Consider the following 127,513-nt stretch of genomic DNA (forward strand, 5'->3'; position numbering starts at 1 on the left):
GCAAAATTTCCCCGTTACTGTGATTTAATACACGCACCACAACAAGCTGCCAATTATACTGGTGTTAACGCAAGGTGACTGCAAAGATGCGGCTCTCAGAGCAGAAGCTGGCCCTCCTCAGCAAAGGGGCTTCTGTGCAGGCTCGGGGACGAGCAATAGCTGCGTGGCTTGCAGCATGGCACTCATTTGAAGCATTTTGTTCCCTCTCCACAGCAGGAGTGGCTGGAGAGTAGCCCTCTGCCTTTCTGCAGCAAGGTCCCCAGCCACTGGAAAGCAGCCCCAGGGGCTTTTCAAGGGGATCACAGCACGGCCAGGCTGTGAGCAGTGTGCTCCTCTGCTAGTGAGAGCCCACTGGGGACCCACAGTGGGACCAGCAGTATTTCATGTATAACAGAGGCTAATCCATGGAAGGCAACTTCAGGAGAGCAGTAGGGTGTAGCTTTTTGACCGAAGGCACACTGCAGCCATCTAGTTTGCTGGTCTTCCAATGTAGACCTAGCTTGGAGGGATGTGGGATTCTCCCATGCAGTGAGATTTTTACAGTGCAGCCACGTCTTGCGACAAGCCTCCAGCTTGTTTAGGATCTCCTTGTCAACTTCCATTTTTCAGGCTCTTTGTGCAAAGATGATACTTAATGGAGGAGCCTCACTGGTGTGTGCTCAAGCAAGGGGGAAAGAAGACGCAACATGCAATCCATAAATAGAGACACTTTAGAGGCTCTTTAAACATTCACGCTTTTTGCATAATTGATGACTTTCCATAATAGATATGGATGATAAACAGCCTTAAATAAAATGAAAATTTATCAGTGTCATATCATTTATCAGCATTATGTTAAATTGGAAAGTATGGGGAAAATATTACCATGTACTCAAACGAAATCAGTGGAAGAGAGAATAATTTGGGGGCCGCATCATTGCATTCATCAAGGTTTTTAATGAGACAGTCAGCAGCTAAGGAACTGCACTAAAACATGGGAGCAAGAGGCAGAATTTGCAGCATACAGCTACAAATGCCTGGGCTTGAAGAGGGCAAGGGAATGGATGAAATGTAGGGGTGCAGGTTATATCAGAGAGAGGAATGGGCAATACAGCAGCACCTTGGACTTCAATGCCTGTCTGTATGCATGCCCCAAGAGCTATATAACGAGAGACGATTGGGAACAGTGGGGAGGCTCTTGCATATCAACCGTATGTCATTGCATATCCACCACAGGTCATCAGGCACCATCTCTGTGGCTCCAAAGGGCCCAAAGCAAGTCTGTTCTCCAGGGTGGGCCACACCATTCGGTGTTTGTCTTCTCTATATAGACAACTACAGCTAACCAAATCCCTAGGCTCCTGCTGTGCTCCATGGAGGAGCTGGACACTTCCAGCAAGAGGTTTGTCCCATTTAACACATATGGGAGGCATGCTCTGTGGGGGGCATGCTCCTCCTCGTGCCCTGTAAGCAGAGCCAGGATGATCCACTTGGATCCCGATGACTTTGAAACTTTTCTGCAGCCAGCTGAGATGAATCCCACCTCAGAGAAAGACGAGGCTTTGGCAAGGGGTCTTAAATCACGCCAAATTACTTCAAAGTGTGGAGGCTCCGATGTCAGGGAAGGAAGCAAAGTTTCTTCTTCATCATGATGGCAATGGGTGTCATGAGGCACTTCAACATCTCCACCACAGACTGCTGAGGAATCTTCCACGCCCCGAAACTTCGCATTCCCCATGATTTTTCAAAAATAATTGACAGAGGCTCAGAAGGTCGGCTTAGTCTCTCAGGGTCTACCCTACCGCAGTGTGCTTGTACAGATAGGTTTGATTTTTCCAAGTATTCCCCTATCAGTTCTCTGCTGATATCTTTGTTGACAAGGTCAGTGAAAAGACAGACCAAACCGACCAAACATAACAAACCTTTCTTTGAAAAAAAGTTAGGAACCATTACAAAAAAAAAAAAAAAAAGTGTTTTTTACTCGCCTGCAGCACTTTTAAACCTGTGGAAGGGAAGCAAGGCTTTCTTGTCACTTGAAATTGGCACTGTGCTTGTGAAATGGGGGTAGTCAGTGCTTTCTCTAGCCAAAGGCCAGGCAACCCAGCGGGCTGCTTCTCCAGGCCCTGCCAGCGAGGCTGCTTCAGGCTGCCAGACCCCTCTGCTGTTGGGACCGCTCTTCCCCTTGGATTTTGGCAGAGATATTTTGGCTTTCACAAGGCAAGGGGGGGCTGCCAGCACTCCCCCCCACCCCACTGCTCAGAGATGGGGTCCTCTGCTGAGGCCAGCAGCTGCTTCCCCTGCCCAGCCCCAGCAGAAGAAAAGCATCCCTGAGAAACTTCTGCTGCTCTGAGTGCCCCACTTTTTTTTTTTTTCTTTTTTAAACTGAATTTGCCAAGCCGGTCCCTGACCTCTGTTGGACTTTGCTGCCGCGGCTCCTCCCGCAGCCCATGAGGCATCCTGCTGACTGCGCTGCAGTGGGGTTCGTGCCAGCAGGTCCTGGGGCAGGGCCGGGGCCGAGAGGACAAAACAGCCAGCCCAGCAGGCCTGGCTCCCAGCAACAGCGCGGCTCTTGTGCAATCTTCCTTGAAACGAGTTCAAGTTGGCTGGGAACGGGGCGTTTGCGCATGGCCTGGAAGCTGGAGCGAGTACTATAAACAAAAGGAAACACAACGAGAGGGAGAGCGCGGTGTCCCACCGCGAGGGGCTTGGCCAGCAGAGCAGCCTCTGACCCCGGCCGAGCTGTGCTGGGCCCTGCCACGAGTGCCTGGAGGAGGAGGGGAGGCGGGTGGGGGGACTGGGGCTGGGACTGGGGCTGCCTCTGTGTGCGGAGGACACAGCTCAGGGCCTGTCATGGACGGAGCTCTGCACCAAGGAGCTGCAACGCAGGGTCACAGAGAGTGGGGACCAAGAGGGGCTCAGGATATGGCTACAGATATATGTACCCCAGGGGCAAATTCGGGTGGGCTGGAGAGGCACAGGAACACCCCTGCAGCTCCGTGCAGGTTGCTGAGGACACACGGATGGGAATCAGCTGCAGGCTGCAGCACAGGGGGTGTCCATTTCTGTGAAAGGAAGGAGACTGCTCCACATCAGGTGCTCCCGGACATGTAACGTGGGCCAGTCCCGGTATTTTGAATTCACATGAAGCCTTTGCACCACCCAGCTCAGGTACCCAGGCACTGGTGATGCTCCTGGAGGGGACAGGCCCGAGACCGCCCTGCTTGCGCTGCCCGGCAGCTTGCCCTTAGGGAGTTGCACAGAGACGCTCCTACACCCAACCCTCCTGCCTGCTCCTCTGCAGGGACCGTGGCCAAGGAAAAGGCTCTGTGTGGCCAGGGTGTTTCTATGCCTCAGCAGCCCTACTTGGCCAGAACAGCCCCTGTGGGCCATTAGTAGTCAGCGTTAAATAGAGCATCCCTCCAGCTGCGCTCTCCGGTGCCAGCCGCTGAGCTCAGGCTCACTGGCCCGGGGCTGGAGAACCACAGAGCTGTCACGGAGCCACCGCCGACACTCACCGGGCTGAGTGTGAGCTGCTGCTCCTCCAAACCAGCCAGGCACATGCTGGGCTGCGAGGCTCACCCCTGCACCAGGAGGGTCTGTCCGACCAGAGGAGCTCTGGATGTGTCTGGCAGAGCATGGGTGGCATCGGGCAGAGGGCAGTGGAGGAGATGGGAGGCCTCCAGCTGCTGGCACGTCGGGAGGCAGGCCTACAACCCAGAGAAGGGCTGCTGGAGCCAAAGACGGGGAGATGCACTTCAGAACAGCAAAGTGCATTAGGCAGCGCTGGAGTCTCCCGAAGGAAGCCCCATCACTTGAATCATTGGAAACCAGGCTGGAGAAAACACTGGATAATGTCCAGGAGGGGATAACTCTTCATCAGCAAGGAGAGAGCGATGAATAAGATGAGTACCTGGGCCTCTTCCATCACCGTGAATCTAGCTAATGCACTTGTGTTTTTTTTCAGTGCCTGAAAAAAGATGTAAGTGCCTTTCATGTGCCATCAGCGCATCTCAGCGAGGAGCAGAGATGGACAGGAGCCCAGCAGGGGAGCACGCTGCCATCCCCCGGCACAGCAGCAGCAGCAGGGGAGCTGCGTGGCTCTGGCCTCCCTCTCAAGGGCACAGCCCTGCCTCTCCTGCCCCACGAGCAGGCAGGGTGTGGGAGCAGCATCCTGCTTTCTCTGCCCTTAGGCACAGAGGCAAGCCCCTGGCTAGGCTGACCAAAGGTCTTAGCAGCAGCAGAAGACCAGAGCAGCCGCTGCTCGGCTTTGCACAGAGCCCCAGCACCCTTGGAGATGGTTTTCCCAGCAAAGCACCCCCTGCAGCCCGGGGCACCCTCCAGCACCCCCTCCTGGGAAGCACAGAGGGCAGTCCCCATCCTGGGAAAGCCACTCACAGCATCTCTCCTGGCAGCTGATTCTGTAATTATTTGGTTGCGATTAATTGCTAATTAATTCCTGAGTTCTGTTATTAGCAGGTGGACCAGGGGGGCATGGCTGCCCGCAGGCAGCACGCCGCCTGGTAGAAGCATGCACCTCAGCATGGGGAAGGGAGCTACCGAACGTTTTAGGCCATTGCCTGGTTAACCATTAACAACTCGTAAAATCTCAGGTCCCCGCACAACAGGCAGAGTCCTCCCAGCGCTGTTAGAAAATCCTATTTCTCGACGGTTATGAAACAGAGGTTTTGATGTGCTGCCAATTTCGATGTGGAGCCCTGGGAGCACAACACTTGCTGCACTGCGAGCCTCTTACATAAAGCTTTCCTAGCAGCCCCTGCGTGTCGTGCCCGTGTGTCCATCCGCCCGGCTGTGTGCTGGAAAGCCCCAGTGACCCAGAGCAGAGTGGACTGTCTGGTTCTCCCCGTACACCCAGTGCTCACAGACCCCGAGGCTCTCCGAGGCAGAAATCAGAGGTAGACAAGGGCAGCCCTGCATGCTGTGCTGCATGCACCAGTGTGCCTGCAGGCAGCTGGGTCAACCCCAATAGCGAGCAAGCACACCCATGAGCCTGGATCCCAGACCGACAGCTTTTCCACCACCACCTCATCACTTGTGTAAAACAAGGATCCCCACCAGGCCGCTTCCAGGGCTTGCTTGGTTGCAGTGATATGAGGAAGCAAAGCCCGCATCCTGTGGCCATGCCAAGGAAAACAGGAGCACCGCTGCTGAGGAAGCGGGATTGGGGAGCAGGGACGCAGCCTCCCAGCTGGCGGGCCCGTCGTGGGAGGTGGGAGGAGGGAGCAAGACGGGTTGGTGCTGCCAAAATTCCCCAAAGGTGGCACCCCCTGGGGCTCCGTGACACCGAGGACTGGAGCACTGCTGTGCTGCTTAGCTGGCAAAGGGACACGGTGGAGAGAGGTCTCTCCAGATGACAGACGACTAGAAGCAAAAATAAATAAATAAATAAATAAAATAGAAAAATAATAAAAGAAAGGTCTGGACTTTGAGGAGGAGAGGCAGAAAATTCAGCAGTTGCTTTTGCACGTCTTTCTCCCTGCCATGGCCAGCAGCAGCTGAGGACTTTCCTAAGCCCAGCCCTGTGCTAGCAGAGCACTGAGCAGGGAGGGTGTCACACACACAACCCCACACCACCCCGGGGACCCCAAAATGGTCAGGGAGAGGGGACCCTGGCACCCCACAGCCCCAGGCATGGGGCGGCTGCTTCGGGGTGCCGGGGCTGTTCCCCGCTCCCGGGCCCTTTAAATCGGCGCCCGCGCCAAGGCGATTTCTCCGTGGAGTTTCATAAGGAAGCACATGACGAGGGCAGTTGGAAACCACAGCTCTGCGAGCGCTGATTACAGCCTGCTGAGGAAAATGAGATTTTTATCTTGCAGGAATTCAATTATGAGAAGGGGAAAAAAAATAAAAATACAGCATGTCTGGCTTCATCCGCCTAAGCTCACTGCACTTTGGGGGTTTGAATTTAACAAGGAAGGTGTGCAAGCATTACCTAAAACATTGTGCTCCGTGGCGTGTGTGTGTGTGTGTGAGAGAGAGAGCTTTTTTTTTTTCCTGTTAAAAAAAAACCAACAAAGTCACCCTGCTGGCAGCTGAATGCAGCAGGGATGATGTCATTGGAACAGTTGGAGGAGAAAAGAGAAAAACAAGTCTGTGTGTGCTAATCCTGTTTGCTGCCCTGAAGGGGATGGAAAGCGGCCAAGGCGAGGAGTTCTGGGAAGCCATATAGGGGTGCCAAGCCCGCGCCGCCGCCAGCGCGGGGAGCTGACATCTTTGTTCTCCGCAGCTCGGCAGCCCGCCAGCGGCCTCATTTCGGCGCTGCGGCATGATTGCACTGGACAGCTGCCAGCTGAGCGCTCTGAGCCCCTTTTCTTTCCCCGCGAGCTTTTTTTTTTTTTTTTTTCCCTGCCAAACATGTAGCGGTTGCCATGGCAGTCGAAAGTAAAGCGAAAAATACTAAGGCGCACCGTATAGATAGAGGGGGGGGAGATTAAAAAAAAAAAAACAAAAAACACACAACAACAACAAAAGCAGAGGCACGCCTCGCTCCAGATGTGCCACATGTGCAGATATAAAAAGCAAGCGAAGCCATTAATCAAAGGTCTTGGAGACAGAGGGGGAGAGAGCAGAAAGAGCCGAGAGGTGACGCGAGGATAAGACGAGGAGTGCAGGCGGGCACACGCGCACTGGCGGGCACGGTGGGTGACCCGGGGGTCTCCTCCCAGCCCGCGCTCCAAATCACAGGGAAATGGGATTTAAAGGAAAGCAACATGGTGGCACTTTCACTATTGCCTGCCTGCTCGGCTTGCTTTCCTTTTTTTTTTTTTTTTTTTGTGTGTGTGTGTGTGTGTGTGTTAAAAAAAAAAAAAAGCTGTTTTGAAGATGAGAAGAGGGGTTATTTATAAGCTCTGCATAGCGGAGGGAAGCAGGCAGCTGAGATCTGGTTGCGTTGCGAGGCGGAAAATCCTGTTTCAGCTCCTGGTTCAGGCCAAATCATGGCATTGCGAGCCATGCCCCAAACAGTTAACAAGCAACCACCCAGTAGTCCTGTGTCTATAATGAGTATTTCATTTAAATAGGCAAGCACTGCCAGGTCCCCATGGGCAGATTTACACGCAGAATAGGAGAGGTGTGGTCCCAGCTCGCTTTCTTTTTCCACCCATAGAGGCACAGGGTAGTTTCATTTTACAAGGCAGCTATACACAAAAAGTTCCCTGCCCAGTGAGCTGGAGTTCATCTGACTATTTATAACTGGGTTTCTTCTCCCCACGCCCGTCCTGCAGGGGCGATGGCAGCACAGCCTGCAGCCAGCCTGAGAAAGCACAGACAGGGCTTCCTCGCCATGGGATGTGGCACCCTCCCCAACCCATCCCAGGGCACCCTCCTCTTCCAGCATCACCAGCAGCCCGCAGCAGCTCTACCAGTTGCTCAGCCTGGGAGCCACAGGGATGGGGCTCTTGCCCTGCCTCCTTACTGCCTTCCTGCACAGCTGCTTGACTGTGCTTCACTTGAGCTTCCCATTGGTAAAAAAGAGAATGGTTTTCCTTACTTATCTCAGGGATGGGCTAAGCATCTTAAATCATTAATGTCTGCAAAGTGCTTTAATTTCCTTGGATAGAAGCTCTTACTCATGTGCAATGTATTATTAGACTTATTATTGCTAATAAACAAGAAAGGTAGGGCAGTTTTAACTCTTGCTAGGGCTTCAGTGGAGCCCAAGAGCACAGAGCCCTCTCTGGCCTCTGAAAGAACTAGCATGGAGGTGTCATATCTAGCAGTCCAAGAGGATGTCCCCCCGTTTTGTAGAGGAAGCAAGGCTCAGAGTAAGGCAGGGACTTGTTTAGGCATTTTGCGGAGCCAAGAAAAGCTCTCCTAGCCCTGGGCAGCAGAAGGGGAGAGCGCAGCACCTCTGCAGAGTGATGCACCCTCAGGGCCCGAGCTGGTCCATGCTCCCCTGGGGAAGCCAGGCCTCAGCCACCCAGCAAATCAGACAGGATAAGTTGCCAGTGATTTTTGTGAGGTTATACCACAAGCTGCATGTGGCACGGTGGCCACCCACTCCCTGGATGCTCTGACCGGGCATGTGGGATGCCACGGAAACTTACCCGAGCTGTCGCTGCCACTCAGGCCCTATCTAGGTGATAATGCCAGGCTGTGTGTTGGTTGCTGACAAGTGAATTGTAATCTACCAAAAGCTTTGCCAGCATGTTTTAATATATTAGAGCCTGGTTGTAAAAAAAAAATAAAAAATTCAGGGAGGGGGATTAACGTTACTTGATTCTGGCCAAGTTAATAAAATATGGTCTGACTTACTGCCAGGATACTTAATTCTTTTTTATTCAGAGTGGCTGGGTGATTTCACTGAGGTTGGCTCAGCGGGAAGCAGAGTCAGCTCTGGCTTTGTCAGCTCTTGTGTGTCACCTTCCTGGCTGGCGACAGCGGTCGTGTCCCCACGGGGCTGGGAGCTCAGGCAGAAGGGAGTCCCCTCCAGTGAGGCAGCACAGGCTGGAGCGGGGGGTGGCATCCAGTGTGACACAGGGCAGGGGGAGCCTGGTCTGGGGCAGGGCACGTGATGCTACAGAGGGCAACAGAGGAGGTTTGCTCATGGCTGTCATTCCTGCATGCCAGATTGGGATGATGGGGTGGCCACCACCCAGCCCTTCTCCTACACCTCCACGTTTCTCTATCTCACACCATGACTTCAGTGGAAGGGACATTTGTCACGGCCATGCTTGTGACAGCTCCCCATGCCCACTGGATCCTCTGTCTGATTATTTTCTGCCTTGTCTCTTAGAGCCACTTCAATTCCTTTGCCTGCCTGCATGGCAGCACTGACAATTCGCAGGCACTGCGCTGGCTGGCACCAGAAACCAGTCCACAGGCGGGCTCCTGCCTGCGCTCTGAATCACCATGAGGCTCCAGAGCTTTAAATGGGAAGCAGAGCACGCTGCTGTCTAGATAGACAAATGAAACTTCAACCAGCTCTCTAGCTTTGGAAACAAGCTCTGAATCATGCCGAGGGCAAGGTGCCAGGAGCGGCTCTGCTCTAATCCTGGCTCCACCGCTTGCTCGCTGTGTGGCCTTCAGAAAAGCTCCTCAGGGTAAATGCTGCTCCTTCCTCCTCCTCCCCACCAGCATCCCACCTGTCCCTGTGCCCCTGTGCTCAGCTCCTGGTGCCTGGTTGGGGTCGCTGCTCCAGCGCTAGCTATGCAGCTGGCTTCATGTACTTTGGGAAGGAGGAGGGAAATGCTCCCCGTAGCTCATGATAGCATGCTTTTCAGCAAAATGGGGCTCTTTTGCTTTCTGCCTCTCTCCCTCCTCCCGGGACCCTATGCTGAGTGCTTTGGGCAAGCAAAGCACCAGAGGATGCTGAGCAGGGTGGATGGCCGCTGCTGAATGAGGTTGCATGCAACAGCTTCTGAGCTCAGACGTAAAGGTCTTGGTGCTGCATTCATAAAAGCCCAGATTCCTTGGTAAACAGAGTGCATTAATATTTATTTTAAGAAGCTTGGAATCATGATTTAATACTGGAGAAAGGGCTATTCTTACACTATGTTAGCAGAGCTTGTTCTAATACAATATTTCCTAACTTCAGACATGGTAACCTAGTAAGCTCCATTACCACGCTAATACTATATAAAAATGATCCTTTATTATAAATCATACCGTACACCAAAAAGGATATAAATAGAGCCCCTGTGCGGCATTGGCATGCCTCATATTTCTCTTGGTTCACATTAAATGAGCCACTAAATTACAGTGTCCTTCTTTATAATATCATCCTCCAAAGCCAAGTATTTGGTGCGTTACACAGGGCTGTTCTAACAAGAGAAATTAGTATGGCTGGTTTAATTCAGCCAGGCCTGCCATGCATGTTATAGGAGAGGGTGCTAAAAATGGGCCAGAACGCACAATTTCATCGACCTTTCAAAAACCTCTCACTCGGATCTTGCTGTTGGAGCAGGGGCTGTCTCGGGGCTGACAGACAGCTCCCGGGGGTGCAGGGTCTGGCTGCCCCTGAGCTCCCCAGCAGCAGAGAGACAAGGGATGGATGGGGCAGGGGCAAGGATTTGGGTCTCAGCTTTGGTCTGTCGCTAGTCCTCTGCCAACAGCACTGCAGCTATTTTGTGATTTAGGAGAACACGGGTGCGGCCAGGCTCTGGTCCCTGCTGAGCAGTGCTGGCCATTATTTAACTTCCCTGTGTCTCGACTGCTGAAACCGGAGAGATTTTGCCCACAGGATCAATGCCTGTTCGTAAAGCAGCCCGTGCTTCTCCCTGACAGACAACACTACAGAAATGTAAGGGGCGATAGTTTGTTCTCCAAAACATAAATACAGTATTCAGACGGGGGGATCCAGCTTGATACTCATCTCTAACGGTGGTATCTAACTGCACCAGAGAAGAAAACCCTCCCACAGTCCTAGGAGTTGCACATGCCTTCAGGGACACTTAAAGTAATTCAGGTCAAAAATGTAGGTTGTTTTATTTAGCAGACAAAGAGGTGGGGAAAGGAAAGGAGGAGAGGGAAGGAGGAAACAGGCCGTTGCAAAAATACGCACCCCATAAACGGCTTTTCAGGATTTCCCCCCAGATTTAGGTGAAATGGAGCTAAGTGTCGATGTTTCCCCACAGGCCAGAGAGGTGCCAGCTCCGCTGTGAGGCCTGGGCTGCTGCCGAGGGGGGCCGGGGCAGCCATTTTGTACGGTGTTGTATGGAGGGGCTGCCTGCTCCTCCTGGCCAGGGCCTGGGGGGCACGACAGGATGGTGGGAAGTGGACCCAGCACGAAGCCACCCGAGTGTGGGCTCTCTGCAGAGCGTGTGGGGCTGGAGCGCTTCCAGGAGATTTCATGGCAAATTGTGTGCTGCAAGGAGATGCGTCCTCTTAGGAGTGTGGGGAGGCTGTGGGCTCTGCTGCTGCCTGTTGAGGACAGCCAACAAAGCAAACTGTGTCATGAATCATGCGGGAAAACTGAAGGTTTCTATTACCTGCAGTGCTCCATGAGAGAGAGGGGGGGAGTGTGAAAACGGCAAGCAGCCTCCAGGAAGTGAAATAAAACCTCTACAGTGTGGCCTTTGGCATCATACCCCCTCAGAAAAATCTGTAAGCAAATTAGGGTTGTGCAAGCCTTAGCGCTGAACTGAGAAAGCTGCCAGGACCATGTCCTGTTGGTTTGGAAAGCGTTGGCCCCCTCAGCAGAGCTGACGTGCAGCGCCTGTTGGCGAGGAGGCAGGAGAAGCACAGAGGAGGCACCAGGCTGGGGATGAAATGAGAGGAAGGTGAAGGAGAAAAGTGTTGGCTGCAGCCAGCCCCACTTTGAGATCCCGTTTTGCTTTTCTTTTCAAGTAGTCCCAAAGCTGCTTTGTAGCTTCCCACCATCCTTAAAAACTCCTGGACTTGAGAGCTTCAGCCCCCTCCACTGCTTTCCTCCCTCCCCTTGGCCCTCACAGAAATGCGCTTGCAGCGCTGCGCCATCAGAGAGCCATTAATTTTGAGGTCTGGTTTTAAAATCAGTCTTGGAACAAGAGATATGATGGCAGGCAGGCGTGAAGTCGTAACCAGCTCATAGAGGGAAAGCGGAAACCTGACATCTTCAGCAATTCCCCGGGCAGAGCGGGGCATGACCTGCGCGGCGTGGACCACAGCCCCGGCTCCCGTACAGGCTGCAGAGTGTCGGCTGACCCATGACAGTGACAAAAGACCACAGAGAAAAAATGGGTGGTGTTTGGATCTCATAATTCAATACAAGACCAATTCTGTCATTTAAGAAACATTTATTAAGAAAAAAAAAAAAAAAAAAGAAGAAGAAGAAGTAGAAAGGATGATGATGTACCATTTATCACAAGAAGACAGTGATGTGCTGCCATATCCCTGGGCAAAGGTTACAATAAAGGATGGTGCTGTCTAAGTTAAGGTAGTGAGCTAGCATCTGTTACCATCCCAATTTTAATCTCTCCTCCTTAAAAATCTACATGCAAAAATGGGAAATTAAATGCAACACTGATAAAGGAGGTCTGGTTCTGTGGTGGAGTTTTTGGTCAGATTTGAAGTAAATTAAATCTAACACCTTAAAAATAGCAGTTTTCAGCAAAGCCCAAGCAGTCTCTGTGATTTCTTTTCTACTTTGCATCCAGAAAGACAAACAGGGGAGAGAGGAGGAGCAGGAGAGAGAGATTAAAACAGCTTTAATTTTAGGACTCATCTCATCAAGAGGTAGTATGTGACACCAAAAATTAGTCCAATTAAAAATGTTTATAACCTAAAGTTGCTTAATTATCACCTTTAGAAGTTTCCTGATGTTTTCCCCACCAACTTCCCCTCTCCTGATGAGCACAGGCACCCTGTCTGAGCTGCCACAGAGGAGCAGTGGTGGCAGGGCCAGGTTAGGGATGCTCTGGCTGTAACCTGAACCAGGACCTCAGTCCCATGGGAAGCCATCAACTTCTTGTGAAACCTTGCTGATGGAGGGGCTTGAGGCACCACCAGAACTAAACAGTCACAGAGAAGAGTTTAGGGAAGCAAAGTTACCGACGGAGGTAACGTAGTAGGATTTTGGTGCCAGTGCTTTTCGAAAGGTGCAAGCTGTAGGGCTGTGGCAGGTGAGCCCCCCCAGAACAGGTGCTGGCTGGAGGACTCCTCATTCACAGCCTCCACTCTGTGAGCAAAGGGAAAAGAGCAAAATCCGACTTGCTTTGTCACCCTGGGCTAAGTGGCCCTACCACGCAAACAGGGGCTTCCTCCCAGGCCCCCCACACTGGCACTGACTTCCTCCTTTAAGCAATGCTTCCTCCTTTAAACAATGCTTTCTGCCAGCACCCTGGCACTGCTGGCACCATGGGGCTGGCCGCAGGCTCTGCATCCCACAGGCAACACCCATGCCACCCTGGCCCCAGGTTTTTCCCACATGCAGGTAGCTGGAGAAGGGGCAGAAGCCTTCCTCCACCCCCTCCCATCTATTTTACAGCACAGAGAACACAACAAATTAGAGAGAGGATAAGATACGGCTCATTAGGACTTCACATCCTGCTTCCTGAAACTCAACCCCGAAATGATGCCTTCCCCAGCCACTACCTGAGCCAGCACGAGACACTGAACAGACACCGGCTGGGGATCACCGGAGGAGGAACCCTGCTGAACATCCTTACTGAGCCTCCGTGATCCTGTTGCCATGGGAATACATTCATTGCTTCCAGAGGAGTTTGGGGAGCACGGAGGCTCAGGAAAACAACACAGAGAAACGCTCGCTCTGATGTGCCAACACCAGTTTTGAAGATGTAGAGTGAGAACTAATGCCTCATCTTCCTGACTGAATGCCCACAAAAAGCAAGATCAGGAGTTGCTAAAAAACAGCCCTGCTGGATCAAAAGAAAGTCCTCACCTATCACTCTCTTTTTAACATCATTTGGCCCCGTATATAGATTGCGTCATGCACACAGGATTTGTGAGTTGTGTTCTGAGGTGTTAAAAATAATAAACAATATTCTACTCATTCATCACAAATTTCTGTTTATAGGCTATACCTACACAAGTTATGGTGCCAGACCATTAGACATCAAAGACTCCACAGTGCAGGCATCCTACAAAGGAGAAGTCAACAGGATTTTTCTAGGAGTTCATTTCACTATTCCAACAATAATAATGACTTTTACATAGTGCCTTTGATCCAGATTGCTGAAGCACTTTGTTCTCTGATTGAGAAATTACACATAAAATAAGATTCAATTTGCCCATCATTGGCACAGACGGGGAGAGTGAGCCTTTAATAACATTCAGCAGCTCAAACAACAGTTTATCCACATAAAAATCAAAGGGATATGTGAAGTTTAGGGAATTAAATGTATGGTTGCCTTGAAGGGGATTTTGCTAGAATAAGTGGAGCTAACGGTGCTAACAGTGTGAAAAGTGATATAGGATCTTAAATAATGCGGGGTAACTAGGGCATCACTGCAAGTGTACCTGTAAAGAAGGTACCTCTGGTGGAGAAGAGCTTCAGTACCCACCTTGGGTGACTTCGGCAGGGTTCCCAGCAGCAACATGCCTGTAGAGGAGGCCAGGGCAGCACCAGTGAGACATCAGCCCTGCTGCCTGGAATTCCTCCCCGAGTTGCCTCCAGAAGCAAGAGACAAGGGAAGGTGGAAGAGAGCATTAAAACTAAGCTGACAAGGAGCAACCAAAAATCAAGGCAACAAAATGTTCCCAAATAAAGTGATTACAGGATCTGTAGCACCATACATATGAACTGCAGATCTTTATGATTACTACTGAGCCTTCAGATCTCCTGGAGATCACAGATAAGGCAATATTCACTTAGGAGGCTGAAGGGTTACAGTGGCTTCTGACAACCAACCCCAGGACTGTCATGTAACCTCACAGCTTTATATTTCCCCCACATTAATCCTTGGCCATTAGTGACAAATTAGCACATCCTGGGCTCAGAGCAGGGATATAAAATACAAAAACTCGAGAGAAAAGGAATGAGTTAGTTCTCAGCAGAGAGGCAGCCTGACATCCTCAAGGAGTCACAGGGCAGAGAGTAAAGACTTTGGCCTTCCTGATAATCACATCATGACCAAGACAGCTCCTTTGATGGGTCCTTCGGAAATATAAATTGACTTAATCGCTTATGATCTTGGGAAACAAGTGACATTAGAGTGCTTTGACTGCGACACAGTCACAGGGGGTAAAGGCTATGTCTGTGTGAGCAAGTAGAGCAGCACAAGGGCAGCACTGGTGTGCTTTCAGGAGCTTTTACTTGTGGCTGGCTCCAGCTTGGCGTCACGGCCTGGGCACTCACTGCTGGCTGGAGCACTTCAGGTGCTCACCTGCATCTCCTCCCAGCACGGCAGCACCTGAGGGGAGCCCAGCTTGCACACCCTCCTCTACGGCATAAATCATCGAGCTGCCACGACATGGCATGGCCAGGACATTTGTTTCTTCCACCCAAATGAAAATGCTAGTGAGAGGCAACTTAACTGTGCAGGCCCCATCCTCTTGAGAGCAGCTGACAACTACCTCTGCCCTGCCTCCCCGGCCCCAGCTTCACTCCTGCCCCTCCTAAAAAACAGGTTCCTGCATTGCCTACCTTCTCTGGCTGGCTGCTAGGCTTAATCTTTCACAGGCATCAAAGGAGCAGAGCGGCAGTGTCTAAGGTTTGCCCAGGGGAACAAAAATCCCAAGACAGACTCGTGGCAAAGCATAGAGCTAAGTCTGTCTCCCTCAGCTGTGCATCACTGAGGATGTGGTCCCTGGTTCCAGACCAGTGTGAAGCACTATAACACACAGACCACGAGCCATGCCTCGCAGCAGCAGGGTTTTCCTCAGGCGTTTGGCCTTAAGCCTCTGTAAATACCATCGGTGCAAATAGGAGCTATACTTCGGGTTTAAACCAGCCAAGCTGCACTGAAAAAAAAACCCTTTGCTGCAAGATTTGAGAGATTACCAGTCTGCAGGCCAAACAATAGCTCCTATTTTGCTGTTCTCGGTTCTTCTCTTCTGGAAGTGGTTAACTTCAGGATGAGGCAAAGGGGATTGTCAACCCCTTCGACTCTCCCTGCTGACAGTCTTAGCATTCAGCCAGTGTACCTCTGTCACAAACCCGCACTGCCTCCCAAAGAGCCAAGAGTGCTTGTTGTCCCCTTCCCAGCTGCCAAAACCCTCCAGCTGCCTCTTAATTACCCCAATAATGTGGCTCTGCATATCCAATACGCAGTTCTGCCACACACTAAAAAATTAAGGACACAACATAAAGGAATATCAAATTAAGGAGCACAAGGGGTGCTGGAGCAACTGCATTGCTAATTTTTCTGTTTAATTCACTGATAACAGCTATTTTTTGATCCAAAACTACTAGACAATAAAATGCCACACTTGAGCACAGCTGAATGTCAGAAATTCATTGTCTGAGGTCAGAGGAGATCGTTATGATCACCAAGTGTAACCCATTGCATAGGGGATCCAGGGAACCTTCCCCAGTCATTTCTGAAGCAGCCCATTACTTCTCTGTGAGCCGCCACGCATCTGTTAGGAAGTCCCCTCCCTCTTCTTGGCTGCAAGGCTGCAACGTCTGGAGAGTCTACCAGGATCTTGGAAAGATTTCTTTGGTTAGCTACCCTCTAGATCAGTCCCCTCTGCTGTCTCACCATGGGAAGTGCTTTTCGTGGGCCTCGTACACTCTTGCAGTTCCCCTCTGACTGCTTTCATTCAGCCAAGCTTACCTTGGGGTCTTTGCATAAAGCCCAGATCCTCCTCAAAGGGCTTCAGATCACCAGAGCAGCAAGTCAGTGCCCTTAGTATTGGACTGCCCGTGGCAATGGTGTGCTCCGGTGTGTAACCAGAGGAGAGATGTCCGTGCCACTCAACAATCTGCCCGTTCCCTAATTGCTTTGCTCCAGCTCTTCCGCTGGGTCGGTCAGGGTGGCTGGACGAAGGGGGACAGCCACTCGCTGGTGGGAGCTGGAAGCAGGCAGCGGGTACGTGTGGGTAACAGCTCCTGCTTGCCTCCAGCAGTTTCTTACAGGCATGGTGTGGGCCGTGTGCTCCTTCCTGCTCTGCTCGCTGCCAGCACGCAGGTATACCTGCTAGGCTGGAAGGTGCTGGCTCTTGCCGGTTGCTCAAAATATTTCCCCCTTCCACTTGAGTGCACAAAGGCAGGCTGCCAACGTGCACAGCCCCTGGTGCATCCTGAAAAAAAAAAAAAAAAAAAAAAAAAAAAAAACAGCAGGGTATTTTGCACATATTTCTTATTTTTGGCACATCCAACTCTAGTGCCGTACACGGTGTGGAGAGGATGAAGAAAAGTGCAAAGGTGGTAATTAACAGGAGAACAAAAAGCCAAAGCCCAGACTGGAGGAATGGCTCTAGAGGCTGGATGTCAGGCTGGCCAGGCACCTTGGGGAGAAGTTCCCGTCTGCCAGACCTGGTCACCCCTCCCTGCTTGTTTTCCTTCCTAGTTTCCGTGTGCCTTTTATCAAACCTGAAATTGCAAAAGGACCCCCATGGATAAAGTGGGGAACACACCCCTGAGCCCCACGGACAAACACCGAGTGTCAGGTAAGGCACTGCTGACTCAGCCTCTCTGGTTCTGCTCATTCTGCACCAGAACAGGCTGAGAGCTGTTGTTTTCATAGCTTTTTAACCTTTTCCTTCCCAAAACAGTGTTTGTATTTATTTTGGCACTTTGAGTGTTTTGAGGAGAGGATTGATTTGGATTCGTTAAAGCGTTTTTCTCCCTTAATCCCATTAAGTCAGTCTCTAATTCTTTCCAGGGCTCCCTTCTGCAGAGCTATTTCCTCTTGGATTCATTTACTTTCTGTGGATTGGGGGAATTAATGAGGCGAATTCCGCTCTCATTTTCATCACTGTAAGCGCAAAACAACTTCAGTGGTTTCCTGGAACAGACCCAGATTTTACTGGTGTAAATGAGGTCAGGATTTGGCTTGCGGTGCTTAATTCTGCTAAAAGACAAAGAGAAAACAAGAAGTCTACACAGGTTGGGAAAGTCCAGTTGGAAGTGGGTGAAGCCCACAATTTCATTGACAGACTTGTTTTCTGCACTTTCCCATTGAGAGGATTTGCTGAGCACCACAGATATTCACACACAGCCCAGCACACTGGTACAAGAGTGCAGGGAAATGAGTCCCGGGACAAAGAGAAACGCACAAATGTCTAAGGGTGGGCACAAAAGTTTAGTGCATACAAGCAGGGATAAAATTGAGAAAGACAAAGGAAGGAGGCATAACTAGCTCAGGACAGAAAGGTGAGCAGAAGAGCATTCCAGCTCTAAAGTGTTGGTCAGAGGAGGGCTAAGGAAAGCATCGGTCTGCCACCACTGCCAAGGAGCCCTGAGAAGGGGCTGCCCATGTGGGGACCCCCCAAGGGGCACAGGGCTCCTTGCAGAGCAGCTCCCTGGCTGGCTGCAGAAAGGTGAAATGAGGAACAAGGCAGTTATTATGGCCAGTCAGCTTGATTTCGGTTCCTGGAAATGCACTGGAACAAATAATTAAACAAACTAATCATCAGCACCTAGGAAACAACAAAGAGAAGAGGAACAGCCAGCTCTGATTTGCCAGAAGCAAATCGTGTCAAATTGACCTAATTTCATCCTGCAGCAGGGCTGGTGGATAGAGGCAAAGCAGGAGGTCTTACGTCTTGGCTTTGGTAAGACCTTTGGTACCGTCTCACCTCACGTTACCAGAAGCAAGCTGAGGAAACATCACCTAGAAGAGAGCAGCTGAGGGCAGGAGGGCAAAGTTGGTTGGAAAACTGTGCGCAGAAATTAGTGGCATCGTCAAAATACAAGGAGGGGTTGGGTAGGGTTCAACAGGGGTCCAGCCTGCTCCAGTTTCATTCACAGCTTTTATTAACCACTGGGTGATGGAATAACAAGCAGGCTTATTAGCTATGCAGATGACACCAAGCTGAGATGAGCTGCAAGGATGTGAGAGAACAGGATTAGAATTAGAAATCATCCTGACATGCTAAATAAAAGGCCTGAAAAATAGGATGTAATTCAATAAGGAGGAAAGCAAAAGGGACAAAACAAGAGACAACCTGTCCGACAGATGTGGAGCAGCACAGCAACTCAGGAACCCAAAATGAACAAAAAAAGGATCGTTTTGTCACACACAAAGCCAGCACCATACCAGGGCATACCAAGAAGAGCTGTGTCTGTAAAGCACAAGGTTGATCCTCCTGCTTTACCCAGCACTGTGCAATCTTTATCCATCCCACGAGAATATGGAAGGAAGCAGGATCAGAGGTCTGGAGACCCGGGCTTCTGATGAAAGCTGTACAGGGGTTGTTTACTCCAGTGAGGAGACCAGGGGAGACACAACAATTTTCAAGTCTATCTCCATATGTTTTCAAACATATCTCCAGAGAAAAAAGGAATAAGCTGTTCTCCCAATATATCTGTTGTGAGGGAGGCAAGAAGCAATAGGCCTGAAGTGCAGCAAGAGAGATTAAGGTTAGACACTTGGAAGATGGGAAGACTAAAGAGCACTGAATGCCCAGGAAGGGTGTGAGACCTCTGTCCTTGCTGGTATTTAAGAGCAGGCTGGAAATGTCAGGAATATTTCTGAAATCAACCTCTTGAGGTCCCTTCTAGCTGTGTTTTTCTCTGATTCTGTGATGAATGATGTTAAATGAATATAAATTACCCCACACAGGGACACTGACGTTCAGGCTCAGTGATGAATAGTGATCAACGACAAACTGTCACATTGCGGGGAGGCATCCAGTGGGTTTATTACTAGAAACTGGTGTTAGCTCAAGTTTTATTTACCATCTTCATTAATGGTCTAGAAAAAGCATTAGACAGCATGTTTATTAAAACTGCAATTGATACTACATTGGGGAGGATGCAATCACAGGCAAGGAGTGGAATATAACACAAAAGGACAAGAAAAGAAAAAAAAAAAAAAGAGAAAGAGAAGGAATGAAAGAAAGAAAGATGTGGGACATAGGGAGAAAATGCCCTAGATTGAAGGACACGCAGACTAATATGTCCAGGGAGGAAATATTCCAAAATTAAGACACCCTATGGGAGGAGGAGACCCAAATGCAGTGAAAGACTTTGCAGGGTTAGCACGCAGGAAATTGGACGTGAGTTTGCAATTTGTCACATCAACAGCAAGAATCTCAGGACAATTTTGGGCTGCATGACATATCCTAGGGCAGAGAGATAAGAAACTGTCTCATCACTCTTGTGCAATCTTCCATTTTGGATACCCCCTGGCCAGAGTGACTGGCAGACCAGATCCAGGAGGAGCAGAGGAACCAGCAGGAATAATGGGAGGCTGAGCAGACTGGCTTAAAGGGAAAAAATATATAGGTAAACAGTGACAAGGTAACACCAGGTCCATGCTTCTGAAGTGTAGATAAGCACGTCAGAAAAGGTGCCCTTTTTTCCAGGCATATTTATGACAGGAAAATCAGCCTGTGTATTGGTGTAAAGTATTTTATATTAGCATTGCTTGTTTCAGTTGATTAAAAGCCAGTTTCAGGCTAATATATCTGTTTATCCATCAGCTGTAGCAGCGACAGACAATGGGAAAATATTATAGTCCAAATCATCCCAAAGATGTTGAGATAAATGAATGTTCTTTAGTGTGAGAAAATGTATAATTAAAACTAGGGATGTAAAATAAAAAAAGGTAAAAATGCAGCTCAAATTCAGGGCAGGATTCCTGAGCACTTTTTATAGCAAGTCACCCGACAGCTTCCCAAGAAGTCAGCAGGCACCTTGCAGCTAGAACTGGCACAGAGAGAAGGGGAAGAAACAAACCATGGAAAATATCCCAGCAGCAGGACAAGGAGCAGCCCCCCACAGCCTCCCAGGCTTGTGCATCTCTGGGCGGGCACCGGGATGGAGCTGCACAGGAGCCAAGGGATCACCCCCAGCACCTGCCTCAGTATTTGCAACCTCAGGGATGAGAGCCTGGGGGAAGGCTTTTTCTGCCACACTGCTGGAAAAAAAAATAATAATAATAATAATAAAAATACTGGGTTTGCCTTGTGTGACTGCTCCAAAACCAATGCTGCCTGACCCTGAGCCCTCCCTGGGGCTGTCCCTGAGCAGGACATAGCAGCAAGCGCAGCACCCAGGGCCAGGTAGACATCTCTTCTTCCTCACTAGAAGAAGAGGTGCTATATTTGGGCTTCTGAAGAGGTGTTACTAACAAAAGAAAGAACAGATAAAAAGCTGGGCTTGACAGAGTCCTTTAGAGGTGAGATAAAGGTGAGTTTTTTTTGTTTTTTTTTTTTTTTTTTTTTTTTTTTTTTTATCTAACGTGGGATTTTGAGCCTTCTTGCTCTTTGTCCGGCTGGCTTTGGAAGCTGAGGTCTAGGAGCGCGATCGTGTTTGTCCCAGCTGATGCTGGAGCATGCAGGCTTTGAACAATGAGGCTTTGTTCCTCTGCCAAATGCAGCAATGCCTGCGCTGCTGCTTGGGAAGAAAGGAATAAACACATTAGGAAGTCACCGAAAATGAAATGATGGCTCACTTCAAGGAGCGCAGCAGCATACTGCAGAGGTGAATGAGCTTTGCGTGCCATAGGAGAGCACGGAGGAGAGCTATTCAGAAAGGCATCCCTTAGCTCCCCCCACACCAGCAGTATCACAGAGGAGGTGACCTTCAGATAAGTCCCTGGCATCTGCAGGTCCCTCAAACACTTTGTAGCTCCCAGGGCTTTCCCAGGAGGAGTTGGTGGGGCGCCACGTGAGGATGCTCCCTGATTTTGAGGAGCAGCGATTGCCAAGCAGCAAGGTGGCTCCTTCCAGCAGAAGACCTGCATCAAGGCTGAGCAGCGAGGCCGACAGGCAGCCGCTGCCAGCTGCAGGAAGGCACGAGCCTGCGGCTTGATGAGGGGAAGGGGCTCGGTTCCTTGCTCACAGCCCGTCAGTGACAGGGAGGGAGCAGGGAGGAAATTAATCCAGGAAGAAACTCAAGGGGAAAATAGGCAAGCGGAATAAGCACAGCAGGCTGGAAGAGTAAATTTACTGAACCTACGTCCTTGATTTTAATGGGGTCTCTAATAGCAGGGTTCGCCCGGCAGAATTTGTTATCTCCCAGAAAATGTGGGACTCTCACCGAGACGTTCCCCTTACTTGCTTGGCAATGGGAACCAAGGGACCATCGGTACGAACACAACAAATATAAAGCTGAGCAGATGTTACCTTAAACTCTTCCTCAGCTCACGAGGGAGGATTAAGTGATATGAAACCACGGGAGTGGCCCAGGTGGGAAAGATTACTTTGCTGGTGTATGAGCTCTTATTGGAGTTAGGGGAGAGGGATGGTGGTTGTGTGTGATATGCTGGGACCAATTACACTGAAAAACACGGAACACAGTGAGGTGGAAGATTAGGGGTGGGTGGGAAAGTGGATTAACCCTACACAGATGTGCTTGAGCTGAGAAAAGAGAGAAGAAGTCTGATGGGAAGCAAAGAGACGCACAGGGTGACAAACAGGGTTAGCACAGGATTCACATGAGCTCGTCCGAACGCATCTGAGGCCAGCAGCCGCCGTGTGCCAGTGCTCGGGGTGTGGGAACAGCAGGAACAAAGGGTGGGCTCCTCGGCTCTCCAGTTCTCCTTCCTCATTTTGCAGAATTGCCACATGCTGAAATAGCAAATGGTGTATGAAATGAAAAATCGCTCCCCAACCAACGCATATAGATGATGCAGAGAGTATTTGGCCATTACTTCCTCGCAGTAATATTTATCTACATTAACGCTCCGTTCAGAGGTAGCTGGAAATACCCAGAATGTGAGTGGCAAGGGGATAAGAGGAGAGGTCGGGGAGAAAGGCAAAGTGGCAAGGCAGGCACTTAAGGCAGCAGGCACAAAGCCTTTCCCGTATAAATCACCAGCTCAGTTCTAGCCCAGGTTATTAGCAGCTGTGAGGCAATGTTCTGGCACCCAGAGAGAAAGGGCTGCTTGCAAAGAGCAAACCCATTTAACACAGACTTGTGAGCACTCATCGCTATTTGGGGGCTACCTGGGGGTCCTGTGCAGAGGAAGCCAGTGGTCCCAAGGGGAAACGTCCCTGCGATGGCTTCAGCCCCTCCTGGAGAAGCCTTCTGGAGTTTAATAGAAAATGAAATCCTCTCCTGCAGGGTTTTTACATTGCTCCCTCCAATTTTATAGGAAGTTATTGCTAGCCCAAAAATCCTACAAAAAAAAAAAAACAAAAAACAAAAAACAAAAAACAAAACTCATTTTTATTAAAGGCTGTAGGCTTTCTAGTCATTGCTTTGGAGTGCTTTTGAGCTGTCTGGGAGGCTTCCCTCAGGATGGGGCTGCAAATCTATCCCCTTCCAGAGCATAACACCGCTCCACACCCCAGTTTAAACCCAGGCTCTCTCCGCTCCTGGGCAGGGCTGGTGCTTGCTGCTGCAGGCTCCCTCCCAGCCCGATGAAGCAGGCTGCTCAGAGCTCTGCCTGGCACAGAAGGGGCTGTCTGCCAGGGCAGAGCAACCGTTTGGAGACTGGGATCTGGAGATAAGCATAAAAATGAATCCTTTGCTTTCTTTTTTTCTTTAGAAAGGAAGGGTGACTGCCTTCTGTTAGAGGCCATGAACCTGACGGGGAGCAGGCACAGCAGCACGAGGTGGGTTGTGCAATACCTGTGCCTGCTCGCCATGTGCCTCTGCCACCTCGCACCCTGCTCTCACCTGGCAACAAGAACAGAGAGCTCGAGATTACAAAGGCACAGCAACAGAGAGCAAATACCAGGTTTGTTTCCAGTTTGTGAGAGGTTTCACGTGAGCTTCTGCATGAAGGGTTGGGTAAACTCAAGCCTCCTGTGAGCAGCATGCCCATAGTTTGCAACCCCTGCACATAGGACTGAGTTTCATAAGGTGCTGGCCAAGCCCAGCACCCCCGATTAGCAGAGAGCATTTAGTAGTGCTGACTCATGCATGTCTGCATCGAGGGCTGCGTACAGAGGGGTCGTCCTGAAACTGGGGGAGAGCAGATGAACCCACCTCAGTGCCTCTTGCAAGTCCTTCTAGCCTTGCACAAAAGTGCCAGCTTGCAAGATGGACCCAAACGCCAAAGTCAGGAGAAGAGGCAAAGAAAGTACAGTCAGTCAAGGTCAAAATTGGTCCTGGCGCTAGCAAAAAGGGCTACGTGGGGGCTCAGAGCCACTTATAAAGTAAGATAAAATACCTTACACTCAGGCAGCTAGAAACCAAGGGATCATACAGTCCTACAAGATGTGCTCAGTGTGTTCCTTTTGTCTCCTCTTACACACATTTTTACCTCCCCATCACCAGAACAAAGCAACTGGAAATTGCTGATAACTACCTTTGTCCTCCTAAGACTTCTTTGGCACTCTTATCGCTTTGGCTTTGTAGGAGTCTGTGGGTCAGACCTGACCTTCAGATACCAGGGAGTCAAGAGGAACTGCAAATATTCATCCGAGGACAGCTTTTGGCTCTCTGCCTGTCTGAAGCACTTTGTGTTGTCTCGGAGTGATAACGCACTTACAAGACACCATGATACATTTCAGGGTAACGCTAAAGATGTGATCCACAGAAAATTAGCTATCAAAAATATCGACTGGGAGGTCTGGAAAATTCATCTACTTTCTGACCAGGGCTTTCAGACAAGCAGGAGCTCTAAAATGGCTGGTGCCAAAGCCCACACAAACTCCACCTGATGCTGGACAGGACGGGGGAAGTATTAGCTAGAAGTAGCTGACAGGACCCACCAGACAAAGCACAAAGTCTGGGATAATGCTGCTGAACTTGCGGTTATCCCTCCCGTGCTAACCTGGGAGACAGCACTGACCTTCTGGTTACCTCCCGTCAATCCCACAGCCTTTTAGGAATTCCTTTGACTGATAATTTGTTACGTGCCATTGCTAGAAAGGAACATCTGGCATTTGCTACAGGAATTCAACTAAAATGGAACCTAAAGTAAGGGGTCTGAATTTGTGTGTGTGTGCTTTCCAGGTCATGCACGTGGGCGGTGGAACTGTGTAGCATCACATCCAAAACTCACTTGCACACACACCCCATTAATTCTGCAGGAGTGCCACAGACAAGCATGCCTGTCTGCAAGAGGCAACAGAAACTGCTAGTAGCAAATTCAGACTTTTCACAAAGCCAGTGCTGAGGACAATTCACATGTATTCAGCTAAAATCACTCAGTGGGAATCCCCGACTGTACACAGGGCTTGCAAGCCTGGTCCTAGTGCTGTGCCTTGTCCTGCCACTGCTCTGCCGGTCCTGCAGCATGGTTTGTGGGTTTCTGTCCTGGCAAGGTGTCGTGGCAGAAACATATTTTATCTGCTTCAAGACTCTTAATCAAGCCTTTTTTTTTGGAACAAATATCCCTGTGAAATGTGTAGCTCTTTCTCCACTAAGCTGATGAAAACTGCTGAGACTACTTAGACTGCATCTCCACACCTTTGCCCTGGAAAATCTTCAAATGCTCTTCACTGAGAATGCCTTTATTTAAACCCAAGGAGAAAATAATTTTCAGAGATTCCACAAGTACTAGAATTTATGAGGTCTCTTCCACACCCAAAGTATGACTTCAAAACTTTACTGGAGCTCAGTGAATGGGGAGCTTGTTAAGGAAAGCTAGATAATAAAACGTTAGCACTTGATTCGGTCCTCGCCCTTCCAAAGGCTTCTAAAATATTCTTAGCCCCAGATTTTCCTTTCAGGTTAACGGGAGATGATTTGGACATGCTTCAGGTTGGACATGGAGAGCAGTGCATGTGGCCAAGCCTTTTCCTCCTGGAGGACGCCCTGCTGTCCTCCAGCCCCAAGCCTGGGAGCTGCAGTCGGGGACACTGGGTTTGAATCATGAAGAGGACATCACAGCGTTTGTGCTGCACAGTTGCTTTTATTTTGCACTTTGGTCAGCTTGGGCACTGAGGGGAGAGGAGTGAGAGAAATTAAGAAGCACATGCTGCCATCACCCCTAGCCTCCCAGCGGGCTGCAGCCCAGGCAGGGTGGGCTCTGGCCTCGAAGCCTGTGGACCTGTGCCTTTGGACTCCTCGACTCCGAGAGATCACTGAACAGCACAGCCCCCTCTTTGTTTTGGCCGTCTAAATCCCTATAAACAGAGCGCTTGTTCTTTCTTCTTTAAGGTCCTTTGTGGTTTCATGAAAACGCCGGATGCTGCAGAATGCTGAGGCATGAAAGGTTCCTCTCTTTATCCTGTCCTCCCCATCCAGCAACCACACTAAAAAGAAACCACCGAATAAAGTGCTTGCAAATACCTGGCCCGACAGTCCCGCTGGTGGAAAGCTCTCCAGTTATTCACAGACCGAGCCCGGGCAGCAGCTGTGCAACTTTCCCAGCTTCGCCCTTGCCAGTACTCGCGGAGGCTGACCCGAAGGGGCCACCTCGCTGTCAGCTTTCCCCCCTCACCCCATCCCTTGGCGGCATGGGGAGCTCTGCCCGACAAGCCTCCCACCAGGGGCTTTGCAGGAGGGGGACGCAGTGGCAAAGCTGTGGGGGCGAGGGCTGGAGCACGGCGTGCAGCACCCCGTGTCGGGCAGGAGGCAAGTCATCGCCTTCTGGAAATCATCGCCAAGCCAACGCTGCAAGCAGCTCTGTGGGCGAGGGTAAAGCCTTTTCATCGCTGAAACCTTAGGTTCCTGTTTACCAAACATTTGTTCACTCTTTATACGTTTGAGTGAATGAGGAAATGAACCACAAAGGCTGGGCACAAATGCCTAAACCCTGCTTAAGCATGTAAATCGCCCTCATGCAACTTTCCGAGCTTACTTCAGCATGGAAAAACAAATCCCTCTCCTCAGATTTGTTGCTCCTGCCCCTTCCCGGTTCGCCACGAGCCACCATAGGCACAGCCAGGCCTCAGTGGCAGCACGGTGTGGCAGCCCCGCTGCTGCTCCCAGGGACATGGAGGCACGTCGCTGGCAGAGCTGTGCCCTCCCTTTCCTCGGTGTTCCTGCTGTCAGACAGCCCCTACGTGCATCTCCCACCCCACTGGAGCACCTAAGGGAGAAAGAAGACCTAAATTGCCCAGGGAGGTTGTGGAGTCTCCTTCCCTGGAGATATTCAAGGCCCGTCTGGAGGCCTATCTGGGCAGCCTGCTCTAGGGAACCTGCTTTGGCAGGGGGGTTGGACCCGATGATCTCTTGAGGTCCCTTCCTATCCCTACAATTCTGTGATTCTGTAAATTCTCCTCTCCACTCTCCACTTCTCCAGCCCCATGTGGCTCTGGAAGGTGGGAGGTGTGGGAGACGGTCTTCAAAAGGCTGATCATACGCAGCTCCCACTTTCCCTTCCCACCTGCCTCTCTCCTGGGGTGCTGGAGCAGATTCCTGTTGCTCTCAGAGATGTTTCTCCCCCATCTACACACACGATGTTTTCTTCCCTCTCTTTGCTGTGAGCAGCTCAGCCTGCTGTTATAATTCGGGATGGGTGATCTGACGTGCTATTAAAATTCAGGATGGCTCTCAATAGTCCTTGGATCCATCAGTGGGCAGGTAACGATCTTGGTAGTTGGATTCATTATTTATTTTCTGCTTTCTCACTTCTCATATCACACTGTCGTTGTACCTGGGAGACACTGAAGACTGAAGTCCTTTGGGCTTTGTAGCATACCTCTAAGCACAGGAGTTTAAATTGTGCTGGAGATTGGCAGACACCCGACATGGTGTCTGTGAATTTCATAGACATGGAAAACAATTTTCATTGGTTTCAGCGGGGATAAAAAGCCAGAATGTCTTCAGGTGTTTGAAGCGTACCTCCAGGTTGAGGTAGGCCTGGTACAAGCATGATGAAATGTGCCCTGAAAAGGAGTTACAATCTGAGTTTCAGGGTAAGGTGCAACATACGACTGAGCAGACAAGAGGCAGAAAGTGGCAGAACAATGAAACAAAACCTCACTGCACACTAGGCTATGCTTTCAATTCACTGCCTGCCTGCTTTATCATGCCGCAAGACTCAGAGATGTGTCTTGAAAATATTAATGCACCTTTCTTAGCTTTGGCTTTCTACTGCTTGTGCCTGCCAGAGCCGTTTGTATCAAGGAAGTGTCACTGGATTGAGCCATCTCCTAAATTTTGTAGCCAGGAATTTATATACCACCAGAAGGCCATTTCCAACATCACTGCCTATTCTAAACAGCTTCCCTGACACAAACGAAAACCGCAGGAACAAATGCAGAGGCAGGTACATACACTGCAAACACTAGGCACCTGCGTGTGACACAACTTAGCTGCCCCCACTACACTCACACATCAAAACGTGCCTTGCCTCTTGCTGGCCCTGGAGCAGGACTGCTGTATTACAAGTGTGTGCTGTGCCCGACTGGTCACGAGAGAGCCAGAGTGCTTCACAGGGAGAGCTAGGAAATAACAACGCTGCTTTTTAATGCGAGCGCATACAAATGTGGGAACTACCCTCAGAGAAACACATCCCTTCCCAGCACTGGGGAGAGCAAAGCAGTTGTAGTGATCAGTGGAGAGACGTGACAACCCACTCATGGCTCATGATGTCTGGTTATGTGGGAAGGATCCCCCCACACACAAGGCAGCTGGCATGGCTTAGCTCATGCTTGCTTGGGTTGGAGTACGAGCAAGGCCTGGCATTAGCAGCTCAAAGAGTATTCCCCAGACATAATCACAGGTGTGCCTTAATGTTAAAAATAATCACGGTTGTCCACATCCACTTCCACGACCTCCAACTCACTGCAAGCCTGCCGCTGCAATGCTCCCCAGCCCAGGATGAAGGTGAACAGGCACTTGGTGGAAGGGAGTGCTACAGCAGAGGCTCTGTCATGGTAATTTCCCTAGACCTACCAACAAATATCCATTAAAAAAAAAAAAAAAAAAAAAAAAAAAAAAAAAAAAAAACCTGCATGGCTGACACTGCTAGCATGTATCTCAGTTCACAGTGCATATTCATTCCCCAGCCTGTGCTGAAGGCATTTGAAGCCATGAGCATTCACCAGCACAGTTACTGCCTCCTTGCGTTGTTTTATTTTAGAAGGGGTTGCCCTGTAGAAGAAGAAGCAACTTTAGGAGGTGTGTAACTAACAGGTCACTTGACTAAGTAGACCAAACCCGCTGTCCTGTAGTAGTGTCTCTTGCATTTTCATTAAATCTATAATCATTTAATATTATATAACATTAATACAATGGCTTCAGAAACTTCTAGGCTGAGTAAGGCTGTTGAATTAAGAATACAAGACGACCTGACACTGTCTTTGAAAAAAAAAAATAAATAAATTAAAAAAAAAATGGAGCACCCAAGGGCTCAGTCTGGCTTCACAGAGACACAGCATTTCTCTGAAACGGCTGTGAGCTGAATAAGCATTCTGGGTATTAATATTCAAAGCAGGGCATCGCATATGGCTTATGAAACACCTCTTCATGTGAATTAAAGACCTGTTCTCAAGGCAGCAAGCTTCCACTACAACTGGAGCCACCAGGCGCCAACTTCATTATCATAGCACACTTACTGGAGGAAAAAATTGGAAGGCTTCCCTTTCTATTAGCCTCCCTCACTAACCATTAAGATTCAGCCTCATACCTGACTTCAGTAACAACGAGTCCCAAAAGAATGAATCCAGACTTCAGAGCAGCACAGCCAGCCTGAGCGACCTCTGGCTCAAGGTGAGAAACCCACATGGGATTAGCCCAGGCTGCAACCAGCTAAAAACATTAAGAGCTGTGCTTAGAGAGCTGTGGAGGTGTTTCCCTTGTCCAGCGAGGACAGCGGTGGCTTTCTGAGAGCTGTGCTAGCTGACCTGCTTTGTACCCCGTGCTCCTGTTTACCCACAGAGACTGCTGCACGGTTCCCAGGCATGTCCAGCTGACCAGGGCAAGGTGCTGCTGTCCTGCTGGCATTCCCAGCACTCAGGCAGGATTGTACACATTGTGGACCTAATTGTACTTAGAGAAGGAACTCGGTGAAGGGCAATGAAACCTTCTGTGGACTTTTTCTATGAATCACTTAAATGAAAGTCAGAGTTTTGCTTCTGGTCTAACACATTTATAAGTGCATGTGCGCATAACACACACACAGAAGGTTGATTTAGGAACAGTTCTCTGTCACAGTAAAGCTTCATCTAACACTGTAGAGCAATGTCATCCATCCACGTCCTGCCTGTGAAAAGCAAATTCCTCTTGTCACCGTGGTACCGCTCGATATGCAAGAAGGGGTGCAGGGCACCTCTTTGCCCAGCATGCAGCTCCTCCGCTCACCAGCTCTGACTGCACTCCAAAGGGAAAGCAGAGGTTTTGGTCTGTGCCAGTGTATCCGCCCCTATTTTCAGAAAACATTTCCCTAAGTAGGCCAAAAATGTCTCTTAAAGCTTGAGCTTTAGAGGATACATTTGTAAGGCAAGGCACACACGAACGGGGTGACCAGCTGTTCTACTTTTGGAGGTGCTGTCCTAGTTCTCAGGAAGCCAATCTGCATTGCACCTCCCATAGAGGAGAGAGGCCAAACGTCCTACTTTCTGTTCTTGGTAGCCCCTTTGTCCTATCATGAGAAGGCAAGGTGTGTGACGGCACACATGAGAAAGAAGAAACCCTCCCCACGATGTGCCCGCACAGAAGGCGAGCGGAGCTGCGAAAGGCCCCGTCCCTTCCAGGCTATGTTTCAGGATCCTCCTGTTTCAGATCAGGCTCTTGCTTGCAGCTATGTCAAGGTGCAGAAAGCACTAATAAAATTAGGTTTCCACGTCCTCTGATGTCACCTGCACTCTGAAACCTCACCTTGTTAACACAGGCAGTTCACCGCTCGGTCTCAGCTAGTATGAGCGTATTATCACTTTGCTCTGATTCAGCAAGACAACTACATTTACACTTCAGCTTGTGCCTGTTCGATAGGGCAACAAAGGACACTCCTAAAGCTGTTTTTAACCCTATTAGGCATGCACTAAAACTTAAGTATGCATTTAAGTGCTAGGCCAGACTCATGCCATGATTAAAAAAAAGCCTAGTATTCAGAGGACTAAGCTTTGAACCGAGCACATTTTTAATCATAAACTTCAGAAAACTCTTTAAATATAAAGAGTTTCTCCTGGAAACGTTTGGCAAGCATAAAAGTGGTATGGTGTTGTAAACCTCTCCCGAGCAGAGGTAGCAGCAGCTGCCTGACAACCCAGGCCTCAGTGAGGCGATGGATGAGCACGGCTCCTCTCCGCGTTGTCCGCATTAAGCTTTACCCAGCCAATGTGCGCTGAATTAGATGAGCAGCCCTAAATTAGAAGCACCACCCACTTCTCCTGCAGCATTTACTGTCAGCCCCAATTGTCTTTTGCTCCCCGGAAAGGCAGCCTGGGAAAGAAGCCTGGGTGAGCTTCACGTTTGTTTAGGTGACCTCAGCGCCAGGCCCACTCTGTCAGAGATGCAGCCAGAGGTGACAGGGTGTGAACCGGGCACGTAATCCTCCAGACATCCACCGCCATCAGCAGAAGCAGTGAGGGCAGTACGTGGGCATCTCAGGCCTGGCTCAGCCCCTCAGGGCTGGCCATCTCCGCTCGCATCGTTTCACACAAGGCACACAAATCTCTCCCCCCACAGTATCCTGTTCCCACAGGGACGGTGACCATGTTCACACAAGTCCCTCTAAAACCTGAAGTCCAAATGTTGCCTGGCCGAGTTTCCTGATCTGTTGTGGGTTTCATCTCAGCAGACAGAGAAAGCTGACCCGACAGATCTGCTCTTTCGCACCCTCAGTTTCGCACCTCTCTTTCACAAGCTGCTTTGCATTTCTCTCTGCTCTGCAGTTTCAAACTCTGTAAACTTTGACCAGAAGTTTGATCATAAAGTGGCAGGGATTTGGGGGCAGAAACAAGAGCCTACCCTCCCTTCTTGCTTCAACATACCAGCTCTGTCCCCGGTATCAATTACTGGCTTTTATAGAAAACAGGTAATGCACTTTGAAAGAAGACACGTTGCCTTCCATGTTTTGACATTTGGGTTTTAGTTGAAGCATAATTAAACTTCTCAGAAATAAGGGATTTGAAAATGCAATCTTATTGCTTACAGTCTGGGGGGAAAAAGGCCCTGCATTCGCTTCTCAGAGCAGACTTGCCCTGTTCTTCATGTTCTGCACAGGCAGTAACAGTGGGGTGAGCCACCCCATAGCTGTAGCTGTGAATAGAAACATCAGCATTTGACACTGGGTGAGCTTCTGATGCTTTACCAGGAATCCCACCCCAGCAAGTCACTGGCTCTGTGCATGCCCCTGACCGGAGTGGGAAGCAGGGGAATGCACTGGACACAAAACCCTCTGGAGGGGAGATGTTTTCAGGTCAGCTTGGTGGCCCTCCAGCTGACTGCAACACATTCTTCACCAAGCACATCTGCAGGTTCTCCAAAGCATCTGCTAGGACTCCTCATAAAATGCCTTTGCATTTCCTAGTGACCTGGGATTTCCTCAAACAGCCAGAACACTAATTTGAAAGGGAGCAAACAAGCACCCATTAGCACCATCAGAGGGGCAAACAGAGTGGGACAAGATGTTAGGGTCAATTTTTCCAGCACTCAGCAGAGCCATGTGTCTGTGGGAATTCAGTGGGTAGAGTTGGATACCTGGTTCCTATGAGGAGAAAAAAGTATGCCCAGGAATTCAGCCTTTGCACCAAAAGGACAGAATAATAAGCATTTTTGTGTGTGAAAGAAGACAGGGAGGCAGCCCGTGCACCCCTGCCTTGCTGCGGGAGGAACGCTCGGTGGCTGTTGGCAGCCACTGAAATTTGGGTGATGGGCCAGAGGGGAGGGATGCACGGAGCCAACCAAGGGGAATGCAGAATCGTCCCCCAGGCAGCCACGAGATAACAGGGCACCCACCCTGAGCCAGGAGCAGCTGCTGCCAGCGGTCACGTTGTCAGGACGAGCCCCGGCGAGCAGGGCTATTATTTGCTTCAGAGGATGCATTTTTGGCACCGGGTGTGTGATGTGCCACTGTCACCCCTCGTGATGATTCTGTAATCTCTTCTTCCCCTTCAGTGTTATTGTCCCAGTTTCCAAGAAGCAGACAAGAAGGATTTGCTTCTGGAGCGGGATAATTCCTCCCGAGGAAACAAATGACTGGAGACAGACGCGGGAAATTCTTCACTTGTCTATTTTTATTTACAGCACAGTTCCTGTTATTACCTTGAACCAAAATAGCACACGAGCAAGGCTGAGGCCAAGTTTCCTTCGCCTTTCTCCAGGAGAGGGTCGAAGCCAGCCCTGGCCGCAGCCCCCAGCCTCCTCCCATGTCCAGCACGGGCTGAGTGGGGCTGTCCCAGGGTCAGGTGCCAGTAACGGCCCCGCACCGCGATCCTGCCCGCTGGCATGTCCCTCCGGGCCAAGCAGCACTTACAGCTCTCAGCAAGTCCCGTCTGCACCTCAGGGTGCCAGCACTGCTGATAGCAGCAGGAGGCACCGGCGCTGGTGGCAGTGAGATGATCCTGACAGGCACATGCTGCCCCTGCAGTCCCCCAGCAGTAAAAAAAAAAAAAAAAAAAAAGTAAAAAAGGCACTATCTGCCTGTTACAAAGACAAAGAGCTGCCAACTACTGCTCCTCACTTCCTCCCCAGCAAGGACATACACGTAGGATCAAGCTTTTCAAAGCTCCTACAAGAATTAAGCACCCTCCTCCTGTTGACCATCGATGGGACGTGTGCACCCAGCTCCCCTGAGCTCCTCTGGAAATCTCCATCCTTTGATGTTGTTTCAAAGGCTTCAAAGCTACGGTTTGTCTCTTTGAGGCAGGAGGAAAAGGAGGTGGCAGCATTAAAGCAACTCATCGCAAAGCCCTTTCCCTGTCCTACCAGGGTGTGGAGAATCACCACAGAGCATGGGGTGGCTCCACAGAGGGGGACCCCTCCCTGGCCACCCCAGCAGGCTGCCCCATGCAGCCCCATGGCTGGGGCTGGCAGCACCCCACGACCGTCCTCACCCAGGGAGGGAGGAGATGGGACAGCAGAAGCTGGTGGAGGAGCCGGTACCTTGGCCTGGGCTTTGAAGGGCACGTGGCCAGGGAGGAACATCTCCTACCCACGGAGATCAAAGCGCTCAGCAAACAGCTTGAGCGCAAACACCACTCGTGCTCATCCCTGCCCCACGGCCAGCCTGCTGCCTTGCTCACGGTCAGAGGCAGGACCTGCTTCTCCAAGCCCTTTCTTCCCTGCACATCTCCCCACCTGCCTCTTTTCCCTGACACCAACCAGAAAACCCTCTTTGGAACATTTCAGCCTCGGAGGTAGCGAGCTGCTGCTGTGAGCTTTGTGAAAATATGCAGCTGAACAGGGTCTCTGCAAATCCTCCTTGTAAGGGAAAGAATTACCGTACCTTGCTGGGCATCGGAGAAGCCAGTCTTCAGCCTCTCTCTCTCTTATATGGAGATGCTGGGTTTTAATACATGCAAACTGTGAAGTTTTTTCCTGTGATTATGGTATCCATAGCAGTGCTGGTGCGAGTGGATTCTCCGAGGTCTAGTAAGATGTGCTCATTTTCCTCAGTATTACAAGAATGCACTTAAAGTCAGCCCTCAGCACCGTGACAGCCCTATAAATCCACAGGAGAAAAAAAAGTCTTAAATTGTTCCACTACTCACTGAACACCTTTTAACCTCCAAAACAGACCAGACAACCAAAATGAAAAGTTATGTTTTGTAGTTTGCCTGGGGAGGGGAGAGACAGAGAGCTGGGGGCATCGTAAAATTTGCCAAATGTAATGTGAATTGCTACAAAAAGCGCTGTAGGATAGACCAGAACATCACAACGCTGCCTCCTTTTCTCCCTTTGGAAATACTTTGTGTTTATTACTTATTTCAATTTAGAGAGTTAAAAGATACCCGCGAGAAGCTCCGGGTACCCCAAGCACAAAATCAACACCAGAACTGTTCCCCAGCCAGGCGCAGCGCTTCATCCATCCGTCTGTCTGTCCGTCTGTCCACCCGTCCCACCGCACAGCTGCCTACTGGCCCCGGGGACGGTCTCAGGAGCGGCGTCGGCGGCTGCCTGGGGCTCATCCCCTGACCTTCCCTCCCGCTCCGCGCCGTGATGTCATTCTCGCAAAGCGCAGAGCAGGCGCCTGGTGCTGTTTCCATTGCGGCATCGCCGCCCGCGACGATAAGGATGATTTATTTTGATTACAGTACCCAGGCGCTCCAGTCAAACAGGCAGGCCCCCGGCATGCCAGATCCAGGGCAAAACAAGAAACGCTGAAGGTCACCTCCTCCCCGTGAACTTGCAGTCTGGGAGAGAGCCTGCACGAATACCTTAGAAACGTAAATATCATCCTAGGGCTTACTAATGACCTCCATGAATCAAGAGGGGGCCCTTGTTTACCTTACGAGAACTTCCCGAAATAGCACGGCAAACAGCAGCGTTGCTGGTGCCTCCGGGGCCCATCAGTGCTCTGCCGTCCCCACGGTCCCACCTCGGCTCCCCCCTTCCTCCTCGGGCTCCCTGGGGCCTCGGCTGCACGGCACAGCCAGCTTTCACGCTCTCCCATGCTGCAGGAGGGAGGAAAAAATCCTGCTAGAGAACTGGAAAGAGCTGATCAGGAGGCACTGCTGCCTCACGGCCTCCACGCAACACATCCACCAGGGTCACAGCTTGCACCAGGCCACGCATCCCACCATGCTGGGACCAGCTGCAGCCCTGGCCCACGAGGTTCATTCACGGCACAGACACCCCACAAAAGGCAGTGGAAGGACTTGGGAAGCCCTCTCGGAGCAGGCAGGGTGGGACGGAGTGGGAACCTGGGGCTACGGGCAGATGAACAGGCACATGGCCTTCCATCACCCACCTGCGGTTTTATTAAGTGTAACATCTTCCATGAGATATGAGAGCTCATTGGCATCACTCGGATGGCACTGAAAAAAAAAAATCAGCCAAAATTTGCCTTCTGAAAACCTTCTGGTTGGAACAAAAAGGTGTCAACTCTTTTTTTTTTCCTGCTTTCACAAGTTTTTTTCCTCTAGATGTTACTTATTCCTTCTCTATTCCTCCAGCTCAAAATAAATAAATAAATAAATAAATAAATAAAAAGAAAGGAGTGAAACTATTATAACTATTATTGAGCAGTAAATCTGAATTTCATTAGTGTTAATAATCACAGAATAATATTTTACTCTGCATTATTTGTTTCAGTGAAAAGCCTGAGCTAGTTTCAAACTCTTCAGGCAACACTAAAGCAAACAGGTACCACTTCTCTGAGAGCTTTTTCCTCACTCAGGGATCTGGACCCAAACATTGCCAAGGTCCAGGGGGTGATTTGGGTCCTTGTGGGGACAAGCACAGGGACTGAGCCCAACCAACAGCAGCACAGGATTTGCAGAGCACACACCAGCCAACAAGAGCTTGGGCATCTCAGCATGGGTGGTACCAAGGCAGCACTGCACCATCAGCCCCAAAATCATTGCCTGGGAGCTCTGCTCATGTCTGCAGAAACAAAAGGCATGATAAGGGAAGGAGGCACCGGAATAAAAGCTACAGCCAGAGAGTGGCTACCATAAAGGACTAATTTAAGGAGCTGAACACAAGTCTCACCATGGCCATCGGAGGGGCACACTGGTTGCATCCATTATGCATGGAAACAGAAATGTGCTGATTCAGCCGTGAGGGCTTTTGAAGTGATGGCAGCTGAGTTTGCGCTAAGCTTTCGTCTGTCAATTCAGCCTTTTAACTGAACAGGCATGTTTTTAACAAGCCGCCACTTCTCCAACCTGACAAACGGATCCTGAGGCAGCCCTTCTCTTTCAGCTGCGTGCCACCAGCTCACGCTCCCTCAGGTACAGACATTTTCCCCGGCAGAGCACTCCCTCTTCCTCCCCAGCCCATCTGGCTGCTCAGCATCACATTGCAGAAGCTCTCATGCAGCACCAGAAGAAAACAGCTGGGGAAAGGTTACCGTGTCACAAGCCCTCCTCCACACGGGCGATAATCTGATACCAGCAGTTCTCAGTATCTGGCGTACTGAGGGCAAAGAAGGAAAAGCAAAACAAATGGCACAAAATGCATGTAAGTGAGGCTACAGGAATGTCGTGCTCTAACACCTTTCCCTTTGGAAAAAAAAAAAAAAAGGAGAGTTTAAGACAGTATGAGGTTATAAAGAAAAAGAAAAATCATTGTGCAGTGTACTTCATAATGCCTCTGAAAGAGTTGTTTTTTTTTTTTGTTGTTTTCTTTTTATATACATAGCACATTTAATCTGCGACTCAGATAATGCACCCACAGATAATCGAGAGTTGACTGTGAAAAATCTTTTTTTGAATGACAGCTTTAAAAGTTCACGCACATTTCTCATGACAAATCCCCCTAATTATCATTTCCATCAGCAGACTGCTAACACATATTCCGGGCACCACTGAGCAGGAGGAAAAAAACCCGAGCAGGAAGCACCACGAGCTTATCGCTGAGATGAGAAAAAGCCCAAATTCTAAGCAGCGGTACAAAAGGCCAGCGGTCAGCTCAGACAGGGATGGGATTTTTAAGTACACACCGAGACTGCCTAATGCTGGCAGTGCTGTATGTCATGGCAACAGATGGTTTGCAGAAGTGGCCCTAAAACTCATGTGCCATGACCTCGAGCCAGCAGGAGCTGTGGAAAGGGAAGGCTGGCAGGGCAGCGTGCATCCAGGGCCCTAGCTCCTTCCACAGCTCACCATCAGACAACAAAATTCGGCCTCAGCTCACCTTGGCAACTCTTGTATTCCCAACGAGATGCATGAACATAGCCCTAAAGTAAAACTAAACTGCGTTTTTCACCACCCTGTGCACAGAGAAGCCCCCCGATGCTCAGTGTGAGGGAAATGTCGGCAGCTTCCCCCCAGAGGTGGAGCTGCCTTGCAGAGACAGTTCAGGTTTCAGCAGCACACAGTCCAGCCAGTCATTGAGATAGAGCCAGTCACAAAATTCAGATCCAGATCTGATGAAGCCTTCAGATACATCCACATTTCACCCTGTGTTGCAATGCAGGGCTTGGCTCTTCCCATTACAAAACCAATTACCTCCAAAATGCAGTGTTGTACCCCGGACTGGCTTTCCACCTCTTCCTTGAGCAAAGTTCACGAATTCACACCTTGACTAGTCAGAGCAGCTGCACCACCAAGGGATGGAGAGGCCAGTTCAGACCAGTTACCATTCAGCCTGGCTCTTCCTCTGTTTGAGGAAGAGCAAAGCATCACCTGGAGCCCTCACCACCTCCTCACGTGCTGCTGCCTCTCCTGGCTTGGCTGCACGCAGCAGTGGTAAAGCCCACGCAGACTCCCCCGCCTCAGACTTAAACCTGAACAGATTACAGCTGTTAGTGTGAAGCTAAAGGCCTGCCAAGGCTGTTTCCTGCTGGTAGAAAAGCCCACTTTGGGGACGCATCCCCAGATCACATCTCTGAGGCAGAGGCTAAGGAGCATTCATCCAAACAGCGCAGCCTGAGCTCACCTCTGGCCAGCACCAGTGACTCACCAGGGCTGAAGCCCTTCTCTCTGGGATTTCTCTCTCACTCTGGCAGCTTTACCAACCGTGGGCGCCCACACGGAGGTCCCACAGGCCCCCAGAGCACAGGCAGTGCTGGAGATGGAGACCAGCCAACAAACCTTCAGGAGAACTTGGAGGAGTCAGATTGCAGAGACAAAAAAAATGCTACTTTCATCCCAGTGTTTCATAAGGGAGGCTCACGCCCGAGCACGGTGTTTTTTCCTCCACTTTGAGTCACTGGGACCTCTTTCAATAAGCCGTGTGTTAGCCTCCACAAAGGCAGGGCAGCTTTTCAGCTCCTGTTGCTGGCAGGAGGGAGCGAGCAGAGCAGGCGCAGTGCAGGAGCGTGACAGCTTGCTGAGCGCTCACACCGCCCCCGAGGCATTGACTTTCCAGAGGTGCTGCCATCGCTGCAGATGTTACCGAGCTGCCCCGGGCCTGCCAAGCAGCGATAGTGACTCAGACCAGACAGCTGACCCACGCACACGGCTCGGGTGCCTCTGTGAGGGATCGAGCAGATAACCACGGGCCCCAACAGAAAAGCTCCCGTTTCCATGCTCCTGAGTGCTGGCTGGAGCTGGCTTCATCGCAGGGGTGGCTGAATACTCAAAAAGCTCCAAAGGTCTCAGCCTGCCAACGACCCAGCAAGGCAAATGATGATTTGGAAGCAAAATATTTACCTAGCAGAGCGGGTAAAGTGCAGCAAGCTTTACGAAATCAGCTGCAAAACCCCATATGCGGATGTCATGTACCTGGAAAGCTCTTCGGTGTGCTGGTGACAGAAAGGGGTCTCCTAACCAAGCACCGGCAAGACTTGGTGACTTGCAGACACTGGGTCATAAGGAAAAGGCTGCTTTTCACAGAAACCCGTTTACTTTTCCTCTTCATGGCCGTGCCTTTCTCATTTCAGAGATCAGTTTGCTTTTGCCAGATGGAATCAAAGTCACCACTGTGAATTCAGCATTTTTTTTCTTTTTTCTTGGAAAGCACCAGTCAGTACCATGTCAAGAAAAACAAACAGAGAGGTTTGCTTAGGATCTATTTAAAGCACATCAGCAGTGGTAGCTCCAATAACAACCCCAGGGCCAGCACTGGTGTTTGTGACAAAACTACTGTGTGTAAGAAGGGCAAGAACATTGCAGGCAACTTTCCCTCTATTGGGCTTCCATGCTAAATCAGCCCTTACATTTTCCCCTTTCACCCAAAGAGGTCAGAAAAGTAGGGTGCAAGGCAAATGCTCCTGAAAGGGTCGGATCCAAATAGAAAACGCTCTGTGGTTCAGACCTGGCAGCCAGGAAGGAGAAGCAGCCTACCAAGAAAAAGTGAAACTCCCTGTGAGGAGATTGTGCTGGCTCTGCTGAGCAGGGAGGGAAACACAGTCCCAAAATGGTGCAGAGCATGCTTAGGCTGAAGAGCTCAGCTTCAGCATTGCACAACCCAAGCAGGAGGGCCCAACTTCAGCGTCCCCAGCACCCAGACAGCTGCTATTTGCAGTCAGCAGCCATACAGGAGAAGTCTTGGAGCTCAACCACTGCGAGCAGACACGAGGCCCACCTCTACCCACACTGCCCTCATGCCAGGTGGTGGAAACCAGCCAGGAGGTGGCTGTAAAGTCGGCCAGGGGCTGCAGAATGTCCTCTCCTGCCCGGGTGTCTCCTGGATGGAAAGCAGCTAATTTCATTAGCGCCCGTAAAACACTCCGACACTCTCCGTGCGGAGCATTATTAAACAGCCGTGCAGAGCCAAGCCAATAGTCCTTCACTTTTGTTTATATAAGGTATTCTGCTGGTACTATACCCTGGGGGCTCGGTAACGGCTGTGGTTACAACAGGGTATTTACTACCACCTCGGCTCGCTGCAGCGATGCTGCCTGTGCCTCTAAAAGCAATCTCACAAATGGCCAGCCCGTGGGGAATCTCGCGCTGCCCCACTTACAAGCGTGCCGGCGCTCGCCTTTTTCCTCCGCAGCTCTTTTCTGTAAAAGAGACATTCATAACCCTGAGCTCCTCAGCAGCGGACCTAATCCAGCAAGTATCCAAGACATTCAGGAAAAGAGAATTTCATAGCATTGGAATTTTTCCATGCCAGCACTTTTTCATCCTAAGATAAATGGCTTTTACTTACAGGGCTAAAGGCTCTATTATTTTCAAAATACTTCTGAGCTTCAAAGCAGCAATGGAAATTGGCTGTGCACCTGGCCAGCTGATCCAGCCTGGATTCGGCCAAGCAGCAAAAGGTGTCTTTCTTTCTTTCTTTCCTGCGGCAGCAAGTAGTAGTTTACTTGGCCACAGAGAAGCAGGCAGGAGGGCTGATGTAAGCAGGCCAACACGTAATTAATCAGACGAGCAGGGCCTGGGCAGCACGGCGCAAAAGCAACCAGCAGGGGAGGAAGAAGAGGGGATGAAGCACCCTGCTCAGGGGAGCTGGGGACACCCTCGCAGGTCTTCATGCTTGCATGGAAAGCAACTCGCCCAAAGGCTGTGCAAGAGCTGAGAGCGGCTCCAAGCCCCTGCAGGGCTTGGTGGGGCCAGCTGGGGATGTCTGGAAAGTCCCAGGAGCTCCTGGAGCTACGTGTGCCTTTCCCCAGCAATACACACCAGCAGGAGCCAGCAGGCCTGCGCTCAGCTTGGCCAGCTGGTTTCCACCACCTGAATTAGCACAGAGCTCTGCTTGTGTGAGCCCGTCCAGAAGGAGGGTTTGCTCCCTGTTCCCCAAGGACACCCACTGCTTCCTCCTTCGTCACCCCAGTCCCCAGCAGGTCCCATCTCGGCCACCCCGTGGCCGCTGGCAACCGAACCGCTTGCAGGAGCTTGCGCAACGCTTGGCCACGCTAAACTTGACCCGAGCTGGGGTTGTTGCTCTCGCTTTTGAGAGCCACGGTCATAAAAAGCGAAGGGATTTGCTGGCCGAGGAGCAGCCCGGCCAAGCTGACGCAGCGCAGGCTCCCGAGGTCAATGGCTGCAGCTCCGTGCCGGGGGAGGACACGCAATGCCTAATGTGGAAATGTTTGTATTTGGAGCAATATATAGTTACATTCAGCAACCAGCAGCTGCAGAGGCTGTTTACTGTAGCACACAGTCCCAGGCCTATTAGCTCCGCGCCTGACAGTGACCAGACTCAGAGGGGAATGACTGCAAAGCCTGCAGTTGTATTTATATCGTTGCCAAGATCCCAACAATACCTTTCCTAATAAGTCTGGCACAGAAATAATCATTTAAAGAGCTAAAAAACATAACATCCGCAGCCCATCTTTACAGCCAGAAGGGGAGTTGCGCAGGGCTCTCGGTCTAATCTTTCACAGCCCCAAGTGCTTCCCTCCTACTTCACAAACAGCCTGTGATTTATTTCCTGGACGGCTGGGTGCAAACAGCCCGTGTGTAAGTGCTCCACGGGGAGACCGCACCTCTGCGGCCCTGCTCAGCTGCGTGGTCCATCGGCAGGGAGAAAGCAGCAGAAGCATCACTGGCAAGCATCCGATGCCTGGACAAGACCACGTCCCCATCCCAGCACGCACACCCAGACCCTCCTGCCGAGGGAAGGACTGGCTGCACTGCCACAGCACACATCCCCGTGGCACCAGGTGCTCTGCAGATCAGCTCCAACCTGCTAAGTTAAAAAAATAAACACACCGCTCAGTAGCTGCTTCCTGGGGACCCAGAGAACAGTGTCTTCTTGGCTAGGAGAACTCAACACCACCAGCTCTGGGAAACACAAAGCGTAGCTCTGCTGGTTCACACCGTTCCTGACCTTGGCTAGCAGATAAGGCTGTGCCATCTGATTTTGTTTTGCAGGTACCAGGTGTCGTTGAAGGTCAGTGCTGAGGAAAGGGCTCTCCCACAGCCAGAAGGTTACAGAGAGTGATTTTTATGCAACATAAGCTTGTCGATGATTAACAATTTTCTTTCGGTTAACTGCGAAGTTAATAGTTATTCAAAAGCGCTCCACTCTAATGGGAGTGGAGATGGGGAGATGTACTACATTAACCATTAATCTTGGGCTGCGCAATAAAAATTAAAATGGAATATGGCACATAAGGATGATTAATTCTGCTTGCAAAGGGAGAGGGTGTCAGTGTATGCTCTGGGCGGGAATGTTTCCTTCCAACAGCCTGGACGCAGATGAGGATGTGCCACCAGACAGGCTGCCCTCAGCGAGCAGCGCTGCACTTTCGGCCATCTTCAAGCTCACACGATGCTCCCTGTTTCAAAACCCACCTTGTCAACTCCACAGCTGAAATCTCTCAACTTTAGGGAGTGGGTAGATTTTTTAGTATTATTTTTAAGTTGCAAAGGTGAAAACGGAGAAAGAAGGGTCAAACTGAGTAATTTGAGACTGAGCGCTACCCTCAGGGAAACACCTCCTTGCCTAAACCACTACTAGGTATATCTCCAGGGAGAATGAAGGAGGCTTTCCCAAAGAGCTGTGCCTCTGTGAAACCCCTCTTGCCTTGGCCCTGCTGCCATGCAACCCCCGTGCCCAGGGCTCACCAGTGCCCTCCACCAACACCCTGTGCCAGAACTGCTTCTCCAGAGCACTGAAGTCCTGTAGACACACACCAGACTGTTGCAGCATGCACAGAGTTTTGCAGAGGTCGATGCTATCGACTTTATTTTCTGCTCACAAGCTCAGTAGCACAATTCCAGAGACAGAGAAGAACATGAGAGACATGTCCAGGAGGCAAACTTTGTGCTCCCCTGTCCCACAGGGAAGGGATGCTTGGATCTGGGTTTTGATTTCTGCCATGGTAGGAACAGAAGATGGCTGCAAAATCTGGGCCTGGATTTGTCTTTCCCCTTCTCCCCTTCCCATGCCACCCAAAACCCCCTTCCTCCTCTCACTTGGAGCTTTGACCCCAGCCACGCTGCAAGGGCCAAGTGAATGGATTCCTACAGATGAATCAGAGCTGTTTGGAAGCCAAATCCCTCCTACAGTTCAGCTATACCTGCGCACGTCTGCACACTTGTTTTCCTAAGGAGTCAGCACTTCCTTGTCCCAGCCAGAAGTGGAAGTGTTAAGCTATTGTGAGCGGCTGCTTGTTTTTATGAGTACTTTCTCAGCAATGGGTGTTTCTGTGAACCACACTAACGCTCCAGCTGTCTATAAGTCAACACACGTTTCCCAATGCCTTCTGCATTTGTTTGAGGGCTGTGCCAATAGTGCATTCATTAAAAGAGAAGTGGGTCTGTGGACAAGAAAATACTGAAAGAAAATCCTTCTGAGTTATTTTTCTCCCTTATTTCTTCTGGCCATCTCCACAGCACGTGCCCAGCAGCATGACTGACACCCCCAGACGTCCTTCACAAGACGCAGGAAGGATGAGAAGCTGCTGGCAGGGCAGCAGGGAACATCCCATCCCACCCTGTTTGGGGTGAAGGCAGGTAACAGCAGCCTGCATTAGCCTGGGCTGCAGGGACAGCCTGTGTTTAGTCTATTTGCCTTTGAGAAACAGAGTTAAGAAGGAATGAAGTCAAACAGATACACATTATGGCATATCTATAATGGCTCTGAAATTGCTGGACTTTAGGGCACAGTTAATCTACAACCTGGCTAACTTACCCCAAGGTAACTGAGGCAGCAGCCAATGGGCACCATCCTCGTGCTTCTGTGCAAGCCCCTGCACACAGCAGAGACTCAGCCACAAAGGTCTGCAGGATGAAACCTTACATACCAGTGCACATGCTCCACACCATCAGGCCAAGCTGCACCCCAGAATCAGCACCACAAGGTGCACTGGGCCAGCAGCACCCCACAGCATGGGGCATCGTGCCCAGGGGGGCCTCGTGCCAGCACTCAGCCCAGCTGTGGGATCACACTTATCAGAGCCCTTTAAAAACAATGCTCCCACATGAAAGTTTCCAGTGAGAACCAAGCATCTGGGGGAAAACACTCTCAGGAGGAGACTAAAACAGAAACAGGCATAAAGGAGCCGATTCCCATCTGGCTGATAGCAGATGCAGAGGTCCGGGCTGTTTTCCTGGAGCAGTAGGCCTAACATTTTCTCTGCATCTGTGTAGAAAGCACCTGGACACATGGTATCTGAAGGGACAACATGCAGGAGCATGCCACAACCAAGGGAAAAGAAGGTTTTGTAGCTCCAAAAATGACTATGTTGTGAACTACTGCAGAGTTGCACTTAGATTCCAGCATTAATCCCAAGCTGAACCATTAGCTGTCCTGCAACTGTATCTAATAAAGTGCAGTCATGCTGCATTTGCATCTCTTCCACTTCCCAATCAAGCCACTTCCATTTACTGGCAAAAGTTGCATGAGAAGCCATAAATCTACTGGGAGCAAAGGTGCAGCAGCAATAACACTGTGCACAAAATGGGCTGCACGCAGAGCTTCCCTCCAGCCCCAGCACGCTGAGCCCAGTGCCTACCCCACATGCTCTCATCCCTGTTAGGATGTATGCCTGTGGGTACATGAAACTGATTTTTTTCCCCACCCTGTGGCAAGCAGCTGCTTCTGCCCAGATCCCTCCTTATAGCCTCCAGCCTCCCCAAACAGCCTTTTTTTTCCTGCTCCCTCTAAGCCTACAGTTTCACATCAGGGTGCATGTAGTCACCCTCTGGTCCCACCAGCCCAACACAGGCATGTGTCCAGTCCAAATCCCAAAGCCAGCATGGCAGCTAACACCCAGAGCAGCAGCAGAGGTTGGGAGGATGAGGGCATCCTCACACGTGAGGCCACAGGTCCCCATGTCTGCACTGCAGCTACCTGCCTGCATGGTGAGGCCTCCACACCACGCTTGCTGCACCTGCTCTCTGGGGTTATCAGCCTCCAAGGCTGTGAAACTGGTAATCTATAAAAAGCATGAGTCACAAAGTCTCATATCCTTCTCCGGTTTAAAGTGTTTCCTAGAACTGCACCGACTGCAAGGCCTTGAAGGCTCGACTGTTTACTGAAATAAAAAAAATTCCCCCTTCTGCTCTTGTGCAATGCCGCCCGAAACAAGTCTGTTTTGCTTTGTCTCATGTTTAAAAAGTTCCTCAGCAGAAAATAGGTAGTAATGAGAGAGGAAATGGGAAAAGGGGAGCTGCAGCAACCAAAAAGCTCACCTATTATAACACGAAGTGCACTCCTACTAGCTCAAGGAGGCAGAAAGTCTTCTGCCTTGCCTACCCTGCATGGACAAGCAGACAACTGAGAACAGGCAGGGCAGACATTTCTACACATTTAGCCCATTAGGACAAGGAACAGGAGAATATGCTGGCACCGTGTGACCTCAGAGACATCACCAAAGGGAAAGGTGACACAAACATCCTGAAAGTTTGTCTCTGCATCCCAAGGTGGACCCACCTCCCCATCACAGCAGAGCACAAGGGCAGTGACACAGCCCCAGGTGCAGGAGCAGAGCAAACACGCTCATGGCAGCCTGCGCACAGGGGCACCAGGGAGCTGGGCAGGTGTTCCCCCACAGCTGGGGGCTAACAACAGCACCCCTGGGCTCCATAAGCCTTGCATGGGTGGTACACACCTGACAAGTATGCTGCACTTGGAGTGAGCTGTTCCACTGCTTTCTGCTCTGCTGGGGAGCCAAAACGTGACAGTACTCCCGTGAGATTGCTGTTCCTTGGTCATGTAGTCCAGAAATATTTTTCTTTTTTTTTTTCTCCAGAGGAATAAATGTGTTCTTTACATGCAAGTGAAAACAGTTAAAAACTTTCATGCATTCAGCTCTCTGTGCTCAAAGAGTGCCAATGGGAGAGGAGCTAGGTTCTCATTCTCTCTCCCCAGCCTTATCTGCTGCTTGATTACACCAAGAAGCCCTTTCATAAGACTCTAGTAGGATGCCAGTGCATGTAGCCCAGGCCACTGAAGTATCCCCCAGCCTCAGGAAAACCTGGCAACCCACGATGTTTTAGCACAAGCTCGGAGCCAGTATACTACAGGACAGGGATAGCACTTCCCAGGGCAGGAAGCACTCCTGAAGCTGCTGAGAACCCACTGTTACCCTCATTGCTGTCCCACTCTTGATCACAGTGAGATAAACCTTTGTTTAAAGCCCAAACTCCCATGAGAAGCTGTCCAGGAGGCAGACCCTCCACCTCTCCTCCAGCAGCCATCTTGTCACCTCGTATCAAGCTGCAGCAGCCCATGTGGGCAGGAGGGCTGACCAGGCCCTGCTCCCTCCAGCAGCAGGCACCCTCTCCAGTTTCTCTGAACTTCACCTCTATTTGCTCTTGTTGTTAGCTCCTAAGCAGGAACAAAACAGCAGAAGCGCCGTTTAGTCAGTTTTGGTATTGCACAACTGAAAGAAAATAGGAAAGCACCCGCAGGAACTGAGCCAAGTCAATAATGGAGACAGATTAAGCAATACGTGCACCTGGCTGTCAGAAGTGCAAGATACTCTCTCTTTAGTAATTACAGAGCAATTATGAAGTTAACAGCAACTCCAATAAGGACATATATTTCACAATACAATTTTGTTCACAATCCATCAGGAACAGTCACTCCAAGGAGATACAGCTCTGAAACTAAACTGTCCTCATCCCTGCAGGCATAATCCTCTAAACACCAGTCTTTGGTGGGGTAGGATCTTGCACTAGGTCATAATTAAGTGATTACTTATTAACAGGATGTAATTGAAGCTTTACTTCAATGTGACTTAAAAATCCCACTTTTAAGATAGGTAATAAAAACCATGATAAAATGTAGAGCTTGGGTATTGGGTTTTAGAAAGCGCAGTAAGCCTGTCATTCTGCAAATCCAACAACAGATTGTAGCTGGGTTTCAAGACATCTGAACACACAGAAGCCTGTTCTGGATGTTGAGGATGAAAAGCTTCATATTTGTGCCCTCTTTGTAGTGGTAAAGTGGGATGATCTCAGTCTACCCACTCTATCCAAAGAGTGAACAGGGCACGAACTACAACAAGGGCCAGAACAGATCGATGCCTGAATTTAAGATACTAAATCAAACTCAGGTCTGCTGAGGTCCATAACATCTGACTTGCACTGACATTCATCTTGGCTTCAAACTATCGATTTCATGCCTGGTCTAAGAGAAGAAGCAGCCTGCCTTGTTCTCCACACCACACAGCAGCACGGAGCACAGGCCTTCTGCTGTGGCACAGCACTGCCATGGCTCACAGCCAGCAGCACCGAGCATTGCCTCATCACCGTTTGCCTACGGGGACCAGAGGTTACGGAGCAAGTGACTCAGGTTGGCTGCTCCAGCACCCAGCCTGACCTCCTGCCTGACACAGGCTGCCCCAGCACACGCAGCAGAGCCTGCGGGGACGCCCCTCGGTACTGAGGAACCACTTCCCAGCACTGCAGGTGGCTATCAGCCGTCCTTCCCACTGCCATACACCCACTGAGGCAGGAGGTGACATTTTAGCAGACACTCTGCTCCCCCCACCTTGCTCCGCCTCTGCAGTGCACTGTGGACAAGCCCGTCCCCACAGCCACAAAACAAAGGGCAGCCCAGCCACACGGCCACGAAAAAATCATTCAAACCCACGAGAGGGGAAGAGAGCGTGCACAACACGGATGACACTGGGTGAAGCAGTGCTGCAAGCAGTGCTGCCAGCATGTGCTTAAAACCCACTAATTGTCTTCTCTAAGGGACTTTCTGTGCAAGAGCAGCCAGCCAGGAAGCCTTCCATCAAGCCTAGCATTAATCTCCTCACTGTCTCTTTCTCATATCTCCTTTCAGGCTTTATTTCATTCAAGTAGTGAAACCTGTTGTGGTTTACTTTGATAAAGGTAGAGTCAGCCACTCAGTGTTTTCAGGCAGCAGGGATGTTTTACTATCTCTTGCTGCATCTCCAGCACAGCTGAAAAGGTGCTATTGTGGTTTGACAGCCAAGGTGATATATGATTCTATCAAGAGGTAACCAAATAGCTAAGTGCTCTATAAGTATTAAATAATTAATTATCAGAACCCCTGGCAGAAAGATAACCAAGGATTATCCCCACTCTCCAGACGAGAAGAATGTTTTTGTAACAAGACATGGTAATAAGAGCAACCCAAAGTTCACTGTGAGCGAGCAAACCTGAGCACAGCCACTGAAAGTCAAAGATTTGTTCCAGGCAGCACATTCACCACCAGCACAGTTAATGAATGCCCTAATGAACAATGAACTGGTAGAGATGGTGTCTCCGCTTCCCAAAGACACATAAGAGTAGGTGTGACCTGCCACATCAGTGCATACAGCTGATGAGGCCATGGCAAGCTCTCACTTCTCTGCTTTTTCCTCTTCATCCCCCATGGCCATCAAGCATCATTAAGGTCTCCTTCATTTCAAGTTATTTATGGGATAAAAATTTAGCAGCTGGAGGTAAGACAATGGTTACATATACATATGTACACATGTATAGGCATACAATCACCACTAATGGTCTTCACAAATTTAGCAGAGGTCACAAAACTTATCACTATAATAGGAGGAAAAGGTACCAAGGTGTTATGTCATCTTTTTGTTATGCTTCATCTAGGCTTAGATTGTATCTCTGGGGCAAGAACTACATCCTTTACACATTTCTCTGATGTGCTTTTGAGATTAGAGGCACCAAGTAGAAATAACTCAAGTCTCTCCAAGAAGAGCACGCTACATTTTTGTGTTTTATGTTGGGTCCCTGGCAGTGAGAAGCTTTAAAAGCAAAGAACTAGAAGGACGAGCCATTCATCACCTTTAAACGGCAATGCTTCAGTGCATTTTGTATGCTGTGCCATTCCCTTAGAAGGAACTACTCACTGCAAGGGCAGCAGCACAGCACGGATCAGACCCGAGCAGGATGACATGGAGGAGAGCTCAGCCATCCGACCACTTCCCCCAGGACCACCACCACCCACTGCTGATGCCCAGACACAGCTCCACAGCCAGATTCTGCTGGCCAAGCAGCTGAGCACATGGCAGTTGTGCAACCTTCAGGAAGCTCAAAGGTCTCCAAACAGACAGGCTAGCACACCGTGCTTCTGTCTCGCCCCCCCGGTGTACTTACCTCCCAACAAGTCCTCTTCCCCTTACCAGCTTTATAAGTTAAAGGTTAACTTTTTCCTCTTGCCTGGTCTAGACTCACTGACACTTCCTTTTCCTCATTCCATTATGATACTTTCTCGCAGTCACTTTTTGACACTCACTGTGACTGTTTAAAAACACAGTCTGTACAGATCCTTCCACCTCCCCACCCCATCCTAACCTCAGCCCTGCCCCAGCTGCCCTTTCCATCCAAGACTAGGAGGAGACCTAAGACCTCCTTCAGTGCTCTCTTCAACTCTTTTCTATCCATCCATCTCTTTCCCTTTCTCCTCTTACAGGCTGATCCACAGTGGCCTTGAAACACACTTGAAAAGACCCTAAGTAAAGATCTTGCTTGCTGAAGGTACTTGGCAGTGCTGGTTTTGCCTGAGTCACTGCTCTGCTTAGGAGCAGATGCCCTCCATAACTCCCTCCTTTCAGACAGCTCCCAATGTGAACAGTTGTAGATATCTCCTGGCTTTGGGAGGCTGATGTATAACTTATCCTAGCTCCTGCATCTGCCTTGCTCCAGAAAAAAAACAAAAAACTAAAAGCACACCTCAGTCACATACCCTGTAGCACTATCTCAAATATGCTACTTTGAAGGCCTTGTACCCAATAGTTTCTTACTCAAAGAGTAGAGAAACAAGTAAGAAAATTAGCATCCATACCTGCAAGGAGAAAAAAACTTCCATACCTAACAGCGGCAAAGAAAAAGCTTGCCTTGGGCATTGGCCTTTTTATAGGCAATTCAACCAAACAAGTTGCAGCTGCCCTGACGATGTCTCCGCATCTTCTGGAGTGCCCCACCGGTGCTATCTGCCCAGGCCAATACAACTCATCCTGCTTTGATATGGACAGCCAAGATGGGGCTCTTGGTGTGGCCAGCAAGCCCTTAAGGGTCACAAGGGGAGCACACCCTTACATCATGGTGGCACCTCATCCAGCCTTGGTCAGGGCACACCTGCAGATCAGCTCCACAGGGCCCCGATGCCACCTCTTCCAAGTGGGCGTCATTCATTTCCTCTTCACGTAGCATTTAAAGGCGGTGTTTGTCTTGTCATATCTTGCAGCAGTTTCTCGGTGGCAGGTTGCCGAGGATGATGCTGGGAAGTTTATTTCACCCGTTTGTTAAAGCGGATGACAGGTTTTTGGATGAGCCCACTGTGGTTTGCAGGAGCAGAAAGGAAAAAACAAGTTGGTCCAAAGTAGAGGGAAGGAGATACAGGCGGGGAACATTTCTGTGGCACCTGGACCTGCACCAGGAAGGATTTGCTCCTTTGTGTGAGCACAGCTCCCATCATCAATAGCTTTGACACTGTTACCTCCCACTTTGACAGCATTGGCTTGCACACCGAAATGATCTGCAGACCCTGTGCACATAACTGCCTGGAAATCTGTCTTCATATCATGATGCAAACTGCCAGAACTTGGCTTTTTTTCCATTAGTTTGTTTTCTTTTAATATGATAGCATTGCTTAATGGAAGTTGTGGGGGTTTAGGTTAACTTGGGTGTCTCCTGTTGAAAGAGGAAAGACGTATCCAGTGGCACTGATGAAATCTGCTCTGGAGCAAACTCAGGCGTTAACAGGGTAGGGCTGATGTCTCCTGGCACTGCAAGGGCCCAAGACGCTCACAGGATGCAGAGCTTATTTACAGTGCTCTGGCCTCCCCAGATGCTCTGGGGAGGGAATTTTTGCTGCTTGCACATCACCCCTGCACCGGCTCCAGAAGGGGTGGACTCCCCCATCCTTCCTCCTTCTCCCCCTGACCTGGAGCTCGTGTTAGCCTACTGCACCCACTGCTTGTCGCTCCATTTGCAAAAATTGTAAAAAAAATACAGTTTGGATTCATCTAGAAGGCTTAGTCTGACTGGAAGTCAGGTGGAGGTGGGGACTGGGAAAGGAGATGAAAATACCAAGTGGTGGAGGAAGCCTTAGGGAATATTGTGGAGGAACTGGGCTCGATTCAGTGGGGTTGTAGCAAATAAGGGACACATCTGTAGGAAATTGTGCTCTTTAAATTCCGTAGCTCATGGAATGAACTGCTCTTGAAATCTAGGCGTGTTGTGTTCTCAGCTATGCAAACGCACTGGATGAATCCAGCTACTTCCCACCACTGTGTAAATGGGATTTATCGTGTAAACTCCTCTCTCCACTTAAAACAACCAGTCCCTGACTCTGAACAAGAGGCCAAACCACAGATCCAAAATACCCTAAATCTGAGGAAATTGAAATCTGTGACCGGGGCCTCCTGTAAACAATGCAAACATCAGCATTTCAGCCAGCCAGCTGCAGACACCAGATGAAGATGATTTCCCAAGGCAGCAGGCTGCCCGGATGGCAGTGGGGTGCACGTACAGTCCTGCTCTCACGTCCCACATCGAACCCATGGTCTGTGCACTGGCAGGGTGCTGCATCCCCTTGCACCTCTGTCCTGCCTTTCCCTCACTGCACAGAAAAGGATTGGCAGGGCTTGCAGGGGAACGGGCTTTAGTGTGTGTGTGTGGTGGGTGGTCAAGGAGAATGACAAAAATGTAGCAGGTATATGAATTTAAAGCCTGAAAAAACATTGTCTTGGCACTTACGGTTAAGGGCTCGGTGCACGTGAGCAGCTCATTCATTGCTCCCTGTCCCCCACCACGGTGTGAGCTGCCGGGCCAGGCGGCTGCCAACAGCAGAGGCAGGCTGCGTGTGGGACAAGGCTGTGGGGCAGGGCAGGGAGGGCTGCCTGCTGCTGGAAAACCTGCCAGGAGGAGTAGCTCAGGATTTCCCTCAACTCATTGGCATCGCAGGGCAGGCATCCCTGATGCTCTACGTACTGCTCTCCTGCTGGTCCTAGCGGAGCCAAGAAAAAGCACGCAGCTTCTTTTAAATCCCAGGGGAGCAGCGTGGTGCTGTGCCGTTTTGCAATACTCCATCAACGGGAAAACACCCTGGCAGCAGTGCAAACAGCCACCAGGAGCCAATTTCCTGCTTTCTGCGGTGCGAGGAGGGTGTGAGCAGGTGTGAACAGCTGCGGGCACCGGGGTGCATCGCACGCGGGGCACCGCGAAGCTGTGCGGCGTGTGGGGCCGTGAGATCTCTGCCTCCGCCTCTTCATCCCCGTATTGGCTTCCTCAAACAGAGCTGCAGCGCTGGCACTCTGCTCCCCCCGGCCAGGCGGGGATGGACGGCCCATGGCCAAGCGTTGGGCAGGTTACGGTGAATTTACCGCACTTCTCAAACACCGTCTCCTCGGCGAGCTCTCTGCAGAGACGGGCCTACAGTTCCTCTGCGTTTTCCTCTCTGCACCAACCAATTTGCGACGTGAGAAAGATGAGATCTTAAAAACGGACGATTAGCACCCTTACTAATTACCCAGACTAAGCATCTCAATTAGAGGAGCGCCTGAGGGGGCCTTTATGGAGCTGCGCTGAGCTCCGTGGGACGCCGCTCCCCAGACATACACGTGTGCTCGTCCCCGGGGTTTGCTCTCACCCTGCAGCCCTACACAGTGTTTTCCCTTACGTAAAACAGCCTTGGTATGATGGTGGCAAATACGAAAAGGAGATTGTCTGAGTCTGCAGAGCTGAGCGGGGGAAACTGCAAATCATCCTGTTCTTCATGAACTAAACTGGGGTGGCGTGATAGCCCAGGTATTGTCAGCAGAGCATCTACAGGTAAAGTGAGTGGGATTACAGCAAATTTGGGAGTATCAGCTGCGGGAAAAGAGCTAGCAAGAATGCAAAGGAATAAGGCTTTAGTACGAGAGGAGATTGGAAAGACTGCAAGTGTGTTTGAACTCAAGGAAGTAACAAAATATTAATGAATCAGCACCAGGCAGCAACTGAGAAATCCATTATTTATAGGGAAGATAAATAATTATACATGCAAGGTCAAAGAAGACATTTGCACTGAAAGTTTCTTAAGAGACAGGAGAGCAGAGAGTAATTGACTGTCTAGACATGGCCCCGGCTCGCAGGCCGAAACGCTGTGATTCAGCTGAGCAGGAACAACTCGGCCGTGTTGGCTGAACACGGCCAGCTCGTGGGGGGAGCTCAAAGCTGGCAGCAGGGGGATGCACGGCCACGAAGGAGGTGGTCTCAGTGGCACCAGGGTCCAAACTGGGCACCAGCCAGAGCACCTGATGTCTGAAACCCTTCTGAAGGCATCAGGCAGGCTCCCACACCAAGGACAGGACTTGGTTTCAGAAAACCTAGGGCAGGCTACATTTGCTGCATGGCTTTGCTTTGATTTGATTTCCTAATAAGCTCTGCTTTATCAGATATATCCTTGTGCTTGACACCATGTGCTGCAGCCCAACCAGCAGAGACAAGATTTGGGTTTTGGGTGGCAGGGAAAGCTGGGGAAGCAACACAGGCCTGGATCAATATACAGCTTGCATGGGGCAGCACGGATCCTCTGAATCACCCAATAGTGCCTGACAGAAGATGAAGCTGCCCCCAAACTGGAGAGATTTAGCACTGTCAGTGCAAATATACCTAATAAGCATTCAGCAGCACAACCGAGCGGCGTGAGAGCAGACCACAGCCCCTTACGTAGCAGAAGAAATGTCTCTCCTCTGACAGGCTGACTTGCTAAGGTTGCTGAAAAACAGCTGATTAGCAATACCGTCAGCAGAACTGCCGTCGCTGGAGATGCTGAAGTGGCCATCCTTCTCTCCTCCGGCCACAAGCATAGGGGCTACCTCCGAGGGCTTGAGCAGAGCCCATGCTCTGCAGCAGCTGAAGGAGAGCTCTTCCTTCCTCTTCTCACACGCTCTCCCACAGGCACATTGAGCAAACTACAAAAGCCCCTTGCTCGGGCCATTCCTCTCTGTGCTAAGCCTCATCAGTCTTTGAAAAGAAACACACACAAAAAGAGAAGCCCACTTCCCAAATTTCTGCAGAAAGCTTTAATGAGTGCTTGTTTTGCTTCTCACATGGGTATACATGCTCTCTGTGGAACTGGAGGGCATTTCCCCGCTGCACAAAACATTTCCTTTAAAGCCAGAGGCCTCGTAGTTATTGCAGCTCTCGCAGTTATGAAATACCACCTCTGCGGAGAGTGGAGGGGAGAAAAACATGATTACCAGGAATGAAAACCAAGTAGGCACTGGCATTTCAGGTAAAAAGTCTGTTATTAGTGATGGTGTGCCAGCACAGTGGCCTCATAAGGACTGCGCAGATTTTCTTCACTCACACTGGCCTGAAATATTGGAGGTGATTTGCCTGACATGTGGAAGTGGGTCAGATGCTCATCACTACCCTGTATTAGACACTCCAGGAGAACACAGCTGCCTCTGAGAAAGACGCTGTGCAGCACTGCTCGCTGTTGGGACTTACTGGATGGCCACACAGCGTTTTGTAACCCTCCAGCCTCCAGCCCCCTGGCGATGCTCAGCACACTGCTGCACACTGAAGCTCGTGGTGGCACACACGTCTTTATGCATGGCCCTGGGACTGTAAGTCCCGGGTTAATCGTGTGAAAGGCAAGAGAAGACAAGGATATCAGATGGGACATGTTATACACGGGGAGACAACGAGCCTGGGGATGCCACGAGCACTCAGATATCGCAGAAAGCAATTTGCAGCCGTGATGATGGGTGCAGTTAAAGGACTCAGCACAGAACGAATGCTGTTCTGGAAATGGATGGAGAAATCAGGACGAGGGAGCTCCTGCTGTGAGTCCCGCTGTGAAACAGGCTGCGAGATGCTGTTATGACAAGCGCAGTGTGTTGGCCATCACTACCAACCTTTCACACAGCTCATTAGAGAAAGGTCATGGGTTATTTTTACTCTAATTCCCAAGGACACGCTCGGTTTGCTTCACGCACTTCCACACAGGATCACGATCCACACACCCAGATTTCCCCGCTCTTACAAGCACATCCATACACGGCGTACATTCATTCCTGCTCTTTGCTTGTAAAGCGACACACCAAGCCATAAAATGCCTTTTCAAGCTCCAGCTGTGACATTTTATGGAAGCATTTGAAAACTATTACTTTCAGCGAATGCGCTGGGGTCTCTGGCGTACTAGCTTTGTTTTGAAGATTGATTTAGGACGAGACTCTCACCAGCCGGTACATCTGGGGCAGTGCTGTGCTCAGGAGCAGCAGCAGTGTCTGTGGAGGACAGCTGGATAGCACGGAGAGGCTCAGGCCACAATTAGGAAGCCCACCAGCCCAGGATGCTGACCCAGCGGACTTAACCCCCAAGCCAGCCCCATGGGACAGCTGCCCGTGCCAATATGATGACGGTGATCTTGGTAGGGCTTTGGTCTTCCACTCCCAACCTTGCCCTTTTTATTATTTCTCCTCCTTGTCACTTCAAGGACCATCACTGAACTGCTGGAGAAGGTCACCTCCTTGTAATATCATGGTATTTTCCTTGTGACAGTGACTTCTGGGTCCTGCGTTTAGCACACTAACATCTGCTCCAGCATAGTTTATCCCACTTATGGAGGAGACAAAAGGACAGTGACAGCAAGTGACTTACCCAAGGTCACACAGCAAAGCAGTGCCAGGTCTGGGGTGAGGCACCCCGACATTTTGTGTCCTCTGCATGGCTTGTCAGGATGTTGCACATAAGCAGAGATTTTCCATGTCTGCCTTTTTGAGTTCCACCCACTTCAGGACTAAAAAAGGACTTTCTTAATTTAAGAAATGTGCACGTCTCATTGCATACCCTTCCCATAACATAATAAATTGCCCTCTCATAAATAAAGAAGCCTACAGCTTGCCAAAGCAGTGTCCCCAACAACTGTGCTAGTGTTACGGTAAGTGACAACATTTTGGACTATCGCTGGAGATGTGTGCACGTTGTTCGGAAAGATAATGGCACTTCTCATCTGGTTACACTTAATTCCAGCACTGCTTTCCTTCCCAGGCACCCTCCTTTCCTGTCGAATGTTTGTCTAAACCTTCATTCAGCGGATGAAGTGATTACTTATTAATATGATACTAATTTATTGATTTCATCTTTTTTTTTTTTTCTTTCTTTCATTTCTGTATTTTCCTTCTCCAAAGCACTTCACTTAATATATTGCTATAAGGAAGCAAATATACTGGCCAGGAAGTTTCTGTCTGTGCATTTTGTTAATGTGCTCTGAGAAAGGATCTTAGAAGGCCAGACACAGGTCACCTGTTCCCCAAATGATATCCTTCTCTCTCTTCCCAGCCTCCACAGACAATACAAAATACCACTTGACACCTGCCAACCCAGAAATTATTCAGGTACAGAAACACAAGAGAAGAAAGCACTGCTCCTCAGTGTATCTAAAGCCTTTTCCGAAGACAAAAAGGTGTCATTTCACAGGTGGGAAGAGAGAAGCTGAAAAATAAAGGGGGGAAGGGGGTGTCTTCACACACTATGGAAATCACTGTGCAGTGTGTGCCCTGCTGCTGCCCCACACACTGCTGGGGCCTCTGGATTGGGTTTACATGGCAATGTGTTGGTAGCACTCATCTTTATACCCCAAAAGGTCCCAATCAGGGTATACTGGGGACTTTATAAAGGCACAGGACAGATGACAGACACCCAATGATAAATGCTTTCCTCCTCAAACCCCAAAAGATAGCCCCAAGCTTGTGTTCTGCCACACCTACCTGTAAGATGAAGAAGGAGAGAATCATTTATTTATTTATTTATTTGCATTAAATGTATGAAATAGCGAAGACCCCTCTAATATTTCAAGGAGCAGAGAAACGTGGTCCGTAAGTGCTCCTTTGAAATGCAACAGCTGCAGCACACGGCTTCGTGCTGCTCGCAGATGCCCAAAGTCCCTGTGATAGCATTGATCCAGACCAGCTAGATAGACAGAGGACCAGCTATGTCCTCGGACAGTGTGACTCAGCACGGCCATGGGGGTTTCCAGGAGCTGCACAGCCTTGCCTCAGCCTGCGAGGAGGGAGCAGAGGAGGTGGAGGAGGCTGCATGCCGCTCCCGGAGGCACAGGGCAGGCTGCACCGCGGCGTGGGACCCTGCTGGTCCCAGGCAGCCCCCCGGAGCAGTGAAGCAGGGCAGTAAAACTAACGATGAAGGAAAGCAGGGCAGGAAGGGGGTCCTGGGAAGCAGAGATCAAAGCCTTCCTCCATCTGCAGAGGAAGCTCTCCAGGGGAGACCCACAGCAAATTTAACCCTTCAGAAAATAGCCGGGTGCCTCTGCAGCGTAAGCACAGTTTGAGGGGGAAGGCCTGCCAGCTGGCCCCACAGCCAGCACCGGGAGGGACTGGGCTCAGGCACTTGTAGCACACTTCTTTTTTTGTTCCTTTAACTCATGCGGGGACGTCTGCTGATGGAGGCATGTGTCACCAGTAAGGCACGATGGCTGGCAGCCTGCACCAGCTGCTCAGACATGTGAGGCTTTTTTCAATCTTCCATCTCCATCCCTTGAAGAGGTACGAGGGTCTCTCTCTTCCTACTGCCCGCTATTTCGCTCCTTCCCCAGGCACTCCCTGGAGGCCCCGTGTCTCAGATTTACTTCGTCTATTTCTTGAAGAAGAACAAGGGGCAGGTGGCGCCTGCAGAAGCTGAAAGAGATGAGGGACATACCTAGCACATGCCACAAAAACAGAGGTGAAATCTCCAGAGCTGCCTGCTCCTCTGGAACCCCAAGCAGCTTGCCACTTTCCTCCTCTTGACGCATTTATTTTTGCAAGCTCAAAGAATAAAGTATTGGATGTTACACAGCAGCTGCCCCAGGAAATAATTCACTCATTCCATTGCTACAGACTTCAAGGAAAAAAAAAAAGCAGTGAAGGGGAAAAAAAAAAAAAAAAAAAAAAAAAAGCCAATTCCTCTGCAAAGTATCCAGTTTCCCAGCAGCTCTAACAGCCTAAATGAAAAGAATGTTTTGGTTTGGTGTCCCTCCAATTCTCGTGGTTTCGTTGAGGATTTTGGAGAATGCATTTACTCCTTTGCTAACTGCAAGAACAGATTTATCCTGCAGCCATGTGCTGAATGATTATACAGGCCTAGAGGGAGTCTGAAAGCATAAACATTTACTTCATAAAAGAGATTCTGCAGACAGGAGGCCAGAGACAGTTGACTCTGGGTAATCATTTGTGCTCTGTTTAAAAAAAAAAAAAAGAAGAAGAAAACTTGTTTGCCAGAAGCCAGAAGGGAGATATGCACACACTTCAAGAACAGGCCCTTTCCGCAGAGGACAGTGAAGAAATCCAAAGGGGCCTAGCGAGAAGGCAGCCTGCGAACCGAGCACGGCATTTACAGCACAGCCATCTTTAAGGCAGATGTGAAACCAGCCCCCTGAGCTCCTCGTCTCACTGCACAGTGCTTTGCCTTGACTTGGACCGGGGAAATAAACAAATAGCTCCACAGCCAGGGAAAACCCTGGAGCTTTGTGTCTCCCATCCAGATGCGTAGCGAGATAGCAGCTCCTGCCTTTCCCACAGCAGGAATTATCAACGAGGCCTTGTCTCCTCTTTACCTGGCTGTTTATTTTCACTAAACTTGTAAGAACATAAAGTTGCCGAGATCTCCACCCTGCTAACAAATTTGATTGAGAGCTGCCAACAGCTGAAAGATCTTTGTCAGGGACTTTCTCCAACACTCATGCAAAACAAGACCCCACAGGCCTCCTTCTCTCGGGAAGCCAGGCCAGAAGTGCCGTGGAAGGGGAGCACCGGGCCGAGGGGACACTGCTGCCCTAGCAGTCGGAAAGGGACTCACCAGGACAGCACCTTGTGGTATTTCACTACAGCATCAAATCCCGCCATAGAGCAAACGACCATCTTGCCATCACAAATTATTTTTTCCTCCAAAATGAGTAGACAGGGGGCCCTGCCCTATCTGCCAGGAACACTAAGCACAGATCTCGCCATCAGCAGGACTGCGTTTGAAGAGAAGAGCCACCAAGTGCAACAGCAGCAGGTTTGGTTTGCTATTTTGCTGGGGGGATACCTGGTAAAACAGAGACTTTTCAGCTCCCAGGCAATGCAAAGCAGTGGCTGCTTGCAAATACTGCGCCTTCTCAACAAATTCCAGAGTCCGCTGAAGGACGGTCACAACCCGTGCACAGGATGAGGAGCTGAAGGGCTGGTGACTCAGCAGCATTATTATTGTATACAAAGCCAAGCTGTTGAAATGTTGCTCTTAAACAGCACCTTTCTCCCCCTTGCCCTTTCCGTCCAGATGAAGAGAAAAAGGGAGCAAATTTCAGGCTTAGTGGTGGGTGGCTCGCTGGTTGGTGCACAGAGGAAGCAGAGGGGAAGCTGATCTTCCTGTGCCTCTTCTGTTATCGCTGAGGATAGACAAGTGCTTCTGGAGGGCATTTCAAAGGAGGAGCTTCACAGAGGTGCTCTGAACCATTCCCCGCAGGAGCCTCTTTCTTTCTGCCAGGTAGCCCGAGGCTCGCCTTTGTGGAAAACTCTTTAGATCAAGTTTCTTGGGGCTGACACTGAGGTTTGCTGTCAGGCCAAGAAAACCTTCCTTCATCTGCTTCTACTCAAGCAGCCAAAGCCTGCCCCAAAGGCGATAAATAGCATCCTCTGTTGTAAAGGCCTCAAATCTGGATCAGCACCAAGCACTGAATGTTATAAAGAAGGATCATCCTGCTTGATGAAGCAAGCCTACAGCCCAGGGAAACTTTGAAATCTCCATCTTTGGAGATATTCAGAGTGTGCCTGAGCAAGGCCCTGGAAAGTGTGGTCTCACTGTAAAGCTAGACTTGCTTTGAGCAGGGGTTTGGACAGGAGACCTCCAGAGCTTCAATGTGTCCCATGATATAGATTTAAGCAAGAAACTCTACAGAAGCACAGTACTATATTGTATACATTTCTTCCTGCAAAGAGAGCACTAGAAAAAAACAGCACAGGACAGATGGAGGTGGCACACAGCACACCTAAGGCAGGCGTAAATCAGGTGGTGCAGAGATGTGTGCAACATAAAACCTACACAAAGCAGAGCCACTAAGCAAACACCCCGTCGCCACCAGCACTTCCTGCAGCCACCTCGATTGCTGTTTAAATGAAGGCTGCTATCTTGGATAACCACTGCTTCACAGGATGCTATACGGGCAGCAGTGAGTCTGAGCACTTAAAATAGGCAAGGATATGCAAAACCTGAAAAGCAAATAACGGTCCTCGTGGGGATGGCACTCTCCAACAGTTAACTCTTAAAAGTTATTAATTTCAGGATTCCCAGGTTTACAAGTTCCAGGCTTCATGGCTATTTTCAGTCATCACCAAAATAAAAATCAGTTTCCACAGGCATACATTTTCCTCAGACTCTCCCCCCTACTGGCCTCATCAACATTTTCTATCAGGAAACCCATAATTTATACTCTCCTGGCAAGGACATTACATTTCATCAGTGTTGCCAGCAATGCCAATTTCCCCTCTTTACATTGCTATTCTGAACTGTTTTCATTTCTCTCGCCTTGTATTTCTCAGTAAACCAATCAAGCACAAATTCTAAGTCTTCCAGTTTCCCTCTTTTCCCTCCCACAAGTCATTGATGTCTAACCACAGACGTCTGTGCTTCTTTTCAATAACTGTGGATGTAGTTGCCCTATAAAGCATGCACAAGATAGCACAGGGAAATTCCACACACGTTTTCTCCATCTGAAGATATACTGGTTCATATGTTACATTTATATTGGGTCTGGATCATGTCCTGCCATCATTCTGCAAGGAGAAATCCCAAGGCAGTCAACAGAGGCTTTGCGAGCAGATAGATGACAGAACTTGGCCCTACAAGCGGAATATCGTATGATATATTTCCTTTTCTGTTTGCCAAATTGATGTTAAGAAGGGGTTATGCACTAAGACAGTCATCATAAGTTTCAGAAATAATCAGCAGCCATTTTTACTGAAACCTCAAAAAACACAGCAATTAATCAGAAATATAACTGCTTTTTCTGTGAAGTGGCAGTTGCTTCTATTTTACTGGCATTGCATCACATAGCAATTTTTCCAGCATGGGAGCTTTGAGGTCACTATTAATTTATGGAGAAAACCTTTTTTTTTTTTTTTTTTACTCTTCTCCTTTCATATTCTTTTATCTGGGCTTTCTGAAAACGCACAAACAGGCGATGCTCAGACATGACATAACTGAGCGGCAGATCCAAGCCCCTGCTAGGTTCCAGTGTCCTCTGTAGTCCCAAGCAGATGTGCTGTGTTACAGACTGAGTCATCCCCTTGGAGGGCGACTGGGGAGGATGTAAGTGCATTGAACAATCTGTTCCGCAGGGGCAGGCACGCTGAACTGAAACGCAGATAAGATTGACATTTTAATGCGAGCGCGCTCCGCGGAGGAACAAAGTCAAAGCAGCAGTCCAAGCTCTCCAGCAGCAACTGCAGTGAAGGGGAATATGAATGCAGTTAGCACATCTGCATCTCATTTTCCTTCAGTGTTTCCTGGTCGGACTGAGTTCACCCACTGGAGAGTGACATAACAGCGTGAGCCGATGGGAAAGTGCCCCGAGATGCAGGACGAGGAAAAAAATATGCAGAATACACAAATAAAGCAAGGTGAGAGGGAGGTGAGCTGATCATCTCCGGCATTTTCCACTTACGAAAGATGACAGCAGACATTTTTAGGACACCTCCCACAGAGGCTCTCACGCACACCTGGAACCACAGCTCTGCCAGGCTTGGTCCTTAGCCACCATCTTCTGTCACGGTCCTGCCTTGCCTCTGAGGGCTCGTTGTGGCACAGAGATATAAATGTCTCCTGATATGCTAAAGCCCGTGCAAAACAGGCTCTGCAGACGTGTCCATGCAGACCCAAGCGAGCGCCCATGCATGATCCTGCAACAGCACAGCTGCTCCCTCGGTTCCCTCAGGCATCTCCAGCAAGACATCCCCCAGACAAGTTGTGTGCCTTCGGGTAGGATTAAAGCACCGGGGACTGAAGCCATCTTACTCTAAATGACTGTTTAGAGTTCAATGCTCCTTAGATTCATGACGATAAGCCGATTGCCCTGACTTGCTTGAGGGCATCCACGTTATCAGGCCGTAAGTCTGTGCGTGTCAAAAGTTCACAAGTGGTGACCTAATTACCTGTCGGTAACGGCGGGGGCTGTGGTATCTGGCAGGCAGCTTGTGCAATGCCTTAGCGCTTAGGTCAAGGCAGTAAGGCTTCTTGAATTGCATGTTTTAGCTGTATAGGATTTTGTCGAAAAGTCATGGACAGAAAATTAACTGCAGCAAAGGCGGTGATCTGGGGAGTTTTAAAGATTTCTGTTGGATTTTATCACGTTCAGCAATATCCCTGCTTGAGTTGCAATTAATGGCAAAACTCCCTCTGAGTTTGACAGGGCAGGCCCGTTATATTGCACCAAAATTGGCGTGAGAGTGGGAAAAAAAAAAGTGACAAGCCATATCCTCCTCCCACTCACAGGTACACGGAAAGAAATCCTACTGCATCTGAGGGAATTACGATTTTGTGGGCCCAGTGCAGGCGAGGGGATAGGGGTCCCTCAGCCAGCAGCAGCAGCTTGCTAGGGATACCTGCGCATGTCAGGAACGAGCCTGAGCAGGAACCCCAGGCCCTGCTCCACCTCGCAGTTTCCCCTGAATTGTGGGAAGTCTCACATTCAGATCTAATCAGTGCTCCGAAGCACTGGCACGGGGCCATCTGCAGATACGGAGTTTGGGAAGCGATGCCGTCGGGAAGCAGTATCTTCCGCCTCCAGGAAGCAGCACGTAACACTGTCCTACGCTGCCCATATCCTTCACATGGCAGCTCTGTCTGCCCCAGAAGGTGGACCATCACGGGGACTTCTCCGAACGCAGACACAGGCGGTGGCACTTTGCAGCCCGCCCGTATCGTCAGCAGAAGACACCGCTGCTGAGATGAGACATCCTGAGGAAACGTGCGGCCTGACGTGCTCCTCTGCTTCTCAGCCTGCAAGCGCCACTCTCATATTTGTTCAGGTCACGGCTGCAGGCCTGCCTCCCCTCGGGAAGCAGGGTACAGTCTGCTACTCACCGGGGGTCAGGGTGCAGCTGTGGATGCACAAGCAGTGCCCCACCGTGCAGTGCTCAGAGCAGAGGAAGGGCTCCACACCAGCAGAAGTCCAAGGTAATACCTCTGTAGGAAAAAAAACAATTGGGTAAAGAGCCGAGTCTAGAGCGTCTTTGGTTGTAATAGATTTACTAGTGGTTAAATAAAACTGGAACACTTCCAGCATATATATATATATATCTATATGTATTATCACACTTTGCTAGATCAGTGTAGGGAGTGAAGAGGTACAGCACAGAGAGTACAAGTGACAGATCGATACACTGATTAAACACGTTCGGCTGATTTTCACTTTTAGACCAACTAAGCACAGCCAGCAGGTAATAAATCACAGCTGCAATTAAAAGTCCATGGAAATTTTGCTGGGTGGAAGTTCAAAATCCCAGACCTAATTCCTGTTCCAGGAGCGCATTCCCATGTTAGAGCTGCAAGATTTTACTCTTCCCATTTCCATCGAAGATGACAGAAACCACACTGGAGGCAGTGATCAGATGGAGATCCTGTCACGCGGGCTGCATGAATCTCAGCAGCAGTAGCTCTGCCAGCTGAACTGTCTGTAAGTTTTGATCCTGGTGGCTCCAAACACCAATTTTGTCCTATGTCTGAGGGCCAGTCTAAGCTCTGCCTGGAGTTTAGCGAGTTTGTCTTTCAGAGGACAAACTCCCCTTTTGCTCTGACCTGGGCATTTATTCAAAGCTGCTAGTGTAGATTTTTGTAACTTCTAAATTCCGATGCAAGGAAATTAGCCATTGTTCTCCTTTAGGATCCCAGATTCGGTACCATTAGCATTCAAAAATAACAAAGTTCTGGCCAGCTGTGAAAATACTAGCTAAAGAAGTTGCAGATGTTCCTAGGGGAGCTACTGAAATATTTTGGCACCTTTGCTCTGTCATTAAAAGCAAAACACGATACTTGGTTAAAACTGCGGTGTGAGTTCAAGGGGAGAGAGGAAAACAGGAAAGTATTTAGCAGGGCTAACGGGGAATGTGGGTTCAGCCATACACAAAGCTTTCAAAGCACTGAGGTGGCTCCAGCTCCCAAACACCATGCTCTGCTGTGACTGGCACTTATGTCCTTGAGCCTCAGCGGGAGGCTGCAGAGGAGGCAGGGTTGCAGTGAACGCCTTCGATGCACAGATGCTTTAAAGAGGAGTTGGCACAGGACAAGGTATCGCAGCAGACAGGTCCAGCGCTGCGACATATGCACTGCTGTGGGTAAACTACTTCTAGCAGCAGACCTTCCTCAGCTGGGCTCAGGTATCTCCACAAGACACCACCACACTTAAAGCTAACCCTGCTACAGGCAACGGGGATGTAGCCTGAGCCTCAAAGGTCGCTAAGTAGCTTATAAAAGCATAAATAGGGGGCCCTGCAGGCACCTTTGAAATGTTTACTCCTAGGAGCAGGGGCTGGGCCATCCCGCATGTTGCCAGAAAGTGTAAATTGCTCCGCCTTAGGCCAACTAGAAGGAAGCTTCATTCCAAAAGTGAACGCTTCTCGCCCCCAAATTCTTTCATCTTTCTCTGCCTGCCTCTTTCTGGCCCATCTCTGGTTTTCCTCTTCTTTCCAGATGCTACGGGAAACTCTTAAGGATTCAAGGATTCTGCCCTAAGTCACCCTCAGGGAAAGAAACACGGTATCTAGCCAAGTTGGCAAGGAAGATACAATCAAAGTAAGTCATATGGCCCAGAGATAAGGAGGTGAGTGAGTCAGTCATTACGTGACAAGACAGCACTGGAAAAACATGGGGCTTACCCATTCATAAAAGGAGGCAGAGCTTCTGAGAAGCAGCATGTTCAGGGGATGCTGATATGTTACCTGCTGTGGGGAACTCGAGTTTCTGGTCCCCACAACCAGGCACAGCTACGTGTTTGTGCAACACGCCGCACAGAAGGCTGCAGGCACACGTTACAATGCACACATGAATCGTCACCACATAAATAGCTGAAGGAGTTGTCTTGTGCTGCTACCACTTAGCGATACTCCCCAAGTTAACAGCTGGTCTGACATTAATTAGAAACCCTTTCCCCTTTTCTAATTTCTAATAGGTCATCTAATCTACGCCAAATGAATTGCAGGGCTTTTCAGCAAAACAGATTGTCAAAAGCTCTTTCATCTACTAGAGAGGTTTAAATAATTGGACATTTCTACTGGAAAACTTATCTCGGATCTAATAGATGTCACATAGCAGAAAATTTCATTTCATTCAATGTTCATTTCTGCCCAGACAGCTGAGCACCATGCTGTATTCTCCGCAAACAAAATGTCCATCCAAGAAAAAAGAGGTTATTGCACTCGGTACAGTATTCAAAATCTTGGTATGCCACCAACTATGCATGACAGATGCTGGAGAGGAACAAAGTCTACAGGAAGAGGAGAGCGTGCGTGCTTTGGAGAGGCAGAGGGGACCCAGCCCACAGCATTCGAGTCCAGCTCCAATTTTTCTCAGCGTTCCTGCCTTTTTGGATGGAAGTTTTGGTCTGTGTGTATTTCTGCGGAGAAGGCAAGGAGGAAGGGAGGGAGCCTTTTCTTCTTTCCCAAACAACATCTCAGCCCATCCTGGACTCACCCGCCAACATCTAACAAGCAAAGACAAACAACATCACAGCTCCACGATACTTAAGCTTGATTGAATGACGACAATTCCACGTTAAAAAAAAAAAAAAAAAAAAAAAAAAGAAAAGAAAAAAAAGAACATCATAGCCTTCCACAGCTGCATCAACATTATCTATAAAAAAGCATGACACTACATGAAGCTTTGGCTGTGCAAGCCAAGAACCTAAATCAGCCACAGTTTGGAGCAAAGCCATTGCCAAATTCTCGTGTAAAGTGATGCTGCCATATTGCTTACTTTCCACTGAGGTTTTCCACAAATTAACAGCTGTAGCAGACTCCCAGAAAACAACAGCTCTTTCCAAGTCTTTCTTCTCTGAAAATGTTGTTTCTTCACTTTATTCTTCCCCATATGGAAGGGGAGAGGAGGAAAAAAAAAAAAAAAGAAAGAAAGAAAGGAAAAAAAAAAAAAAAACCAACCCTGAATGGCCCTATGAGACAAACTGAAAAAAGACAGACTGTGAGAAAAATTAATCACAAAGATTGCCTGGAAACAGAGTGGTTATCTGCAAAATTAAACCATTGGTGGGCTCAATTTTTCTTTTCATTATACCAGCATGGTGGGACAGAGAATCAAGCCCAGGGAAAATATTTCTGGAGCAGCCCTTCTGATTTATGATCATCTCAGCCATTCTGACAAGATCAGAAAAGCATTGGATTCTTTCCAGTTGAGCACCACCGAAGGCCAAATCATTCCTATTTAGGGAAAAACAAAACTTCCCTCTGCTTCAGTAAGAATAGTGTTTGGCACCAAGCACAGAGAAAACTGCCTTGTTTCAGCTAGCCTGCCGAAGTGCAGCTGAGACGGAAAGGTGATACCAGGCTGCTGTGGGTGGCTTCAGATCGCACTCTTTTCTCTTGATTTAATCTTGGACGTCAGTAGGTACCACATAGGGTGACGCAGAGGGATTCATTATAAATGACAAAAAGCCCTCTTAACCCAGAAGTTATTTGATTTTCAGTGTGCACAGATGGCTGTTGACTCACTGGAGGCAGGAGCGATGGAACTAGCAGACTGGCAAGAGCAGAGACTCGTGGCATTAGAAAACACAGATTCACAGGGTGGATTGCCATCTGAAGATCTATGAGCTACAGCGTAGTAAAAAGCAACACTGCACAGAGATGGGGCTTTCCAGCTGGTGGACTGCTGGGTATTACCAGCTTGTGACTACCAGCATGATGCAAAGATGTGGCTTGTTATGGGTACTTGGGTGTGACGCCCAACAACAGCACAGGGCGCTTTATAGAGAACAGCAGCAGAAGGCGTGCAGCATCGCCCCGTCACATCCCACGTGGCTCTTGGCAGTGCCTCACAAGTCCTCAGCTGCCTGTGAGGCTTGCTGTACTGCTCTTACAAGAAATCTCTCAGAGATCAAAATGGTCTTACTTCTCTGCACAGAAAGAGGAGGGAAGTGTTGCTGACCTCCTCCTGCAGGACTAACGGCTTAGGACAAAATTGTCTCCTGGCCTATGCAGGAGGAGCAATATGAGGAGCTCCACACCTTGGTAGTCAGCTGAGAAGACTGTGTCACCTTGGTTGATGCTGTTACAAGCTCCGAGGTGACCTGGCTCAGTCTTGCCCCACGTCTCAGAGCAGGAGCAGCAGCATGGCCCACAGGAGCGCACCGGGCTGTGCTGCCTCCTCCACCCCATCTGCTGCAGGCATGTTCTGCAGTTGCAGGAGCTGCTCATCGCAGTCAGGAAACAGGTATCACCAAGCCAAACCCCTGATTACAGCCAGCGTAGAATGTTACAGCTCTGGGTCAAATAGCAAACGGTGCCATATGGGAATCCACCCAAAAGCACAGCAGCTCAGGAGGGGTATATTCATGTTGGTGTGGGCCCCCTTCCCCAAAAAGCCCTCTTCTCCCTGTATCACTCAGCTCGATATCTGAAGCCCACAGGGATGAGGATGGCAACAGAGCTGAGATCAGGGAGGAAACTACAATTACTCACTGCACATGAAGGGATTCTACCAGCTCAACACATGCTTCCCTGAGCCTTTCTGGCATCTCTCCATTTACTTCATGAGCACTGACAGCTGCCAGGCTTGGGAGACACATCTGCGTGCCTTGCCTGCACTGGGAGAGAAACGTGGTCCATGTGCAGGAGCCTCCCACCCCATTTGTAGCAAGGAGGAACAGCACTGGTATCAGGAAACTGTTTCTTTAACTCCTTGTTCAGGAGAGCTGGCAATCCAAGTTAATAGTGACCAAAGTTCCTCCGATGTTGATGGCCATCTTGCACCTCTACAACCTCATGATGTTCATCAAGCTCTCATGTGACCGATGCTGACTTCACACAAAAGCTGAAGAAACAAACATACCCTTTCAAGTACAGCCACTGGCTATGAGCATACAAAACAAACAAACAAACAACCTTACAGGCAACTCCAGAGAACAAAGAGTCTGATCATTTTTACTGACCCAAAGTGAAAAAAAAGTTTCAGTTTACTGGCGAGGGTCTCTGTACTCAGTGGGATCTTCAGTCGCAGGGATGTTCTCTCATCATGTTCTCTAATTGTTTCCAAGGTTTGATGTGAATATTTTTGGCAGTTAGTTTGTCATGAATTGACACTTATTTTGTCAACCTATCTGCAGCAAAACTGCAGTCCCTCCCTCCTTGTAGACCTGGCAGAAACATAAAGATTACTCATTGCAGGTTTCCAAGAAGCTCCTGAAGCCAGTGCTCAGAGTTTGCATAACAACCATTGTCGACAATCCACCTACAACAGCTTAAAAATACAGTTTTGAATGGGTGAGGAGAGGCCGGGAGTTCTCAGAAGGACTAGTCAGATTCAGGATTTTATTAATAGAACCGGAGGCGTTCTCATGAAGGAAAAAAATAAAAAAACACCCTCTTGTTATCTTAGCTGTCATCAACAGTCACCTTTTCAAAAACAGACAGGCTAGATGCAGAGTATTCCTGTAGATGAGCAAACAGAAAGCTGCTGCATAAAAACATGAGAGCAAAATGGAGAGCAGCTCAGGATCATTGCTCAGGTCCTTGTTGAGAAATGTTCTGTGCGCAGCTGCCTGCTTTATGTGTGCTGGCCTCAGTTATGTGACTTTTTTTTTTTTTTTTTTAAATATGGTGCCATGCATTTCACCCATAGAGAGCTAATTTGCCAAACAAAGGGAGCCCACCAGCAGAACGCGCATGAAGCTATTTGTGGCATGGGCCCCAGCACTCTCTCCAGCCAAATAATGCAATTACATGAATTGGAGCGCACAATAGGCACTCCCTAAAATAGCAGATTAACAAATAGGGATGGGTGATGGATGTCGGTGAAGGCAGGGAGCCCTGCAGCGCACGGTGCTGAGGGGGACAGAAGCAGGCCAGAGGGACGGGGCAACATGGCCGCCCCTTCGCCTGGGCCTGCTCCTGGGAGGGAGCCTCCCCGGGAGGTGCTGGCATCGAGCTGCCCCAGCTGCAGGCTGTCCCTTCAGCCCAGAAGGATGAAGGACCACCTTCTCCACGGCCTGTGGAGGATGGAGGGACATGGGAGCTCTTAGTGGTGGTCATGAGAGCGAGGGGTACGGGCGAAGTGCTCGGAGAACAACAGGGACATCGTCCAGCTGTGCTAAAAACCTCCGCTCTGCACAAATACCAATACTCGCAGTCCTGTCTGAGCCAAATCCCCAGCCTTCCAGGTTCACCATTAACAACAATCCTCACAACTTTCTCAGCCTCCCTGTTTACACAAGCTAGAGCTTTCATACATAAAACTCTTAAATGAAAACATTAAAGAGCAGCTGGCACCTCTTGGAAAACTCATAAAAAGTCTGTTTCCAAACAGCATTGCTTCTATACCATAAATTTCCGTATTTTTCACTCCCCTCATTCCTTATTTCTAGAGGCATTTGCATGAAAACGGGAACTTTGTTTATTAAAGCGTTCATCTGCTCCTGCTGCTAATTTCCCACCTGAAGCCTGAGTCCCCCGGGTCTGACATCATTACTGCAGGCTCTGGAAATGATCATGAAGTCACCAACAGCAGGCGAGGGCTGGGGAGTAAACAGCAAGAAGATAGAGCCTCTCCCACTGCCAAATCCCGAGATCCTTATCCAGTTTTTCCTGGAGCGATATCCCGTTGACTTCAGCGGGATATTGACCAAAATAAGGCCATCAGCATTTGGCGTTTCGGCTGTTCCTCCCATCCTGCTCCTGTCTTCATCAGGATCTCGCCCCCTGCATCCTGGACACCCACCAGGGCACCATGCCAGCTCTCCCAGCACCATGTCCTTGCCCTGCTCCCTGCAAGCAGTGACAAACTGGGGGAAAGACTGCCTCATCCCTATGTCAGTGCCTATAAATGCTCCCTTCCCCACCACACATCCCGAGGCAGCACTGAGCACTGCACAGGGGCTGGCTGGGGGGAGCAGGGCTGCCCCGTGCACAGCCATAGGCAGGAGCAGCAGTGCTAGGGGCTGGGGATGACTGAGGGCACATGGACATCATCTACAAATGCTTTGGCATACAGACTACAGGAGGGAAAGATATGTTTCATCTGCAGAGGTAGAGAAAAGAAACACAGGACCTAAAATGTCTCCTCACATAAGGACAAAGACATAAGAAAGAAATCTTTTTCAGAACAGATCCAGCAACATTAATCAAATCTACATTTTTCACCTCCTGTTCCATGTAAACTATGAGAAAATGACTGTGAACTTAGGGAGCTTCATTACATCTCTTTTCACATATAAAATGTCTGCCACAGTGGAAGCCCTCCCCTCCTGCCATCCGGCATGCACAGCTGATATAAAGCATACAGGCCAAATACCACCCTCTTTTCAAACAGTACCTCTTCATGGAAGTGGCAAGCATCATCCCACAGCCTAGGTACGTATGACGTCTCTCTACATGACTGCTGCAGAGCTTCAACACTGCAGCAGGGGTTGTAACTTGGCCCAACATGATCAGCACTCTCCCTCCAGCTGCCTGAGGCAAGCAGGCTGCTTACCTTCCCTCCACTGTGCCTTGGGCCATGCTGGACTCTAGTCCGGGCTGTGAAATGCTAATGTTGTTGAGCAGACATCTGAAGACATCTGAAGGTCTGTATACCCCTGGAAGTGGGATGTGGCTGAGTGGGCCAGCCCTGTTAGGAACAGGGATATTGGTGCTGCTTGGGAAAGGTAGAAGCAGAACATGGGACTCGTCAGCTACAGGATTTCTTCAGTTCACTTTTGTATGCCATGCTTGAAAGCCTTTACATACGTAGTGCTACATCTTTATTCAGTGCTGGTATTGGGATCATGAACAGTGTTTCAGAAATACTGATTATTTGTCTAATATCAGCAGGTAATATTTGGTAAGGCAAAGGGCAAAGAAAAAAAATACGAGATGTATTTACCCTTGCAGATGAAATCAAAATTCTTCCCTCTTTGCAATGGCTTTGATTTGATTGATCAACATGAACTGGCTCCTTAGTCACGGCACTCTGCTTGCATGCCCTAGGCTGGACTTGGCTGCTGGGAGATGCTCTCTGGGAGAGGGTGAATCAGTGAGCCCAGAAGAGGCACAACGTGCCCATCGTCCCCCGAGCCACCACAGCACCCCATGACCAGCCAGGCACCTCCAACAGGTCCTGCTTCCCCTGCTCCCTGCTAGCACAGCCTATATATACTGCACCATCCCATTTCCTTCAGTTCAGTTCATTGTTACAGGCCAAACCAGTCCGAGTGTTTTCCTTGGAATTGTCCTACAGTCCCATCACGCCATACTTCCTCTGCACAGAGTAGGTGTTATTTAACAGCTTTGATTATTTTGGAGAGTTGTTCTCTCTCTCTCTCTCTCTCTCTCTCTCTTTTTTTTTTTTTTTTTGAGAAGAGGAGAACATATTGAAACTGATTGTATTGGCTGCTTGCACCTATTTTTCCTGGATCTCTCTCTCTCTCTTTGTACAAAATTTGAGATACAAACCTTTGCAAGAGGGGCATGATGCCACACTCCCATGCAACTTGCATAATGAAGTTGTCACCTCTGCCATGTTAAGCATGGAGTAAAAGGAAGCACAGACACACTGGGGAAAGGCATCCAGGCTCCCTGCTCAGTCACCCCAGAGCACACCCAACCAAGTCAATAAGAGTTTGGTCCAAAACAAGTAACAGCAGGAAGAGCTGATAAAGTCCTTTGGCTGCTATTTATCCCCCTTAATGCACCACCTACCTGATAGCATAACTGTAACCTGTCAAAGAAGGGTTGCCCTCCTTTTTTGACATGGGCTTTGAGAATCCAGGCAAACAAAGAGTAAATATTTCAATGCAACTGAAAGTGTCTCTGACTCATCATATCATCGTCATATTTCTGGGAGCCACTGGCTTCATCCACTTTCCTCAGCCCATCCCTTAGGACAGTTCATTCCAGGAGCTCTGTATTTTCTCATAATATCACAAATGTTCTCCATAAAAATTGGCATTGTTCATTTTAGAGAGAGAGAGGGAGAAGAGCCCTCCCCTGTTCTGCCTTCCAAGCCTTGTTTTTCCATTTCCTTACTTTCAAATCATAGTATAGCAAATGTTCAAGGTCTTCCTCCCACCTGCTTCTCCAAGGCAGTTTAAATTAGCCATGATTTCCTTCTCTTCTCAGCTTCTCATTTTTTCCAAGTCTGTACTATCAAATCCTAACACCCTCCTTCCCTTTTTGTTATTCGAGACAGCCCAGCATCATTCTGTTCATTCATTAGGACACTTCCGCCCACTCCACAGATCCAATAATCTCCACCTCTGCTCTGCATAAATGCTTTCATCTCCACATTAGTCTAGCTCTTACTTCTAGCAGCAGCTTTTTACATTTATTTTTTTTTTGTCTTTTTTTGTGAGCAGCCCTTCCCACTCTGCAGGGCTGCCGAGTCTTTCCGAAGTGAATGCTTTCCTGTGAGGAGGACAGACCATGGCAACAGAAGCAAAGATTGCTTGCTGGAAAACACATTTGTTCAGTATTAAATATATATATATATTGTCTCTAATTCTAAGGGGGCCCACCCTATGCTCTGGGCACCTTTACAGCAACAAAAATTACAATGTCACTGGTATTAATAGCATGAAACAGCACCGGCTCATCCCGCTACAAATCCCTTGTTCACACAGTGCTCTAAACAACACTGAAACTTCAAATTATGTGGAGAAGATCCCTCCTCAGCCTTAGGCAGCCTCCCTCCAGAAGTAAGCCAGGCCGTATGGCATGGACAGGGAGGCAGTGGTAATGACCCATGCTGCTGAAGGTCATGGGGACACGACCCAGACCAGCAGCAACCCCTGGTACAGAGAAGGACCATTGGAGGGTCCCCTGCCCAGCCTCAGTGCACCTTCTCCACGTCACCTCACCACAACCTCGTGGCTTCTCTCCCATTTCCCAGAGCTGCTCCTCACCGCCATGTAGGCCCATGGACACCTCCCACCTCCTGCTCCCACTCTCCCCTCTCTGGACTTTCCAGACTCTCCTCAGCTCCTCACTTTGTTTCGTCTGTTCCCACACAAGGGTCCAGGAGCTACAAACAGATTAGCTTCTGTCAAAATCTAAAACTTTCCCATCTTTAAAAAGTCACAAACGCACCACAGCCTGTGAGAGTAGGCAGTCCCACCACAGGAGTGCCACGTTTAGCCCTGAGTATAAGGGCTAAGCTTCCCTGGCTTATAAAATCCTATAATACGTGTGTGCACAGAACTGTTACGCTGCAATTTAATCCATATTGGTGCTCTATTTATCTATCCATAGCCATAGCGCCTTGCTGCATCTACACTCCTAAATCACTCTTCATACTCTCATTATACTCTCCTCATTTAATTTTCCAGCTCTACAAGCGAACTCTCACAGCAATGATCTCCACATATCTCTGCATTCTCACTTTCCAAAATGCTGTCCCTGTCTCACTTACCATGCAAACATGTTAAGGCACAGAGCTGAAATACCACGCCAGAAAAAGCAACCAAAGTTGTTTTGGTACATGCAGTGGTCAGCATGCCCCACTGGGGAGCCTACCAACCTGTCATTAATATCCTGAGTTTCTGAGCCAGATGAGTCCTGTTCCTTCTCTTGTCCAAGCCGCAGAGACAGGAACCTCCAGCCTGTCCAATATCTCACAAATCCTTGGACTGAAATGGGAAAAAACAAAGGGAAAGGGGAAAACCACAATGCTGGCTGGCAGTGCTGGCATGAGGACTGGGGACCTCCTCACGCCTGTAGAAGCAGTGATGTCCCTTACCGGAGTGAGCAGGCCGTCATACGTGACTGAAGGCATGTTACTCAGATGCAGTAGTCAAAATCTCCCTCTTGAACACACTAACGAACCCATTGCACATCTGCTGATATAAAGAAATCAGAGGGAGGCCTGAGGAAAATGGAATCTGAACACAGCAAAAAGAGATATGCTTACATGCAACAAATAGCTGCGACACAGCAATCCCCTTCTTTTTTTTCTGCCTGCCTGTCACACTACTTTGAAAAATCCTTCTGACTGCAGGCTTTTGTCCTCCAGGTGAGGGGAGCAAAGGCATGCTGCACTGCATGCTTATTCTTCTCCACTGCCCCAGCAGTGACTGTACATTTCAAACCTAGGGCATGAAAGCTCCCACAGGCACCCAGCCAAACCTCGCTCTGCTCTGCTCCTGCACAGCACCAGGGTCAGCACAGAGACACATCTGCCCAGGGCTGGCATCTTTGATTTACTGATTTATTCTGAATACGTTGTTCCTCCTGCACATAGACCTCTCCCCCAAAGGACTCAAGACCTTTTGACTTTCCTGATGACTTCATCCATCGCACTCATCTCCCACAAGCTATAGGTCTGATGATAGGCTTGACCCAAACTGGCTGACAAAGGCGTCTCATCTGTATGGCATGGCATTCAGAGAAATCGATTCGCTGGAGTGTCAATACAGCATTACATTCAGCAATGCTTTCCAGGCATGCCGTGAAAGGCACCCTCACGACAGTGGGCTTATTGACCCCTTCAGCAGAAACTCTGGTACTGAGCATCCCTCTCAGCTCCCCACACTCCAAACTGTCCACCTGGCCACGTGCCTGACACCTCGTACAGAGAATCAAGGTCTGTAACTCCATGCTGTTTTGTAGAGTAGCCTTCCCAGCCCTTTCCATCAGCATAAAAATTCGCCCCTGAGGTTTCTCCCAGGGGAAAGCAACGCCACCACTCCCCAGCCTGGAGGGACACCGCAGCCATTAGCTGTTCAGCACCGCTGGGGCCCACGTCAGCGTGGAGACAGGTGCAGACACACCAAGAAATATGCCACCACTGTTCAGTGACACAAATGACCCCTGTTTCTAAATCCTGTAAAAGACTATGCCCCAGTCTTTTTCCCCACCTGCTGACCTTGGTAAGATTGAAGACCTGTTTATGGCAGATGGTGGTAGCTAAACAAATGTTGAAGTGAAAGTCTACAGATGTTTTTGCCACTAGTGTCTGAATAAAACAAAGGCTGAAACAAGGCTAGACATAGTTTGGCTAAGGATCAGACCAAAGATATCAGAACTTTTAGAGTACTTTGAATATTTTAAGGTACATCCATCACTAACTGAAGACAGGCTTGGTTCATTTTTTGTGATATATTGGAAGCAATTTGCAAAAGTGAGCATGAAAACTGAAAGCACCGTGGAAATGTGCTCTGAATGGCTGCACTACTGTGGCTACGGAGGGAACTCAGCACAGGAGACATAAATACATATATAAAGGCAGTTCAGAGCTGACTGGCTGTTTCCAGCTCGACTGCGGTGCCCCAGAATGTGCCATTCTGGGACATCCTGAGATGACAGACTTTCTGATATGAAAATCACTTTTTACTTTCATAGTTGTGGTCCACAGAGTCCGTCTCTATAAAATTTCTCCTAAGTATTAATTGCTTTTGCATGTGATACTATTTTTAAAGCTGGCGCACATTCAGCATTTATTCCCATCGTTGCTTCACGATGCAAATGTCCCCTGCACGTCTCTCTTCGGCACTTCAAAGTACCTTTAGCTGCAAGTGTCTTCAGGCATCTGAACCATCCTGGTGCCATTTTCCTCCACCTGGGAGCCCTGACACAGTGTGCCTCCCAGCTCCCAGAGCGGCGCTAAGCGCCAGCCCGTCCACCTAGCAGGCTGCTAGCACAGATAAATGCCTCGCTGTTTTGAGGTAGAGCCTTGTCAGTTAGCCGAACAAAAAAGCCCTACATTCGTTTCTTTCACTTGCAGGCTCACTGCTTAGTCAGCTGTTACAACAACGTGTAAAACCTTCGCTAAAAGAGCTGTGGTAGAAAATAGCTGATCAGTAAGTCTGAAGTGTCAGAGCTGTCTGGGTAGGTGGAGGCACTAACAGGAAAGCAGGAAACCCAGTCTGTAAGCTTAGAGCTTGTGGAAAGGAAACAGTTTCCATTCAGCACAGAGATTGCAGAACAACACTGACATGAGGGCTCGGAGGCAGCCAAAAGTCATTTTCTCTCTCCCCGTGTAATGATTTCTGGTTGCTGCAGCCCTGCACTCCTGGGAGGAAACGTGGGCTAGCCTGCACTTAATGCTGCTCATTGTTCTTACTATTACGGCTGTGGGGAAGGGAGGCAGAGGATCTATTAACGTGTTTCACACAAGTCTGTGCAAAATAACCCAAATAAATCACCCTGCGAGCCCTTTTTTTTTAGCAGTTAGCCTGCTACCTTTGACACCAGCTACAATTAGCACACTAACTTATTTATGTGCCATAAATCCACCTCTCACAAAGACCTGTTGTGCTGGCTTCTTACCACAGACCCGTGAGCTTTGGTAAATTCGTTAAGTCAAGCTTACTCCTCTCCTACAAAAGGTTTCGGTAGCTTGCAGCAGTATGAAGGTAAATCGTACAAGGGCTGCTTTCTCCTCCTTGACTCCTAGGGCTTGTCACAGCGCCGGTAGTCACCCCTTGCCAAGTGCAAGGCGGTCTACCCTGACTAGATCTGGGAATAGATCTTCCACTTGGATCTAAGCGGAAAAAACGAGGACTGGGAGTTAAGTAACCCCAGAGGAATCGCCTCCAACACCCCCCACCCTGGCAGCTGCTGCAAGGGAGCTTTCAATTTTAATCACAAATTATTTTCATGGCAGCCCACAGTAAAATTAAAACAAGCGTCACAAGACAAAGAGGCCTTACTTCGGTTTACAAGTTTCATGCAACATCCTTTGGGGGTTCAGTTCCAGGAAAAGCACATCGGCAGCTCAGATAAAGCAGGTGCAGCTCTGAGCACAGCGGGCGCGGGGTGCCCCTGGCTGCGCTGCGGTGCGAGCGAGTGGTTAGCTGCACATGCCGGTGCCTCTGGCTGGGACAGGCGGGGGTTCGCGTCTGGCTGTGTCCAGGGGTGCGCTTTTATAAACGTCACCACAGGTAGCACATCCCTCCCTCTGGCTGACCAATCCTGGCAGGCAAGTGGCTTGCAAACAGCTTGTGCCAGGCTCCCTGGTGCCAGCGGGGTTGACTGGGTGACCAAGCGATGCTGATGTCTGGGAGTCTGCCCGTGCTCCCATCCATCCAGACCCATGCTTGCCTTGTGGTCTGGGTGCTACCTGGCACCCTGAGGTCTCCCCTCAGACACCCATTCCTCTGTGGGTGATGGGTTATTTTTCAGAAGTCAGGCACTGGGATGGGTTGCCCAGGGAGGTGGTGGAGTCACCACCCCTGCGGGTGTTCAAGGAAAGGTTGGTCATGGTGCTTAGGGACATGGTTAGTGGGTGACATTGGTGGTAGGGGGGTGGTTGGACCAGATGAGCTGAGCACATCCTCAGCGGGTGACTTGCTGATGCACAGAGAGCTAGCTCCCTCCCTCCCCAAAACGCCTCTCCAAACCAGACAATGCCAGACAGAGAGCACATTTTGTGGACACTCACATAATCCATTTTTTCCTGCAAAAGCAAAAGAGCAGCATGGGTTTCAGCAGTGAGCACACCAGTGTTCTGCCTGGACTCCATCCCACTCACAGCATCTCAGCTCCCCCAGCACTCATCGATCAGAAGTGAGGCTCCACCTTATCTCATCCCTTTTCCCACTCTATTCCTGGTGGCTACCAAGGGCAGGTGTTTCCACATCCCTTTTCCCAAAAATGCATCAGGAGCATTCCTTGTGTGCTGGAAGTGTCCTCAGCCCTGGACACTCAGCCCTCAGCAAAACAAGGCCACCGAGCTCAGTGCTGCAGGGCAGAGGGAAACAAATGGCAGAGAGGAGCAACAGGGGTGGATTTTCACCCACACCCCACAGCCACGATTACCAAATCTTCAAGATAAGTGAAAAACCCATGCTCCACTTGGAGGTCCCATTTAATCCACCTCAGCCCAAAGGAAACCTTTGAACTGGGGCTTCAAATCATGTTACCTGCTAGACAAAAAGGGCATTAAGAACAAGAAGGATAGAGCAGAAGAAGCAAAGAAGGCTGCTTTGGACACTCCAGTGAGCTTCCAGTCTCTTCCCTAGCGGAGAAGGTCAACGAGGCTGCAGACAGGACCACCAGTATAGCTGAATTTTTCCCACTAATTGTAGTTTCCACTGGCACAAAATCATAGAATCGTAGAATATCATGCCTTGGAAGGGACCCACAAGGTCATCAAGACGTACTCTATGTTAATACATTCCACTTGCATTAAAATCACATCTCCTTTTTTTATTTTTTGTATTTTTATTATAGAATATAAACTAAAGTGTCCAAAACAACAACAACAAAAAAGTAATCCCAAAATGAAATTCTGAAATAAAGTGCCTCATTCCAGCCAGACAAAAAGGGAGCATTTCATACAAAATAATTTGGTCTGTATATTTTTCTAAACAAATTTGTATCGCAACCAATGCAATCCTATCAAGACCATTTGTATTTATAAAATGGTATTTTTGCAATAAAAAAATATACTTTGGCAAAGCGTTCAGCTGGCTTTATTAGCATCATTAAGAATCCTCTCGCATTTCCTTATTTTTCAGCAGCTAGCGAGGAGGTATGTTCAGAATTTCATTATTTGAAAATGAGGCAATAAATAAAATAAAAAATAAAGAGTAATTTGTACTCCCGTAATGGCTTCCTCTCCAAAGCTACGAAGCAGTTTACAAAAAAGAAGAAAAAAAAAGAAAAAAAAATGATTTAACTGCCCCTCTTGTAATGTAGTTATTCCCCTTTCCATAGCTGGGAAAAACATCTCTTGAGAGAGCCTCTGCTCATTGAGATGTCTGCGTTCAGAGAGCCAGGAGCCTGATTTACCACGGTTTATTGTGCTCAGACTCAGTGAATACGATAGGTGCACGGTATTTCTAGCAAGTAAGACCACAGGCATCTCCAGGCAGCTCTCCCAAGCTGCTGGAATCTGCTGGTGATCTGGAGCAAATGTGGAAAGCTGGAGGCTGAGCCCATGTCCCCCAGCCCCAGGCTCCTCTCCAGATCCCAGGACACAGCAGGCCAGGGGCAGTGCCTGCTACCTTGCAGTAGTTCTTCCAGATGCAGATGGGATGGATATTTTGTGCCTTTCATCAAGCAGGAAGAAATGCTCTACACAGAGCCACATTAACTACTTGACTGGCTCGGTTCTCTGTTGCCTTTTGCTCTTTTTCCATTGCATTCCTGTTGGTCTACATTTAAAGACAGAGAAGAATTCCTGGTATTTAAAAACTTTTTAATGTTTTCTGGTGCCAAATGTGACAGACAGCTATGCAGTTATGGAATAGGCAGGAAAGCAGGGCTGGTTCTGGGGAAGAAATGTTTCTTTCATTTCCTTCCCTCTCTAATGTCGGTGGATATTAATTTTAAACCTTGCTGGCACTCCACCATAAGGAGAGTGAAAGATCTTGTTCTTTCATCCAAACCAGTATCAAATAGGTGTAGCTCAACATTTAAAGCAACCCCACCAAGTCATTTAGTCCCAAAAAGGACGATGGCTTTCATGGCAACTCAGAATTTGCCATATTAGATGTAGTGGATGACAGGATCACAAGTCTGACTGCTTTATTCCAGAAGTGACCCATACTTCATCCTGTGCTTCAGAGAAGGATGAAAGGCCTCCATAACGCCTCCTAAACATAACCATATGGAAACATCTTGTCGAGTTTTAAAAAGCATAAGCAAATAGGGTCCTAGAGAAATACTGGGAAAGTGTGGCATTCATCTCTGAAATCTTGGAGGGATTAACGGAGCGATTATAGTGCCCCACATTTCCTACAGCAGGGAAGCATTCTGCTGCTGTGTTCCACACACAGTGACGAGGAGGACATTTCAGCACAGAAAACAGGGCAGAATGCAAAAATATCCCGGTGCCCAAATCTGCCAAAAATCAAACCCTTAACCTGTTTGCAATGCAGGCAGTCCCGGATCGGGTCTGTGTACCTTCAGCGTTGTACAAGGACAGTAGCCATAAAGATTCAGAACGAGCACGAGGACCGGTGAGGCCATTAATAACAGTAATAAATGCTGTTCTGCTTGAGGAAAACACTTACCCGAGGAATAAAAACAATCATCTTAGAATACGCTATGTCCTCTGTGAAATTCCCACCGCATTTGCACAACGCCACAGCAATTAAGGAGCAGCTCCCCGTGCCAGCGAGCAGGCTGCCGGCCCCCCATGCCACCAGATGCTGCTCGGGGCATCGGGAGGGCTCCCAGCAGGGCTGCTCCTGCCCATCCGAGCCTCTCCTGCTCACACCTTCTTCCCCCCCGGGTGGTAAATGCGGCTCTCGCTCTGCCAGCCGGTGGGGTTACTCCTTTGCTGGAGAGCCTGGCGGGCCGGCGTGCTGCTGCCGAGGTGCTGCAGGGTGTTGCACAGCTCAGAAACCAGCCAGGGTTGTGCAATGATAGCCTCCCGCCGCCAGCCAACTGAGGACTGTGTCAGGCCGGCATGAAAACAAGCCTGGGAGCGAAAGGAGGGAAGATTAAAGCAAAGAGGCAGCATGTTTTTTAATTGTGCCTTAGAATTCCTAATCTAGTTAATGGCCCTTCTAGCCCATCTTGTGTAAAGAAACGAGCATGTGGCATGTACTGAAGAAGGATCAACACTGACACACCGACAGATGCGCTTATTGGCACAAGAGACTCGATTATTTCTTGGACTGGGTTTTTCTACTTGCAAGCCAGCCAGCAGCAACTTGCTTTTTTGGAGGGGAAGGGAAGGATCAAACAATCGCTGCAGAGGGATATTAGTTCCCTGGCACTCAGTCTTCTTCCATTACAGACTTTGCTCAAACGAGAGACAATGCTGCCGTTCCTTCCCCCTGACTCACTGGCAACCCTTTCTCCATCTCTGTTTTGCTGCTTTGGAGATTTTTTTGGCTGGATCCTGATCAGCCCAGCCTGCCCTTTTATCCTCTGCCTCTGCGCTTCCAACACTTGTGTGTCCTTCATCCTTCCCCAGAGCTCCTCCGTGCAGTGGAGGACTGCAAGTCACCAAAGCACCCAAAAGTTAAACACGGCCAACTTGATACCGGGCAGTTTTTCACGCCTGCTTGAGGAGTACACCGAGGGGGCACCATGGCAAAGCCCCCTGAGCATGTGGGGACCCGTGCGGTGAGCGGCTGTCCGACAGGAGGGTCACAGCTAAGGGCTGGCAGCACGCAGAGGAGAGCCAGGTCCGGTCCCTCATCTCAGGAGAGCCGTCCCACTGCTGACGGAGAGCTGCCCGCGGGAGGGAGACCAGAGGAATTCAGGATGAGCCCTGCATGGCTGGAAGGTGGAGTTGCAAAACCCCCTGGAGCCTGGCCAGGACACCGGAGGCAATGTCTGAACAAACAGCACTCGAGGAGGCACAGGAGCTTTCACCATGCTGTTAGAGGGCTGCTGGAGGGCTTGTGCCCTGCTGCCGTTCTCAGGCTTTTCTCAGCATCCGAGCTGGATGTTAGCAGAGGCGGACTCACACAGGAGGAGGAGGAGAGAAGGAGGAAGAGGAAGAAAACACCATCCTCCAGAGAAGGAGTGCAGCAGGGGTGGCAGAAAGCACACAATCAAGTTCATGATTGCCAGTAAAAATGGTTCCCTGTGAACTTAGGAGATGCTTCCTTGTGCCAGCCATAACTAGCTTCAGCCTCCTGGTGACTCCTGGTGCTCACCCAGAGGTGCACTTTCATTTGCACAAGCCCAGGGACAGCCACGCATCTTGAGATCGCAAAATGATGTGGATTGAAAAGCCCCCAAAAAGCCGAGTCCTGCCTCAGCAGGGACACCGCTCTTCAGAAATACAGAATATTCCTTCCCAAAGCTCCCTGACAAACATGAGTCCATCATGGGGAAGGGATAAGCTGGGCAGTGAAATAGTGTAACTGTCTGTTAATGCCATTCGGGATGCTGTTGAAAGAATTCTGGAACAACCATGAGACTTTTTGGATGCTCAAACACTGAATGAGTCAAAAAATCATCTGTGTCCTACAGAGAAACATTTTAGAAAACAAAGCAGTTGGCTTCTAGCAACATGATGTAACCTTGGTTTTTCCTCCCCTTATTGTAAGTGCATCTCTGGGTGTTTGCTTTTAAAGCTGTATCCATTAATAATGTGCCTTTATATTTATTTAGAGATATGTCAAACAAGGAGCGCTTATCCGTAGCCCCAGGCAACCCAACAATTTTAATATATAAACAGCTATATAAATGAGCCTTATAATTGTCCAACAAAAACTTCAGCAACAAAGAATCCCATCTGCGCACCGTCTCTTCTCAGGATGCTCAAAATTCAGCATCCACTTCAGCAGCCAAGGAGAATAAATAAGCTTTCCAAGGGAACCAGCTCGGGTTATTGCAGACCAAATGAAAGAACAAGGTGTTTGCCTTTTTTTTATCTTAAGGAAAAAAGAAAATCAGAAATGGAAAAACATGGGCCAGATTTTCAAGCAAACTCAACACGTTGCCTGCCTAAATTACACTCACATGCAAGTGCATGCAAATGCATCGTTCCCCTGGTCATTTGCCTGAACTGCATCCACATTTTCCTCAGATGCCTCCTTGAGCACGACACGACACGCATGAGCAGCCTCCCCGGCCTCTCAGAAATCAGAGCATGGGCACACTGGTGGGAACAGAGGAAACACCTGCATTCCTCTGCAGCAAAAACGCAGCCAAAATAATGATGAGGCTGAGTAAAGCCTGGCTGAACGTAAAGGTCAGGGCGCCGGGACGTGGCAGAGCTCAGGGGCTTCCTCACGAAGCTTGGCAGGGGGATCCTTATCCTCTTATGCTTTTTACACATATTTCAGCTGGGGAGAAAAAAAAAAAAAAGCCAAGTGAAAATAAGCAACCATTTTTGGCTTCTGCTGCAGTCCTTAGGTGGGTGACTAAGCACCGCTGGTTACCTTTACCTATAGCCGTAGGGCGTATATTGCAGGGCTGCAGGAGGTGACAGCACATCTGTCCTCCGTGGGCAATAAACATGCCCTGTGTAGGGCCAGCCACTGCTTCAGGCCAAACCCTGCTCTCCTGCTCTCTTCTGGCCATCCCGGGACTGGGGGATCCCCTGTTTTCTGTGGGGAGACGCCACTGGTGTCCCAGGGGAGCACCACGCGCCAGAGGAGAGCGCCGACAAGGATGCTCTTCCCCCGATCCAAAAGCCTCTTTTCCTTGCTGGGAGCTGCATGTGGAAACATCACAACAAAGCACCGCAAGAGAGAAGGGGAGGAAAGCCCTTGAGAGCTCAGTGCAGACGCCTTCATGTTTTAATCCTCCCCCCCTCCTCCCGTCCCATGCCCAAAGGAAAAAATAAGGAGCTTGGAAGGGCCCTTCCCAGCGCGGATCCCCGCTCCTCCCTTCCGGCTCCCCCCTCCAGAGGAAAAGCCCTTTGAAGGCCTCCTCGGGGGCGGAGGTGAGGATGTCTGCTTTGCCTCTCCGCGTGCTGCTCTTCCTCTCCCGGCTCTGCTGGCACCCACGGAGGAACAAGGCAGGGCAGGGGCCCGGTCCTGCTCCTGGAGCCCCCGCTCCCCTCCCCGCCGCCTTTCCGCCCCTCGCCCAGGCTCCCACAAACAATTCCCTGCTCAGGGCAGCACCGCAGCGCGCTGAGCTTGTCCCCAAGTGCAACCCTTCGAGTCTGAACAGCTCTGCTGGCTCCTGCCTTGGGCAAGGTTTCAGTTTCCCTGTGGCTTGATGACGTGATTTGGGCAGGATTTATGAGGCTTACAAAAAAGCACAATTAAATCTAATGGGCAATGGAGGGGATTTTTTTTTCTTCTTCTCCTTGCTCTCTTTTCATTGCTGGCTTCGAGGACCAAGGCAATGAGTTGGCAGAAGCTTTCCGTGTTGGCCGGAGCCTGAATTTCTAGCCAAAAAACTTTGCTCCAAGTCCAGTTAAATTAATTTCCTAAAGTTTTTTAAATATTTTCTTTTCTGTAAGCTGGCTGAGAAGCCACTGACATTTCGGTTGAGCAGCAATCAGGATGCAGTGCTCGGGATCCTTATGGACCAAGCGTATCGCGGCTGCATCTCCACCACAGCCTGCAGCCAGAGAGGAAAGCAGCCTCGTGGCGATGCCATGGGAGGCACAAAGATGCGAGGGGGAGGCTGAAATGTCCTCTCCACGGGGAGAGGAGCTGGAGATGTCCCTTAGGGAAGGGGCATGTGCCCCACATGCTCAGGGAAGGGACGAACCAAACCCAAGAGGAAGGAGCGTGGCCTTGACTGGAAACGGTGCCCGCTGAGGAAGGCAAAGCCTCGATCCCAGCTTTGCACTTTCACCCCCGTCCGATAACGAATAACTCGCTGTTTGGGAACCGTTTCAGCTGTGTCATTTCAGGTAAGGCAGGCTGTTGTTTTCGAGGCACCGGCGCTGTAAGTCCCCGAGGAGGAGGGTCCCCGCAGGGGGCAGGCCGTACACGTGCACGTCCACCCGCGCGTGCACCACGTGCCTCGCCTTCTCCCGTGGAAACTTCAATTCAGCTCTCTTGTGTTGCTGTTCTTACTCCAAAACAAAGGTCAAACAGAAAGCACGCAGCTCGGTTTTATCTATGGAGAAACACAGCCACCACGCTTTACAAAAACATCAGCAAATCCTGTGCAGCCAGGGCCAGACCCTTCAGGAAAGTGCACTTTGCCCCGGTGCTCAGCTGGCAACGCAAGGAGGGTGGCAGCCCACCCGATTGTGTACTTATTTCTTGGGACACTACTGAAAAAGAGTGAGGGGGAAAAAAAAAAAGAAAGAAAAAAAAAAAAAAGAAAAAAAAAAAGAAACAACTTCAGCCTAGCACAAGAGGAAATGAAAAGGGAAACTTTGAGATTTCTCATCTCTCCAGAAAGCCCCGCGGCCGGTTGCAGAACTTTGTCATCACAACTGCTCGGCCTGCGGTTCGCAGCACCGCCATCCCAGCAGGCTTTGCACCAGCTCAATCATTATATCAATAAGGAAGTACAATCACTTAACCACAAAGCCAGTTTCTTTTCTAAGCCCTCATGTTGCCTTAGAAGGTTTTTAAACAAGACGCTTTCCTGTTTTTGAAACCTGGGCATCCGTATGGTTTGCAGGTTACTCAAACAACCTTATCATTTGAAGCAACCCTGGCATGAATTTCAAAACTGCTCGCTGCGGTGCTCCCCTCCCCTCTCCACACATATCTATTTACTCACAGGGATCCTTATTTACAGTGTCTTCTTGCCAACTGCTGACACAGAAGAAAAAAACCCTTGGTTACACATTAAGCTTTATCATTGGGGCGTTTGTGCCAGACAGTGTCCAAACACAGCTCGCTGACTGACCTCACCTTCGGGCCGGCCACACGGCAGGGAAATGTCTCCTGTGAGCTACTTGCAAGGGCAGGGCTCCCTTCTCACCGCTGCCGTGTTAGTGCCCTTCTCACCTCCATCTGGGCTACACGGGCTGTTCAAGGAGCAGGCAGTTTTGTTTTCAGAAACCGCGATGGGGTAGGGCTGGTTCCTCGCAGCACCGTTTCGGGGGGGGATTACCAGAAGGAGAGGGATGCTGGCAAATGCGACACACGGCGAGGGCTGTCTGTAGGAAAAATCCTGACCTAAAATTTATACAGCGTGCAAGTCAAAGCCAATTATTCCACTGAAAACGGTAAAACAAAGAGGACCGTGATACAAGAATAAGCTGTGCAGAGGATCTGGAAAATCCAGAAATTAGCTTCAATATGCCTGTTTTGCACAGCAGCTTTGGAAAGATCTGCCAAACGTAACAGTTTCATTTGACAGTCATCTTCTGGCTTAACTTCTGAGCTGGCCGGTGGCCATTTCGTATTGCACAATAAATGCCTGCAAAATTAATCATAAACTCCCTGCCTGGAACTCCCAGTGCTGCTCTCCTGAAGGGTACCTGCAGGCTCGCCGACATGCTGCCAGCAGCTCCACGTCTGTTTTCATTAATGGCCCAGCCAGCGAGGACAAACCGTCACAAAAACAACCCATGAACTTTATTCTTCCACTCCTGCCTCTGCACGCTGCTGGCCAAGCCACCTACCTTTGCTTACGCCCCGCGGCACCCACATGACAGCGGTGGCTCAGGCACACATCTGAGCCTCGCGCTGTGCAGCCTGCCGTGTCACAATTAGCACTTAGCTCGTGAGGAAAGTCGGGCAATCGGGGCCAAGGATCTGAGGGCTGCCTCCTGAACTAGATACCCTGATCCTCTTGCTCGAGCACATTTACAAGCACTGCCTCAGGAGAGGTGCAGCAATGTCCTGGTGCTGCAGCACTGCCCAAATGCCCCGTTTCTGCTAGAGGGCTCCAGCTCCAGCAGCTCCAAACCTGCAGGGGCCTCCATGCGGAAGCCTCCAGGACCAGGGTGCAGACTCACTGTGCAGTTTTTTTCCGTGAATCTAATTGAATTGTTCAGTTGGGAAAGGAAAAGAAAAAAAAAATGAATTGCATTCCGGCTATTTTAATTAGTTCCTCCTATTTAGCGCTCCTTGCCAACAGACTAAATTGAATTGATCACACAAACGCCCCAGCAAAATACAAAGAAACTAAGCAGGATTTAAGCATCTCCAGAAGAGAGAAAGAATGTATTTTCCTAACATCCCCCAAACCTACTTAATAACAAAACACTAAGGAATAAAATAAGTGTGATTAAAACCAGAGATAGCAAGCAGCACACATTTTATTGCTATGTTTTCACTTCTTATTTCTTTTTAACAAGGATAAAAATTAACTTGTGCAACCTCAGCCAGGAAGTGAGTGGATCTTTGAACTCTGCCATCTGGCTAGTGGAATCTGTATTTTCGCCGCCTCGGGTTACAGGTTAATCCAGCCAATTCTGATTATTTGTAGAGGTAGCTGGCCTCTCAGAAGCTTTTATAGTCCCTGTCACAGAGAAGGCTGCTGCTGAGCAAAACACGCGCACAAATCGCTGGGGTCAGTGTGGCGGGGACGTTGAGGAGGGAGGGGAGGAAAAGAAACAAACCACCATGGTGAAAAAAAAAAAAAAAAAAAGCAACAGTTCTGGCTAATCTAAAATTATCCTTTTCATTACAAGAGAAGACGTTGCAACATGCGCTAGCGCCTTTGCCTCACCCTGCAAGTCAGCGCAGACAGGAAGGCTGCGCGCGCCCCGCTCGTGGTGGAAGCCGAGCTCGAGCATGCCCAGCAGCTGGGGAGCCCCACGTGATGACAACAGCATCCAGCTCCATCTGCTGATGTGCTCCGGCCCCCCCGGGCACTTTTCCATCTAGCCTTGCAAGCAGCTGGATCAATTTACTCTAGCCTACGGTGCGCTGCACAGGCACAGACTGAAGTTATTACTCATGGAAATCCCCTCTGCTTCAGCGCTTTGAACGAGGCATCAGGTCGCTTTCAAGCTCCTGACAATTAATGGCCTTTGGTGGAGGGAGAGCAGCGCAAACACGCTGGAAGCTATGGGTTTCAAAACAGCTTGCTTAGTTTCTAGTAAATTAAAGGGAGTGGGTGGTTGAGGCACACAGTAATATTATCCAGTGCAGTGTGGTCTTCATTGACGTCAGCCGGACATTTTTTTTCTCTTTCTCTCTGTCTGCCTGAAAGAGGCACAGGGAGGTTAGCTTTGTGACAACAGCATGGCTCACACGGCCCGGAGAACCTCCAGGTTTCCATCAGCAAGGCCAGAGCACAGATGCTACCGTACTGCAATTAGCAATACGAAAATATATGCAAGTCATTTCAGACGAGGAAAAAAGCTGCTGGAAAGAGAAATCATGCGGGCTTACTGTATGTATCTCTCCTCATGTTGCATGATTAACTGCTCTGACTAAGACAACGCTCTTCCTGTGGCTAAGAACACATCCTCCTCTCAGATTTTGCTTGAAATAGCATATTTGACCATGACCCCTCCCCACAACTACGGTGCCCGTCCCAGCGTAGTTTTGTGGTGTCTGCGACTGTGTTTTCTTAGTGTCACAGATCTCGTTGTTTTTCTCCGAGGCCTCCGCACTGTAGGCTGGATTCATCATGTGATAGCTGCCAGCTTTGCATTGAAAGTATGCCAAGAAGTTCAGCAGAAAATTTTTGTGATGCTTGCAGCAAACTTCTGGAAATGCGATTGCTGTGTGTGAGCATGCGCAGGGGTGCGCTTGCAATGTTTTCATGCACCACTACTTGTATACTAAATAAAAGCTGGCTGGACAGCAAATAAAAGGATGCACAACAGTGAAGAAAAGTGTTGCAGGTAGGAAAATAGACCCTCCCTCCCCAGACCCCAGATACCACATTCCCAATGGAATACAACACTGCTGTGCCTACATTTTCTGTGTGGAAAAAAAAAAAAAAAAAAAAAAAAAAAAAGAGAGAGAGAGAAACACAGAGCATATTCAGGCCAGAAAATTTTTAGGGTCACAAAAGACAAAGGGGACTTCTTTATAACAAAAATGTGTACTAAAGCTGCTCTGCCAGGTTCTGACTCAACACAGACACATGCATACTTGTCAAAGTGGAAGATTTTTCCAGTAATCTAGTGGACTGAATGAGCTCATCGTGACCCACTGAGCAAGTTTTCTTAATACTCGTTTTGAGCAAGGGAACGGCTTTGACTGGTGTTTGCACTCACTTGACTTTTCCCCTCTTCCCAAACTTTTGTTCCGTTCATAAACCACCCTTTCCATCAGGCTTTTCTTACTAAAGAGCCATTTTTTCCTCAGTGGGGCCATGGAACCTAAGTAAATATCCTTGAACCATCAAAAACCAGCTGCATTAAAGAAACAACACCGCAGGCACTGTCGAATTGCAGAGTCACCAGGACAAGAAAGGGAGAAGAGGATTGTCCAGGGAAGCTGAGGTGTGTGGTCATTCCCCACAACCCCACAAAGACAGACAGTAGGACACCGTGCAGACGGATGAGGGGTGTGCATGAAAGTGGAAGATCATGACTCACTGCAAACAAACTACATGGCCTTTGACTTTGGCACCTTCTTGTCCTTCCACGTCCCCAGCTACTGACTTCCTTGTGGTCATCTGTGGAGCCGGATGCCACTCTGCATGCTCTTCTGAGGGGCTTTTTTGGATGCTTTCTTCAAGTTAAACTATGAAACTGAAATCTGAGGGTATGCACGCTGCTGCAAAGACTGAGGAAAAGCTCTTGCACAAAGTCATATTTGGCAGGGAAACTACAATTCCCTTGGGGCCACAGCCGCAGGCTGGGCCTTGCTGCGAACTCCGCACCACCTCGTACCCCCGCCTTCGGGGAACTAGTCACAGATCGCTGCAGATAAGCGTTGCACAACGCCCGTCTGCTCTGCAGAGGTGCCTTCTGAGGTCCCTTGGACTGAGCTGTCCCTCAGGATTCATTCTCAGCCTTTATCAGTGCATTTTGGAGGGAAAAAAAACAAACAAACAAAAAAAAACAAACACCACAGAGTGTGCACAAAACACCCACAGTTAGGAATCCGCGAGGTGGTGCCCGTAGGTTAACGCAGCGTGTATCTCCAAGCTGCTGCTCCTCAGCATTAGCCACCAAGCCATGCTCCCTTCTTGCACCGAACGTCAAGGCCCCGGCTGAGCGCCTCCAAAACTCAGCTGTGGCTGTAACGGCCCCCAGCGCCATTTGCCCAGCCAGGGTAGATGAGGCGGAAAGGAAATCCACAGGGGTTCTCCAGTTCTCCTTTTCAGCTGTGTTTTGAAATATGGTCAAGCCCTGGCCACGCCGATCTGCAGAGCTATCTTCGGACGGCATTTGGTCAGCACACCACGTGAAAGCAGCACTCAAGCCCAGGTTTTATGTTCCAAGTAAGGATGAGAAAAATAGCCCAGCTTGTTCGGTGGGGGCTGAGGCTGCCAACGTACAGTGGTTTCGTGACACAGGCCCTGGTGGCAGCTGCCAGCTCGTTTCACACCAGCCACCAAACAGCCAACAGCAGCCACGGGTCCGAGCCCCCCACCCTGCAAAGGTGGGCACAAGACCTTCATGTGCAGCTATGCCCCGTCACCCCTTGGATAAATGCGAGTGGAAATGTTAAAGGTCCCGTGATCCTGGCCCCTGGAAAATGTCTTTTGTGGTCGCTTCCAGTGAACTCTGGCGTGAGGCACGCAGCTGTGGAGGGCTGCACATCGCAACCTGTAACCGGACCCTTCCTTACAGAAACGCTACAAATTGTTATGATCATTACTTTACATGATCATCCTTTACAGAGACGGCAGCAAGCTTTCCAAGACGGTATTTTTGTGCCCAAATAAAGGTCAGGGTTCCAGCTATGATAAATCAGGGCCGGTTAGTGGGCAGGTTCAGCTGACAGAGTCATCTGATCTGCGCAGCTGTGCATGAGCCCTGAACCAGTTCCCTTCTCGTGTCCTTTTCAGGCCGGGCACAAAGCTCGGGGACATCTGTTAGTTCCTGAATTACAGCGGGCGGGCAGTAACGGACGTGCCCTGCTCTGGTGAGCCTGTGTTTATTATTTTCTAGGCTTTGCATCGGCTGCGCACACACAGCTGGACCGCACCTTCCGGTCACTGAGCCCGCCACATGCAGCTGCTGGAGTGAATGGAGACATCGCGAGTGTGCGGCTACCCTACCAGAAAAATAAAAATAAAGGAAGTCATTTGCATTTCCTCTTTTCTGTCTTGCTAAATCCTTCCCTTCGAGAAATTATGCAAAGCTCTGCTAAAGCAGCACCGTACCTGCCACGAGCGCGGCAGGCGCAGCCCCGGGGAGGCTCCGAGTCACCCCGTGCACCTCCGTGCCACCCACATCGCCTGAAAAACTTCACAGCGCTCTGAGGACAGCCTAAAGCTTTGCTCTGTCAGCCCAACACACAGGTTGCATGCCAGAGGGACGCAGCCAGCAATGCCGTGCTGCTGCTCACACCCAGCAGAAGCACCCTGGGACCTGGGACAGCCGCAGAAGCCCTGTTGGCACCCATTTCTGCAGGAGCACAGCACCAGCCTGCATCCTGCTGTGTCCTCCTGCCCCGCTGCCCTCGCCCCGGGGGTCGCTTGCACATCCCTGCAGGAAGCCCGCTGCCCATCGCAGTGGCACTGAATCATCGCCAGCAACGGCCGCCTGCCCCGTCAGGAAACCGCAGGGCGCCAGACCTCACACAGGAGTGCTGCCATGCCCGGCCACCCTGGCCAATGACACCGCCACAGCAAGTTGGGCCCTGCCACTGAAATCTGCCCCTCCTGAGGTTCCCTGGAAAGCTGCACCACTGTGACCTTTACAGAGAAATCTGTCCCCAAGTTTGGGCTCCCCACCATTAAGAAAGTTCCTTGTAAGCCATTTGGGTCTGCTTAAAAGAAGCAGTGAAAAGTCCCAGAGACTCAGAAATTGAAAAGACACAATGGAAAAATAAAAAATAATAATAAAAAAAAATCTTTGAGCATGTGAGCACCTCTCCCAGCCATACACAAATCGCTTCCATATTTCATAAGTTTTGAACAGCAGGCATATAAGCTTTGTAAATCAGCAAGTCTGGCCCTGAAGTCATCCAAAACTCGTGATCAAACACTTCTGAGTATTTGAGATGCAGGAGACATCATTCTCCAAAGGGTTCCTTCATCTAAGTCGACGAAAAGGTATGAATTTTTATCGCAGAACAGCAGAGGCCCTGGAAACTTGTGCAAAGAAACGTGATGCAAAATGGCGACACCCACACCCACACACCGTCCCCTCAGCATCAACAAGAAGCAAAACAGCCTCCATTTTCCGTACACGGGGCTTGAAGTAACCCATCTGAACTGTGCAGAAAAACTCCACGACCTGTGATGTGCCAGTTCCAGGAACAAAATCTGTCCCTCGGCCTCAGTGCCCTCGGCCCCATGGCACCTGCAGCCGTCTCCAACCCGGCTGAAGGCAGCAAGCATGGCGTGGGCACAAGGCTGAGGCCTGCTGCCGTCTGTGTACTTCCACAGCCCCCCTCGCTGTGGTGAGGGATGGGCTTCTGCCAGCACTGCTGGACTGCTGCCAGCCACACTTTGGTGTGTTGGAGTCGCCTGGTACCAATTTCAGGGCACTGTCCCAGAAGGCTGGACCCTGGCCACTACCAGGAGAGCCCAGGTTTGCTCACTTCCAGCAGTAGTCACAAGTGTGGCGTCTCCAAGAGCAAGTCCTGCAGCACAATAGGAGCAGACCTGTGGGGCAAAGCACCTGGGGCTGAGGGCCTGATATCAATAGAGCACTCAGTCTGTGGGGGTTACTTGAGACAAACTGCATCTGGTCCTATAGGCCGTGCTGGGAAGCAGCCAGGGTGCGCCTGGAGAGCAGCTTCCAGCTTGGTTTCCTGTACAAGGAATGAAGCCCATGCACTTTGAGACCACCTCACGGGGTGAACCAAAGCAGACTACATGGGAACAACAAGGAGGTGCACCCCAAACCAGGGTGCTTGCCCCACCGCTGCCAGCCCCACCACTTCCCTCTGCCACGCGAGACATGAGCAGGAGCGGGAGTGTGCTGTGGCATGGGCTGCCCTATCCTCCACAAGGAGATAGTGGCTACAGGGGCTGGCGTGCAGCCCAGGCAGCTCCAGCCAAGAGCTGCTGCGAGAAGGATATGAAACCTCGTCATTGTGAAAGCAGGAGGTGACAGTTCATGCTACGGCAAGGGGCTCTGGGGTGGTTTCACCATCAGCACGAGAGGCACGGCCATCTCCACCAGCCAGGGCAGCTACAGCACTGCCAGGATATCACCCTCCAGGACTCAGCACCCAGCTCACTGCCAGGAGATAGCACCCTCGGGGCTGTGGGGCTGAGGCTGGGATGCCTCCTGGTAGGAGAGCACCAGGGTTTAAGGAGGGAGCAGTACCTGGCCTGAAGTACTGGGGCAGCCGTAGGAGCAGATACCCTGTGGTTAGGCAACTACCTTAAATCATTCTCAAGTGAGGCTCAGATAAAACCAGAAGTCTCAATTTATAAAATCCAGACTAGGCAGCGGTTTCAGAAGTTTATGGGACCTGCCTGGCACGCTCAGCCTGCAGCACCCATGCACCAACACCTGATGCTCCCCCAGCTGCGTCCCCATTCATGTGCCACCTGGTTTCCTAAGCTGTCCTGGGACCTCCTGGGACAGCCCACACCTCCAGACATAAAAGGTTTCTCCTTTCCATCACACCACTCCCCAGCTGCACAGACCTGGTGTCTGGCTAGTGCCCTCAGGCATGCTGGAACAGGGCAGTTGCAGAGAAAAACGTGTTGGACTGAAACAGGGTAGGAAATGTTGGTCAGTCACAGGGCATAAATATTTAAGAACACGCATCAAAGCAATGGAATGAGGATGAAAGCGATTTTATGCTTTGTTTTTGGAGACCTACAAGACTTGCCATGTATTTGGCTTTACAGGCAAGCACAAAGACAGGAAGATAAAGGCAGGCACTCGTGACAGGGAAGGTGATGTAAAATCAGGAAGGTGCCAGGCAGGGCTAGTTGTGAGTGTCATGAAAACAGCAGGGCCTTCTCAAGCAGACAGATGCCCATGAAATGTTATTTTTGGACACCACTTCAGAACCGAGTTTAGAGGGAAGTGTGACATTTACTGAGTCGCCTCCACCACTTCCTGCAACACCTGGAGCTTACTCTAAGGGTTCTCATTTAGATACTGAGAATTTGCTCACTGCTCGGGCTGAAAATAACACAGTTTACTTTCATTTTTTTTCTGCAAAGCTCTGCTGAAACCATGAGTTGTGATGCAACAGTCTCCGGTGCAGATCCCACCGCCATGCGCCGTTCACACGGCATGATGAAAGAGCGATTTAACAGCCGGCAGTTATCTGTGGCTTCTCCCAGGAGGTCACCAGCAGCGTCTTACTGCTTTCTCCTTGGATCAGCAACCAGCTGTAAGACTTTCTTTTTCAAAGCCGCCTGAACTGTGCTGCATCCTGAACCCCAGTTGAGCTTCTCGCTGTTTCCTCTGACTGCACAGTGAGCTGTGGCCTCCCCAGCCCCAAGCACATGCAGCAGTGCCTGCAGCAGAAGCTGAAACAGTTTTGAAGGACAGCTCTGAGCCTCTGCCTCCATGAAGGGCCACTTGGCTCTCTGGTGGCCCTGTCTGCTCCTGCCAGAGCCCTGCAGGGGGTCTGAGTGCACAGCTCCAAAATGCAAGCAACTCCCATGAAGAGATGAAAAGAAAAGCCAATCCTCGTTTTTAAATATATTTATTTGGTTTCATTTTTTGTTTATTCCTATGCATTTCTTCTGCTTTCAAATATTTCTCTTGCTGGGAATGTGAAGCTCTGATGAATTCATAGTGTATGAAACCATTTGGCCTTAACCCCCTACCTCTGTTTTGATTTTTAGTCTATTAATAGGGAAAGGACAGATTTTCCACCTTGCTATTAGATAAATTGCACAGCATTTCATACACATCTGATCCAGAAACACTTGCAAGATTTCTTTCAGAAGCCAAAGGTGGATAACAAACATTTTGGCCTTACGGAGACATAATCTTTCATTAAAAGCAGTCATGGCTGCAGAGGATCAGCCACTTAAACCCAAGTGTCTCCGTTGGCAGGGCAGCTATTGAAACAACTGCTCGGACAGGATATGACATGCGAATGTTTAGTCTGTGTGGGGAAAAAAAAAAAAAAAAAGAAAGGAAAAATAGAAAAAAGTCATCAAATCCTAACTTCTGGCGAATGGCCAAGAGTTTTTCATTCCGTGTGGAGATGTCAAAGGTGAAAGAGGAGCAGGCTTTCTCCTCATGCACCACGCCGGCCTGTGAAGCGGTGCATGCAGAAGGACTGGGCCACAGAGGTGTGAGCGCCCGTGCAGCCAGGCATGTGTCCTGCTTGTTTTCCTGCATGGCCACAGAGTCCATAGCACGAGTGAGGGATCTAACACACCTTTTCCATGCTCACCCTGCCCTGACCTGGTCTGCCCCAGGACCAGGATCCTGTCTGTGGTGACAGGACACTGATCAAATGGCATCTGTGCATCCTCTGCTTCTACACCGGAGGGCCTGCAGAGCTACCTGACGTGCTCTCCAAGAAGCCAAGGTGCTTCCCGCCAGCTAGCTGACAGAATCCAAGGGAAACTGGACAACAGGAATCTTTTAGAAATGAGCGTTCAGGTCATGGGGGTGCAAAGTCTAACAGACTATAAGTGAGGCTTGGCCACAGAATTGCGGGGAAAGGATGAAAAACATTCCTTTCTTATGAAATACACAATTTCCTCATAGGCAATTCCACTTTACAGTTGGGTGGGAGTAAAAAGCACAAGGCGGTCTGAAGAGAGCTGCAAAACCACACTGCTCAGCCTGCGCGTTTTGATCACAGCCCCCCTGAGACCCGCTGCGGAGCGGCCCTGCTGCATGGCAGAGCAACAAGGGAAGAGCGCTCGCAGAGCGAGGAGCAAACCTGCTGGTGCGGAGACTTTGTAAATGCTCCAGCTGCTCTGGTGCTTTGGGCAGAATCTAAATGTGAGGGGAGAGTTCAGTTGTTTTAAATCTCCTCCTGGTTGCTTTCGTCTGGGATAGTGACTAAAAGGCACAGAGAAATGTAACATGGAGAAAAGTTTGCCTATTAAAAATGAATAAATCATCGCTGTGCGGAGCCTCCAGGGCCTCGGAGGTTTCATACAGGTACATGACTGGACATTCAGCGCAGAAAAATGAGGCTGGGCAGAGCAGAACAAAATTATCTTCTTTCCAGCTGGACCTATTTTGAAGCCTGTTAGTCTGCCATGATGAACAGGAGAGACGAAAAACCAACTGTGACGTGTACCCAAGCTGAGATCTTCTGATCAACCGTTTATTTATTTATTTATTACTCTTTCTGCTGGTAAGCCTGGGAATTTTGTGTAGCCAGCCCTTGAAAATCCATTGCAGGTCAAGATTGTTCATGAAACATGGTGAGGAGAGGGCTGTTGGGTACAACTGTGCTTCCTTCCTTGTGGGCCTGGCTGAAAGAGGCATGCTGCACCTTTAATGGAAGACGAGATTAATCACCGAGAGGATGCAGATGCAAGAAAGAGGGTCTCTCAAGGAGCTTGCAGCTGCATTTCCACTCTACCCCTAGCCCAGCACCTGCCCCACAGGTCTGCAGGGACCTGAAATACGTGGAGCTGCAGAGGCAGGGCTGGGTGCTGGAGTCAGGAAGTGCCTTCCATGCTGGGAAGGCTCCCGTCCACCATCGTGTTCTTCACAAAACTGCAAGAAATGGTAATTTATAGTAAATCCTTCCTGATTAAAGTCCATAAAGCTCTGCAGTTAATCAAGCTGATTAAACGAATCAAACTTGTTAAGAATGGTTTTATCAAAACATTTACATTTCTGCAGAGCAGAGATTCATTTGCCTTTGCATTGCAAAGTACACAGGTTGCCACGAGAGGATGAAGAAGAGGACTGGGAACATTAACCATGTGAAACGCCAAGCTGCCTCCCCCCGTCTCTCCCAGTGTTCGTTTAAACAAAGGGACTCCCCAGGCCATTAATTTCGTCACCCTGCCAGGTATCTTCTTTCTTCTGGAAACAGAGACCTCGCTTACCCACAGCAAGAGGCTTTCCTGACACACGGGGACTTCATCGCCAGGCCAAAGTGCTGCAGAAGGTCCTGTGTGGGCAGAACCCCTCTCCTAACCCATGGTGTCCCCCCGTGGCAAGTGTCCAAGCAGCGTGGTGGCCTCCTCTCTGACATCTGTAGGAGAAACACGTCTCGTAGAGTACACAACACAAACGTTTCCATAGCTGTCTGGAAGATTAAAGTAACGTAGCCAGGAATTTGTTCCTTCTATATAAATCTGCTCAGCTTCAGTCCCAGCAGAGATAGGCCCAATAAAGGCCTTGGCTGCCTAACTTCTAAATTTAGACACTCAAACCTCCTCTTCAGCTGTCGCCTAGCCCTGGCGAGGCATTCCTCTGTGGGGCACCAAAACTAAGGTCCCTCCGGCATCTTACATCCTTCAGAGCAGAGCTGAGCAGGTGGTGGCAAGGTCCCACGTAGCTGCACCACCTCAGGACCTGCCACCGGTGTGTCCCCAGGAGCCTCACCTGGCGGGGCTGAGTGGCACGGATGGACTGACCTGTGAGGGCTGGCCACAGGCTGAGCCAGCATCCAGGGCTTTGTCATGGTGGGAGAAGGGCAGCTCTCACAGCCCGCCACACCTACTTTAGGATCGGGAAGCGACCTGTGGAGGCAGCTGACTGGAGGACAAGTGCTGATGGAGGGACTTACACTGAACACCTCACTTCTTGGCAGCTGCAGTACAGTGGTCCTCCAGTATTCCCAGTGACATGGACCCAACGGGATAAGGAACCACGTCCAGGAGCAGGGTGTCAAACCCCGCAGCAGCAGGCATGCCTGTCTGCCAGCACAGCAGCCATCAGGGGCAGTCAGTGACCTGCACACAGGTGGTTTTCAGGTTTTCAGGTCCTTCTCAAACACTTAACCTGCTTCACTGATGCGCTTTCTTTGCTGCTGCTGCCCGCTGATGTCCACCAACTGGAAGGCAGTGCTGCGCCTGCCCCGTGCTGCCCTGCACTGTGAGGACTTGAACAGCGAGACTGCAGGAGCCAGGCTACAGCGGCAGTGGGAAAGTGCCTCCCCTTTTCTCTCCAAGAGCATGTTCCAGGGGAAGATCTGCAGATTCAGCATCTTACAGCCAGTTCTGCTAAGGCAAAGACAAACTTGGCATCGGCCCTCTATCTTCCATGCCATATGCTTTATTCGTTCGAGAGTTGTTTTTCCTGCAGGGGAGGGTGGATTGGCAGGTATGGAAAGAAATTCATTAAAATAACTTTGGCTGGTTCTTCGTGCTGGCCACCATCTCCGTTTTGATTTTTAATTCTCATGCCCGGAACAATCCTGAAACAAAGACATCCTCTCTGGGAGTACGACAGATGCTTGCAAAAGGAGTGTCTGAAAGGCTGTGCTCCTTGGCCTACAGCTCATGGCTGCTGTATTTCTAAAGAGAGTGGTAGAAACCAAGAAGCTGATAATAAAAGTCACACATATTATGAAACCAAATATACTGACATGCAGTGCAACAACCTGGGCATTGGTAAAGGTACCTTATCTGCTTATGTGCAAGCCACTTGCCTGGTTTTGCAACAACAGGTTTCTCGGAGAATGCTTGCACTGAGTTACCTATTCCATTTTGCACTGCTTGCCAGATAAATGGGATCCTTTTCAATGGAAAAACAGACATTTGATTATTTTAGGTTCAGGGATTCTGGCCAATTTCTTCCCAAAGTGGCTAGGGCTGAATAGCCAAAGAAAATGTATGCACTTAAACTTAATGGGGCTTAAACACTGCAAGTAACAACACAGAAAGGGACAGAAGCCTGAGGGGCAGCAGAAATCTCCAGAACCAGGACTTTAATACTCAGAGAAACTGCCAGAGGTCTTGATAGCAGCCATTGTGAATGTATGTGCATGTTCTGCTCTTTAAATGTATACATTATTTTCGGTTTAAAAGCTTGCATTCATTCTCAGATTTCTGTGATCTTTCTGCACCAAATGGCTTCCAGGTCTCTCCATAGGCTGTAGACAGTTTTTATTCACCCCTATAAAACAAAGATTTAAAGGATTCAGACCTCAAAAGGAGAAAAATTAACATGGCAGCCACAGGCAAACCGGGTTGGCTCCGTCAACTTTGGAGCAACTTCCAGCTCCCTGCTTACAGCACTGGTAGTGGGAACTGCCTGCAGAACCCTCTTTGCCCCTGACTTCTTCTGGCTGGGAGGTTAGGTCCAAAACCCAGCCGATTTTCACCTCTGTTGCCTGCAGGAAAGAAATAGCTCAAAAGGTTTCTTAAGGGAAATAAAATCTGCATGGACATCTTAGTGAATGCTCTTCAAGTCGCGTGTGTTTTGCAGGCTGGGCTTGTGTGTCACTTGCAGACTACCTTGAAATTGGCTTCTTTCATGTCCTAATGCACTTAGAATATAAAGAGGAAGCATCACCTGCACACACAAGGTGCATATATCACTCCAAAGCTTTCACCCATCCAAACACTCAGCTCTTAAAACCCCTGCCTGAGTTGGGGCAGAGCACATCAGTGCCCAGAACAGCAGAGGGCTGGGCAGAGCCTTGCTCTCCATTTCCAAGCCCCATCCCTTGCTCACTGCCACAGCACCCATCAGGCTGTCAAGTGCACGGCACCACGAGTACCCAGCGGGGCTGTAAATTGGAAGAAATCCTTTTCCAGGCTGCAGAAATAACAACCTGCAAAGTACTTCTGTTTTTCCAAAAGGATCATTTTGGATTTAGTAACAGGGAAGGGAAGAGTGCCTGAGCTTTGGTTTCTTGTTATGATTTCAGTCTCATAAACAATCTCTGTGAGATAGGGGATTGGGAAGGAAAACAGCATCTAAAAGCTCCTTCCTGGAACATGGGCAATGCAAGGAAACACATTTGGACAAATAGTCTGCAGCAGCTGCTGAAAAGGGCCTAGCGCAGGGATAAGAGTAAGCAGCAAATTAGGTGCTAGTTTGTAAAATAAGACGGCCTAATTTTGACTTGCAGAGATGTGAAGAGCATCGTATAAAAGAGCAGGCACTCACATGCCGAAGAGACATTGGCAAACTGGGCAGTGTTCAGAACAGAACAACAACTGAATCACTAAAGGAAAGACTAAATAACTAAATATTGTAGTTTGGGTGAATAAATCCCAAGAGGCTGATACAATTGTTCGGAGGTATCAACATTCGGGGCGAGTGCTGTTTACACAGCTCCACATGAAGCGCAGAGAGAAAGGAAAACACTTCTCCCTGCAGAAAAACGTGGAGGGGCAGCAAGTGCTGCCAGCCCCGTCACCCTCTGATGCCCAAACCCAGCCCCTACTGGGTGCAGAGACTGTTGGGTGAGGGGGCTGTGTCCACTGGGCTGCTCATGGTGACAGTGACGAGGGCTCGGAGCAGAGCCATGCACCAGCACTGTCTCCCCCTGTGCCTCCTCCTTCCATGGACAGGGGCCTGGTCCTGCTCCCCTGCTGCACTGTGAATATTTGGTGGGCTCTGTCCATGAGATGGGCTTACCAGGGGTCAGCGGTGGGTGGCGAGAGGTCCTCCTTTGAGATTGGCCACTGCTCAGGGGCTGGTCCTCTGGAAGAAGCCCCTCGGATGCTCCATGCCGGGTCTCTGTGGAAGAGGATGGCTCTGATCAGCATGTTAAGCCTGCGGCCACCACACCATGTGCCTCCAGCCCCAGCTGCCTCCCCGCTGGCCAATTTTGACACTGGCAGGGTTGTGGATGTTACGCTGGACGTGCACAAGTCACAGCTGGGTTTGTTACTTGTGCTACGTGTAACACACACATGCAGCTAGACACAGCCAAGCTCCCACTAATAGCTTAGGACACACATTTCAAGTTTTTCCCTTTCCTTATCCCATGAATGTGAGCAAAAGAGAAACCCCACATGTTCCTCTTCATGTTTTACCGTTGTTTGCCCATACCCAAAGGGGTAGTGGTAGGATGTCATGAGCACACGTACATCTTTCCTTCTGGAGCCATCCACAGCGCCAAAGTTTGTCATTTTGCCCCATGAGTGCTGCCTGCAGTTGAAATTGCTTACCGCGTCCTATTAATGACTGCTTGCCGTTACTCACAGCTTTGCCAAAGCTCAGTTGCTCAAGCTGAAATACTCCGTGCTGGAAGTCTGCCTCAGGCGGGCTCTTTTGGTAATTTTTAGTTAAAATAATTCAACTGTCTCCCAGAATGAGATTAGCAAGATATATGTTAGCTTGCTCTGTTCAAACAGAGAGATTAAGTGCCTCTGTCTTCAGAGACCGGCACTGGTACTTAGCCAGGGAAGGGGGATCTGCCTTTGCGATCCTCGGAAGTTTCCCCACCTGTGCCCAAGGTACTCGCCGCACACACCTTCACTCCGCGCCTGCCTGGCGGGGCACTGCTGGAGCCTGGCAGGTGATTTATCCAAGGGCTGCTCTGGTCATGCTCCAGCCCAGGGTTGTGGAGCAGAGAGCGATGCAGTCGGCATCACCAAGTGCTGCTGCGGTCCTGCCTCCGGAGCAGAGTAACCAGCAGCGCTAGCAGGCTACCGGCTGCACTGAGAGCATCTCCAGGCTCTGGTCCCCAGCAAGGCAGTGTCCCCGTCCCCCCGAAACCTTTCATCTCAAAGAGCTCCTCACCCGCAGCGCGGGGCTGCAGCACGCCTACTGCATGCAGCTCAGCGATTTCGCCGCCAGACTTGAACAAGTCTCCACTGAGCAAACGTGCCTTCAGAGAATCCAGCTCCTGCCTCTAAGAAGTTTCTGTTGAGTGTCTGAGATCTGAGGCTGTTGGTTTTTTTACTAGGGTTTCTTAGCTCAAGTTCTGTGTTGTTTTTTTTTCCCCCATGAAGAACAACCAAAGGCACATTCCTGATATCTGCCAAATCTCAAGTCTCTGCTCCAAAGGCAGAAAGTGCTAGGGCTTCTCAACTGATCGTTTTAAGAACATGTTTGAATATGAAGGGAAAAAAAAAAAAAAGTTTCTCTCATCTCTCTCTTGTAAGCAAGCAAAAACACTTTTGCTGAAGCTTCCCAAAAGCATTCAGACCGAGACCGATACCCAGCACAGAAAATGTCAGCGGGGCGGTGAGCTGCTGAGGTCTGCAGGCCTTGTGGGCAGGTGGTCTTACAACAAGAAACATTGGGCAGCCTCAAAACAGAGAGAGGCACCAAAGTTGTTGATCACATGCAATTTAGTATGAAATTGAGCTGAGCCAGCAGCGGAGATGAACAATGTGTGACTCGCTGGTAACCCCCCGGATTCAGGCCTGGCTTTGCAGTTGAGGAGCAGGCCTGGGTGAGCGTGGCGGTGGCTGCCAGCAGAGCAGAGATGGGGCAGAGCCCTGCTGAGGGCAAGAGGCAGCCTGGGCTCAACCATGCACCCCCAAAAGGTCCATCCTGCCCAAAACAGGTCCTCCTGCCTGCCCCAGGCAGGGCTGCAGCAAACGGCTCCCTTCCTCCCCCCCGCCACGTTCACACGGTTCAGCGTGCGAGCTTCCTGCCGCCTGCCCAGTCAGCTCGCTATTCATAGGCAAACTGCGCTCCTCCGTTTGGCTCCCGAAGAAGAATAAGTATAAAAAGCACCGAACGTCTCGCTGCTGAGCCAGCAGGAAGCTCAAACTGCTCTGAGCATGGGAACCAAGAGAACCGCTGCGGCTAGCACAACAGGTATTGTTTGGGAGGAAATCCCTGCAGCAGACACGGCTGCCTACGCGCACACGCACACTTAATACATGTATGTATGTGCTTAGTAAGGGTACAGAAAAGGGGAAGGCTGAGGAAGTGCAAGAGGGCTGAAGAACAGATTGGCAGCTATGGCCAAGGCAGGTTAAAAGCTGCTTGGCCAAGCCAAAGAGCTGCCTCGCTGCCCCCGGAACTGGTCTGTGAACCATGGGGGAGCTCGGGCAAAGCGATGTCTCCGGGCTTGGTCTCTTGGGCTTGGTCTCTTGACCTCGGTTCTTGACAGGTCTTGCTATGTGCCTGGTTTTGTTTGCATCAGGAGTGAGCTCATGAAGCAAAGCTCCCAGCTGTGCGCACTTGCCATGTTTCGATTGCCGTCGGGGAGTGTTTTTTAGCTGGATTCCTCTTGAAGGAAATGAAAGCAGAAGGTGGGCTCCAGGAGTACACCTCCTGTGCTCCAGCCACTAATAAGCATCCAGTCCTTGGGAACCAGGATAGAGGTACCTGATGTGAATCCCCGGGTACACCACGTCCTCAGCACCAGGCATCTGCCTCTAGAGATCTGCTCCCACTGCACCACACCAACTGCTAACACAGACACAGTCTGTCCTTATTAAAATGGAGTTTAAAAAAAAGAAAAAAAAAAAAAAAGGAAGAAGAAGCTTGAATTAAATAATTCAATTTTTCACCAAAAAGGGAATAAAAGTTGTGGTTAAACAGCTCACAAACTCCATGTTCACAAAGAGTCCTAACATTTGAGTTTGACAAGACTAGAAGCATCCAAAAGATACCCCTGCCTTAAGGTCTTTCTGGACAGAAATACTATACGGAAATAACTCCAAGAACAACAGGTCATCCCACCCAACTCAGCATCCCTCACAGCCACTTCAAGGAGCAACAGCTGTGAAGACCTTAGGTAAGACCATGTGTGACCCCACATCTCGTGACCATAAGGAGATGGCTAGAAGAGCAACACACATGCCTTGGAAAGTGAGAAAGCAAGCAGAACAAAAGGGCCAAGCTTCCAGTCAACATTAAAACATGCCAGTGACAGATCACCTGTATGGGATTGATCTTTGTTCCCTAAATACCCAAACTGAATGGTGTTATGAAGGCCACCAGCCAGGATCTCAGCATTTATGTACAGCCACTCTTCTGAACTGCCCTAACCTTTCTGCATATGGATTTTACTCTCTGGGATCAGCTGTGAAAGTCAGATCTGGACTGAGCTCCAACATCCTCAAATGGCTCCTTTTTGGGGAGAAAAGGGGAGCTGGCCTGGGGTTGTGTCCTAGCCCCTCTCTAGTCACAGGAATAGGTGGAGGAGCATCTGTGCAACTGAGGTCATTCCTTTCATAACGTTAGCCAGTTTAGGGGTAGGAAAACTCAATGCAGCCTTGTTTTGGATAAACACCAAAAAGCATTTTGGGAATCTGGCCGAAATGAACTGATTCTCCAGAGTCCATAACACAAGTGGAAAATGCGGGTAAGAGCTTACCTCTGCTATTAGCAGCCTTCCTGTAATAGGTTTTTCCTGTGCTCTATGGGAGCTCCAAGGTACGTGGGGGCCTCTGCAGTGCCCCCTCTCTGGAAACCCACTGAGCTGCCCTCAGGCTCCTGCAGGTCCTGGGGAGCATTCGGGGGCTGAGCAGCTGGTTTGTGCATGGATAGCCCGGAGTGTACAGGGACTGAGCAGCCAAATGGAGTCAAGAAGGGAAAAGTGCCTGGCCCTTCCTGGCAGAAGGGACAGTGTCCCGTGCAGGAGATGTCAGGCTGTACCACCAGAGCTCCTCCTTGCCACCACCACCTGGAAGAACACAGAGCAGTGCCCAGGGAGCAGCAGCACCTCGATTGCCTGGCTTGACAGCAGCACAGCCGTGAGCAGGTCCCCCGTTGGCTGCCAGCCGGGCGGGATGTCTGTCAGCAGCACCAGGGAGAAAGGCCTCGTGTGCTTGCCGGTGTTTGTTACGGGAGCCCAAGTCAGGGAACAAAACTGCGGAGCAAGACAATACTTCTGATTCGAAGGGGAACATTTCTTCCTCCATTAATTATTTCCCATGCTATTCCTGGCGGTGACCTTCGCTGGGAAGGAAAAAAAAAAATCCCATTTGTTTATATATCTTTTATCCAACTTCCTATACTAAAGCCTCTGGCTAGAATGAGTCACATTTATACCAGCTATCACATTATATTATGCTCTGTCAGTGCTGCTACCTGCCTTCCCTTCCTCACCATTAGGGTTTGTTAGCATTAGAGCAGGCAATTTGCAGCTACATTTAAAGATTACCTGCCTCGGCGGTGGTGCCCATCTGTGGAAGTAATACCATGAGGATTACATTCGAGGCTGCTGGCAAGCCGCCCCGGCTTGAAGGGAAATCATCCTGCTTCTGTGCAGGGAAGCATTTGCCTGTTGCAGAGCAAGTGCCTCTTCTCTGACTGCTCACGATGAAATCCTTGGTGTACACCACTGGCCCCTCATGCAGCCACTGTGGATTGGCCACAGAAGCAAGTGAGCTTTGTCTCCCATTTCATTTATACTTTTTTCTTCCTCTGCTGTATAAATGATGGCTGAGACACAGTGCTCACAAAGCATCATCACCTTTCACATAAGGGGCACTTGCAAGCAGGTTAGCTCCCAGACATATTTCTTCTTTGTTTTTTTCCATTGTGCATTTGGACTGTGGCAATGGTTGAAATCTCTGTCAAAACTGAAGCCATGCCATGCCCAAAAATGCAGAAATGCCCAGGCAGCCCTATAACTGAAATGCTTATAGCCTAAAAGTGAAGTTGCCAAAAGGCTAAAAGAAAAATGGTATCATTAGGGGTCATACAGTACCTGGAAAAGAGGTTGATCTTCATCCCACAGAATCCCCAGGAGTCCTAGTCAAAATGCAGGCATGCCAAAGAGACTGAGCATTTTACTTAGACTCATGTTTTTATCTCCCACACAAATGCTGCTGTTATGCTTCTTCCATTGCCAAGAAACCCATGACCTGCAGCACAATGACGGGACGAACACTGGTTCCAAATTCAGGGCTGAGGACTCCTCCATTTCTGATGGATGGACTTATCCATTTCTCATGGCTTCCCAGGTAAGCCCATGAAGTACGTACAAAATTCTTTTTTTAAGCAAAACAGCATCATGTACCTTAGTGTAAAAGCAACTAATTTATGGCAAATTACAACAAGAGTGGCAAAAAGCAGGTGGGAAGGAAAACTTAAGGGTAATATATAAAAGTATTTTTATTCAGCTGGCATCTGTGGAAGAGGTCATGGTCTGGAAAGGGCAAAATGTTTTCAACAGTCATTGCTCTTGCTAGTGCAGGTCTACTTGCTTTTCTGCAACATGAGAATGAAGCACTGTGCTTGAGGTAAACCACTTTCAGGTATCAAATTAAATAAACAAACCAATAAGGCACATGAAAATAAGCAAGGTGTTTTTTTCTTTAAATTTACTGCTGCTGCTGCTGCTTTCATTATACCGCAGGCATGGAATATTTTCAGTAGCTTTTTCTTATCTGGAAATAATAGATATGCACTACCTTCTGATGCAAAACCACCTCTTGACATTTGTAAGCTTTGTTGATAGAGGAAAGGAGGCACACAGGACCTCCTAAGCAAGATTTTATTCACAGGTACAAATCTTTATTCAGTGATGAATGAATCCTTTCAGAAATGCTAATATCAGCACTTACACAGCGTGGCCAAAGTAAACAGCAAACGGTTGGTTCATTATTCTTTTTGGATCCTTTGCCAATTTGCAGTTCTTCAGAATTAGTGTTGAAAAAGGCACTGTTTTGTTGGAAAAAAATGAAAATGCATTTCTGAACTAAACTCTACTGATGGGAATAGATGACGCACCAGCCCCAAGAGAGGGCTTCCCTGTGAACCCGACCAGGGTGAGAGGAGGAGGGGCAGTAAGGAGATGGAGCATTTCGATAACTTGGATCATATCTGACTGCTTGCATTCCCCCAGGAGATTTACTACTACTTCTGAAAGCAGCAGCCAAAAATATGCTTTGATGTATCTTTTATCTAGGGCTATCTAAATACCATCTTGATAAATTGCATTTGTGCAACTGAAGCACTGAAACAGAGAGGGCTTATGTTCTGCCTTCTACCATAGGCTCTTGGTGCGTCCTTGGAGAGGCAATCGGGATTTGTGTGCCTTATGAGTTGCAGTAAACTGGAAGCTGGCAAATGTTGTCCCAGTTTTCAAGAAGGGTAAGAAAGAAGACCCTGGTAATTACAGGCCTGTCAGTCTCACTTCAGTGCCTGGTGAAATTACAGAGAAGATATTATTCTGGGAGTTACTGAAAAACACTTGAAAGACAACAGTCATTGGTCATAGCCAACACAGGTTCACAAGGGGACAGTGCTGTTTAACAAACTTATTTTCCTTTTATGACAAGGTTCCCATCTAGTTGACCAAGGGAAGCCAGTAGATGTGATCTTTTTGGATTTCAGCAAAGCTTTCAATATTGGTTCTCGTAGCATCCTTCTGGACAAATTGTCCAGCATACAGCTAGACAAATACAAAATATGACAGGTGAACAATTGTCCGATGGGCTGGGTTCAAAGGGTTACAGTAAATGGGGTTACATCAGGCTGGCAGCCAGTAACTAGTGGGGTTCCCCGGGGCTCCATTTTGGAATGCCTTAATGTTTTTATACCTCTTTAATGTTTTTATAAAGATCTACTTGAATACATACTCTGTAAGTTTGCAGATGATAGTAAATTAGGAAGAGCTGCTGACTCCCTTGCAGGAAGAGAGGCCCTGCAGAGAGATCTTAACAAATTAGATGGTCAGGAAATCACCAACCACAAGAAGTTTAACAAGGGCAAGTGCTGGATTCTGCACCTGGGACAGGGCAACCCTGGGTATATGTACAGACTGGGGGACGAGAGGCTGGGGAGCAGCCCTGTGGAAAGGGATCTGGGGTTTCTGGTGGACAGCAAGTTGAACACGAGGCAGTGGTGTGTCCTGGCAGCCCAAAGGGCCATGAGTACCCTGGGGTGCATCAGGCCCAGCACTGCCAGTCATTGAGGGGAGGGACTGTCCCACTCTGCTCTGCACTGGTGTGGCCTTACCTAGAGCACCGTGTGCAGTTTTGGGTGCCACAGTATAAGAAGGACATAAAGCTGTTAGAGAGCCTCCAAAGGAGGGCTACAGAGGGCAAGACATACGAGGAGCAGCTGAGGTCCCTTGGTTTGCTCAGCCCCGAGCAGAGCAGGCTGAGGGGAGGCCTCATGGCGGCCTGCAGCTCCCTCACAAGGGGAGCGGAGGGGCAGGCGCTGAGCTCTGCTCTCTGGGGACAGCGACAGGACCCGAGGGAACGGCATGGAGCTGGGACAAGGGAGGGTCAGGCTGGGGGTTAGGGAAAGGTGCTGCACCCAGAGGGGGATATGGCACAGGAGCAGGTTGCCCAGGGCAGTAGTCACAGCACCGAGCCTCTCAGAGTTCAAGAAGCATTTAAGCTCTCTCAGACAGATGGTTTCATTTTAGATGGTCCCTGCGGGACCAAGGAACTGGACTTGATCTTTGCAGGTTCCTTTCAGCTCAGGATGTTCTGTAATCCACCTGGGCCCCTGTCAGCCAAGCTGTGGAGAAACCACTGCCCTGCATGGCCAGCTGGAAGGAAGCTCCATGCACCGTGAGATGGACAGCTCCTGCAACACACAGTCCTCCTGAAACCAATGAAAACAAATTGACACTACTCAGATGCTAGCCGCCCTAAAATTAATCATATGATTCACTAGGAAACAAATTCTTCAGTTTAAAAGTTACCAGCAACAGTTGTCTCTTCTGGGCCTACTGCTCCCACAGAAGAGCCAAATAAAAGACCATTTGAAAAGGTCATCGCTCGTTTTAACGTAAAGCAACTGGCTTTGCTTTGACTGCAGAGGAATGTGACTTAAATTAGGCCGGCTGACTGTGCTGAAGAGGATTACAGTTTCTCACATGTTCCTTAGCATAGCCCAACCACGGATGGTGACTTCTCTGGCTAAAACCATTGGAGGAGATTCAACCCTGCCCTTGGGTATTTGCCCCCATGAAGAGAAAATAGATGGAAATGGAGTTGCCAGAAGAAGCTGTTGAGGGCATCAACAGGATTCCAGCAAAAAAAGACCTTCCTCGGATCAAAGAGGATGATTATTTTTCATTCCTCACCCTCCTCCGCCCCCAGGTAACTGAGAGCTGCTGGGTTCAGCTGGGGAAGAAAGGGGGATGGAGCAGTAAGAGGTGATCTGTTTTTGTTAAGGGAACGTATACAACAAATAACAGCTGCAAAGGCTCCCTGGGGTATTGAAGTCATTATAATTCGGGGGTTTTCTTCCCCAAATCAGGCTTTAATGGGAAGCAACTTTTACCCTTTCTAAAGCAGCACTCTACACAGTAAGCTTGTTAAGCTTGGAAAGTGCTTTAGGAGCCCCTGGGATGAAAGGTGCTCTAGGAATGAAAGCTGATATTTACGATTATTGCTTGAAAGGAACAGAGAGGAACACTAATGTAAAATATGAATGGCTGCTAGTGCTAAAAAACGTGTTGTTGACTTTGTGCCAGGGAAGATAGTTCCAGCTCTCAAACCTGGATGACAAGGATTTAGGAGGTGCAAGAAGTGGAAGAGACTCCTGCAAATAACAGCAAACGCCAACAGGCGTGATATGTAGGGCAAATAGGTGTCTTATGGGTTTTTCTTTTCTTCCTCCTAAAGTGCAGGCTGTACGATCTCTTTCACCCCAACTCAACCAGCCAAAACAGGCACCCATTAACCACCACAGTAAGTACTGCTGCTCTGCACTCCTTTTAAAGGAGGAATCTCCTGATCCCTTAGGACAGAAGGGGAGAGACATATCCTTTGTAAGTGATCATATGTAATGGATTGGCCTGAGCAGGCTCATATCTAATCTCACTTAACGTACTATAAAGCAGAATCAACTCCAGACTAACGTAAATTAAACTTCTCTATTTTATAAAGCTATGAGAGAAGACAATAAGGCTATCAGGCTCTGCTCCTGCAAATGCTACCTGCATGCTCTCAGCTTGCATAAATCTCTTCTGTTGATTTCACACTGGGCATCTGGCTCCCTGATGTGGCACTCCACAGCTCTCAGGGAGGATGTTTTTCCATACAGTGCTGGTACTGAGAAATCTTCACCTTAGTCTGCCAGTCTTCCATTTTTTCACTGACAAAAGCTCAAAGAAAACCCTTAGAGAGAAAGATTTCTGCTTCTTCAGTTCTTCAAAAACGAGATCAGAAGTGACTGCAGAAGAAACCTTCAGAGCAAAAACCCACAGGATCTCAAGAAGGGATTTTTTTTTTTAAATATAGCAGAGAACACAGCATGCACGAGAGGCTGAAAGCTAATACACACCATACACATTTAAACTAGATATAAGGTGCCTTTTTTTTTTTTTTAACAAGTGAGTGTGATTAACCGCAGCAATGAATTATCAAAAAGGGCTGCCTTCTCCAGTTCTCAGGCTTCAAATGCCTTTCAGACACACACTGAATGTCTCTAGGGACAGGGAGATCATGCATTAGCACTCTACCCAGGCTGGAAAGCCCCTGCATCACTCTGGGCAAGTCTTTAAACCCCTCCATGAACCATTTTCACACTTTCTAACATGTTTACACCACTTGCCAGCCAGGAGAACCCTCTGAAAGCTTGCCCTGGGTCACTGGAGCCATGCCTCCCACTCTGGAGAAGTAGTGTCACCAAGCCAACACCAAAGGGACAGGTTGTACCAGCAGCCCCTTGCTGGTGCACGGCCACCACGCTGGTACAACCTAAAGGGAGCGAAGGGAAAAACCCCAAGATCCCCATGCAGTGTGTGCCGCTGCTCACGACTCCATGCATCCCAGCAGGGTCTGGGGTGCAGGGCACTCCTGCCAGCTCCTCTCCTTCCACACTGTTCCCTTTTTAGGCACAGCCTAGTGCTGATGAGTCTGCAATAGAAATAACAGAAAGTCCTTGGCCTTTTTTTTTTTTTTTCTTTTCCCTGCAGCTATTTAGGCCAGCTCTGGCTAATCGTGCTTTCTAACTTAGACTCAGTCACTGCCATGGCAACCATTTCAACACGCAGTTCACAGACTGCCTCTGAGATGTACAGCCCCTCTGAGAAACACGTACACCTTGATGCTTCACGAGAGGCATTAAGAGAGGAGAGCTATCATCTGCTACACTGACACATTTTTTTCTACCGTCTTACCTCTGGCAGCATGAATATCTGCTTTCAGCTCTGAATAGCTCATCACTTCTGTCCCCATTCCCTCCCCCCAAAATAGGTTCTTTAAAAATTGGCACAGATTTATGAAGATGAAAGAGAAAGGTGTAGGAAGGGAAATGCACTTGGAAATTCCACTCTCTGGCATCCAAACTCACCCGTGCAAGAATGCGGCAAAGCCTGTCCTATTGCTGCTGTGAAGGAAATCCTGTTTTGCTCTGTTGTGTCACCATGGAAAGGGAGAAAGCTTCTGGGGCTTGCTTTCGGTTTTTCTCAAACCCCAGGAGAGATGGCAGCCAGGAAGCAGGGTGGGTGCTGCTCTCCCCTGTTTGCAAAATATTCCTGCTGTTTACAAACACAACTGTCCTGCAACATGTATAACCTGATCTGTGCTTGTCCACGTGTAGGGAGCAAGACTCAGACGGCACTGGCAAAGCATCTGCCTGGAACATTTGCACCCATTTTCCAACTGCCAGCTCCGAGGACGTTGCTCGAGATCTGCACCTAGGTTTGCTTTGGCTGGTCGTGATGCCTGGCCCTGACACCTGGCTGGCACAGGAAGGTGCTGCAGCGAGGTGCTGCACCATGCTGCTTACCAGCCACAGATCATTTATTCTGCTCACACGTAACACGCTCTTCTTCCCGGTGCAGTCAGAGAGGAGGCTGTGACTGCTAGCATCACAGTGTAAAAAAAAAACCCTTATTCATTTCTTTATGTAATTGTGGCTGCCCTGTGGAAGAACCTGATTGCATGTCTTGAATGTTTTCTTTTATGTGTGTGCAGGTTTCCAATACATATGGATATAGTGCGTGTGGTGTCATGCTGACCCTGACCAGGTGTAATTACATCATCTGTTCCTTTCTTCCCATCTTCTTCTGCATTTATATCTCTGTCCACTGTCAGCAGGCCAGCAGCCACAAGCACGACCTGACCCCACCCCTACCACCTACTTGCCATTAGGCAAGAAAAATGCTTCTGCTGCTGACCAAGGGAGAGAAGAAATCCAGGTGTACCCACAAACAAATACAAGTCAGTGCACCCAAAGTAACCTGGGTGACACCTCAGATTTCGGCTTGAATGTACCGCTCAGTCCCCTGATGTCAGCAATAAGAGAGCCACCCTCAAACACGATTCTTCACACTGCTATTTTCTCTAGGAACAAAATTTGACAGAGACAGACCAGAGACGGCAGCAGTCCCTACGGCAGGCAGATAAATCTGAACCAGTAGGTAAATAATACATTGCAGTGGCCTTTGCCCTGTTATTTTAACGCATGCACATGTAGGCAGACACGCTATTTCGTAAGCCCTGCATATGCACTTCTCAATCAAGTATCACTTATATATACCATCTTCCACTGAAATCAAACCTCTGAGATGGCTGAAGTTAGGAAACACGGTGTGTGCTCAGAGAGAAACATCACGGATAGTCTAGCAAATCTCGGGGACTTCTCGACTGCAAATAGACTGCCTGGGGGACCCGGAGCCTCAGCTGTCCTTTCTAATCCGCCACCTAAAGTCAAGACCAAGGTTGGCAGGAGGAAAATATAGGACACAAGCTTTTAGCCCACATATTTTAATGTTAATGCATTCCTGTAACTATAATAAGCACAGACAAAATTATGATAGCTCTGTGAGACTGGGAATACTGTCTTTATGGCATGTGTGTGCCATTGGCCTGATACTTCACCGAGTCAAACTTCTACAGATCACTGCAATGACTTTTGCCACACTCCCCTTTCCCAGCGTGTCCTCTGCTGGCAGCCTCTCACTCCTCTGTGCGTAAGGAAGCACTCTTGTTAGAGAGGGCACAGGGACAACAGCTGGAAACGAAGCTGGAAGTCCTCTCTTTCCCATGTCCCACAGAAGGTAACTTGTAACAGACGGACTGGCAGCATCTAGAGCAGAAAATCAAAGCCTGAACCAGGGCACAGGCAGAGGAACTCGGCCATCCCTACCTCCAGCCCTCAGCACAGCTCTGGACACTTTTTGCCCAGGCCACCAAATGCTCCCCACAGCATTCCCAAGCACAGCTCGGGAGTTAGCGTGGGTCAGGGACTGCCCCCAGTAGGTAGTTTGTACGTGGCCGTGTGATTTAGGAGGGCAAGATCTGTACCCCCACGGACGGTGTCCCTCAGCCAGAGCGCAGCTCCTGCCCCTGCCCACCCTCGTGCCACCTGGGCTTGTGCCTCGGGCTCCAGCCAGCGGCCAGTTGACCTGCCTCTGCTGTGATGAAACCGGGACCCATCCCCGAGCCAGCTGCACAAACCCTCTCCTCCACTTTGCTCCAGTGCAAAGTCCAACGAGCCGACTTCAGCTACAGGTGGCTCAGACCGGCACACTTGATGCTGTAGAAGGGGAGTGGAGAAGTGCTGGCAGAGTCAGTGCCACCTCCCAGCTGGGCGCTGAGCCTGCCCCTGCTTTGCCCCACCAGCACAGAGCCCACCAGCTGAGCTTAGCCCTAGGTGGCTCCTGGGCGTACCTGAGATGTAGACAGAGGGCAGGCGATGCTGTGCTTCCTGACGGCCTGGCCAGCCCTTCAGGCTGCTCACAGGGCCACCCTTCCTCTCTTCTGTGAACACATAGCACACCTCTCAATGGCAGGAGAGCAGCAGCATTTGCTTAGTTTGCTTTCATGCAGCAGCCCAGGCAGCGTGGCTTCGCTCCACGGTACCGAGCTAAGGAAAGCCGTGCAGAAACCTGCATCGTGCACTCTTCCCATTTGCTTTGGGATCCAGTGTTAGGAGTTGTCCTGCTTTCCGTCAGGAAATTCAGAGGATGTTTCTTACTCGTACTTATAAAATACCGAGGTCCTGTCATGCTCCAGGGGAGGGCGCTGGCATGGGAGAGAGCTCAGGCCTGTTCCACTGGGGCAATTCCCATCCTCCCAAGCACATCAGCAGAGATTGCAGGCAAAAGCAAACATTGCAAAAATCTGTTTGAGGTAAAGCACAGAAATTGCTTGAATGGGTTTTTAACCCTTTTTCTTCTTCCTAATAATGAGCTTTTTTTTTTTTTTACAAGCACACTCCTGGAATGGGAAGCCTCATAGTTTAGGGATATGTTCACGCTGGGAACGTTCACGTGACCTTTCAGATCACATTCCTCCTATTTATAAGAGTATTAGTCATCAGCTTAGAGAGCAGAACTAATACCATGTTTGTTAAATGACTAAATGTGCACTATGAATAACCAGCGGTGGGTATTTAAAACCGCAGCTCCATCCAAGAGCACACAGAGAATCCACAGCTAGCACATGTTTAGACAAAGCACAAATAATAACACTGCACGTAAAATACATCTGAGAGGCAGTTTGAAGGCAGTTCCCCGCAGGAAACGAGGGCTGAATTCACTGAATAGATTGTTTTCCAGAGATAGCTCACCTAGTTATCCACACAGCAGAGCTGGCAACAGAGCACGGCAGCTGAGCAATGAAACGTGATGGAGCACAACTCCCCTGTGCTGCAGCCCGGCCATGATGCTGCACAGAAAATGTCGGGAGCGTCCTGCTGGAAGTGTGCAACTCTGTCACTGGCAAACCCCGAGGTTTAGGAGCTCTGAATAATGCCCAACTCGCTACCTAATGTTGCTCAGCTTAGCTTGAGGGGAAACGCAATACAAACTGTGTTCGCTATTGGCCTCGACACGTTTGCAAGCCCCAGCCAAGGTGAGCAAGCTTTGCACATCCCAGATGCTAGCAGTGCCTGCAGCACACTGCCACGAGCAGTGCCAGTTCCTGGGGCAGGAGGCATGGCACCTGCCAGGCACCCAGGGCTTCCCTGCTCCCTGTGTGCTGCATGGGAAGCACTTTGCAGGATGAAATGAATGCAGTCAGTGCACTCGGACCACTCTGGTGAAACCAAACGAGAGAGGCAGGAGCACATCTGGAGCAGAGGCAGAGTGAAGGGCAAAGGCGTGGGAGGAACAGGACGATGGAAAGTGTTTGGCCACTTCTGGCCAAACCTTGGGGCGAGGACGGACAGTACCAGTAAGAGGCACGGGGCTGCAGCCACGTGGCAGCTTCAGGGAGCCGCCCCTGCCAGCAAACCTCCGTGGTGTCAACACAGCCCGAGGGAAGAAAGCGCCAGGCTGCAGGCAGCGGCCAAAAGGCTTGGTGGGACCGTGGCAGCTGAAGGTGCAAATATCACTTCCTTATTGCAGCCTGCGCAGCGCGGAGGATGTTTTGAATGGCAGTGAATCACCTTGTAATCACGGCTGGTGCGTCCCGGCCGCCGTGTATCATCAGGCCCTCCTCTGGGTCAAGCAATCACTTGAGGGTGAATCAGCGCCGCACAGGTTTCTCCTGGCGCGGGCGGGCAGCGAGCTTGCAGCCTGCCCCAGCCAGGCCGAGCAAACGCCCCACCTCGCCTGCCCAGCCCTCAGGAGGCAAGGGGCAGCCCTCGCTCGTGTCTGGGCCAGGTGGGGGAAGGGTTCGCCAGGTCTCACCCCCGCCCTGTTGCTAATATCAAGTAATAATAGTGTTTAGCACTTCCATAATTACCTTTGCACTCTGGTATCACAGGCACAGCTGAATTGGAAGTCATTAAGATCATTATAATGGGCTTCAGTGGATCCTTTCAGTTGGAGGCATTATTTAGCCAGGCCTCATTTTCGTGGTTATATCTGAATAAGCACTATGCATTGAGGTGAGGTTCACAGATGAGACACTCCTGCATAAAGGCAGTCTCCTACTTGCAAAAGCAGAGTAATGTCATTATGCATCATGTTTCACCAGACTTCAAAATGCCGAGGAAGGTAAGTCAGGTTATAACCGGCTCCACCTGTGACTTGCAGGAGCTGCAAGGCTCTTCCCATGGACGGGCACTTGGGAAAGCTCTGCCCTGAGCTCCTACACACGGCAGGCATTTCTCAGCAGCCACCATTCTGGAGGCTTTCACTGGTCAGTGCAAGTAGCCACCACGAGCAGGTGTCAGCTCAGCAGCTCTTCCCCTGGGGGTAAAGAGGAAGGGGCAGGAGGCCGGCAGCCCTGGGAGCACCTTGCATGGGGAACGGGAGAAGTGTGCTAACCCAGGGAAGGTGCTGGCTGCTGGCCTGAGCTCAGACAGGGGCACACGGACATGAGGCTGTGCTGGCCTGGCTGCTGCTGGGGCCAGTGAGCAGAAAGGTGGTCAGGGCCCCCTGGAGAAGAGGGACCTACTGATCCCACGTCTATACTTGGCCATGCTTCTGTGTGTGGCCTTTAAATAAGGAAGTATTAAGTGCCCCTTTAATTTTGGGTACCTCATTTCCCTGTTCAGAAATGCAAATAAAGGCACTTAACTTCTCCCGTTTTTGTTTGTCATTTATATTTCGGCTGGGAATCCCTTGGGAAAACATCAAGGGTTTCTAGGTGTTCCTGTCTTACTAATAATAAAAGTAATGTGCTGGTTTTGTCATCAGAGAAGAAGGAAATGTTAGCACACGGAACAAACACTTGTACTGCAATTTCTTGTGTTTAGAAAAAGAACAAAAAGATAATGGAGCGTAAGACTTTGACCAAGAGCAAAGGTAAAATCACGGCGGCTGACTCAGTGCAACAGAAAGGACTTAACACAGTTGGCAGCGTTTCAGCCTTCTCGGGAACTTGAACATGGGAATTTGTCAAAAGCAGTATAACATATCCACAATACCAGCATGAAAATAAAGGTAACTGTTGGGCAAAAGCATTATTTTCACTAGTATGAAAGTATTTCGAGCACAAGCACAAACCTGTGTTTATTTGTTGGTGTGCAGTTACTGTCAACACACTGCAAACTGTCAACACAACCAACCCAGAGAATCCAGCCCTGCACTGCTGTCCCCAAACACAGAGGAAATGCCAGCTGCTCTCCTAATGTGCTTGTGACCGAACTGCTCAATCCATTCCCCAGGAACAGGTGAGAACACAAGACCCAAACAAGCTTTGGTGCAGTTTAGAAATGCAGCTGAGGCACAAAGCTGCAGCTCTACTTGAAGACAAGCTAGCTTGTATAAAAAAACATCGAAAAGCAGTGGTATTTCCTGAGCTCTGGCTGTATCTATGCTGTAAAGGAGTTTCCCATGCTGTTTCCTTAATTAGCACAAATATGCTGACAACATTCTCCATGCTGAAATCAAGCCATAGGCCACTAAAAAGTTTATCTATCTGCGCATCCAAATTTACCACGTGCTGAGACGACATGTTCCAGTGCTGTAATCAGTACCCACATTATAACATGGCTTCGTCATGCATCCAGTTGCTGAAACAGACTTTGATGTCCCAATATGAAACCTATTTGTCCTGCAGTCAGCAAATACGGAAAGTGCCAATATATACATTCGATGTTTTGCAAGTGCTGGGACTGTGTGCTGGCACTTGCTGGACCATGTTGACCACCGCGTGAATTTAAAAATATGATCCAGTTGAATTAGAGAAATAACATGATCTGAAGGCCAGATTCTAATCTTATTTAATCTGAAATAAACATGGAATAACTCATTCGGCATCCAGTAATTTACTCTGGTTTCACCATGGAGCGATCAAGGCCGCTGTTATCTCTTTACACAGTTTGACCTGAGTTTAGTCCTGTCAACAAGACATGTTATAATACGATCATGCGGCAGTCAAACAGAAAAGACAGCATGCCAATACGGTAAATACTGTAGTACCAGCCCTGGGGAAGAGTTTAGCAACCTTGTGACAGGTAGGGTTTAAGTGTGTGAACCCTGAGCCTCGCTCCCGAGACAATTTTTGCTTTGTTGGTAATGCAGCTGGCAGGGCTAATTCCAAAAGCAATTTATGCCTGGCCAGCTCATAGCTAATTCTGAGTGAAAGCTGTGACAGCTAACGCCGTTTCCTCCCGGCCAAGGCAGCCAATTTTCCGGGACTGGTTTGGTAAGGTGCTGCCTGCTGCCTGGACAGGGCCCTGCAACGTGCGGGGGTGAGCGGTCGGAGCCCTGCTCCCCAGCCCCGGCTGTCCTGCAGCGGTGCTCCCCCGGCACCCTGCACCGCGGCTTCCAGGAATCCACCTCCGTTGCTGCTGCTCCGTGGCGTCACGGCCCAGATCTTCCCAGAATCACTTGGCACCGACGTGGCCAGACAGCATGGCAGGTGGCCCTGCCAACAGAGCTGCTGCCTGGAAAATCTGCCCTGTGGACGTAAGCTGAGCATCTCGCCGTCACCCGCTGTACCTCTTAGCTGGATACAAGGTCACAGTTGTGAGAGAAACATGAATGTGTCTTTGATGACATTGACATACATTACCCATAGTTTCTTGCCAAAAAGAAAAAGAATGCCAGAAAGTGATGCCCCGTGAAGAACAAATTAGATCTCATTCTGTGTCCCTTCACCCTCAGAGAAGGGCTTTGAATGTCACTGACTTCGGAGCTGAAGCTGTCACCCAGCCCACAGCGAACGAAACCAGGGTGACAGCTACATTCGTCGCCTGCCTGCTGAGGGAGCTGTTTTCTTCCCTGTTTTATTCCAGGCCACTTTATGCGTTTCAATAATTGCTCTTCAGTACCATAGGGCAGCTTTAGGACACAAACTTGATGCCGTGCTGAGCTGAAATCCAAACAACTGAAAGCCTGGGCCTAGGCAGAGCAAGCTGTGCGATTCAGTAACGCAAACTAAGGCGAGCAGTTTCCTCTTCCCAACCCCATTCCTTCTCCCTGAAAGATAGTTTGCATGTTTTACCCGAATGGAAGCCCCAGCCTACACACCAAGAAAACTTGCCTACTCTGGGCTGTGCGTCAGCACGAGCCAGAGGGCTGTAAGTCAGACAGGGAGCAGGCAGGCAGCTCACTCAGGAAGGCTTCCCCGAGGTTCCCCATTGTGCTAAAGCAGCAGAAAAAAAACATTCACCCCAAGACTGACATACCTTTGCCTCCCACGGAGCTCAGTACAGATCACGATTGCTCATATGTAGAGAACAGAACCTTGCAAGCCTAGTGTCATTTACACTGGTTTTACACGGGTTTCTTTGCCTCCTTTGGAAATACCCCATCTTTCTTTGGTGTTGCCAAGATCAAACCTGGCTCAGTCAGCAGCTCTGAGCACTGTTAAGATCTGAGTCTTCCTTCCCTGAGAAAAGGCCAAAAGCTGCTCTTCCTCTCCTTCAGTTCCTTCCCACCGAAAACAGAGTTAGAGAAGCTCACAACGGGAAGGCACAGGCAGCTTGGAGCCTGCAGACCATTCACTGAACACAGGCAAGCGCCACACAAACTTGCCCGCAGCCCCACTGCTGGTGGGCCTGACCAGGAGGTACCACCAACACAAATGAAAGCTTCCACAGTCCCCTTTCTCTGGAGGGTTTCTGCTGCACTGCCAAGGCTAAACTGATGATTTAAGATGTTGAGGTCTTCCCCTCTAGAAATAACTCCATAAGCACCACTCTTGGCACATACTGCACTGGAGCTGGCATCCTGTTTTCTAGCCCTTGCCATGGCAGCTTAAGAGAGGTTTCAGCCCGCGCCCTGTTTATAAACTCAGCTCAGAAAAACACCAGGTTTTAGTTTGCTGGCAGAAGGCCAACAGGCCTGACCTTGATCATTAGCCGTATAGGCATTACACTACAGAACTAGAGAGTGCTAAGACAGCAAATGCACAAGACTGATGGCTTGAGAGCAGTCCAGGCCCATTTCTCACCCCACGGGCAATGCTGTGACCAGTGAACATACCACGACATGCTACGCAGAGAAAATCTCCTTCCCTGACAGTGTGCAACCCTGTGCCGTGGTACAAGCCTGGAGCAAGGATGTACAGATAGCTTTGGAGGCAGGATTGCTCATTTATTTATCACAAAACTCAGATGAAGTTGTACGACTTATATTGCTATAGGGCAAGGAGTGGAGGCAGACAGACAGACTTTTTACATTTCCAGTAGACTTGTTTTAGCAACTGACGACATATGGGAACAGGATTCTCCAAATTTCCCTTAGCTCAAGAAAATGAACTCATATTTCCCCATGTCTCATTAGTTCTGCAGTCAGCTCCCGAACCTAGTCAGGCGCTATTTAAAGCCCCAGGCCCCATATGCCTCTCAGCTAGCTCTTTCCCTGTGCTGTGCCCCCTGCGCTCCCAAAGGGAACAAGACCCTAGCTCCAGGAAATCATTTTCCATAGAAGCTGACTGAAATGTCTCTGTTCTTCCCTCAGAAATTAGGCGTGCCTAGAGCCAGGGGCTTGAATTTACCAGAACTCAAAGAAATAAGCTGCTTATGCAGGTGAAATTTGATAGAGACAGTGGAAATAAATGGCAGCTCGATATTTGAGGAGTTTCTGTGCGCTGTTCCGCTTGCATCTACTAGCCCACAGGTGCCCTACAAGCTAAAGATATTTCAGCTGACTTGTTTTTTCATGCCACCCTCACACGTTTCTAAAAGCATCCCTGCCGCTCACATGCCAGCAGGTGCTGACTTGCTTGCACACAGCCCTCGCAGTGACTGTGCCGCACACACGCAGCGCAGGTGAGCCCCGCGTTGCCGCCGTGGGTGCGGAGCCATCGCCCCACCCGCGCGGTCACGGTCACGTTCTCCTCAGCGAAACCCCCGCACGGCCGCTTCCAGAGGGAGCCTGCGCTCCCTCTCCTCCACCCCTCTGAGCTCAGCAGTTGGGAACATGGAGGAAAACGTGTGGCCACGCAAGCTCGGGATGAGCAAACAGCCAGCCCACGCTCTGTCCGGCAGCGCTGGTGCCAGGTTACGTGGGGACGTGGCAGCGGAGCCCACATACCGCTGCTGGGCTGCGAGCACTTCAGAGCCGACTGACTCGACTCAGGAGACCGAAATATAAACAGTACTTTTCTGGGAGGAGCGGCTCGCATCCAAATACTCCCCCATCTTAGTCACAGGTTGAAATAAATAAATAAACAGAGGCCTCCTAATCTCGCAGCTGGCCTGCTCGCAGCCATGTGACTGGCACCAGCCTGCACCCTGAGGTGAAATACGGGCCCCAAAGCCGGCTCCTGGCTTCGGGTACCCCGATGGCACAGGCGGGACTCGAGGCAGCCCCTAACGGGGCAGGCGTAAGGGAACACCCACCTGGCAGAAAGCAGAGCCCAGCTGCACGCCACCTGCTCCATCGCACTGACATCAGGGAAATACTGAGGGGGGCCAGGCCGCATTTAACCTAGAAATCCTCCTGTGACCACGTGGACCCGAGGTGAAGCAGAGCAGACCCGGGGCTGCTCTCCATCCCGCGCAGAGCAAGGGAAGCAGGAGCCAGCGGGGGACCAGGAGGATGGAGACGATGGCTGCCTCCTTCCTCATCCCTCAGTGAGTGCCAGGAGCCAGGAGGGAGCCGTGGGGCATCAGCCCAGAGTTGCTCTGCTTCTTGTCCTCCTTCCTGCAGCATCTGCAGGACAGAAAGCTAAGCAGACCTTGGATCAGCACAGCACTCATCGTGCTGCCTCGTGAGCTGCGAGTCTGGCCCAAGCTCCCGCGTGTGCCTGAAAGACAATCCCGGCATCAAATGTATTCCTCCTCTTAATCCAAGCTAGAAATGGCTCCTCAGCCTCCAAGCTCACTAGGCTACATTAAAACATCTAAGTATAACCAGGAATGCAGCTGGAGGAAAACTTCAGGACATTTAAGCATAGGGTGAGCAACCACGAACATATATTTTTATAAGAGCTATCCCAATGGGCTCCGAGAGCTAAGTACAGTATATCTGCCTGTTGCTAATTATATTTACTGTGGGTTTTTTTTCATGCTGAAGATGAGTCAGAAAAAGAAAAAAGTCCTTTATTGTTGTGGAAGCAGAAGGATGTCTCCTGAGGGTGTATGTAATGCACTACTGTCACGGCATGACAATGGAAAAACTGACTGCTGAGCCAACCAAACCCCCATAAATACCTAATGATATCTCTTCTGGCCCAGATTTCCTGCAAGTCGGTGCCTGAACTGCATACAGAATGACAATCAATATGAAAGGATCTCTCTTCTCAACAGAGACAGAATTTAAGAGCCCAGCTGAGCATTATATTCCCGTTCATACAAAGAAATCCTTTCAGAAGTCTGTCACAATAACCTAAAGGTGGTGATCCAGCAAAAACGCTACCAGGCCTCTCCTCACCCTCTCCTCACCGCCTCCCACCATTAACACGGAGAACTGGCTTCAGCGAGCAGGCATCATTATTAATTACAGCATTGTTATGCAAACAAAGCGTGCCTAGAGATGCATCAGGTCTGTATTCACATGAGACAGGAGCAAAATCTTCTTCCTTTTTCTTCCTCTTCTTCTGGCGTGGGTAACTCCGCCGCCTCCTTTAATCGGCTTGGAAGGCGGCTGTGCCAAGCACCTGACCCAGTTATAGGTATGTGCACAGGGACAGCGAGCCCATTGTGAGAAAACCCGGCCTTAGCACATTTCTCTGGCCGCCTGCCAGCCTCAGCACGTTGGGCAAGTGACTCTGCCCGGCCACCGCGGTTACATCAGTCACCACCACCTCCCTGGATGTCATGGCACAGGAAGCGGCTGCCAGGAGAGAGCGAGGCAGCCACTGGGGTTTTGAAACCGGCTTTCCAAAAAAACATTACAACACCCTTGCTGATTTCCAGTGGGTTTGTTCAGTTCCTCCCTTCCCGTGAAGACCACACGGATGTTGAAAGGGCATTTTGCCCTGCCATCGAAAGGCGGGCTTCTGGGGCCGCTTCCCAGCTTACAGCCAGGGCCAGAACCAAACTCACAGGCTGCTATTTAGGGGAAAGAAACACAGATACACTTTTATTCTACTGCAGAGGGCGAGTCTCCGTGCTGTTCCTTCCCAGCACAGGGAGGCAGGGCTGGAAGGCTCCTTCCCAGCGACTGCAAAGGCCCTGCTTGCCTCAGGCAGCTCAGGCCGGTGCTCCCTGCCTTCCCGAGGCACCACGTCCCAGGGGTGCAGGCTGGGACTGACAGCACCAGGGATGCACGCGCTGCCTCGGACAAGGCTGGCTGGAGCAGCGCTGCTGGCAGCGCCCACAGCCAAATTCCACCCTCGGCTATCGCCCAAATGTAAATTTAGAGCAACTCCCCTCCACAGCGGTGACCCGGGACTTGTCCCGTGGGAGGGAGCAGAGCAAAATTTGGACAAAGAGACGGTGCTTTAGGACAACCATTTGGGGCTCGGGTGTGAGCACAATCACCTTATAAGAGAGCAGAATTGGCAAATGAAAATATTGCTCCTGGCACGCGAGTACTTCCATATTGATTCAACACTTAAAAATGCACTGAAGTGCGGATGCCCTTTCTTCAAACCCTCCAGCAAATTCACTTTCTCTCTTGGCACTCTCTTCTCTCTCCTCACTCCTCAGCTAGTTTACCCTGATGGCAACAGCTCCTACCTACATCAGCTTCTCAACTGCTGGGCCCTGCTGGTCTCTGTGCTGCCTCCTCTCGTTCCCTCTTCGGCTTCACCTCCTAGTTAAAGTGCTTCTAGTGGAGGAGCTGAAACTTCTCCCCTTCCAGAACAACTGCTCTGCAACATAACACACCACAGGCCTGATTATCCTAGCAAAAGCAGGGAGAAATCCTTGCTGAGGTCTTGGTCTGGGAGGGGACACATTGTCATGCCTCATGCTACTCACCTGCCCCTGGCCCTGCCTGCCCCGGGACCAGAGGCAGGACTGCAAGCTGGCCAAGTCAGGGTAGCTGTTCTCAAGTCAGAGGCTCCGCAACGAGTATTTGGCTTCAACATATCATATGACTTTGTTCTTCGAGTTACATTTTAACTGAGAAAGTTTAACAAGTATGACTTATGGGCTTCTAAAATTGGCAGCAGAAAAATGAGCTGAGGAAGTCATGGAAAAAAACCACAAGCGAAGCCATTCCATGTTATGCACAATTTCTGGGCTCTTTTTCCAATCTTCTGTTTTTTTGGACGGTGGAAAATATTTTCCAGCTACACAGGCCTGGCCTCACTGAGTACGTATTTATGCCAAGTTTATAAAAAGCAGCTGCAGACAGGGTTGAATGAAAGGATTACACTGCTGTCTGTCTTCCAGAAGGTGCTTCAGTTCACACCCTGTCCCACAGAGTGAGGCTCGTTTCTCAAATCTCCATGAATTTACGTAAAGAGGGACAAAATTTGAGCCTTGCAATACAAACAAGTATGGCTGTGCATGTGAAAGGCCATGGGTGTATGCGTATCTACCTAGCTAGCAGTGGTTCCTAGCTGCTGCTGATTTGGGCTTTCAGTGCTGGAAGTTCACCACTGCTCCTCAGACCTCTCTGCACCCTGCAGCCCAGCCCATCTGCCATGAATACAACAATGGGGAGAGGGCTTCCAGGCTCAGGACCCTGGTTTCAGCGTACAGCTGCCGCCTGCTTCACGTATACCTGCTCACAAGCTGCTCCCACTCAAATTCAGGCTTCACCAACCTCACGTACAGCGAGGCTGCCAGGTTCTGAGTCCAAGAGGGATCGCTGTAATGATGCAGCCTGACCTCCTCCACAGTGCACTGCCACAGAATTTCAATCTGGAGCCTGCACAGCAGAGGCATAACCTTAATTTTCAGCCGTGTCTTGTCAGAGCCTTGGCCTGATACACCAGTCAGCAGAGGAGAGTTACAAATAATTCTTCACTCTCCTAAGCAGAATAGCTCCAGGGGAGGGGGGGGGGGGGGGCTGCAGGGAGGACACAAACAGAAAGTAAATGGATATAAAAAAGGTAAGGTAGGTGGTAAACTGCAGATCATATATTACAGATCCGTACCCTGCTGTTTTTGCAGTCAAGTATCTTAGAATAACAGTACTGAGAACGACAGTGTTACATCAGGAATATCGGTCAAGACAATATTTCCTGGCAATTGTTTGAGAAATGCTTTTCTCACAGCTAATTGCTCCCAAGAGGCTGTGTTTTCTCTGTTTTTAGAAGGCGAGCGATTAAGAAAGAAGGTTTTTAAACCTCTGCACCCTGCTGTGGGACAAAGAACTAAGGGGGGGGGAAAAAAGGCAAAAAGAAAGAAAAGAAAGAGGCACAACAGCTGTAATGTTCTATGAAATGATTTTGTTCTGTTCTCTTGCCGGGGTGGTGGGTGCAATCATCAGTTTGGCAGAGATAAATACAGAAAAAGCAAGAATTTTACAGGGACGGGGAGTCCCAGCTCCGAGAGTACCACATTGCCATCTAGCGGCACAGCCCCTGGCAAGCCCCAATACCTGGGGCTCTGCGAGCTCCCAACCTCACCTCCCTGTGCCTGTGCACGCAGCAGGCACCTCCGTGAAAACGGGGCTGAGTTTCCTTCCAGCGTTTTACAACCGAGCTCGACAACTGCAAAACCACTTGGTCTGTAACCGGTAGGTGTAGGGAGGCAAGGCGAAAAGGGGAAAATGCCCCCAAAAGGAAGTTTAAGAGCAACTTGGCTTTGCTGTGAAAAGCTGGTGTTTACACCGAGGCCTGCAGATTGACGTCGCCCATTGCTGCCACACACAGAGCTACAGCAGCCTTGTCATGTTCTCTGTTGTACGGACAGATGTCTGCAGCAAGACAAGGGCTTGTCCCAAGGTGATGGGCACGAATCTAGAGCTGATGCCCTATACCCAACCGCATCAGACCAAATACCTCCGCACCGCGTGCTCTGACGCTAGCTCTCCAGTAAGTACCTCGCTGCTGACACATTTCCCTTTTATTCTGAACAGAACACAAATGTTAGCCTTTCAACACTGAAAAAAAGAAAAGCCAAAATACCAAGTCCCCCAAATAGCAAAAGAAAGGCACTTTACTTTTGGAAGACACCCAGCAAAGGACAGCAAATTGATTATTTTGTATGACCTTCAGGTGGCAAGTTGAAAAGAAAAAGCAGCTTGGTCCACGTGAATTCTGATGTTCACTGAGAGGTGTGACGCTGGAAAGTTCTGGCCACAGCAGAACCCTGCTTATCTGGGAAACAAAACCAGTCCTAGCGCCTGAACTCCACCAGGAGAGACTGTCATTTTGGGGGGCAATGGAAGAAGCCTTGCACCAGGAATCCAAGACCGCCCACAGACCTCTGCCTTTTGGCGACATGCGTTCTGCTCTTGCACTTCCCACTGGAAATACATGACCACTATCACACCTTAAATGGGATGAAAGGTGATTAGCAGGAGATTGCGTTTGGCCCCGGCGTGAAGAATGGTATGTCTAGCTAATCATTAGCTCCATGCCTTTGGTCCCTGGATCCTGTGAGGCTTCCTAGGAGCACAGCTGTTCTGTTTATGCCCTAAATAGCCATATTAATGAAGGTGATATTCTGTGATAGTAGCAAAAATAACTTTCTTTGCCAAGAAAGGAAAATGCAGTTAAGTTCCCCAAAACAAATCTAATGCATGCTGCTCCAGTAAATCAGTCTTACAGCAGCCCTTCCTCAAAAGCCCCGAGGGAGAACCTATAGGAATACTTTGATGACTACGGATGCTACAGTGACCCATGAATGCTTTGTAGAGTATTTACAAAGTCCCTGCTGAATCAATCAACAGCAAAGCTTGTGTTGTCACCCCCTGTGATAAGCATGCAAGATCTGGAACATAACTAGAAGTTGGGGAAGCAGAATTTGAACAGTGAATTTTAGAAAAGGAGAGGTCATGAAGGAACCTGAGCCTGAACCACTGCTGGTTGTGAGACTGCAATCCATTTTCTAAAAACTTTTATTTAAAATCAGGGAGACACCTGCTTTTATCGAAAACGTGCTGCCCAAGGCAGGAGACGTTGACTAGGAAAAGATCTACAGCATGATGACAGATACTATCAGGTCTGCTGGAAGCTTCTGAGGGCAGCCCATCATTCTCTTCCCTGAGACTTGGCAGTCTTGTAACAAACACCATCCTGGAAACAACAAAAATGAAGGCAGGGATTCCACACAGAAGTCGTTTTCTCTGCTTCACATTTTACGACAAAAAGAATGGGAAGAATACTGCCCTAGTATCAATAAATTCCATCCTGGGGCCTCTGTGTGCTCTAGAAAACCAATTTAAATTATCAGCACTTACTTCCTTAGTTGCTCAGAGAAGCCAAGGAACTGAAGTGCTTCGTCCAAGCTCTCACTAAGAATCAGACAGCCCGCTGGTTCGTGAAGGTAGCAGGTCACACCAGCCTGGTATCTGACCTGCCCACAGCACACAGCCAGCTCCCTTCAGGCATATACTTCTGTCCTTCCCAGGTACCACCTCAAAAGCAAAAAAAGGAGGATACAGCCATCCTGGTCAACAGGTAACATCTGCTCCAACCATGAGGCCTTTGCGTGTCAGAAGTTTTAAGGCATCTGCATTATTTTTAAGGATGGGTCAACTGGCCAAGACTGGGCTACAACATTCTCACAGTAAGTACCTCTCCAGTTTTCAAACTTTTCATCAGGTCCTCACGCAGTTTCAGTCTGTGATCCAACATGTAAGACGTTGGCTCACTGCACTGCTTTCCGATCTGTTTGCTTTATTTATGTTTGCTTAATACCTATGTCCTGGCTTTCCTTTTTGCATGATGGGGTCATCAAACTTAAGATACTGCGGCATAGTCTGATTAGTAACTTTTGACAACACGGTCACAGTTCCTTTTGAAGTTGCTACCAAACAGCAAGCCAAATTTTTTGAAAGATTGCTGCTTACATTTGCAGTGCAGAATCTGCTTACGAATTGCAGGAATGCCAGCAGAATAATTAACCCAGTGCTGACAGTTGGTGTTACTTTATAGCAGTTTGAGGGGGGTTGTGCTTCAGATCTTTTCAGCCATAAAGAGTGTCTCATACTTCGGTGTTTCAGTAGGTTTCATTATTTACGACCAGGTCTCCAGTTGGCTGGGCTCTGATTTTTCCTACTTTTACTCAAGCAGTCTAAAAATAACGTGATGTAGAAAAGGAGCAAGTTTTAGAGCTTTGTACATAATTCAGGCCAACAAAACACCCCCCCCCCAGTAACTACCAAACCAATCAGACTATCCTAAACCTTACCTTATCCCTCCATGTGTCACTGTCCCAAAGTCCTGATCTTGATTGCTTAGGCTTCCATGAGGAAGGGACCGTGCAGAGTAAGTTACAGGATCAGGACGGCAGACTGCGAGCTTGCAGAAGCACAGACTTCATCTTGGCAGATTCTTCAGAGTGCCACACACATCTCTGCCGATACAGAAGTAATAATAATATTTTCATGCTAAGAATTCTGCCAGTGCTAACGGCCAGTAGATGACATCCCTACAGGGAAGTTAAAAAGGACCCTTGGTCTTGTCAGACAACTTCCAACATAAGCCAAGGGGGCTGATGTTAAAGCTCAGGACTGCAGATGGAGAGATAAAAGCACATGGAATGTAAAACAAACAGCAACCCCTCATGGTTACGCAAATTCAGCCGAGTGTCACAGCAACCACCCATACTGGAGGAACTTGATAAAGACGGGGGCTGCAACCTGGGGACAGCCAGGGCTTCTCTTCTTCATATATGCGAAAGCTTCCACGTCCTTAGCTCTAGGAGCTGGGAGTCTTCCCTGTGGTGACTTACAGGACCGGGCGGTGACATAACGTCAGGTCAACGCGTGGTGAAAGTAAATTTCCATCAAAAC

General features: G+C 49.6%; 4 long non-coding RNA genes across 14 annotated transcripts; all 4 read right to left on the bottom strand.

Moving 5' to 3' along the window:
- Positions 1-32,493: 32,493 nt before the first annotated feature.
- LOC140002117 (uncharacterized) lies at positions 32,494-49,538 on the bottom strand. Of its 2 annotated transcripts, XR_011808111.1 has the most exons (6): positions 49,493-49,526; positions 35,727-38,833; positions 35,187-35,253; positions 34,724-34,890; positions 33,723-33,938; positions 32,494-32,858 (listed from the first exon to the last, which is right to left on the bottom strand). It is a non-coding gene; the product is annotated as an uncharacterized lncRNA (long non-coding RNA). The 2 variants fall into 2 exon arrangements; XR_011808112.1 differs by lacking the exons at positions 32,494-32,858; positions 33,723-33,938; positions 35,727-38,833 and adding an exon at positions 33,954-34,641 and having other exon boundaries at positions 49,493-49,538.
- Positions 41,160-42,030, bottom strand: LOC110353494 (uncharacterized). The gene is made up of 2 exons (XR_005264760.2): positions 41,603-42,030; positions 41,160-41,461 (listed from the first exon to the last, which is right to left on the bottom strand). It is a non-coding gene; the product is annotated as an uncharacterized lncRNA (long non-coding RNA).
- Positions 49,539-52,753: 3,215 nt separating the features above from the next.
- Positions 52,754-84,472, bottom strand: LOC113843132 (uncharacterized). Its single transcript, XR_003496167.3, has 3 exons — positions 82,670-84,472; positions 79,829-82,567; positions 52,754-62,859 (listed from the first exon to the last, which is right to left on the bottom strand). It is a non-coding gene; the product is annotated as an uncharacterized lncRNA (long non-coding RNA).
- A 9,364-nt stretch (positions 84,473-93,836) lies between these two features.
- LOC119716337 (uncharacterized) lies at positions 93,837-120,673 on the bottom strand. Of its 10 annotated transcripts, XR_011808115.1 has the most exons (4): positions 112,536-114,553; positions 110,212-111,951; positions 99,673-99,774; positions 93,837-98,199 (listed from the first exon to the last, which is right to left on the bottom strand). It is a non-coding gene; the product is annotated as an uncharacterized lncRNA (long non-coding RNA). The 10 variants fall into 10 exon arrangements; XR_005264203.2 differs by lacking the exons at positions 110,212-111,951; positions 112,536-114,553 and adding an exon at positions 120,052-120,673; XR_005264205.2 differs by lacking the exons at positions 110,212-111,951; positions 112,536-114,553 and adding an exon at positions 117,892-120,044.
- Between the last annotated feature and the right edge of the window lie 6,840 nt (positions 120,674-127,513).

This window comes from Anas platyrhynchos, chromosome 3 (assembly GCF_047663525.1).
Source record: "Anas platyrhynchos isolate ZD024472 breed Pekin duck chromosome 3, IASCAAS_PekinDuck_T2T, whole genome shotgun sequence".
In the NCBI taxonomy this organism is placed as follows: Eukaryota; Metazoa; Chordata; class Aves; order Anseriformes; family Anatidae; genus Anas; species Anas platyrhynchos.